At 38.6% G+C, this 144,179-nt stretch overlaps 2 protein-coding genes and 1 long non-coding RNA gene across 4 annotated transcripts; 1 reads left to right on the top strand and 2 right to left on the bottom strand.

Moving 5' to 3' along the window:
• Positions 1-42,968: 42,968 nt before the first annotated feature.
• On the bottom strand, positions 42,969-43,828 carry LOC309857304. The gene is made up of 2 exons (XR_014307620.1): positions 43,760-43,828; positions 42,969-43,526 (listed from the first exon to the last, which is right to left on the bottom strand). It is a non-coding gene; the product is annotated as an uncharacterized lncRNA (long non-coding RNA).
• Positions 43,057-133,529, top strand: XRN2 (5'-3' exoribonuclease 2; the record flags this gene model as incomplete). 2 transcript variants are annotated; one of them, XM_082750048.1, is made up of 30 exons in its annotated part: positions 43,057-43,542; positions 73,217-73,344; positions 73,427-73,538; positions 75,465-75,576; positions 77,296-77,354; positions 77,431-77,520; positions 78,719-78,791; positions 78,933-78,983; positions 79,426-79,583; positions 80,603-80,677; positions 80,765-80,898; positions 80,998-81,055; positions 81,139-81,246; positions 85,336-85,380; positions 86,772-86,903; positions 90,377-90,495; positions 92,789-92,924; positions 94,201-94,308; positions 94,402-94,491; positions 95,154-95,226; positions 100,895-100,978; positions 102,517-102,614; positions 103,863-103,942; positions 105,137-105,193; positions 114,021-114,089; positions 114,187-114,318; positions 115,634-115,761; positions 125,043-125,106; positions 130,592-130,730; positions 132,973-133,529. In XM_082750048.1, the coding sequence occupies 30 exons, from the start codon at positions 43,057-43,059 to the stop codon at positions 133,036-133,038; spliced, it is 3,264 nt and encodes a 1,087-aa protein (XP_082606174.1). In that variant the 3' UTR covers positions 133,039-133,529. The 2 variants fall into 2 exon arrangements, with proteins under 2 accessions (XP_082606174.1, XP_082606175.1); XM_082750049.1 differs by lacking the exon at positions 81,139-81,246.
• A 5,071-nt stretch (positions 133,530-138,600) lies between these two features.
• Positions 138,601-141,340, bottom strand: NKX2-4 (NK2 homeobox 4). The gene is made up of 2 exons (XM_082750050.1): positions 140,859-141,340; positions 138,601-140,438 (listed from the first exon to the last, which is right to left on the bottom strand). The coding sequence occupies exons 1-2, from the start codon at positions 141,307-141,309 to the stop codon at positions 139,822-139,824; spliced, it is 1,068 nt and encodes a 355-aa protein (XP_082606176.1). The 5' UTR covers positions 141,310-141,340; the 3' UTR covers positions 138,601-139,821.
• Positions 141,341-144,179: the final 2,839 nt, after the last annotated feature.

Raw genomic sequence — 144,179 nt, 5'->3', positions numbered from 1 at the left:
CCCTCCCTACAACCCCTGGAAACCACCATTTTACTTTCTGTCTCTATGATTTTAACCACTCGAACTACCTCATATAAGTGGAATCATGCAGTTATCTGCCTTTCCATGACTGGCTTATTCTACTCTGTGTAATGTCCCAAGATTCATCCACACTGTAGCATATGTCAGAATTTCTTTCTTCTTAAGCTGAATAATACTTCATCATATGTATATGCCACATTTGGTAACCCATTCATCTGTCAGTGGACACTTGTGTTGCTTCCATGTTTAAGCTATTGAGAATAATGTTGCTATGAACATGGACGTACAAATACCTCTTCAAGATCCTGATTTCAGGGATGCTTGGGTGGCTCAGTTAATTAAGCAACTGTCTTCAGCTCAGGTCATGATCTCAGGGTCCTGGGATCGAGTCCCACATCAGGCTCCCTGCTTATTGGGGAGCCTGTTTCTCCCTCTCCCTCTGCTGCTACCCCTGCTTGTGCTCTCTCTGTGTGTGTCAAATAAATAAATAATATCTTCTTTTAAAAAAAAAAATCCTGATTTCAGTTCTTCTGGATACATCCCCAGAAGTGGAATTGCTGGATCATATGGATTATCAATTCTATTTTCATTTTTTTGAGGAACTGCCATACTGCTTTTTTGTTTTTGTTCGTTCAATGATCATTGTAACACCATGCATGTTTTCCACAGTGACTGCACCATTTTACATTCCCAAGGACAGTTCACACATTGAAAGGAAAATATTCTGTATAACCAAAACACTAACAATATGAAAAGACAGATCATGAGCTAGAAGATGATGTATGTAGGATACATGCCCATCAAAGATCTATATATAGAATACACAGAGAACCACATATCAATAAAAAAGAATACAACTCGGTAGAAAATAAAGGATCAGAATGAGGAGTTCATAGAAACAGAAATTCAAATGATCAGTAAATTTAAAATTTACTTAGACTTACTAGTATAGTAAACGGTGAAAGAAAAATAGTACAGTGAGGTGCCATTTCATGCCCAGCAGAGCTGCATTTAACATCTTAACCATTTTTCAGGGTACAGTTCTGTGGCATTGAGGACATTCACATTGTTGTGTAGCCATTACTGCCATCCATCTCCAGAACCCTTTTCATCCTGGACAACTGAAACTCTGTGCCTATTAGACACCATCTCCCCAATCCTAGTTACTAGAAAGAAACCGATGTCCAAATCCCATACATGTGATTGGTAGGACCTGCCTAAATCACAAAGGGAATGTAGAAAATGCAATTGTTAACTTTTCAGGCTTTGCAGTATAGCAAGCATACCACTAGAAGCTAGAATGGTAACTGAGCATCATTCTACCATGTCTACTGTCAATATCTACCAGTATTGGTCCTGGAATACACTTGGGAAGGGTTGTTCTGAATAGGGAAGCCAGGTTCAGGGGCAGATTCTATTGAGTTTGAGTGACCAAAATCAATCTCACTGAAGTCTATGCCCGGGACCAATCCCTGTAACTCCCAACAGAAGCCTATGCAGGGTTTTCCAACAACAGTGGGAAATGACACTTCTCCTAGCATAAATCCTACTAAGGCCAGTCCTGGCTAAAAGACCTGACATTTGTTGCCACTGGGATTTGGCTATCCTTGAACCTTTCATCTCGGTGAATTGCTTTTCTATTTGTACTTTCTTTTTAAGTGGTCGGTTGCCGCCGCGTCCTCCCAGACTTCTCTCATTATCGTGTATGTGGTTTGCTACTCTCCTCATTTAATTGCATTACTGACTGACAAGATTTGTTTAGGGCCCAATTCTCTATGGGTGACAGCTCATGAGTTCCCTTCTCCTTTTCCTCAAGAAAAAATGAGGAAACCGAACAACTGTGAATCCTAACAGCTTTTATCCAGCTCTCAAGCTTTCGTCCACTTTCAGTATTCCTGTCACTATGACTGTGTCATCGGCAGAGCGCTTCGGTGACGATCAGATTTCGATGTATCAAACTGGCAAAAACACATTAAAGAAGATTGCAATAATTCCAGCCCCAAATCCAAACAGATAAGGATTATATTACTCAAGAACTTACCCCGAGTGACAGAAACTGAACTCATCCAGTAGAAATACTCATTAGCATTCAGCAGCCAAGATTTCAAGTCTAACCGCTTCTGGTAGTGGTTCTGTATATTTATTTCAGAATCATCTGGAAATCTCTGGCTCCTTAAGGTAGCCCCCTTTAAATCTTTTTGAACGACATGGTGTCGTCATTTGCCTCACTGCACTGATGTTTTCCATTTCCTCAGGCCAGTCCAGCCATTGACACAAAGACTAATATTTGATGACAGATGGCTCTGTGAGCTTCTGGTAAGGCCATATCTCACTTTTGGAAAGCAAGCGATAACTGAGTTCCTCTAGAGCCTTATTTATTATACTATTATTGTGCACAAACTCATTAGATGTAAAACATTCTGCCAGTCAACCTGATCCTGCTCTTCCCCAGCTGTCACGCTGGCAGCTCAAAGATGGCGACAGATGATACTGATGGACAGTACGGCTGCCATCTCCTGCCTTCCCAAATTTAAAGCTGGATGCTTCTCAACTGAGGGAACGTGCTGGAGAAAAGCACTAGGAAGTCACCCTGCAGTATCCTGTGGTTTAATCACCATGGTAGTTTACTAAATGCTATTCATAGGACCCCACTGGCCAGGTTTTCCTAGCACTTGCAAGCATACTTAGGGCAACCGTATGAAATCAAATTACATCCCTCCCTCTGGTGCAACAAGAATGCTGTCAGTCTTGCATCCTGGTCCCAGTTCTTGCTAATGACCAGTTCTTTTTCCCTTTCCAGTTTCAATACTCATACATTTCTCATAGGCATTTTTGCAATAATATAAGAAGTAACAATTTATTCAATCACTTGTTTAACAAGAGCATTCACTCTGGAGTACTTGCTATGCCCCAGCCACTGTCCCAGCCCAAATATATGGAGAGATAAACCAAGAACTTCCCTGACTCTTTGGAAAGAAACTGGGCATCTACATGCAAATGTTTTAGGGTGACATTTTAGCTGTGGTAACAAATAGGCCCCCAAATACAGTGGCTTTGGGAATATGGAAGTTTATTTCTCTCTCATTAATAGACCCAGGATTGGCAGGTGGCTCCCCTCTTACATCCAGAAATGCAGGTTCCTTCCATTTTTTTCCTCCATGATCCATAGGTCATCCCTAGTCTGCATGGTGAAACTGGGTTGCAGACACAGGAGGAGGTAGAGAATGGGAGTCATAGGAAAGGAATTTTCTTTTAAGGAATGACATGAGTTGGGGCACCTGGGTGGCTCAGTGGTTTGGGCTGCTGCCTTCGGCTCGGGTCATGATCTCAGGGTCCTGGGATCGAGCCCTACATCGGGCTCTCTGCTCAGCAGGGAGCCTGCTTCCTCCTCTCTCTCTGCCTGACTCTGCCTACTTGTGATCTCTGTCAAATAAATAAATAAAATCTTTAAAAAAAAAAAAAAGGAATGACATGAGTATTTCTTACATTCCATCAGTGAATGCTTATTTGGCCATACCTAGCTATAAAATAGATTGGGAAACAATCTCCAGCTGGACAAACATGTTCACGGGAAGAAGAGAAAAATGGATTTTAGTGGAAAACTGGTAGTCTTTCCCACACAATACTATGTGCTAAATATTGTTAGAGGAACATATCAAAGAGGCCAAATCATGAAATCGTTAAATACCCAGGTTCAGGCGTCAGACAAGCTATATTTGAATCCCAGGACACAATACAGTATCATTCACTTAGTAGGTACCCAGGAAGTATTAGATAAGGTTATTATTTACCATTCCATGGATATACAATAAAAAGATTAGATAGACTGCCTATGAGTGGGTCCTATCGGGCTTAGATAAGGAGGTAAACTTTGGCTGAGTCTCAAAGGACCAATAGAAATTGAACAAGTGGGACCTCGGTCATTCTGGGCACACATTTGCCAAAGGAAGTACATGACCAGATAATGTTTTTTTACCTGTGAGCAATTAAAATTTTCTCCTACCAAGGGAGCTCATATTGGGCCCCCTGGGTCTCACATTCTGGCTCCATAGTGACACTGAACCTCAGATCCCCATGAGAAGATGTGGGAGAAGAGAGATCATCAACATATATCATGAGATTCAGGGGACAGGTGTCATATCACTGAAGACAGGCAGCAGAAAACCCAGAGTCATAATCCAATATGAAACTCATCTTCTATGTTTGGAAGACAAGAATCCAAACCAGAGAAGCAAGGATTCTGGGAAAATGGCAGAATAGGAAGCACCAGGAATCTGTCCCTTACCTAGGCAGGGATTGCACTGGCAAAATCTGGCTGATGTAACTATTTTGAAACTCTGGAGTCTGTTTCAAGGCCTACAACTTCCAGAGGAAGATTTTAATGCCTGTTGCAGTTAATTTTGGTCAATTTCAGCTCCCAACATGGTAGCCCTCAACCCCTCAGCCATATGGCATATAGCTTCAGTCCCTTTTGGGTGGGCAATAAGGACCCCAACCTCCAAAAACTGAGGATCTGGTGCCCTCTGCTGATTGTTGCTTCTGATCTTGAAGATGCAGAAACATAGGCAGGCGGTCATTGTTGCACTTCTCCTTACAATGTTGCAAGCTCTTCCGCTTCCAGCTGAAGCAACTTCCAGGGAAATCAAAGGCACGTACACCTTTCCCTCCTCTTTTCATACCCTTCATTTTGCTCCTTCCTCTTTCCCTCTTTTTGAGAGCCAGACATTTAAAGTCCGGGGATTTCAAAATTTCATATTTCGTATGAAGGAAATAAAAAGGTCACCATGTCTGGGCCAGGGAAAGGCACAGTCTTTTAAAAAAGACCTGAGAAGACTTTAATTTTATGCTTTAGGCTGATTCCCAACAACCCTGAGGAAGAGGGAGAATGTGATTTCCAGAGTTACTACATTATTAGACTCAAATGTCCATTTTTTAACAAAAAATAAGAAGGCATACAGGAAACTATGGCCCATTTAAAGGGGAAAAAAAGAAAGCAAAAGAAACCATCACCAAGAAAAACCAGATGACAGAATTGCTAGGCAAAAACTTAAAAACAACTGTATTAAAGATGCTCAAAGAACAAAAGAAAGACAGGGAGAAAGTCAAGAAAGAAATGTATAAGAAAAATGGAAATACCAATAAAGAGATAGAAAACCTAAAAACAAATTAAAAAGAAATTATGGAAATGAAAATTACAATAACTGAAATGAAAAATTCACTAGAGTGAGTCAAAGGTATATCAGAGCAGCCAGGAGAAAAAGAAAATATGCAAACTTTAAAAGAGGACAATTGAAATGATCAAATCTGAAGAACAGAGATTAAAAATACTGAAGAAAAGTGAATAGAGCCTAAAGGACATGTGGGACACCATAAAATGGATCAACATATGCATTATGGGAGTCCCAGAAAGAGAAAAGAGAGAAAGAGGCAAAGAGATTAGTCAAAGATATAATGCCCCAAAACTTCCCAAGTCTGATTAAAGACATGAATATGAACATCCAAGAATCTCAACAAACTCCAAGTCAAATGAATTAAAAAAGACCTTAGTATAGAAACATTATAATCAAGCTGTTCCAAGACACAGACAAAGAGAGAATCTTAAGAGCAGCAAGAGAGGATTAATGCATCACCTACAAGTGATGCTCAATAATATGATTAGCAGATTTCCCATCAGATACTTTGGAGGCCAGAAAACTGTGGGCTTTTATATTAAAAGTTCTGAAAGAAAAAAACTGTCAACCAAGAATCCTATATCTGGCAAAACTGTCCCTCAACAGTGAGGGAGAAATTAATACACTCCCAAAAAACAAAAGCTAAGAAAGTTCATTACCACTAGACCTGCCCTGCAAGAATGCTAAAAGGAATGCTGCAGGTTGAAATGGAAGGACAGGGCGCCTGGGTGGCTCAGTGGGTTAAGCCGCTACCTTCGACTCGGGTCATGATCTCAGGGTCCTGGGATCGAGTCCCGCATTGGGCTCTCTGCTCGGCAGGGAGCCTGCTTCCTCCTCTCTCTCTCTGCCTGCCTCTCTGCCTACTTGTGATCTCTCTCTGTCAAATAAATAAATAATATCTTTAAAAAAAATTCTGAAATGGAAGGACACTAGACAGTGACTTGAAGCTGTATGAAGAAATAAAGATCTCACTAAAGATAAATACATGAACAGTTGTAAAGCTAGTATTATTTTAACTTTGGTTCATAGCTCCAATTTTTATATTCTACATAGCTTAAGAGACTAATATATTTTCTAAAATTATTAGTTTAGAAGCTACTACTATAACTTTGGTTTATAATTTCACATTTTGTTTCCTACATAATTTAAGAGATTGATGCATTTAAAAACAATTACTAGTTTATGGTTTTGGACATACAATGCATAAAAATGTAATTTGTAACACAAATAACTGAAAGTGGATGAGGGATCTTGTATGCTACTGGGGTTATTCTGGTACAAATTCCAATTGGAATGTTATCATGTTAGGATGTTAAAATGTAATCTCCATGGTAACCACAAAGAAAATAGCTATAGAATATACACTAAAGGAAGTAAAAAGAGTTATATTTCATTGCAAAAAATCAACTAAACAAAAAAGAAGACAATAATGCAGGAAATAAGATACAAAAAAGACACAAAGCATATAAAATGCATCAAAATGACATAAGTAAATCCCTCATTACCAGTAATTACTTTAAATGTAAGTAGACTAAATTCTCTAATCAAAAGATAGAGATTGGCAGAATGGATTCTAATCCACCTCTATGCCATCTACAAAAGACTCACTTTAAATCTAGAGACACAAACAGGTTGCAAGTGAAAATATGGAAAAATATATTCAATATGAATAGTAATCAAAAGAGACCAGCTATCAGTAAGCTACACCCCCCCACACACACATAATGGATGATTCCACTTACATAAGGTACTTAGGTCACAAACAGAAAGTGGAGTGGTGTTTATTGAGGGGTTAAGAGAATAGGGAAATGGAATTGTTGTTTGATGAATATAGCCTTTTAGTTTTGTAAGACAAAAAGAGTTCTGGAGATGGATGGTGGTGATGATTGTACAACAATGTGAATGCACTTAATACCACTGAAGTATTCCTTTTAAAAAGGTTAAGGGACACCTTGGTGGGTTGTTAAGTGTCTACCTTCAGTTCAGGTCATGATCCCAGTGCCCTGGATTGAGTCCCACATCAGGCTCCTTGCTCATCGGGGAGCCTGCTTCTTCCTCTGCCTGTAGCTTTCCCTGCTTGTGCTCTCTGTGTGTCTCTTACAACTAAATAAAATCCCTTTTAAAAATGGCTAAGATGGTAAATTTTATGTTATGTGTATTTTACCACAGTTTTATTAAGTGCTATTAAATTTTAAGAAATCTAATTTCATCCAAATTGGATCTTTACAATCCTTATGTCCCAAATGATACTCGATAAAAAGTGTACACCATGGTCCGACAGGTCCGGGAAACACTTTATATTATATCTCAATCCATATGATCTTCTCCAGTTCTCAGAGAGGAGCTACAAAAAGGAAACCTTTGTTTTTCCCATTTTCATGGAAGAGTTTGGTCACTCAACAGTGACCAAGAGTTTGGTCATTCAACAGTGATCAAGACCCAAGAATTTTTTTGAAACATTGTCACTTCTCATATGCCCTGTCCCTGCAGTTGCTGGTCTACAGGAAATTTCGCTGGCCACAGTTCCTGATCCTTATCTGTGGCAAACTGTTAATTTAGTGACCCCTACGATGAGTTTCTCTCTCATCTTTGAATCTCACCTGGCCTTATGACTTAAAGCAGAATTGACACAGTGCCAGTTCTAGGTCTAGTACTTATGAAGGTCTGGAAGCTTCCATGTTCACACTTCAAGGGGAATCAGCTGCAGTGTAAGAAATCTAACTTCTCTGAAAGCATCAGGCTGTGAGGCAGCCCAAAACAACCACATGAGAGGATCTGAGGAGCAGAATCAATGAAGCTGGCAACAGTAAGTCATTCCATTCGGCTTTCAATCCTTTGAGCACAGGAGGTGATGCTACATGAAGCAGAGATTAGGAGCCTGCCCAGAGTGCAGATTGGAAGCAAACAAGCAATTGTTACTTTAAGCCTCCATGTTTCAGGCTGGTTTATTTATGCAGCAAGAGCTGTGCAAAACGGTATGTTTTCCATCTGACTGAGTGGGGTCTTGAGCAGACCAGTGGGGGCTTCTGATATCTTCATTCACTCTTTCACCTTTAGTACCCCCTTTCCCTGATGTTCTATATCCTCTAGCCTGCATCTCTGAATTATCTTATCTGAAGAATAAGGACATCTTCTACCTAATTACAGTACTACTGTCATATTTAAGACAACTTTTAACTCAACAATGTCATTTAACATACACTCAGGGGCACCTGGGTGGCTCAGTGGGTTAAGCCTCTGCCTTCAGCTCAGATCAAGATCTCAAGGTCCCGGGATCCAGCCCTGCATCCAACTCTCTGCTCAGCAGAGAGCCTGCTTCCCCGCCTCTCTCTGCCTGCTTGTGATCTCTGTCTCTGTCAAATAAATAAATAAAATCTTAAAAAAAAAAAAAAACCATACAGTCCACAATTGAATTTTGCTATTTGTGCCCAAATAAATTCTTATAGCAAGTTTTTTTTTTTAAAGCTGCAGAAGCTACTTGACACTTACTCACTGCATTTGGTTTTTATATACATGATGAATTCTTGAAATTACTGAAGAAAAAGATCATAACTAGAAATCCCAGTGTGGTTATTATTTGGGCAGTTCTTTGCTCCTCTCAGAATGAGGAGCAACATTTGTTCTACCCTTGTCACAGTCCTATGTTTTAACAGGAGTTAGCATTTGTGGTGAATGCTATTGTAAACTAGTCCTTTCTAGGCTATCAAGTACTTTTGTATACGTTATTTTCATTTATAGTCATACATAAACACCTAGTGTCCTTAGTACTTGGTATATTGGCTTCTTCATGGGTCTTATCTATGTTCTTATTTTATTTCTTGGTGGATCATTTCTTTCCCTCCATAGTGATTCTAAGCTGTATATTTCCCTTTTGGGAACCCCTATGCCCTTCATGTTTATTTACTCTTTTGAGTAGAGACAAATCACTCTGGATGATACTTAGAAAGAGTGAGAACTGGTGGTTGGGAAGAAAAAAAGGAAGGAAGAACAGATTTTGCAAAGTGGTATCAAGAGAGTGAAAGTAAATAAACCCAGGACCTTCCTGCCTCTGTTGGTGGAAGATATGGTAACACATCTCCAGACACAGGGGGGAGTCCAGAATACAAGAGTCTATTAACCCTAGTCACGACACTAAACAGAGTATCTTTCTTGCATGAAGAACCAGACATACATTCTTATAATTCTTCTTGATTTACGCATTATCTAGCCCAAAATCAAATACATTCACAAGCTTCTTATTGATACTGCATGGAAGGACCCTGAAGGCTCCTGGTGAGCTTCTACTGCCTTTACATCATGTGGGGGAGCTATCATTTTATTCTAATAGATGCCAGAATGTGTACAAGGACTTTGGAAGGTTTATTCATGATCTCAGTTCTCTAAGGTGGAGTCCCTTTCTTGTGAGTCCTCTACCTGCAGGAAAAGGGACTGTAACCTTTGGCTTGGACAGTTCTCTTCCACCCTCCATACTAGGAAACCGTCAGAAAACAGAAGGCTGCAGGAACTCCACAGACTATCCCTAGGACCCTGGAAGTCAGATGTAAATGTTTGCCTATTTCTTTCTAAGGGAACAGCTCTGCAAGTCCTGAGGAAGGGCTTTAGAGAGAGAAAAAAAGGCAAAAGGACAGATTGCAGGCTCTATCTTCTATGTGGTCTCAGGGGAAGAACTACTGATTAAAATGGAAGGTCAACATCCTCCCTGATGGGCAAATTTGAGATCCTTGAAGAGCCTCTCAGCCCAGTAGGACTCTCAAGCCTGGCTTTGAGTGGGCAGAAAGAGACTCAGCGATTCTCCCTCTGAGGCCAGTCTTGGCCTGAACTCATCTTTAAATACAGAGCATTTGGATCCTTATGCTGCCTGTGATGCCCTGGTCAGGAAAGCATTTGTCACAGCTCCTACATTTGTAATTTCCTAAAGATGCCTAAGGTTTAAGTCACACTGAGCCTCTCTTTGCAGAAAGTGAGAGATGACATTGGCCCACATAAGTCCAGAATAACTCACTGGGTCCTGTTTACACAACTTATCCACATGGTTTTTCAAGACCATTCCTGACCCCTCCGTGGTAACTCTGCATCCACTTGCCAAGCACAGCAGGCCCTTTTTCTAGGATAGCAGAAAGCTTAATCCTGAAATTGTAAATAGATGTCAGATATTATTATAGCTTCAGTTTGGGATCATAATCCTGTTCCCTCATCTTCATGGTTAGGAACAGAGATTCTAAGGCAGCCACATTATCATTGAGGGGTTGGATGCTCCCTGGCCTGTGAAGGGCAGACCACAAGGTCAGGGAAAAGCTCCCTTCACCTTTGTCTTCAACCACCAGCCCTCAGTCCCTGGCTCGCAAACTTTTCCACATAAAACTATTCTGCTAGGGTTTCCCATAGCTATTCCCTTGGAACCCTCACATCCTTATTTGTCAGGTAAGACTCAACAAGGAAAAAACCAGCATCCCAAGAAGACTTCTCTGAAATGGAATCAGGCATAGGCTGGGGAGCCAATAGAGACAACAAACAGAAGTTATTTTTGGTCTCACTGGTGTTAAATTAATTAAACAAGGAGGCCACTCAATGAGGTGGCTTTAATGCCTTAGTAGCCTATGTAAGCAAATCAAAACCTAAGCCTATAAATCTCTCAAAGTTTAGAAATCAAAACCTAAGGACAACCAATTATAGCCAACTAGACTTTTCCAAATAAGGCAACCACTCAAGCTTCAGCTAATGAATAATTTCCCTGCTTTGCTTCTGTCTCTTCTCTATGCAAGTCCTTCCCTACCTCCTGTACATGGAGTGCTCCTAACCACTTACTGTTTGGTGCTCCCTGATTCAAATCAATTTTTGCTCAAATTAACATAATTTGGGGAAAGATTTTAAGAAATCTCTACACCCAGTGTGGGGCTTGAACTTGCAACCAGGAGATCAAGAGTTGCATGCTCCACTGACTGAGCCAGCAAGGCACCCCACAAATTAACATAATTTTGATATGAACTGCAAATTTTCTGTGAACATAGAAAATTCCCTACTTGGAGTTTTTCCTGCTGGTTTTGGTTCACCGGAACACCTGGATCTGGACAAATCTGGAGCTGCTCCAGCCTGCCCCCTTAAGCTAAAATGCTTCCCTTTCCTGCTGCATGCCTATGTCCACTGGAAAATTGTCTGGCTTGTTATGCAGAGCAGCTCTGACCTCCCATCCTACTCCTTAGAACATTGATTCCCAAACTTGAGTGGCATCAGAATCATCAGAATCCCCGGGAGGTAGGATTAACTCAGGAGGTAGGTTTAACTGTGGGGTTAGGTTAAAGGGATTAACTGTGGAGGTAGGTTAACTACATCCACAAAGATTCAGATCCAGGGGTCTTGGTGTGGACTGAGGACATGCGTTACTTTCTCCCTTCCTTCCTTCCTTTCTTTGTTTCTTTCAGATTTTATTTACTTATTTGACAGAGAGAGAGAGAGAGAGAGAGAGCACACGCACACAAGCAGGGGGAAGGGCAGAAGAAGAAGGAGAAGCAGACTCCCTGCTGAGTGGGAAACCCTGAGATCAGGACCTGAGTCAAAGGCAGAAGCTTAAAGGGCTGAGCTACCTAGGAACCCAAGAATATGCATTTCTTACAAGTTTCCTAGAGATGCTGTTACTGCTGGTCTGGAGGCCACAGTTTGAGAACAATTTCCTAAAATCTCTGTGGTACCAATTACCTGCTGTCCCCTTGTTTTCTTTGCACATCTTCCCATTTTGGACAAACCACGTCTCCAAATTATGTGGCATGGTAGAAAAACTCCCCTTTTTCCTGAGTTCATTAGACAAGTTTTTTTCTGAACTGATCCCTGGTGGAACATGGAAAAGAATATAAGAGCTAAGTCACATACTAAAAGTTACCTTTCACCTACAGCTACCACTCAGAGTCAAGCTTTGTGTTGGTTCCCAATTAAAGGTAATTATAGGTGAATAGAAGAAAAGAATTTCAGGAGTAATAGAGAATTTAAACTTCACTGGCTAATTCAACTGCCTTTTGAACTCGTCTTAGGAATCATTTATCTTTCCAAGTCCATTTACAAACTGGTAGTTTTTACTGTCAGAAAGCATTTTCCCATACAAACTCTACATAATGGCTAGGAAGGTGTTCAGATGAGCCTATAAAAGCTTACTCTTTTGATTTTGTGGCAAAAAATATTCATTTCATCCAAAAACAAAAGGTAGGAAACCATATTACATTTTGTTCTAAATATCATAAGACATTTAAACATATAGAGTACATCAAAAGTCTCCTCTTAATAAGTATTTTTCAATGCGTTATACTACAAATAATTAAGACACAAAATGAAATTAAATGAGATAAAATTTCATTTTACATGAAATATTAGTGCTGAAGGAAAGGACACTTCCACTTTTATTTTAACTAGATGGGGTGCTTCATGGATATCCCAATGGATCATTTGGGGGAAATTTCAAGAGCTTTAGAAATAGACAATTCTGGTTCTTTATTAGACCCAGTTTCATTTCTAAATGTATAAGCTTCCAGGGCATTTTGGAGAAATAGCTGGTTCTAGACCTGGGGCATAGAAAGTTCAAGAAGAGCTGGGAACAACTTCTTGTGACAGAAAGGACTGACTCTGAAAATCATGGAAATACATCAAAAGGATGCAGGAATTATCTTGAAGAAGTTCCCACTGACCAAATTTGAGATAATTTGACCATAAAGATAATTACTGACAGTAATAGGTTATAACCCATAAATAAAATAAGAATCTATCATCTCATGGTTATTATATACACACTGCATATATATGTGTGTGTATGGACATAAGCATACATATGCATAATTAAAAATTAGATATTAGAATGTTAATTAATAGTACAAACTTAATATAAAAGTATATATACACATACATTATTAGTATATTATGTATAAGTATCTATGTGTATGCCTATACATAGTACACATTAGCTGACATTCTACTATAAAAAAGATCTTTCCCTTCTCTCCCATTTGTTTCTACATAGAATGACAACTAATAAGTGTGGCAGAAATGAGGCAATTAGAAATATCACCATTTTGCAGTCATCATATTAATAGTGGTGTAAGAATTATCAATGGATGCTAAAACTAGTGTATGAACATTTGATTAAGAATGGTATATCTATGTGGAGAAAGGGGAACCCTCCTACACTGTTGGTGGGAATGCAAGCTGGTGCAACCACTCTGGAAAACAGCATGGAGGTTTCTCAAAAAGTTGAAAATAGAGCTACCCTATGACCCAGCAATTGCACAACTGGGTATTTACCCTAAAGATACAAATGTAGTGATCGAAAGGGGCATGTGCACCCAAATGTTTATAGCAGCAATGTCCACACTAGCCAAACTATGGAAAGAACCTAGATGTCCATCAACAGATGAATGGATAAAGAAGATGTGGTATATAATGGAATACTATGCAGGCATCAAAATAAATGAAATCTTGCCATTTGCGACGACATGGATGGAACTAGAGGGTATTATGCTTAGCGAAATAAGTTAATCAGATAAAGACAACTATCATATGATCTTCCTGATATGAGGAAGGAGAGATACAATGTGGGGCATTTGGGGGTAGGAAAATAATAAATGAAACAAGATGGGATCAGGAGGGAGAAAAACCATAAGAGACTCTTAATCTCACAAAACAAACTGAGGGTTGCCGGGAAGAGGGGGGTAGAAAGAGGGTGGTGGGGTTAGGGACATTGGGGAGGGTATTGCTATGGTGAGTGCTGTGAAGTGTGTAAACCTGGCAATTCACAGACCTGTACCCCTGGGGCTAATAATACATTATATGTTAATTTAAAAATTTAAAAGTTAATTTTAAAAATTTACACAAAAAAGAAAAAAAATGAATGGTATATCTATTCTCAAAATGTTCATTCTCCAATAACTAATTAGTTACAAAGGGAAAATAGTAACTCTATAATGGAGAAACTTGAGATCAGTATTAACATCACCAACAATGGGACACATCGACCTCAGATGCACCAGGAAGAAAGCAGTGTCAATTCTGGATATTTCCTCCCAACATGTGTAATCCAAAACTAATCATGAGGAAAAATCAGACAAGCCCACACTAAGGTATATCTTATGGAATGACTAGCCTGTTTTTCAAAAAAATGTTAAGGTTAAGGAAGACAAAGAAGGAATTAGGAACAGTCCCAGACTGAAGGAGGTTAAAGAGTTGTACCAACCAAATGCAAATGTGTGATCCAGAATTATGTCCCAATCCAGAAAAAAATCTGCCATGGAGGACACTATTAGGACAGAGGGTAAAAGTTGAATAATGAATGTTTATAGTTAATAATAATAATATTAAATTTAAACAAAGCACCTATCTATAGATGAGTGGATAAAATGATGTGATATATACACATACAATGGAACAATTATTGGTCATTAGAGCATGAAATCTTGCCATATGTGACAACATAAATGGACCTAGAGGGCATGACACTAAGTGAAATAAGTCAGACAGTAAAAGACAAATATCATGCAATTTCATTCATATGTATAATCAAAAAAAAAAAAACCAAAAGTATAAAGAACCAAAAAACAGATTTTTAAATACAAAGAACAAACTGGTATTGCCAAAGGGGAGACAGGTAGGCAAGTGAGTGAAATAGGTAAAGGGGATTAGGAGATACAAACTTCCAGTTATAAAATAAGTCAAGGATATGAAAACCACAGCATTAGGGATAAAGTCACTAACATTATAATAACATTGTACGGTGACAGATGATGATTATACTTATCATGGTGAACACAGTAACATATACAATTGTCAGATCACTATGTTGTACACCTAAACTAATATAATATATGTCGACCATACTTCCATAATAAAAAAAAATGAAAGTACTGTCAGTAGTTTTCCTGATTTTGATCATTGTCTAAGAGAATTTCTTTGTTTTTATTTATTTTTCTAAAGGTTTTATTTATTTATTTTTCAGAGAGAGAGAGAGCATGAGCAGGGGGAGCGGCAGGCAGAAGGAGAAAAGGCTCCCCACTGAGCAAGGAGCCCAAGGCAGGACTCAATCCCAGGACCCTGGCATCATGACCTGAGCCAAAGGCAGATGCTTAACTGACTGAGCCACCCAGATGTCCCACAAATTTCTTTGTTTTGAGAAAAAGCACTTGGATATCAAGGGGTAAAGAAACATGATATCTGCAAGTTGTATTCAAAGAGATCAGAAAGAAAGTGCATGCAAGAGAGAGAAAGAATACTAAAACATATGTGGCAAAATATAGACCAGTCATGAATCTGAATAAAGAGTAAATGACCTCAATTGAGGCAGGAATCTCTCAAAATCCTGGAGGAGAATTTAGGCAATAACCTCTTTGACATCAACCACAGCACCTTTTTTCAAGACATGTCTCCAAAGGCAGAGGAGACAAAAGCGAAAATGAACTTTTGGGACTTCATCAAGATAAAAAGCTTCTGCACAGCAAAGGAAACAATGAACAAAACAAAGAGGCAACTCATTGAATGGGAGAAGATATTTGCAAATGACACTATAGACAAAGGGCTGATATCCAAGATCTATAAAGAATGCCTCAAACTCAACACCCAAAACCCAGATAATCACATCAAAAAATGGGCAGAAGACACGAACAGACACTTCTCCAAAGAAAGCTTACAAATGGCTAAGAGACTAATGAAAAAATGTTAATCATAATCCATGGGGGAAATGCAAATCAAAACCACATTGAGATACCATCTTACAACAGTGAGAATGGCCAGAATTAACAAGACAAGAAACAACAAGTGTTGGAGGGCTTGTGGAGAAAAGGGAACCCTCTTATACTGTTGGTGGGAATGAAAGTTGGTGGATCCACTTTGGAAAACAGTGTGGAGATTCCTTAAGAAATTAAAAATAGAGCTACCCTATGACCCTGCAATTGCACAACTGGGTATTCACCCCAAAGATACAGATGTAGTGATAAGAAGGGCCATGGGCCACATGTGCCCTAATGTTCATAGCAGCAATGGCCACAATCGCCAAACTGTGGAAAGAGCCAAGATGCCCTTCAACAGAGGAATGGATATATACAATGGAATATTACACCTCCGTCAGAAAGGATGAATACTCAACTTTTATATCAACATGGACAGGACTGGAGGAGATTATGCTGAGTGAAGTAAGTCAAGCGAGAAATTCAATTATTATATGGTTTCACTTACTTGTGGAACACAAAGAATAACATGGAGAACATTAGAAGAAGGAAAGGAAAAGTGAATTGGGTGAAATCGGAGAGGGAAACGAACCATGAGAGACTGTGGACTCTGAAAAACAAACTGAGGGTTTTGGAAGGGAGTGGGGTGGGGGGATGAGTGAGCCTGGTTGTGGGTATTAAGGAGGGCACGTATTGCATGGAGGACTGGGTGTGGTGCATAAACAATGAATCTTGGAACACTGAAAAAATGAAATTAAGTTTAAAATATAAGGGTTGAAGGAAAGGGGACATGATAAAGATGATGTGCATATTATTTAGAGATTGAGACATGTATAAATATGAGAATAGTACCCCTAAGGAAGAGGAGAGAGGTGAGGCATGGAGCCACTGTTTTTGTTATAAAAGTTTAGGACTATTTGATTTCATAAACTATATGCATGTATTACTTAAATAAATTTAAAAAATAATTTAAATGTCAAAAAATGAGCAAATGTGATTCTTTGTATTATTCTTGAAACTTTCCTGAGAGTTTGAGATTATTTCAAAATGAAACAAGTTTTTAAGAATGTAAGTTTTCTTGCTTCCTCATACTGGGCACTACTAACTCTTATTTGTTCTCAGAGGACAATGTCAGGATCATCCTCTCACTTCCAAATGGGATAAACACTATAAGGTGTTTTATTTAGATGGCAAAGCAATTTTTTTTGCCTCCCCCTGGGGCATTGTTTGTACTCCTTCTGTCTTGAATCTTTCTAGCTTTGAGTGCACACTCTTGCCTAGTCTCTCAGGAGACTCTCTTTCTCTTGGTCCAAATGAGGGTCTTGGGCCTGGAGTAGGAAGGAATTTTTAACAATGGAAGGTTAGTGCTCAGACCTCACACTCTGTTTATGCTGCCCAGAGACATCCCCTGGTCTGACCTCTGGGCACTGCCAAGGTCCATTCCATTGGTCAATTAATATTGATTAAGACTCCTGGAATTCAGAGGTTGAGGAAGCCAAAGGGGAAAATGGGGAGGTCTAGATTCTAAACCAGTATTAGTAGAAAGTGAGCAACCTTCATCTGAAGGAAGGCTCTGATTTTACTTCTGTTCTCAGAAGATCAGTGTTACAAAGAGGGGACATAGATGGGGTGTGTCATACTTGGTCAGCTGCAGCCGTGCAGTTGGCCTGCATACCAGCTTTGCCAGCTTGCCACGAGCCAAGCAGCTGAGCAGGAGGAGTAGAACCAGATGGAGAAGAAAGGGAGAATAGTCGTGGCAATTAGGCCCCACTGCAGCAAGCAGCTTGTATCCAAGTTAGAATGGTCCTGACCACACAGTTATTATCCACAGAAACTGTTTTCTCTTTGGATCAAGCCAAATGGACCCCATGGAGATGCTCCTAACTCTTAGAGGACCTCTTGGCCATCCATCTTAGGCTACTATGCCAATTCTTGGCCTCCAAGACCCAAGACCCAAGAACCAAGATCAGGGGGAGGAGTCAAGATGGTGGAGAAGTAGCAGGCTGAGACTGCTTCAGCTAGTGGAGATCAGCTAGATAGCTTATCTAAAGATTGCAAACACCTGAAAATCCATCCGCAGATCAAAGACAAGAAGAACAGCAATTCTGGAAACAGAAAAACAACCACTTTCTGAAAGGTAGGACCAGCGGAGAAGTGAATCCAAAGCGAATGGAAGATAGACCCCGGGGGGAGGGGCCGGCTCCTGGCAAGCAGCGGAGCAACCGCGCAAAAATCAGGACTTTTAAAAGTCTGTTCCACTGAGGGACATCGCTCCAGAGGCTAAACCGGAGCGAAGCCCACGCGAGGTCAGCGTGGCCTCAGGTCCCTCAGGGTCACAGAAGGATTGGGAGTGTCTGAGTGTCGCAGAGCTTGCGGGTACTGGAACGGGAAAGCCGGCTACAGAGACAGAGCCGACAGTAAGCTCACAGCTCAGTGTTACCTTGAACCGGTCGCAGGCTCGGTGAGCTCGGAGCGCGGCCGGAGGTCAGGCAGACGGGAGTGACTGGGCGCTGTTCTCTGAGGGCGCACTGAGGAGTGTGGCCCTGGGCTCTTGGCTCCTCTGGGATGGAGACCAGGAGGCCGCCATTTGTATTCCCGCCCTCCGGAACTCTACGGAAAGCGCTCAGGGAACAAAAGCTCCTGAAAGCAAACCCAAGCGGATTACTCACCCCGGCCCTGGGTAAGGGCAGTGTAATTCCGCCTGGGGCAAAGACACTTGAGAATCACTACAACAGGCCCCTCCCCCAGAAGATCAACAAGAAATGAGCCGAGACCAAGTTCACCTACCAAGGAGTGCGGTTTCAATACCAAGGAGAGCAGCAGAATTCCAGAGGAGGAGAAAGCCAAGCACGGAACTCATGGCTTTTTACCTGTGATTTTTTTTTTAGTCTTGCAGTTAATTTAATTTTTTTCTTTTTCAGTTTTTGTTGTTTTTTTTTTTTCGCCTTCGGGTAAAATTTTTTTTTTAACTGTTACCTTTTTCTTTTTTAACTATTTTTTACTAGTTTATCTAATATATATATTTTTTCTTCTTTACATTTTTCTTAGGTGTTTTCTTTTTCTTAATTCTTTTCTTTTCTATTTTTTTCTTTTTTCTTTTTTTTTTTTCTTCCTTCCTTTTTGAACCTCTTTTTATCCCTTTCTCCCCCCTCACGATTTTGGATCTCTTCTAATTTGGTTAAAGCATATTTTCCTGGGGTTGTGGCCAACCTTTTAGTATTTTACTTGCCCCTTCATATACCCTTATCTGGACAAAATGACAAGACAGAAAAATTCAACACAAAAAAAAGAACAAGAGGCAGTACCGAAGGCTAGGGACCTAATCAATACAGACATTGGTAATATGTCAGATCTAGAGTTCAGAATGACAATTCTCAAGGGTCTAGCCGGGCTCGAAAAAGGCATGGAAGATATTAGAGAAACCCTCTCGAGAGATATAAAAGCCCTTTCTGGAGAAATAAAAGAACTAAAATCTAACCACGTTGAAATAAAAAAAGCAATTAATGAGGTGCAATCAAAAATGGAGGCTCTCACTGCTAGGATAAATGAGGCAGAAGAAAGAATTAGTGATATAGAAGACCAAATGACAGAGAATAAAGAAGCTGAGCAAAAGAGGGACAAACAGCTACTGGACCACGAGGGGAGAATTCGAGAGATAAGTGACACCATAAGACGAAACAACATTAGAATAATTGGGATTCCAGAAGAAGAAGAAAGAGAGAGGGGAGCAGAAGGTATACTGGAGAAAATTATTGGGAAGAATTCCCCAATATGCCAAAGGAATGAGCATCAAAATTCAGGAGATTCAGAGAATGCCCCTCAAAATCAATAAGAATAGGCCCACACCCCGTCACCTAATAGTAAAATTTACAAGTCTCAGTGACAAAGAGAAAATCCTGAAAGCAGCCCGGGAAAAGAAGTCTGTAACATACAATGGTAAAAATATTAGATTGGCAGCTGACTTATCCACAGAGACCTGGCAGGCCAGAAAGAGCTGGCATGATATTTTCAGAGCACTAAACGAGAAAAACATGCAGCCAAGAATACTATATCCAGCTAGGCTATCATTGAAAATAGAAGGAGAAATTAAAAGCTTCCAGGACAAACAAAAACTGAAAGAATTTGCAAACACCAAACCAGCTCTACAGGAAATATTGAAACGGGTCCTCTAAGCAAAGAGAGAGCCTACAAGTAGTAGATCAGAAAGGAACAGAGACCATATACAGTAACAATCACCTTACAGGCAATACAATGGCACTAAATTCATATCACTCAATAGTTACCCTGAATGTTAATGGGCTAAATGCCCCTGTCAAAAGACACAGGGTATCAGAATGGATAAAAAAACAAAATCCATCTATATGTTGCCTCCAAGAAACTCATTTTAACCCCGAAGACACCTCCAGATTTAAAGTGAGGGGGTGGAAAAGAATTTACCATGCTAATGGACATCAGAAGAAAGCAGGAGTGGCAATCCTTATATCAGATCAATTAAATTTTAAGCCAAAGACTATAATAAGAGATGAGGAAGGACACTATATCCTACTCAAAGGGTCTGTCCAACAAGAAGATTTAACAATTTTAAATATCTATGCCCCCAACGTGGGAGCAGCCAACTATATAAACCAATTGATAACAAAATCAAAGAAACACATCAACAATAATACAATAATAGTAGGGGACTTTAACACTCCCCTCACTGAAATGGACAGATCATCCAAGCAAAAGATCAGCAAGGAAATAAAGGCCTTAAACGACACACTGGACCAGATGGACATCACAGATATATTCAGAATATTTCATCCCCAAGCAACAGAATACACATTCTTCTCTAGTGCACATGGAACATTCTCCAGAATAGATCACATCCTCGGTCCTAAATCAGGACTCAACCGGTATCAAAAGATTGGCATCATTCCCTGCATATTTTCAGACCACAATGCTCTAAAGCTAGAACTCAACCACAAAAGGAAGTTTGGAAAGAACCCAAATACATGGAGACTAAACAGCATCCTTCTAAAGAATGAATGGGTCAACCGGGAAATTAAAGAAGAATTGAAAAAAATCATGGAAACAAATGATAATGAAAATACAACGGTTCAAAATCTGTGGGACACAACAAAGGCAGTCCTGAGAGGAAAATATATAGCGGTACAAGCCTTTCTCAAGAAACAAGAAAGGTCTCAAATACACAACCTAACACTACACCTAAAGGAGCTGGAGAAAGAACAAGAAAGAAGCCCTAAGCCCAGCAGGAGAAGAGAAATCATAAAGATCAGAGCAGAAATCAATGAAATAGAAAACAAAAAAACAATAGAACAAATCAACGAAAGTAGGAGCTGGTTCTTTGAAAGAATTAATAAAATTGATAAACCCCTGGCCCGACTTATCAAAAAGAAAAGAGAAAGGACCCAAATAAATAAAATCATGAATGAAAGAGGAGAGATCACAACTAACACCAAAGAAATACAAACTATTATAAGAACATACTATGAGCAACTCTACGCCAATAAATTTGACAATCTGGAAGAAATGGATGCATTCCTAGAAACATATAAACTACCACAACTGAACCAGGAAGAAATAGAAAGCCTGAACAAACCCATAACCAGTAAGGAGATTGAAACAGTCATTAAAAATCTCCAAACAAACAAAAGCCCAGGGCCAGACGGCTTCCCGGGGGAATTCTACCAAACATTTAAAGAAGAACTAATTCCTATTCTCCTGAAACTGTTCCAAAAAATAGAAATGGAAGGAAAACTTCCAAACTCATTTTATGAGGCCAGCATCACCTTGATCCAAAACCAGACAAGGATCCCACCAAAAAAGAGAGCTATAGACCGATATCCTTGATGAACACAGATGCGAAAATACTCAACAAAATACTAGCCAATAGGATTCAACAGTACATTAAAAAGATTATTGACCACGACCAAGTGGGATTTATTCCAGGGCTGCAAGGTTGGTTCAACATCCGCAAATCAGTCAATGTGATACAACACATCAATAAAAGAAAGAACAAGAACCATATGATACTCTCAATAGATGCTGAAAAAGCATTTGACAAAGTACAGCATCCCTTCCTGATCAAAACTCTTCAAAGTGTAGGGATAGAGGGCACATACCTCAATATCATCAAAGCCATCTATGAAAAACCCACCGCAAATATCATTCTCAATGGAGAAAAACTGAAAGCTTTTCCTCTAAGGTCAGGAACACGGCAGGGATGTCCATTATCACCACTGCTATTCAACATAGTACTAGAGGCCCTAGCCTCAGCAATCAGACAACAAAACGAAATTAAAGGCATCCAAATCGGCAAAGAAGAAGTCAAATTATCACTCTTCGCAGATGATATGATACTATATGTGGAAAACCCAAAAGACTCCACTCCAAAACTGCTGGAACTTATACAGGAATTCAGTAAAGTGTCAGGATATAAAATCAATGCACAGAAATCAGTTGCATTTCTCTACACCAACAGCAAGACAGAAGAAAGAGAAATTAAGGAGTCAATCCCATTTACAATTGCATCCAAAACCATAAGATACCAGGAATAAACCTAATGAAAGAGACACAGAATCTATACTCAGAAAACTATAAAGTACTCATGAAAGAAATTGAGGAAGACACAAAGAAATGGAAAAATGTTCCATGCTCCTGGATTGGAAGAATAAATATTGTGAAAATGTCTATGCTACCTAAAGCAATCTACACATTTAATGCAATTCCTATCAAAGTACCATCCATCATTTCAAAGAAATGGAACAAATAATTCTAAAATTTATATGGAACCAGAAAAGACCTCAAATAGCCAAAGGGATATTGAAAAAGAAAGCCAACGTTGGTGGCATCACAATTCCGGACTTCAAGCTCTATTACAAAACTGTCATCATCAAGACAGCATGGTTCTGGCACAAAAACAGACACATAGATCAATGGAACAGAATAGAGAGTCCAGAAATAGACCCTCAACTCTACAGTCAACTAATCTTCGACAAAGCAGGAAAGAATGTCCAATGGAAAAAAGCCTCTTCAATAAATGGTGCTGGGAAAATTGGACAGCCACATGCAGAAAAATGAAATTGGACCATTTCCTTACACCACACACAAAAATAGACTCAAAATGGATGAAGGACCTCAATATGCGAAAGGAATCCATCAAAATCCTTGAGGAGAACACAGGCAGCACCTCTTCGACATCTGCCGCAGCAACATCTTCCTTGGAACAACGCAAAAGGCAAGGGAATCAAGGGAAAAAATGAACTATTGGGACTTCATCAAGATCAAAAGCTTTTGCATAGCAAAGGAAACAGTTAACAAAATCAAAAGACAACTGACAGAATGGGAGAAGATATTTGCAAACGACATATCAGATAAAGGACTAGTGTCCAGAATCTATAAAGAACTTAGCAAACTCAACACCCAGAGAACAAATAATCCAATCAAGAAATGGGCAGAGGACATGAGCAGACATTTCTGGAAAGAGGACATCCAGATGGCCAACAGACACATGAAAAAGTGCTCCATATCACTCGGCATCAGGGAAATACAAATCAAAACCACAATGAGATATCACCTCACACCAGTCAGAATGGCTAAAATAAACAAGTCAGGAAATGACAGATGCTGGCGAGGATGCGGAGAAAGGGGAACCCTCCTACACTGTTGGTGGGAATGCAAGCTGGTGCAGCCACTCTGGAAAACAGCATGGAGGTTCCTCAAAATGTTGAATATAGAACTGCCCTATGACCCAGCAATTGCACTATTGGGTATTTACCCTAAAGATACAAACATAGTGATCCGAAGGGGCACGTGCACCCGAATGTTTATAGCAGCAATGTCCACAATAGCCAAACTATGGAAAGAACCTAGATGACCATCAACAGATGAATGGATCAAGAAGATGTGGTATATATACACAATGGAATACTATGCAGCCATCAAAAGAAATGAAATCTTGCCATTTGCGACAACATGGATGGAACTAGAGCGTATCATGCTTAGCGAAATAAGTCAAGCAGAGAAAGACAACTATCACATGATCTCCCTGATATGAGGAAGTGATGATGCAACATGGGGGCTTAGGTGGGTACGAGAAGAATCAATGAAACAATATGGGTTTGGGAGGGAGACAAACCATAAGTGACTCTTAATCTCACAAAACAAACTGAGGGTTGCTGGGGGGAGGGGGTTTGGGAGAAGGGGGTGGGATTATGGACATTGGGGAGAGTATGTCCTTGGGTGAGTGCTGTGAAGTGTGTAAACCTGGTGATTCACAGACCTGTACCCCTGGGGATAAAAATATATGTTTATAAAAAATAAAAAATTAATTAAAAAAATTAAAAAAAAAAAGAACCAAGATCAATGGTTCCAGAGGTCCTTCATGCCTTCTCTGCCCCCACCACCACGTACACAGTCCCTGGGAAGTGTTTATACCCAGTGAGGGGAAGAGTTTGGAATGTGCTCAGGAGCACTTGTTCTCCAATTTCACATCCCCTTTAATGAACACGTTCTATTTGTTATTTTTCATTTTGGATAATCTCTTTTCTTATTTTGATTGTTATTTCAACACTACCCTAGTTATCATATTTTAAAAATCTACTAAATGTAAACATATAAACACAGAAGAAAATAAACACTATACCCTTTGCTTCCCAAGCAAGCAGTAGAAATTTTAGCTTCATTTGTTTTTAGTTTCCCTATGAAATCTTTAATTGTCCAAGTAACATATGAATAGGTTCTCACTCTATAATATTCAAACCATAAATAGGTAAGTATCCTTAGAGGTGCTTTGCTGTGCATTTACAAATATGCCCTTATATTTAGGAATTTTAAGTTTCTTGTTTCTGGTTACAAAAGTGTTGCAGTTGACAAAATATTGCTACCTAAGAGTCTACCTTGGTCTTTTTAAATTGCTATAGTATTCCTTTATATCAATATACCCCTTTTAGCTAACCATTTCTCCCTTCTCCTTTTTACCACAGAGTGCTGCCTTGAAATGTTCTGTACCTACCTCTTCAGCAACCATGGAGGGTTTAGATAAAAAATGTTCATCTGAGACTCAGCCTCCCCTCCTCCTTGCTGCTCCAACAGTCACTAAAGAACTCTGGTGAGAACCTATAAAAGCCAACTCACTAATCAACAAAAGAACAAGGTGCTGATAAACCTTCTTCTCTAAAATTGTTCTTTTCCCCCCCAAAAGAAATTCTGCCTCTTGAACCCTTATCAGTGAGAACATAGCATCTCTCTTGCTCTGAGGACGAGCACTGTGGGTCACTTTGACAATGGCCTCCACCTCCACCCTATACAACAGTACCATTTACCTCAATTTTGTAGTTTCCAAGTAAATAGGATCCTGGGCCCTCTCCTCAGTCCAGACTAATATAAACTTCATACACAACCTGGCTTTGCTTTAAGCTTATCAAAATACTGCTCTATTCAGATTGCCTAAACTCCTCTTTTCCCCAATCCTAGAATATCCCTGCCTATTCCTTTGTTGGTTAGGGACTCCTCCATTGTAGCATGCTATCAAATCTAATTTTTTTGAACTTTAGATTTGTCCCTGATGGGCTGTAGCTGCTAGACGCCACCCCTGCCTGCCACATGATTCACCACTCTCTCTTGCTTCCACCCTGCTTCTGTGCCTCGAACCTCAAGCACTCCTACTCTGGCCTTTGACTGCCCGGTCCCTGGCTCCCACATCCACCAGGCTCAACTCTGGTTGTGGTTTGTTTGGAGGATAAGCAAGGAGAAAGGCCCCTGGAGATCATGCCAAATTCTTGTGACCCTAGCAATGCCGCAGAGAATGTGTAGTATCTAGCTGTTGTGGGGTTAAGTATGCCCAGAGCCCTGGGCTTTTCATGACACTGGAAGACAAACATGCCTCTATCTTTCTATATTTTTAAACTTTACATACTAAAGTTTAATATTTTATATATAGTCAAATCATTAGTGTTCCTTTTTTAATGTCCACTATTCTATTTATCTGATACTAGAAAGTTCTCTTTTCAGTTACCTATTGATATGTGGCAAACCACTCTAAAACTTAATAGCTTGAAACAATGATTTATTATTTCTCATTGTTCTTTGGGTTGATGGGATCAACTTGGTTGTGCTTTCGTGGGATCTTGCATGTGGTAACCCCATGGTCAAAACTGGTGTCATCTGAATGCTTACCAGGACTGGATGTCCAGGATGGCTACTTCACTCTGTCTGGCACCTGGACTGAGATGACTGGACTAAAAAAAAAAGACCATTTTTCATTTGAAAGAAACACATAAAAAATAAGAATACAGAATGAGTGAAAGAAATGGGAAAGAATGGGAAATTATATATCTGACAAGTATCAAAAGAAAGCTAGTATAGCTGTATGAATGTTAAACAAACTAGATTTTCATGACACAAAGCATTTCTCGAAATAAAGAATCACTTCGTAAGGATGTACCACTGTAACAATCTACGCAATCTAAAACTGAATGCCCCTAATAACATAGCCTCAAAATATATAAAGAAAGAAAATTGACAAAACTACAAAGAGAAATATATAAAATCACCCATTAGTGGGTAATTTTAACAAGCTATTTTCAGTAATGGATAGATCAAACACACCAAAAGAATAATGGAAGATATAAAGGATTTGAACACAATTAGCAGGCTTTATCTGACTTGTACAGAATACTGCACCCCTCTGCTGCAGGAGACACATTAATAAACATTAATTGCATCCTCAGCCACAGAGCAAGTTTCAACAAATACAGAATGATTGGTACAATAGCAGACTTCATAGCTGCATTTATTTTTTTTTTATTTTTTTTTTAAGATTTTATTTATTTATTTGACAGACAGAGATCACAAGTAGGCAGAGAGGCAGGCAGAGAGAGGAGAAAGCAGGCTCCCTGCAGAGCAGAAAGCCCGATGCGGGGCTTGATCCCAGGACCCTGGGATCATGACCTGAGCTGAGGGCAGAGGCTTAACCCACTGAGCCACCCAAGCGCCCCCATAGCTGCATTTAAAGAGTACATTAGCTGCATTGGTCATAGTTGTTCTTCCTTCTTGAAACATGTTCTTCTCTTGGCCTCTAGGACACAGTCTCTTGAGTTCTTTCTCATTTCACTGGCAGCTTTTTCTCAGTCTACTCTGAGATTTTTCCTCATCTTTTTGATCTCTAAATATTGAAGTTCCCTGGAGGCTCGGTGCTCACAACTCTTCCCTTCCTTTTTAATACTAGCCCAAAGTAATTACATCCATATTTATGACTTTAAATAACACATATATACTGCTGACTTCCAAATTAAAGTCTCCAGCCCAAATTCTTGCCCCGGGTTTCAGATTGATAGATCCACCTGCCTACTGCCTTCTCCACTTGGAGGTCTAATCAGCATATCACATTCAACATGTCCAAATCTGAGTTCTTGATTTCTCCCCAAACCTGCTCTTCTAGCATTCTTCCCACCTCAGTAAATGACCACTCCATTCTTCCAAATATTCAGGCTTAAATCCTTGGCATTTCCTATATCATCTCTCTCTCTCTCTCTCTCTCTCTCTCTCTCATCGCACAATAACAAATCCTGTCATCTTTCTTCTTATGGCCTCTGCTACTACCACCCTCAGCTATGCCATCATTATTCCCCAACCAGACTAATACTGTCCTAACAGGTTATTTCAATTATGTACTGCTGTGTAATAAACAGTCCCCACATTAATGGCTTAAGGCAACACCAGTTTATTTATTATTTCTCATGATTCTGTGGGTTGACCAGGCAGTTCCACATCTTCATGTGGTGTCAGCTGGGGTATAGGATGGCTAGGATTAATATGATCTCACTCTTGCAGCTAGCAGCTTGTGATGACAGCTTAGTTGGGAGCTCAGCGTGCACTATTAGCTCTTGGCCTCCACACTGGCCTCAGCTCCTCTACACGGACCTCAGCTCTCCATGTAACTACTTAGGCTGCCGCACAACATGGGTTCTATGAAGGAGCTACCCTGACAGGCAAATGGAGATTTCTTAAATCACAGCCTTGGAAGTTAGGCAGAATTACCGCTATGCATTCCTTTAGTCAAGGAAGTCACAGGACCAGCCAGATTCAAGTAATGAGAAATAAACTCCACTTCTAGATGGGAAGAGCAGCAAAGAATCTGTGGTCATTTTTTAACCCCCACAGTTCTGCCTGCTTCCATTTTTCTCATCCCATAATTCTCCACATAGCTTCACGACTTTGTTCTTTGAAAACATAAGTCAGACCATGTCACTCCTATTCTAAAAACTCCTTAGTAGCTTCTTCTCTTGTCCAGACTAAAACTGAAGTTTTTCATCATGATTGTCAACTCTGTTTCATCTGATCCTTGCTTCCCCTCCCAGTTCTCATCTGCTACTCACCTCATTCAAGTCACATTAGTCCCTTGATGTTTCTCAAAATCCCCAATTACGTTTCTGTCTGGGGGCATTTGCGTTGGCTGTTCCCTCTGCCTACATCCCACGGATTTTTGCCTGGTTCATTCACTCACTCCCTTACTTCCTGCATGTGTTTAATCAAAACTTTTCATCCTGAGGACCTCCCTCTCTAGAATAAGAAAAACTAATCTATGACAATAAAAGTTAGGGGGAGGTACCTCTGGGTGGAGGTGGAATTGCCTGGAGGACCACAAGGGAACATTCAGGGGGCATGAAAATGTTCTGTACTTTATTTGAGATGATGATTCCCATGTGGATATTGTTTCTGTTATCTATTGCTGTGTAACAAAATTGACCCCACACTCAGTTATGCAAAGCAACTATTTATTAACTCTGAGAGTTTCTGTGGGACAGGAATTTGGACAGGGCACATTAGGAGCAATGTATTCTGTTATGTCTGGGATCTCAGCTAGAGAACTTGAAGCCTGGGAGCTAGAATGATACAAAGACTCATTTACTTTTTATTTGATGTTGATGTTGACCAGGACCTTAGCTGGGGCTTTGGTCAGAACACCTACACTGGCCTCTCCATGTGGCTGTGTGGCTTCCTCACAGCGTGATGGATGGGTTCAGAGAGAAAGAGAGGGAGAGAGACTGTCAGGTAGAAGATGTTTTGTCTTGTCTAACCTAGCCTCAGAAGTCATACTGTGTCCTTTTTACCACATTCTATGCACTGGAATTAAGTCACAAAGGCCACAGAATTTTCAGACACATTTTAACGCAACCACGGGTCTGAACAATTGCCAAAACCCATTGACTGAACATTTAAGAATTGTTCATCTTATGGTATGTCAGTTATACCCCAATTTTAAAAATGGAAAAATAACCTTCTTTGACCCTAGAATAGAGGCTCCACCCCACCGTTACCGTCCATCCCCTTGCCCTGTTTTAAAGTAAAATAAAAGCACTTATCACAGTCCAACACAGTATTGCATGTTGTTTTTTTACTTATTTACTATCTCTCTCCCACCTTAAACAAGACTTCAAAGTTTAAGAAAGCAGGCATTTTGTGCCCAACACTCAGCACCTACAACAGAGTCCAGCATGCATCAGCTGCTCAGTAAAGATTTGTCAAATGTTACTGAGTATGTTGAATGGCTCCAGGAAAGGAAGACCATCAGCAGAAAACAAATGGCAATAGGCGATATATATCAACATATTAAATGCAGATCACAACTGTCACAGCCATTCAGACAATGGAAGGAGCATCTAATTCTGAACAGTTAGAACCAGAAGGATCCTTAGAGGTGACTTGGTGTAGCTCCTCATTTTACAGGTGAGGAGGGTAGGATCCAAAGGAGGGGAAAAGCTTATTTAAGGTCACACAGCAGTAGGTTTAGGAGCCAGGCAGCATGACTTGGGTCACTAGGTAAAGTTAAAGCTCCAGATGTTTTATTCTTCTGGAGAAGGATAGCTGCTCCCTCTAGGGCAACACCTTTTCAGAAAGGATCATTTCTACCCTGACAATGCTGGCTGGACAAAAATGAATGACATTTTAGAAATGGGACTATGAATTGGACGATAAAATTCATGCTCACATATTGGCAGAATTTCTGTTTATGATACAGAAGGGCAATGCATGCTTTTTGGAGTTTTTAGGTCATTTGATTTTCCTTGGGTAGTGGAATCAGCTGCATAAAAAAATTCCTGGTCTTTAGAGTCATAAAATCCTCTTTTTTCCCCACCATCAGCTAAAGAACTCTCTGTAAAAGCTCGAGATTTCTGAGCCAATTCTCAAGAAAGTGATTCCATGATAGAAACATAGAAACATGTTTATGGCTATTCACTCATGAAAAAGCTTTGGGATCCCTATCTTTGTTGCATTTCTGAGAGTGCTAATTAATTTAAGACATTCTCCTATTATGCTGTACTACATCTGGAGTATGAGCAGCACACATTGTGCAGCCTTAAGCCAAATAATGACTCATTTTTGCATAACACAAGAGTCCAATTCTATGTTTTAGCTCTTATTCAAGGTTTTTGAATGATTCTATTTAAGTAACATCTGTTAGGACAAAGAAACACACTAATTCAGGTGGAAGATTCATTTCAGAAAAGAATATGAGGATCCACAGAACGGTGTGAACCAGGTTTTAAAAAAAAAAAGAGACAAGAAACGAGAAATGGTGCTTGCACACTTTATACACTAAATTACTAATGTATTTTCTACTTCAAATTGATATCATTGTGTCACAAGCAAAATCAGCCATTGGTGATTTTTAAAATACACAATTCTTCTCCTTTCTATCTTGGTCCCCATCTTCACGATTAGCATTACTTTGGAGAAACCACAGGCTGAGTTCAGGAGACATTATGGGGCCAAATCTTGCCCATGATGATGTTTCTTTCTTCCTTCCTTTCTATTTTTTTCTGGAAACTATCTGTGCTTTATTTTTTTTCTCTTTTTTTCCCTCTTTTCCCCCATTTTATTTCTTTTCAGTGTTCCAGAATTCATTGTTTATGCACCACACCCAGTGCTCCATGCAATACATGCCCTCCATAATACCCACCACCAGGCTCACCCAACCTCCTACCCCTCCAAACCCTCAGTTTGTTTCTCAGAGTCCACAGTCTCTCATGGTTTTTCTCCCCCTCCAGTATCCCTCAATGAAAATGTTTCTAATAGCAATAGACTTAATTCAAATTCAGCATCACCAAATGGATGATCTTAAGTTTATCTGCTTAAGCAATGAATGAATAATGAGGCAGGATCGGCTGCATTGCTCTCTTTTTCTTTTTTCTTCCTTTTCGTAATTGTCATGGACTGTACATTCCAATTTTCCAGTTTGTGCTTCAGTTAAAATCGCATCAGCCTACTTAGATACTTCAGGCTCTCTGAGAGCCATCTGCTATTTCCCCCCTTTCATACTGCTGCAGTGACTCCCACCCATCCTGCAGAGACACTACAGATCTGTATCTCTCATAAAGCTTTGTACACTGTAGATGCCCAGTAAATGTTTGTCAACTGCATCTATGAAGACAGAATGGCCTTTGTACTCCTCTCCTCTTCAAAAAGAGTATTTCTCAAATCCTAGCTGCATGTTTGGCATGTTTAGAGACAAATATAATTTCAAAATTAATAATATTTGTGAAATCTGTCTGAGGAATATACTGAGTCACACATGTAAGTTGGTGCTTAATCCTGCCTCTGTCGAGCCCTAACCCTGGCCATGTGGCTCATAAGTATGAGACACTAATCACGTGGACAACGAGGCAAACAGAGGAGCTGAACTTGTATGTATCCATTTGCACTGCGACTTAAATATGGCTCACTTGTGAGTGAGCAAGTAGTTCGATGGGGCATGAGTGAGTGAAGTTAGCACATACCAGAGCAGTGGAAGACAAAATCCAAAAAATGAAATGAGGACACTGTAGAGGGCCAAGGACGCTAGCCTGAGGAGTGTGAAATCCATACTACAGAAATCAGAGAGCTTTTTTTTCAACAGTGACAACAATGCTCATGGAGGTCATTCCTATAATCATCAAGCATATATTTAAGTAAAATGGTACAACTACTTTGAAAACATTTTGGTAGTTTCTTACAAAGTTAAACATATACCTACCATCCAATCATTATTCCTAGGTATTTGCTCTAAGGAAATAAAAATATACCTCCTCAAAAAAACCTTGTACAAGAAGGTCCATTGGAGTTTTATTCCACAAACTGGAAACAACCCAAATATCCATTAATTAATGAATGGGTAACCAAATTGTGGTACCTCCTCACAATGAGATCCCACACAGCAATTAAAAACATGATGGAGTCAGACGGCATGGATCAATTTCAAAAACATCATACTGAGTATAGGAATCCAGGCAAAAGACTATAAATGGTATGAGTTCATTTACAGGAAATTTAGAAAAAAACCAACCTATTGTATGGGGACAAAAAGCAGATCAAAGGTTGCCTGAAGCCAGGGTTGAGGAGGGAGTTGCCATAGCACAAAGCCACAGGAGGACTTGGGGGGCAATGTAATTGTTCTATATCTTGGTTGTAGTGGTGGTTATCCAAGTATATACATCTGTGAAAACTCATTGAACTGTACATGTACATGTACATGTGAAATGGATGCATTATAATTTATGTAAATTATACCCCAATAAAGGTGAGTGGTGGGGAAAAACTACATTTGGGTACAGCTCTACACAAGGCAAAGAGGAGACAGAAGAGACTTCCCTAAGGTATGTGTCATCTAGAATGAAGATGAGGTAAAGTCTCATAACACAGATCCTATACTGAAGAACAACGGATGTCAGGGTAGATATGAAGAAGAAATAAAAGAGCAGAGTGTGTGTGTGTGTGTGTGTGTGTGTGTGTGTGTGTGTGTATGTGTGTGTGTGTGTGTGTGTGGGTGTGTATGAAGGGATCCCTATGGACCAGAATTAATTAATAACATGTCAGTTTTGCTGAAGATCTTGTTTATCTTGCTCTTCCCTCAAGACCTGCTTCCATTCCCACCTCCTCCATAAATACATGTTGGACTAGCTACCCACAGCAACCATTTCTTCTTTCCCTCCTCTGCGTTCTGCTAGTAAGTTCTGTGTATTTAATTTGTTTGGAGATAAACATGGTCTTCTTTTTCTTGAACTGCTATTCAAATTGCTTGTCACTACTTAATTTTAAATGTGGTCATGCCTCATCTCATCATCTGTAACAAGCTCCTTAAGAGAGCACTGTATCCAGGATCTCTAACAGTTCTTTAACCATAGCAGGTGGGCAGTTTTTGTAGGTGTTCTTGATTCAATAAGATTTTCAGTTCCTAAAACTGGACCGTGTTAACAACTGGGGGTAAGGAAGAGGCAGCTATGTCTTATTACGCTTGTACTTTGGGAGACAAGCAAAGAAGGAAGATACCGAGGTTTGTGAACCCCTTGTTAATTCATCTCCACTCCTATTTCATGAACAGGCCGTAATTTCTATCACAACGTCAAGACCCTTTTCAGACAGTGTCTTCTCTGAATCAAATTGAAATTGAGTTGATATATTTACCCAATCATTTCATATCCCACTGATGTGTTTTTCAATCGAGAATCAGCCAGGGTAGTCACATTTGTATGCGAAGTCTGCCAACTGTGGCCAGAAACCGGGTCTCTGTTCAAGACACACCTTGACAAGTGGATTAGATGTTCTAGTGAAAAGCAGATAAATGTCACTCATGTCACTATAAATAAAAGTCTGGGCCTGCTTATCAGCTTGTAGGGTTGAGGTCTTACCTTCAACACTTCTGAGTGCTTTACACTTTATTATCCTTTAAACAAGGTCTTTTCCATCTGGCTTCCCCATTTATACCCCCAGAGGGAATTATTACAGTTCAACTCCTTGAAATATGTGCCTTCTGTCAACTCCCTGTCTTTTGCTTTAGGAGACGGTACAACCTGTGGCCTTAAACAGAAATCCCCCAGAATTTTCTCAGATGTCATATTAGGAAATGAAATGTAGTAGGACCCTTTCATAGTGCTGGATCTAGGACATCTTTTACTGGCATTACAAGTGAATAGTGTTCTAGCAGGCTTTGACTATTTGGGGTTACATTTTAGAGCATGGGATTTGTCATCTAAATCCATGTAATAACAAGTAAGGATTTAGACTCATGGTTTTGGTCAAACCCTGTTCTTGGCAACCTAATGTAGCCAAAGCTTGCTAAAACCTCAGTAGCAGCCTGTACATACTTACACATTTGTAGCACCATTTCCCTGCATTTCTGAGGGATACAAAGCCTACAAGATGCCTTGCAAGATGTGGGGGAGGTTCCCATGATTGGAGAAATTTAGAGATGGGGACATACAAAAAGCCTCTAAAGGGGCCATAGAAATGTGGTCCCTTTAGCTCAATTTAACCCAATGCTCCCAAAGTTATTTGGCCACAGATCCTCTTTCTCACACACTTCGGGGTGCACTACTCATTGTTATACCTCCTTAGTTAACTTAAGGTATGAGTATATAGTGAGAAGGTTTGCAGTTAAATAGTCTTTATGAATAAATTTTGCAATGTGTACATATTCAGGCCTTAAAAATACATCTTTTGATTATCTACATTCCTGTATTGCCTCTTTCTACCTTTATTTCTGAGCTAAATTCTAAAGTTTAATGAAGACAGGACTGCATATAAACAAACATGCTCGTGTGTTTGTTCACCAAGGTCATGTTCATTTGTAACTGTGAATTATACTTGGTGATGATGAGTGCAGAATGTTTTAGGTAGCAAGGAGAATTTGAGACAACATCTGAATATATAAAAATCTTAGAAATATGAAAAAACAAAGTTTTGCCTTGATCTAAGAGCACTAACATATAGACTCCATTTCCATTTTATGTTATAAGACACAGATTCTCAAAGTGTTTGGTCTCAGGACTCCTTTATACTCTTAAAAATTATTGAGCACCCCAAGGAGCTTTTGTTTGTGTGCTTTGTATCTATCAATGTTTACCATGTTCCAAATTGACCTTGAGAAAATTCTAAAATGCTAATTTATCAGTTCACTTAAAAATAGCAAAAAACTTGTGCCTGTTAACATAGTTTATGAAAATAACTCTATTTCCCCAACAAAAGACATTTAGTGAGAAGAATGACATTATTTTACCTTTTTTGAAATCCTTCAACATCTGGCTTCAGAGAGGACAACTGACTTGCCACCACATCTGCTCCTGATATTCAATCTATTAAGATATCACATCCCATTGCCCCTGAAAAATTCCACTCTACACTTGGAGAATGAGAGTGAAGAGGAAAAATCACATCTGAATATTATTATGAAAATAGTTTGGACCTCATGGCCCCTCCCCCAAAGGGTCTCTGGGACTCTAGGGATCTCTGGACCACATTTTGAGAACTACTGGTCTCAGAATTCAATTCAATAAACATATTTATTTTGAATCTACTGGATGCCCACCTCAAGGTAAATGGAAAGACACAAACTGGCCTCCAGGGAACTTAGAGTGTCTCTTTCCACACCTCCTTATTTTCAATCAAATCTTACTGTTATTTCAAGACTCAGTGTGTTCCACTTCCTCCCTATCACCTGATGACCCTGTAAATAACTAGATCTCTGTCTTTTCTAAATGTCTGCAGCAATTGTTGTCTGTGCAGTTCATTTGGAATTTCAATCATACACTGTGGTATGAGACTTTGGTTTTGGTAAAACTGTGACTTATTTTATTATTTCATATTTTTAAAATATTTACATATTTATTTGAAAAAGAGCATGAGTGGGGGTAGTAGCAGAGGGAGAGGGACAAGCAGACTCAACCCACGTGGGGCTCGATCCCATGACCCTGAAATCATAACCTGAGCCAAAATCAAGAGTCGGATGCTTCATGGACTGAGCTACCCAGGTACCTCTTATTATTTCATATTTTGTGGCTGTATCTTGTCCTTGCTACTGACGGTAGGCTCTTTGAGAAATAATATATTTTGCTTATCGTGCCCAACATATATAGCAAAGACTGTGGACCCTAAATATCTATTTAACAATTTGATTTGCAACTTTATTAAGGATTGTGACAGAGATAATGCTACATTTTCACCAATCCTGTATCCTTCTCTTATCCTCAAGCATTCAGGAAGACTATTCTTCCTTATCTCCTCTGCAGCTGGGTTGGGACTAAATGACTGGATTTTGATCAAAGGGACCAAAATGGAAATAAAAAAGTCACAACCAAGCCTGGCCTTTAAAAATACCCAAGATTGCCCTCCTGCTAGGTCTTTCCTTTGTAGCAATGGTGCTGGTCACATGTTGAACTGGCGGACTTACAGGAAGAAAGCAGCTGGAGCCTTGATTCACCATACGGAGGACACCTCTGGGGTGCCGCGCAACCCCACATATGGTAAGCTAATAAGATTTCAGGTATTATTTATTACTGCAGCAGAGCCTAGCGTATCCTGATAGATCAAGGAGAATGCTCACTAATGAAATAGGAAAGAGGAATAATGAAATAGTAGATGGGAGTACCATGTTGGAAGTCAGGGGAGTGCTACGGAAGATGAGAGTGGACAGGAACAAATTTGAGCTCACATTGTGGGAGATATTCATGCAGAAGAGGAAAAAGAATAAGTAGAATTTGAATTGGCAGAAAGGTGGTGGGAAGACTAGCAGCATATACTCAATAAGATGGGAATGAGTAGGAAATACGAGGGAGAGAGAATGAAGACAGCCTTGACATTAAAGAGTTAACAGTAGATGGGGGCTGGAATAATGAAGCTCTACTAGATTATTAAATTGTCCAAAATCTTTTAGGTGGAACTCATGAATAAAATAGATAGGTTTCTTCAAAGCAAAAACCCAATGGATAACCATTCAATGACTAAGAGTTGCTCGGTGCTTAGCATGTTTGGGGCTGTGCTCTGAGTATTTTATCAATGAATCTTCACAGAAATCCTGCGAAGTATATAATCCTCATTTTACTGTTGGGAAAACAAAGGTGTAGAAAACAGGCCAATATATTAGTCATGGTTCTCCAGAGAAAAAGAATCAACAGGTATGTGTGTGTGTGAGAGAGACAGAGAGAGAGAAAGAGAGAGTGTCAGAGACACAGAGACACAGAGAGAGACAGAGGGAGAAACAGTGAGAGAAAGAGAAAGATAAGCTTTCGGGACTTTTTTTCTGGCATTGGCTCACATAGTTGTGGAGCTTCGCAAGTCCAAAATCTAATGGGGGAGGCTGGTAGACTGAAGACTCAGGAAAGAGTTGCAGTTCAAGTCTGAAGGCAATCTGCCTGCAGAATTCTCTTACTCAAATTGAGTCTGTCTTTGTTTTCTTAAGAACTTAAACTGACTAGATGAGGTCCAATCATTGTAGAGAGGAAACTGCTTTACCTGAAGTCTACCCATTTAAATGTTAATCTTGTTTCAAAAAAAAAAAATTTCAACTCTTGCATTCCTCCAGGAGTAAACTGCTGGACAGTAGAGTATGTGTGTCTTCAACTTTAGTGGATCACATGGAATTCTTTTTCCAAGAGATTCTACAAATTTACATTCTTACTATACTTGGTATAGTCAGACTTTCGAATTTTTCTTTAAAGATTTTGTTTATTTATTTGAGAGAGAGAGACAGAGAAAGAAAGAATGCGAAAGAGTATGAGATAGGAGAAGGTCAGAGGGAGAAGCAGACTCCCCGTGGAGCCAGGATCCTGATGTAGGACTCGATCCTGGGACTCCAGGATCATGGCCTGAGCTGAAGGCAGTTGCCCAACCAACTGAGCCACCCAGGTGCCCCAGACTTTCTAATTTTTGTCAATCTATTAGATGTATAATGATATCTCACGGGGTTTTAATTTGCAGTTCTCTGATTGAGACTGAGCACTTTTTCACGTATCTTGGCCGTTTAGAGTTGCTCTTTGGGAAAGGCTGGTTCAAATCTTTATCTGATTTTTGTGTTGAGTTTTATGCCTCCTTCTAATAGATTTGTAAGTGTTCCTTACATATTCTACATGTTAGTGCTTTGTCAGTTGTAAGTGTTGCAATGATCTTTCCTAATTTTGTGGTGGGCTTGTCTTCTTACTGTCTTTATCATGTTTTGGGAGAACAGAGTTCTTAACTATAATGTAGTCAGTTTTATGTCTTTCCCTTAATAGTTACTGTTTTTAGTATCTCCACCACCCAGAACCTATTGGGGGTGCCTGGGTGGCTCTGTGGGTTGGGCCTCTGCCTTCGGCTCAGGTCATGATCTCAGGGTGCTGGGATCGAGCCCGACACCAGGCTCTCTGCTCAGCAGGAAGCCTGCTCTCTCCTCTCTCTCTGCCTGCCTCTCTGCCTACTTGTGATCTCTGTCAAACAAAATCTTTTTTTAAAAAAGGTTTTCTATAGAACTGCCCTATGACCCAGCAATTGCACTATTGGGTATTTACCCTAAAGATACAAACGTAGTGATCCAAAGGGGCACGTGCACCCGAATGTTTATAGCAGCAATGTCTACAATAGCCAAACTATGGAAAGAACCTAGATGTCCATCAACAGATGAATGGATCAAGAAGATGTGGTATATATACACAATGGAATACTATGCAGCCATCAAAAGAAATGAAATCTTGCCATTTGCGACAACATGGATGGAACTAGAGCGTATCATGCTTAGCGAAATAAGTCAAGCAGAGAAAGACAACTATCATATGATCTCCCTGATATGAGGAAGTGGTGATGCAACATGGGGGCTTAAGTGGGTACAAGAAGAATCAATGAAACAAGATGGGATTGGGAGGGAGACAAACCATAAGTGACTCTTAATCTCACAAAACAAACTGAGGGTTGCTGGGGGGGAGGGGGGTTGGGAGAAGGGGAGTGGGTTTATGGACACTGAGGAGGGTATGTGCTTTGGTGAGTGCTGTGAAGTGTGTAAACCTGGCAATTCACAGACCTGTACCCCTGGGGATAAAAATATATGTTTATAAAATAAAAAGGTTTTCTAGTTTTTCCTTTCATATTTAGGATTATAATCCGACTAGAGTTTTGTTTTGTTTTAGTTTTGGGTAGATTATCCAATTGCATGTTTTCCATATAAAGAATTACTCTAAAATAATTATTTTTAAAGATTTACTTATTTATTTTAGAGAGTAAGAAGGGGGGGCAGAGGGAGAGAGAGAATCTCCACCCGACTTCCTGTTGAACACAAAGCCTGATGCAGGGTTTGGTCTCACAACCCTGAAATCATGACCTGAGCCAAAAATAAGAGTTGGAGGCTTAACTGACTGAGACACCCAGATGCCCTTCTATCATCATTATTTTTAAAAGTATCCTTTCCCCACTTCTCTCCAATGCAAACTCCATCATTTTTCAAGTGTTTATACATGTGCGGGTCCATGCATATGCATTTTCAAAAAAACACAATAGTAAGTTCATAGTTCTCTTAACATGATCCAACTATCAAACATTACTAACCCTTTAAGCAGAAGAGGATGCAAGTTCCTTGGATCATGTTTACTCTTCTAGATACTCCCTAACTTAAATACTACTATATAGAATTAACAATACTTAAATACTGTGTTGTATAGTCAGTGCATATTATGTTACATAAAAAGAAGTGAGAATATAAAGATATTATACACACACAAACACTCATAACAAAATGAGGAAATACAACAATTACAGTTCTCATTTCTGGGTAGTTGGTAGTCAGAACTACCTTCTTCCACTATCTGCTCTGTATTTCCTTTGCCTTCGTCAAATACCTCAGTTGGTCTTCGTTCTTTACTTTGTTCTTTACTTGGTTCTTTACTTGGTGGAGTAACTAAAACCTTCACGTCTGAAGAGTCTCAGCCTTTAGCAGTCCTGCCTGAATTGGGTTGTGGTTTTCCATTGACTTTAATTCACAAGGCATGGTGATACTAAGAAATGCTCAAGAGGTCTCCTATATTCTGGGCACACTGTTTTTTACCCTCACCATGGAGTAGCAGCCCCATTTACCCTGGTAGTCATGGTCCATCACAGTAAGTCCCTTCTTTGCCTCAGTTTAAAATGACCTGGTAGCAGTCTTAACTTATGGTTCAATGGAATCATTACCGTGTATCCTGATGGAAGCATTCCTTGCTTTGAAACTAAGACCTATAGGTCAGCAGGGTAAAAGGTCACAAAAACAGCAGGCAAAATTTTTGCTAGTGGGTCACTGTGGGTAATAGTGAGGATTCCACTCCTATTTCCACCCCTCCATTCCTGGACTACCAAGTCTTGGCTATGGGAGAACTAGCATCATATACTGAATGCTGTTTTAAGGCATATACAGGCTCCTGGAGAACCTTGTCTCAGTCCTGTAAGGTACTGATTGCCACCTGATACTCTAAAAGAGTTTCAGAAAGTCATTCCACTGTTCTATCAAGCCAGCTGCCTCAGGATGGTAGAGAACACAGAAAGCCCAGTGAATTTTATGAGCATAGGCCACTGCTGCACTTCATTGATATGAAGTGAGCTTGCATATGAGGCAGAACCATCTATGAACCAGGCCTTAGTTTTCTCTTCTTTTACATTACACCAAGGCAGGTCTAGCATTTCTAACTCTCTCACAGTGGGCCATCTTTTTATCCATGTTTTAGCCAACCAACCAAACTGTCAGAGTCCTTTTTAACCCCCCGAGATGCAACATTCAATACAGAATCCCTGCTCAGTGTGCCCATCTCACTAAATGTGGCCTGATCCAACTTTCTTCTACCTTATTTCATACAGTTAATATCCCTTCCCACACATACTCTCTGGATTTCTGTCTGGATAAATTAGAAAACTCAAGCAGTTCTTCTGGAAGGTAGTGTACCTCATGAGTCACACTTTGCACCTCACTTTTAGTGGCCTGCTGGGACTTGTGTTTAATTATTGGTTGCTATAGCTAGAATGAATGCTTGTGCTCCCCACAAATTCATATGTTGAAATCCTAACCCCTAAGATGATGGAATTAGGAGATGGGGCGTTTGGGAGGTAGCTACTCATGAATGGGATTAGTGCCCTTATAAAAGAGACCTTAAGGAGATCCTTGCCTCTTCTTCTGTAACGTGACATTACAGTGAGGAGAGGACTGTCCATGAGGAAGCAGGTTCTCACCAGACACTCGACCCCGCTAGTTCCTTGATCTTGGACTTCCCAACCTCCAGAGCTGTGAGAAACCAATTTCTGGTGTTTATAAACCACCCGGTCTATGGCATTTTGTTATGGTGACCCAAACAGACTAAGACATTGCCTAGAAGCAAAGAGGAGTGGTGAGAGTGGGTCCTGAAGAGAATCAGTATTGTCTTTCAGGGCATCTGCTTGAGGGAAAGCCATTACAGTTTCTGCAGGTAATGCAGAGTAAATCCTCTCAGGTGGGAATAGAGAGACTATTTCTACAGGCGAAGACAAATCAGAGTTAACGGTCTTAAAGCTCCCAACTCCAAGACACCTGGGTGGCTCAGTTGGTTAGGCTGCTGCTTTCAGCTCAGGTTCATGATCCCAGAGTCCAGGTGATCGAGTCTCACCTCAGGCTCCTTCCTCACAGGGAGCCTGCTTCTTTCTCTTCCTCTGCCTACTTGTGTGTGCTCTCTCTCTCTCTGATAAATAAATAAAATCTTTAAAAAAAAAAAAAAAAGCTCCCAACTCCATCGGTTTTCTCACATGTCCCCATCCCACTTTCTAGGATCTCATTCTTTCCCAGTCAGTGCCTTTACCTTAATAGGAGACACCCTGTGAGGCTTGGAATTCAATGTGTGTTGTAGATCAGTCACTCAAACAATGAGGTTCTGAGTTTGGCTCTCAGCAATTTCAGCCCTCCTGTAGGTGATAAAAGTCTCTTTCAGGGCATATATAGACACTATTAGGTCATTTATGTGATGCTTGAGTTGAGAAATTGAATCCCTGAACTCATCTTTTTCTTCCCCAACTTTGTTCAGTGATGTTAGGAGAAACCAACTCAAGCACACATTTCAGAACACAGCTCATATGCTCCTCCCACCTTTCAGGTTCCCTCTCCTCTCTACCTTTTTTACCCTCATCTTTTCTGCCCCAAATTTCAATTTTTGTACATCTTTCAGGCAAAGCAAATTTAGCACCACCCAGTGAATTAGTTGTGTACTCCTCAAATGTTGTTACTGGTTTGTTTGTATTGTTTCCTTTGCAAGGGATAGGAACTTAGTCCAAACCAGCTTAGCAAAAGGAGAATTTATTGGTTCATGGAACTAAGGGACAGGTTTAGCAACCAAACTGTAGGAAGAGGAATTTAGCTGTACTCAAAAACCACTGGAACCAGGAACTAAAATCTGCTTCTCTCCTCGCAGATGGGCAACAAATCCCATTCTTATCTTTCAGCTTTCAACCATCTGGGAGGGGTGCCTTCGCTTCATAAGGGTTCAAAGCTCAAAAATTCTGGGCAAGGACTCTCACTGTTCTGACTTACCCAGCTGTCCTTCCCCCCATATGATGTGTGTGTGTTCATATAAGAACACAGCACCTCCCAAGGAAACCAAATAGGTGAGGAGGAAGGGCTGTTTCCAGGAGAAATGAGGGATTTCACCACACATATTAATAATTTCAGCAATCCTTAAGTAAAATATTGGATAACATTTTCGCTAATTTCTGCAACACTTTAAGCAAAACGGCATCAGATCATGGGGAGGGGGGGCAATAAATATTACATGCCAGGTAGCAATGAGAAATACTTTCCGAGAGGCCTCTTGAGGTGAGCCTTTAGGATTGAGTGTGATTTGTCAAGCCAGGAGGGGATTCCAGGGAGAGAGAGAGTTCCAAGCTTGAACAAATGGACATAAATACCTCCTCTTCCAGAACTCTCTTTTTATATTCTGCAAAAATGTATTTGATGCCACCATAAAACAAAGGATAAAAGTATCCTTTCAGTGCAAAGTTAGAGGATTAAATGATCTTTAGTTGGACTGAAACACAAGCTGTGTGAATAAACAAGTGACTAAATCCCCAACTTGACTTTCTCATCCGCCCCATAAAGATGATAATGGTACCTTAAGGCTCAAGTAATGATTAAATGAGATAATCCCGCAGCCAATGCTTTCACACATCGTAAAGGCTCAAAAAACCTGCTAGATCTCAGCAGTTATACTCATAAATGTAGCTGAAAAAAAAATGAATTAAATGCTAAATCCCAGCTAGATACCATTTTTTAAGTATTCAGAGTGAACTCGTTATGCAAACCAAACACCGTGAGGTCAAAATATTTAAAATTACTCCTTTTAATAGTTCAGGTACGCACAGTGTTACAAAACCAGGAGAAACCAGGAAGGAGAGTTGACGAGTGGGTTTAGATGCTCGGATTTTGTCAACTGAGAGGTGAGAAACAGGCGATCAAACCCATAAAGAGCACCCGAGGACCTGCTGAGCGCCCGGATTGCGCGACCCAGGGGAAGCTGCAGCGAAGGCACAGCCCGGGGGCCCACACAACTCAGACGCGCAGGAGCGCGGAAACTACGCCTGGCCCCAGCAACAAAGAGCAACCCAGGATGGGGGCTCCCCCAGCCCTCACCACTCCGCCTGCAAAAGAACCCTGCCCCGCCCCCCGGCCGGTCAACGTCCCTAGCGGCGCGGTCGTGACGCCATTTCCTGTCGCCGGCGCGCACGTGGGAGGAAGTGCCAGTGCCCGCGGCCGCCGCTCTTGCTTGTCTCTCTGGTTACGTTCGTCCGCCGGCCGGGCCGCTTATTCCAGCTGGGCAGCCGCAATGGGAGTCCCGGCTTTCTTTCGCTGGCTCAGCCGCAAGTACCCGTCCATCATTGTCAACTGCGTGGAAGAGAAGGTGAGGAGGCGCCTGACGGCCGCCAGGGGCTCAGACGCGTTTAGGCCGCGGCCCTCGGCGCCCGCCACCTGCCCCCGGGGCACGGTGCTGGGTCCCGCGCCACCCTGTCGGCCCCGCGGACAGGGCGGCCCGACACGCTGTTGGGCACCGGCACCCGGAATCAGGGCCGGGGAAAGCGGGCAGGGCGGGGCAAGAGCCGAAAGGGGTACGAACTCGCTTGAGGGCTGTTCCTCCCTTGCCCGCTTTTTCCGGGACCGGGAGGCCCCGCCCACGGCTTTGTTTCTTTCCGGCCCCGTGTGTTTGGTTTTCCGAAGAGTCTTAAAGTCTATTGAGCCGCTCCCGGCGGTTCCACAGAATTAGCTGGTTAGGGCTGCGTAGATGCTGATCCTGGCCTTTAACAACCTTGTAAAGTAATAACTGGCGGCGAGCTTTTCTCTTGTTTACTGTCCGTGCCTGAAAGGCTTCGTAGTGCCAGAGGCCATTTGTTGCTAGATTTGTTAGATTCCACGGCGAAAGCAGCCATGGACAAGGTAGGACAAGATAGAAGTCTGATAAGTGCCCCTTGTCTAGGTGCTCTCCTGTCGGACAGCTTACTTCTTAAAATTTTCGGAATTTCTCGATGCACTCGAACAGTACACTTTTTGTTGTTAGTTTGTTAGTACATTGACTTTTGTCCATTCTTCAGTTTTGTAGTTATTGTTTCCGTGTTACCAGTCCGAGTTCGATTTTATACTCTTAATTATAATTTTTGGGTTGGGAAGGTTCAGGGGGGCACATCATGCCTTCCACCCTTTCGTTTTTGAAGGAAGTACCCAGCTGTCACTGTGAAAACTTACTTTTGTTTACTCCTGGAACCGTGAGATCTTAATTTTTGCTTATTAGCTATCCAAAGGGGGAATCGAAAACCTTGTTTTGATGGTATTCCCAGTATTCTTTTTTTTTTTCCTGAAAGGGAAACTGTAACTTAATGCTTGTTTCCTTTGTTTTTTTAAGACTTTTCTCAAACATAATGTACATCTCATTCCATTTTTACTTTCTAGTGATAACCAGTTCTAACTCTTTTGGTTCTATTTCTGAGTATCATGCTTATACCTAATTTACTGGTTTTGGATCTAGCTGTGGAATTGCAGCTATGATAGAAGACGGTTTAGTCCCTCTTGCAATCTCCTTCCCCCCTCCAAATAATAGTACATCACTGTCTTCATTTCTTCTAATAGTAAGCTTGATAATTTTACTATGCCTTTTTGAAAAATTGTATTTCCTATATAAAGTATCCCTTGACTTTTCACTGTCAAAGGTTAGGTATTAGCTTTTCTACTCTGGCTGCCCTTCTGCAGCGTGTCAGTTATACTTTTCCCTTGTTGGCATCCAAAATTAAATTGTCAGGGCGTTGGCAATACTGATTTATTTCAAAAGCTAAAAAAGTTAGGGGTGCCTGAGTTGCTAAGTCAGTTAGGTATTTGATTTCTACTCAGGTCATGATCTTGCTCCTCAGCCTGGAGTCTGCTTGTCCCTGTGCCCCTCCTTCTGTATCTGTCATTCATTCATTCATTCATTCATTCATTCATAAATACATACATACATACATACTTTGAAAAACAATAAAAGCTGAAAAAAATAGTATTGTCACTGTGCCGACTCAGGTTATGTGCTATTTTGTCTTTTCCTTGGTGTTGCTTTTCTCTTTTCCTCTTTACATCATTCCCTATTCAATCTCCCTCTGGTCTCAGATATATTCTATCAAGTCCTCTTTCTTCTTGGAGACAGCTTTTTGTGTGGGTCCCCAGGCTGTGCCTTCACCGCAGCTTCCCCTGGGTCGCGCAATCTGGGCTCTCAGCTGGTCCTTGGGTGCTCTTTATGGGTTTGATCACCTGTTTCTCACCTCTCAGTTGACAAAATCCGAGCATCTAAACCCACTCGTCAACTCTCCTTCCTGGTTTCTCCTGGTTTTGTAACACTGTGCGTACCTGAACTATTAAAAGGAGTAATTTTAAATATTTTGACCTCACGGTGTTTGGTTTGCATAACGAGTTCACTCTGAATACTTAAAAAATGGTATCTAGCTGGGATTTAGCATTTAATTCATTTTTTTTTTTCAGCTACATTTATGAGTATAACTGCTGAGATCTTGCTTAAGTATTTTAACATGTATTGAGTGTTGTTCTGGCACTTTACAGATTAATTTATTAAATCTTCATACTCATATGATTATTACTCATTATTATTACTATTACAGATGAGAAAACTAAAGGACGGAGGGGTTAAGTAATATACTTAAGGTCACTCAGTTAATGTCAGAGCCAGTGTCAACCAGGAAGAACATGCTCTTAATTTATGTGTTCTTCTGCTTTCACTCTTTTGTAATTGATTTATTTTTATTTCTGAATTTTTTAAAGATCTTTGTATCCTTGGTAGTATAAGCTTTCATGATTATGTACTTAGGTATAGGGTTTTTTAAAATTTAAATTCATTTGGATCAGAACTTGGCTGACTCTCTGAGTCTGGAAACTTGTGTTCTTCAGTTCTAGAGAATGTTCTTTGATTTTTTTTTTTTCCCCTGACTTTTTTCCTCTGCCCTCTGAATTCTGGATACTGGGTCTCTGATTTCTTTTTTTTTTCTTAACCTATAATGTATTATTTGCTTCAGGGGTACAGGTCTGTGATTCATCCGTCTTATAAAATTCATAGCACTCACCATAATCACATGTGTACAGATATCTACACACACACACCACATCTTCTTTATCTATTCATCTGTTGATGGACATCTAGGCTCTTTCCATAGTTTGGCTATTGTGGACATTGCTGCTATAAACCTTGGGGTACACGTGCCCCTTTGAATCACTACATTTGTATCTTTAGGGTAAATACCTAGTAGTACGATTGCTGGGTCATAGGGTAGCTCTATCTTTGACTTTTTGAGGAACCCCCATACTGTTTTCCAGAGTGGCTGCACCAGCTTGCATTCCCTCCAACAGTGGAGGAGGGTTCCCCTTTCTCTGAATCCTCGCCAACACTTGTCATTTCCTGACTGGTTAATTTTTGCCATTCTGACTGATGTGAGGTATCTCACTGTGGTTTTGATTTGTATTTCCCTGATGTCGAGTGATGTGGAGCACTTTTTCATGTGTCTGTTGGCTATCTGGATGTCTTCTCTGCAGAAATGTCTGTTTATGTCTTCTGCCCATTTCTTGATTGGATTCTTTGTTCTTTGGGTGTTGGGTTTGATAAGTTCTTTACAGATTTTGGATACTGGATACTGGACCTCTGACTGATTTATTTTTCTTTCTTTCTGTTCTCCCCTTCCCCCCTCCTCTTTTGTAGCTTTATTGAGATATAATTGACCTACAGCAAACTGTACATATTTCATATGTACAATTTAATAGATATTGACATATGTGTGCATCCATGCAACCCTCACCACAATCGAGATAATAAACATCACTCTAAAATATTCCATCTGCCTCTTTATTATATCTCCTTAAAGTCCCTCTCTGTTGACCATCTTTAATCAACCACTGGTGTATTTCTGAATCTGTAGATAAGTTTTCATTTTTTACAGTTGAATATAAATGAAATTATATTGTAGGCACTCTTTTTTTTTTTTTTTTTTTTGACCTGGCTCAGTGACTTTCATTCAGAATACTTATTTTGAAGTTCATTCATGTTATGTGTATCAGAAGTTTGTTTCTTTTTATTTTTGTATAATATTCTGTGTTGTGCATATATCACATTTTGTTTATTCATTCATCTGATTGAGGAGCATTTGGATTGCTTTGGGCCATCATAAAAAAAAAAAAAAAAACGATGAACAGCTAATGAACAGTGGTGTTCAAACCTTTGTGTGAATGTATGCTTTCATTTCTTTAGAGAAATTACCTAGGAGTGAAATGATTGAATTGTATGGTAGATGTGTGATTATTTCAAAAGGAAAAATTGCCAGGCTGTTTTCCCAAGTGATTGTACAATTTTGTATTGCCACTAGTAGTTTATGAGAGTTCTAGTTGTTCTGTTTCTTTGCCAACACCTGGTATGGTTAGTTTGTTCAGTTTTAGTCCTTTTTTTTTTTTTTAAGTCTTAGTCCTTCTTATGTAGTTTTATCTCTTGGTTTTAGTTTACATTTCCCTAATGATAAATGATGTGGAGCATCTTTTTGGGTGCTTATTTGCCTTCCATATATCTTCTTGAGTGAGATGTCTATTCAGATCTTTTGTTCCTCCCCCTTTTTTTTAAGAGAGGGAGAAGGGGGGCAGGGGCAGAAGGAGAGGGAGAGAAAGAATCCTAAGCAGGCTTCAGGCCCAATGCAGCTTGATCTCACAACTAACTGTGAGATATGAAACATGAACCAAAATCAAGAGTCAGCTGCTTAACTGATTGAGCCAATCAGGTGCCCCACGTTGATTTTTTTTTAATTGTCAAACCCACTTTGCATTCCTTGGATAAATCCTGATCATGGTGTATTATTTTTATGAATCGTTAGATTCAATTTACCAAAGTTTTCTTGAGAATTTTTACCTTTATGTTCAAAAAGAATATTTGTGTTCTGGTATTCTTAGGTCTTTGTCCATTTTTAGTATCAGAGTAATCTTGATGTCAGATTGAGTTACCATGTATGCTCTCTAGTTTTCTGAGAAAAGTTTTTGCAGAGTTGGTATTATTTCTTCCTTATGTATTTGGTAGAATTCACCAGTAAAGCCATTTAAACCTGAAGTTTTTTGGGAAGGATTCTTTTAGCTACAAATACAGTTTCTTTAAGTGAACATAAAGCTGTTCAGATTATCTTTTTTTTTAAATGAGTTTGTATGTTTCATCAATTCTGTCCATTTCATCTAGGTTGTCAAATTTGTTGACATAAAGTTGTTCATAGGATTCCTTATCTTTTTGCTCTCAGTGGAAAAGGTAGTGATGTTATCTTTCTCATTCCTATACTAATTTTTTTTTTGTTTCATTATCTGTATTGCTAGAGTGATCTCAAAGAACTAGCTTTTGATTTCATTAATCTTTTTTTCCTGTTGTTTCTTCTGCTTTTTATTGAGTTTTATCCTTATTTTCATTATTTATTTCTTATGCTTACTTTGGGTTTAACTGCTTTTTTTGTCCTCCTTTCTAAAGGAGGCAGTTGAGGTTGTTGCTTTGATACATTGTTTCTTCTCATAGGTTTGGAGTGTCTGCTACTACTGTGTTAGTTACATCCCACAAATATTGACATGTTATGTTTTTATCTTTATTCAGTAACAAATACTTTCTAATAGACTTTTTTGCTTCTTTGGCCCATTGTTTATTTACAGCTGTTACTTAATTTTCAAGTATTGGTGGTTTTAGGCATTTTTTGGTTTTTGATTTCTAGTTTTGTTCACTGTCATTGAACATACTTTGCATTATTTGAATCTTTTTAAAGTTTACCTGATTTGATTTATGGCCTAGAATATGTGTGTTGGTAAATGTCATTTTGCCTTAAAAGAGATACAAGTTCTTCTGTTGGGTGGAGTGTTTTTATAAATGTTATCATGCTGGTTTATAGGATATGGAAGACTCGAACAATACTTAGTGATTTTGTTTCTACTATCAATTACTGTTGGGGTGTGGAAATCTGTTACATATAATTATTTGGATACATCTGTTTCTTGTGCATAAATGGGTAGGATTATTTTGTCGTCATAAAAAATATGCTCTTTATTGTTGCAAAATTAACTTTTTTGGCTCTCCTGGGTGACTCAGCGTGGAGTCCGCTTGCTATTCCCTACCTCTCCTTTTGCCCCTCCCCCATTCATGGTTTCTTTCAATTAAATAAATAAACTTTTTAAAAATTACCTTTTTTTATCCCTGGCATCCCTGCCCCTTTGGTGTGAAATTTGTTTTGCTCAGTATTGAGATAGCCAGGTCTTCTGATAGGTCTATTTCTTTTTCTGTCTTTATATTTAAAGTGTTTGTTTTTATAGGCAACATACAGTTTTTTTTTTTCAAAGATTTTATTTATTTGACAGAGATCACAAGTAGGCAGAGAGAGAGGAAGGGAAGCAGGCTCCCTGCTGAGCAGAGAACCCCAATACGGGGCTCAATCCCAGGACCCTGGGATCATGACCTGAGCTGAAGGCAGAGGCTTTAACCCACTGAGCCACCCAGGTGTCGCTGGTTTTTTTTTTTTTTTTTTTTTTTTTTTTTTTATGCTGTTTGATGATCTCTTCCCTTTTTTATTGTGGCAAATACACATAACATAAATTTTGCCATTTTAAGCTTTTTAAAGTGTAGAATGCAGTAGCATTGAGTACATCCACAATATTGTGAAACTATTACCATTATTTATTTCATCATCATCCCAAACGAACTCTACCCATTAAACAATAATTCTCTGTGCTTCCTCAGCCCCTACTTTCTGCCTTGTGAATTTGTCTGTTTTAGGTACCTAATGAAAGTAGAATCATATTTGTCATTTTGGGTCTGGATTTTCACTTAGCATAATGTTTTCAAGACTTACGCATGTTTGCATGTACCAGAAATTCATTCCTTTTTAAGGCTAATAATATCCCATTGTATGTTTAGATCACATTTTGTTTGGACATTTGGGTTATTTTTACCTTTTTTTTTTTTTTAAAGATTTTATTTATTTGACAGAGAGAGATCACAAGTAGGCAGAGAGAGAGGAAGGGAAGCAGGCCCCCTGCTGAGCAGAGAGCCAGATGCGGGACTCGATCCCAGGACCCTGAGATCATGACCTGAGCCGAAGGCAGCGGCTTAATCCACTGAGCCACCCAGGCGCCCGTATTTTTACCTTTTGACTACTGTGGATAATGGTGCTATCAACATTGGTGTATAATTATCTGTATTCATGTCAATGCTTAGGGTATATAACTATGAGTGGAATTGCTGGATCTTGTGGTAATTCTGTTTACCTTTCTGAGGAACTGTCAAACTGTTTTCCTAGTCTCTGCATTGTAAGCAGGGTATTAAGGATTTTTACATTTCACGTGAGTATTGGTATGGTTAGATTTAAATTTGTCAGCTGTTTTCTGTCATACCCATTTTTTGTTTTCATTTTCCAATTCTTTTGGATTGAGTATATTTTTTCATTTCATTTTATCTCTTCCTTTGGTTTAACTATTTATTCATTCAACCATCAGTTTTTCACTTTGTGTCCTTGGCTTATATAGGGCTCTATTAGCTTTACATTCTTAAGAAAAATGCCTTTGGGCACCTGGGTGGTTCAGTCAGTTAAGCATCTTTCTGCCTTTAACTCTGGTCATGATCCCAGGGTCCTAGGATTGAGCCCCATATCTGATTCTCTCTGTTCAGTGGGGAGCCTGCTTCTCCCTTTCCTTCTGCCTGCTGCTCCACCTGCTTGTCCTCCCCGTCCCCCCAACCCCGGCTCATTAAGTAAATAAAAACCTTAAAAAAAAAAAAAAAAGAAAAGAAAGAAAGAAAAATTCCTTAAACTCTCCTAAACTCTAAAGAACTAGTGATTTCTGCATTATACTCTGCGGCTCCCTCCGGTCTCTATTTTCTGGTTATTTCTGTGAGAGCTGAAACAAGGTAGTGTTGGTGTTGCCTTGTTTGACTTCAGCTAGTAGTGTGCATGTTGGTGAACTCAAATTTTTCACTGCTCTGCTCATGTTTGTGAATGACTAAGAGTGCTGCAAATACTGATTTAGGGGTTACCAAAAGATTTTTAGTAAGTAGGTGAATTAGCAAATATGGAATTCATGAATAATGAAGATCAGTGGTATATATGCCACACAGGTAGTTGTGTGAATTAAATCAATTAATACAAGTTAAGTTGTTTCAAACATTGCTTTGTATAGACACTTGGTATTTCAGAATCTCACTGCTAAATTAAGTTTCAAGAGTTCTATGTCCAAGTAAAATTGGGGATATATTTGTGTCTAACTTTTGGTAATATTGTGTAGTGTAAGATAGTACTCTACCCTTCCTTTTTTTTTTTTTTTTTTTTTCTCTTCCATTTGATTGAATACTTTTTTATGACTGGTTCTAGTTTAAGGGCAGGAGGGACAATAATGAACAGGATGGCTGTTGGTCCCTGATTCTGCATGCAGTTTTTTTTTTTTTTTAAATTTTATTTATTTATTTGACAGAGAGAGATCACAAGCAGGCAGAGAGGCAGGCAGAGAGAGAGGAAGGGAAGCAGGCTCCCTGCTGAGCAGAGAGCCCGATGCGGGACTCGATCCCAGGACCCTGAGATCATGACCTGAGCCGAAGGCAGCGGCTTAACCCACTGAGCCACCCAGGCGCCCTCTGCATGCAGTTTTGATCAGTATAATACTTTTGGGGGAGATGGCTACTACATTTTTAGGTAGCTTAATTCACCCACTTGAAGTTTATAATTAAAGGGTTTCTTGTATATTCATGGATGTGGGTAACCATCGCCACAGTCAGTTTCGGGACATTTTCATCGCCTCAGAAAGAAACCTATACCCTGTGGCTATCAACCCACTATCCCCTGCCCCTGCTACTCCTATCCATAGGTAACCACTAGTTTACTTTCTGTCTCTCTGTAGAGTCTCTATTGTGACTTCCATGTAAATGGAATCATGTAGTCTATGTTTTTTTACCTGGCTGGCTTCCTTCACTTAACATTATGTTTTTAAAGTACATCCATGTTATAGCATGTATCAGTACTTCATTCTTTTTTATGGCTAAATAATGCTTCACTGTGTGGTGTGGATATACCACATTTTGTTTTTCCATTTGTGTGTTAATGGTCTTTTGGGTTGTTTCCACCTTCTGACTGGTATAAGTAATGGTATTACATTCACATACAGGTTTCTGTGTGGACATGTTTTCATTTACTGGGTATATACCTAGAAGTGGAAACTCTGATATAGGATAACTCTGTGTTTGATTATTTGAAGAACTACCAGACTGCTGGTAGTTTTCCAAAATGGCTGCAACATTTTAATTCCCACCAGCAGTGTTTCAGGGTTTTAATTTGTCCACATTTCACTAATACCTGTTATCTGACTTTATTTTTGCCATCCTAATGGGTATGAAGTTGATATCTCACTGTAGTTTTAATTTATATTTACCTTAGGACTAAATTATACTGAGCATCTTTTTTCATGAGCTTATTGGCCCTTTGTGGATCTTTCTTGGAGAAATGTCTATTCATATTTTTTGCCTGTTTTTCAAATTGTGTCATCCTTTGATTGAGTTGGAAGAGTTTTAAAAATGTACATATTCTGAATACAAGCCCCTTAAAAGATATATGACTTGCAAATTTTTTTTTCCTGTTTTGTGTTGTCTTTCCACTTTCTTGACAGTGTCCTTTGAAGCATAAAGTTCTTACTTTTGATGATGAAATCTAAATTACTTTTTGTTTGCTTGGACTTTTGGTGTCACATCAAAGAATCCATTGCCAAATACAAAGTCATGAAGATTTATGCCTGTATTTTCCCCTGAGAGCTTTATACTTCCAACTCTTAAATGTGCATGTATGATCCATTCTGAGTAAACTTTTGCATATGGTATGAGGTTAAGGTCCAACTTCATTCTTTGGTGTGTGGCTATCCAGTTGTTACAACACCATTTGTTGAAAAGTGTTCTTTGCTAATTGAATGGTCTTGACACCTTGTTAAAAATCAGTTGACTATAGAGGTATGGGTTTATTTCTTGTGTTTAATTTCTGTTCTTTTGATTTATATGTTTATCCTTGTACCACTACCATAGTGTCTTGATTACCATTGCTTTGTAGTGAATTTTGAAATCTGGAAGTCTAAGTCCTTTATTTTATTCTTTTTTGAGGATTACTTTGTATATTCGACTTCCTTGCAATTGCATATGAATTTTATAATCCACTTCATAGTATAGATTTTACATTTCTTTGATTAACTTTAGTTTTAGGATACTACTATGATTGGAATTGTTTTATTTTTTCAATTGTTCATGGCAAGTGTATAGAAATTAAATTTTTTTTATATTGATCTTGTATCCTGCAATCTTGCTGAACTCATATATCCTAATAGTTTTTGGTAGTTAATTTAGGATTTTCTATATACAGGATCACATCATGCAAAGTTCTACTTCCTCCTTTACAATATAGATGCTTTTTATTTCTTTTTCTTACTTAATTGCCCTGGGTAGAACCTCCATGACAATTCTAACCTTAAAGGGAGACCACCTACTTCGTCACCATTGAGTATGATATTAACTTTTTTTTTTTGTAGATGCCCTTTATGTAAGGAACATATCTTCCATTCCTAATTTATTGAGTGGTTGTTTGGTTTCTGTTTTTACCATGAAAAGGTGTTAGATATCCTCAGATGCTTTTTCTACATCTATTGAGATGGTCGTGTAATTCTTGTCTTTCATTCTATTCATGTGATACATTTTATTAATTGATTTTTTGATGTTAAGCCTTGCATTGCTAGGATAAATCCTACTTGGTAGTGCTATATAATTCTTTTCATGTATTGTCAGATTCAGTTTGCTAGTATTTTGTTGAGGGCTTTTATATCCCTGTTCATTAGAGAGTCTGTGGTTTTGTTTTCCTGTGACATCTTTGTGTAGTTTTGGTTATCAGGATAATACTGGCCTTGTAAAATGTGTTGGAAAATGTTTCTTCCTTTTCTTGTTTTTGGAAGTATATGTGAAGAATTGGTATTTTTTTTTTTTTAAAGATTTATGTATTTATTTGAGAGAGAGAGAGCATGAGTGGAGAAAGGTCAGCAGGAGAAGCAGACTCCCTGCCAAGAGCTCAGAGCCTTATGTGAGACTAGATCCGGGGACTCCAGGATCGTGACCTGAGCTGAAGGCAGTCGCTTAACCAACTGAGCCACACAGGAGCCCAAGAATTTTTATTCTTCTTTGGGTGTTTGGTAGAATTGAGTGGAGAAACCATTTAGGCTCAGGCTTTACTTTTTTTTTTTTTTTTTTTAAGATTTTATTTGTGAGAGTGAGCGAATGGGTACACACAAGCAAGGCTCCGGAGTGGCAGGCAGAAGAAGAGGAAGTAGACTCCCTGTTGAGCAGGGAGCCCAATGCAGGACTCGATCCCAGGACCCTGGGATCATGACCTGACCTGAAGGTAGATGATTAACTGACTGGATCACCCAGGAATCCCTAAGCTTGGGCTTTTCTTTGTGGGTAGTTTTGTTTTCTAATTTTTTTTTTAATTGGTTCTGCCTCATATAGGTTTATTCAGATTATTTCTTTTGTCATTTTTATAGTTTGTCTTTTTATTAATTGTATGCTTCATCTAAGCTATCTAATTTTTTGGTGTACTATTCATGACCTTTTTAGTTTGTTTGTTTCTATAAAGGTGGTGTAACATCCTGTCTTCTCTTCTATTACTGATTCTGATAATTTGAATCTTCTCTTTTTCTAGGTCAGACTGACTAAACGTTTGTTGATCTTTTGAAAGAACAAGTTCTGGTTCAAAGGTTTTTTTCCTTTTAATCTTTTCATTTTCAGTTTTGTTATTTTTCCTTTAATATCATTTCTTTTGTTGGCTTTGGGTTTAATTTGCTATCATTTTTCTAGTGTCTTAAAGTACATATATTTTCTAGTATTTTTTAAAAGATTTTATTTATTTTATAGAGACACAGGGAACACAAGCAGGGGGAGTGGGAGAGGGAGATTAGGCTTCCTGCTGAGAAGAGCCTGATGAGGGGCTCAATCCTAGAACCCTGGGATCATGACCTGAGCCAAAGGCAGATGCTTAATGACTAAGCCACCCAGATACCCCTATTTTGTAGTGTCTTAAGGTACATAACCTATAAGGTTAGGTTGTGGATTTGAAGTCTTTCTTAATATAGACATTTACAGTTGTAGATTTTCCTCTGAACACTGCTTCGATTCTATACCATAAGTTTTGGTATGTTTTATCTTCATTTTCATCTATCTCAAGGTATTTTCTGATTTCTCTATTGATTTTTTCATTTCATTGGTTATTTATTCATGAGTGTGTTGTTTAATTTCCACATATTTATGAATTTCCCAGATTTCCTCCTGTTATTTCTAATTTCATTTCATTGTGGCTGGAGAACATATTTTAAATTATTTTTATGCTTCTAAGTTTTTTGAGATTTGTTCTATGGCCCAGCGTTTGGTCCACTGGAAAATGTTCCATATGCAGTTGAGAATGTATGTTCTGTTGTTGGATGGGGTATTCTATAGAAGTCTGTCAGATCTGGTTTGTTAATAGTGTTGTTCATGAGAGGAGGAGTAAGATGGCATAGGAATAGACCTAAATATCATCGGGTCCCAGAAGTTCAGCTAGATAGTTATGAAACCATTTTGAACACCTACAAACTCAACAGAAGACTGAAGAGAAGAAGAGCAGCGATTCTAGGAATAGAAAAGTGACCACTTTCTGGAAGGTAGGACATGTGGAGAAGTGAATCCCAGGCGATATATGGGAAGACACATTGCAGGGGGAGGGGTTGGCTTCCAGCAAGCGGTAGAGCAGCGGAGCACAAAATTGGAACTTTTAAAGAAGTCTACTCCCCTGAGAGACGTCACTCTAGAGGCTAAGTGGGAGATGGAGCCCTCGCTGAGACAGTGTGATCTCAGGACCTGTGGGGTCACAAAAAGACCAGGGGTGCCTGAATGTGGAAGAGCTCCCAGGTATTGGAGTGGGGAAGCTGGCTGCAGAGACAGAGACAAGGAGTGGGCTCTCAGCTCAGGATTACTTTAAATCATGACCCAAGGCACAGTCTGGCCGTTTCTCTTCGAGCAAGGACCACACGTGTGGTAGATTGGGGGAGACCTCCTCCTTCCTTCTCTGGGAGAAGTGGCACAGGAGTGCGCTGCAGGAATCTGCTGGGTTTGGAGACTCTAAACACGGCCCTGTGCCAGAAATAAAAACAATAGGTCACAGGCCAGGTGAGCACGGAGTGCGGCTGGAGACTGGGGACATGGGAGTGATTGACTGCTTTTTCTCTGAGGAGTGGGGCCCCGAGCTCTCACCTCCTACAGGGCTGGAGATTGGGATGCTGCCATCTTCATTCCCGTCCTCCAAAGCTGTACAGAAAGCATTCAGGGAATAACAACCACAAAGGACAAAACTGAGCAGATTACTTAGCCTGGCCCTTAACAAGGGTGGTGCAGTTCCTCCTCTGGCAAAGACATTTGAGAATCAATGCAGCAGGCCCCTCCACCAGAATGTCAACAAGAGCATCCAGCCAAGACCAAGTTCACCAATCAATGAGAACTGCAAAATTTCAGAGGTACAGGAATACAGCACATAGAATTAATTCATGGCTTTTCCCCATGATTCTTTAGTCTTTCAAAGTTAAATTTTTTTAATTTTATTCTTTTCTTATTCTATTTTTTAAAATTTTACCTCTTTCGGGGCGCCTGGGTGGCTCAGTGGTTTAAGCCGCTGCCTTAGGCTCAGGTCATGATCTCAGGGTCCTGGGATCGAATCCCGTATTGGGCTCTCTGCTCAGTGGGGAGCCTGCTTCCCTTCCTTTCTCTCTCTGCCTGCCTCTCTGCCTACTTGTGATCTCTCTCTCTCTCTCTCTCTCTGTCAAATAAATAAATAAATAAATCTTTTAAAAAAATTTACCTCTTTCCTGTTTTAACATTTTTAACTATTCTATATTATCAATACCTTTTTAAAAATCTTTTTGAATGGTCATTGTTATAATTCTATTCTATCCTTTCATTGTATTTAGCCTTATTTTTTGTATACATAGAGGTTTTTCTTTCTTTAAAATTTTGGAATACAGTTTCTTCTAACAGATCAAAATATACCCTAAATCTAGCACATGGCTTTGTTCTAGTCTCCAGCCTGATCACATTCTTTCCTCTTTTACTCTTCTTTTTTCAACTTTTTTTTCTTACTATTTTCTTGTTTAGAATCTTTTTATGTTTTCATCTTTACAATCATATTTCATCCCTTAATTGTGCTTACTGTTACTTTTGTGTATATGTAAGTTTTTCTTTCTTTAAAATTTTGGGAGTATTTTCTTCTAACAGACCAAAACACACCCAAAAATTCTTCCCCCACCCCCTGGTTTTGGGTCTTTTCCAATTTGGCTAGTGTATATTTTTTGGTGTCATTGCTACCCTTTTAGTATTTTGTTCTCTCAGCCATCTGTTCTTACCTGGATAAAATGACAAGGCAGAAAAATTTACCTCAAAAAAAAAAAGAACAAGAGGCATTACCGACAGCTGGGAACCTAATCAATACAGACATTAGTAAGATGTCAGATCTAGAGTTCAGAATGTTGATTATGAAGGTGCTAGCTGGGCTCAAAAAAAGCATAGAAGAGAATCCCTTTCTGGAGAAATAAAAGAACTAAAATCTAATCAAGATGAAATTTAAAAAGCTATTAATGAGGTGCAATCAAAATGGAGGCTTTATTTTTTGCTAGGATAAATGTGGCAGAAGAGAGAATTAGTAATATAGAAGACCAAGTGATGGAGAATAAAGAAGCTGAGAAAGATAAACTGCTGGACCACGAGGGGAGAATTCGAGAGATAAGTGATACCATAAGACAAACAATATTAGGATAATTGGGATCCCAGAAGAAGAAGAAAGAGAGGGGGCAGAAGGTATATTGGAGCAAATTATATCAGAGAATTTCCCTAGTTAGACGAAGAGAGCAAGTATCAAAATCCAGGAGGCACAGTGAACCCCTCTCAAAATTAATAAAAATAGGTTCACACCCATCATCTGATAGTAAGTCTCAGCGATAAAGAGAAAATCCTGAAAGCAGCTTGGGATAAGAAATTTTGTAACATGCAATGGTAGAAATAGGAGATTAGCCGCAGACCTGTCCAGAGAGACCTGGCAGTCCAGAAAGGACTAACATGATATATTCAGAGCACTAAAAGATAAAAATATGTAGCCAAGAATACTATATCCAGCTAGGCTGTCATTGAAAATAGAAGGAGAGATTAAAAAAAACTTCCAGGACAAACAAAAATTAAAAGAATTTGCAAACACTGGACCAGCCCTAAGGAGATATTGAAAGGGATCCTCTAAGCAAAGGGAGAGCCTAAAAGTAATAGACCAGAAAGGAACAGAGACAGTATACAGTAACAGTCACCTTACAGGCAATAGAGTGGCACTAAAGTCATATCTTTCAGTAGTTACCCTGAATGTAAATGGGCTAAATGCCCCCAATCAAAAAACACAGGGTGTCAGAATGGATTAAAAAACAAGACCCATTGATATACTGTCTACAAGAAACTCATTTTAGACCCAAAGACACCTCCAGATTTAAGGCGAAGGGTTGGAAAACAATTTACCATGCTAATAGACATCAAAAGAAAGCTGGGGTGGCAATCCTTATATCAGATAAATTAGACTTTAAGCCAAAGACTATAATAAGAGATAAGGAAGGACACTATAGCATACTTAAAGGGTCTGTCTAACAAGATCAAATAATTTTAAATATCTATGCCCCTAGCATGGGATCACCCAGTTATATAAACCAATGAATACACATTGACAGTAATACAATAATAGTAGGGGACCTTAACAACCTCCTCACTGAATAGGACAGATCATCCAAGCAAAAATCAACAAGGAAATAAAGGCCTTAAATGACACACTGGACCAAATGGACATCAAGGATGTATTCAGAACATTCCATCCCAAAGCAAAAGAATACTCATTCTTCTCTAGTGCACATGGAACATTTTCCAGAATAGATCACATCCTGGGTCACCAATCAGGTCTCAGCTGGTACCAAAAGATTGGGATCATTCCCTGCATATTTTGGACCAAAATGCTTTCAAACTAGAACTCAATCACAAGAGGAAAATTGGAAAGAACTGAAATACATGGAGGCTAAGGAGCATCCTACTAAAGAATGAATGGGTCAACCAGGAAATTAAAGATTTTAAAAAACTCATGGAAACAAATGAAAATGAAAACACAGCTGTTCAAAATCTTTAGGACACAGCAAAGGCAGTCCTGAGAGGAAAGTATATAGCGATACAACCCTTTCTCAAGAAACAAGTAAAGTCTCAAGTACATAACCTAACCCTACGCCTAAAGGAGCTGGAGAAAGAACAGCAAAGAAAGCCTAACCTCAGCTGGAGAAGAGAAATAATGAAGATCAGAGTAGAAATCAATGAAATAGAAACTAACCAACCAACCAACCAAACAGTAGAACAAATTAATGAAACTAGGAGCTAGTTCTTTGAAAGAATTAATAAGATTGATAAAGCCCTGGCCAGACTTACCAAAAGGAAAAGAGAAAGGACCCAAGTGAATAAAATCCTGAAAGAGGAGAGATCACAACCAACACCAAAGAAATACAATGATAAGAACATATTATATGCAACTATACACCAGCAGATTTGACAATCTGGAAGAAATAGATGCATTCCTAGAGACATATAAACTACCGAAACTGAACCAGGAAGAAATAGAAAACGTGAACAGACCCATAACCAGTAAGGAGACTGAAGCAGTCATCAGAAATCTCCCAACAAACAAGAGCCCAGGACCAGACCTCTTCCCAAGGGAATTCTATCATACATTTAAAGAAAAATTAATATCTATTCTTCTGAAATCATTCCAAAAAATAGAAATGAAAGGAAAACTTCCAAATTCATTTTATGAGGCCAGCATTACCTTGATCCCCAAACCAGACAAAGACCCCCCCCCAAAAAAAGGAGGATTACAGACCAGTAGCCATGATGAACACAGTTTTTAAAATTCTCTGCAAAATACTAGCCAGTATGGTCCAACAATACATTAAAAGGATGATTCACCATGACCAAGTGGTATTTGTTCCTGGGCTGCAAGGTTGGTTCAACATCTACAGATTAATCAGTGTGATACAGTATATTAATAAAAGAAAGAACAAGAACCATATGATATGCTTTAAAAAAATGCTGAAATAGAACTTGACAAGATACAGCACCGTTTCTTGATCAAAACTCTTCACAGTGTAGGGTTAGAGCATGCATACCTCAGTATCTTAGGAGCCATCTGTGAAAACCCACAGCAAATATCATTCTCATTGGGAAAAAACTGAGAGCTTTTCCCCTAAGGTCAGGAACATGGCAGGGATGTCCACTGTCACCACTGCTATTCAACATAGTACTAGGAGTCCTAGTCTCAGCAGTCAGATTACAAAAAGAAATAAAAGGCACCGAATCGGCAAAGAAGAAGTCAAACGCTCACTCTTTGCAGATGATAGGATACTTTATGTGGAAAACCCAAAAGACTCCACTCCAAAACTGCGAGATCTCATACAGGAACTCAGTGAAGTGTCAGGATATAAAAAATCAATGCACAGAAATCAGTTGCATTTCTATACACAACAACAAAACAGAAGAAAGAGAAATTAAGGAGTTGATCCCATTTATAATTGTACTCAAAACCATAAGATAGGGACGCCTGGGTGGCTCAGTTGGTTAAGCAGCTGCCTTCGGCTCAGGTCATGATCCCAGCGTCCTGGGATCAAGTCCCACATCGGGCTCCTTGCTCCGCAGGAAGCCTGCTTCTCCCTCTGTCTCTGCCTGCCACTCTCTCTGCCTGTGCTTGTGCGCTCTCTCTCTCTCTCTCTGACAAATAAATAAAATCATTAAAAAAAAGTTTTATTAAAAAAAAAACCCATAAGATAACCTGGGAATAAACCTACCTAACCAAAGAGGCAAAGAATCTGTACTCAGAAAACTATGAAGTACTCATGAAAGAAATTGAGGAAGACACACACACAAAAAAAATGGAGAAATGGTCCAATGTCTATGTTATCTCGAGCAATCTACACATTTAATGGAATCCCTATCAAAATACCATCAGTGTTTTCAAAGAAATGGAACAAATAATCCTAAAATTTATATGGAATCAGAAAAGATCCTGAACAGGCAGAGGAATGTTGGAAAAGAAAACCAAAATTGGCAGCATCACAATTCCAGACTTCAAGCTCTGTTACAAAGCTGTTATCATCAAGACAGTATGGTACTATCACAAAAACGGACACATAGATCAATGGACAGAATAGAGAGCCCAGAAATGGACCCTCAACTCTACGGTCAGCTAATTTTTGACAAAGCAGGAAAGAATGTCCAATGGAAAAAAAGACAAGTCTCTTCAACAAATGGTGTTGGGAAAATTGGACAGCCAGGTGCAGAAGAATGAAATTGGACCATTTCCTTAGACCACACACAAAAATAGACTCAAAATGGATGAAGAACCTCAATGTGAGACAGGAATCCATAAAAATCCTTGAGGAGAACACAGGCAGCAACCTCTTTGACAGCCACAGCAACTTCTTCCTAGGAACATCACCAAAGACAATGGAAGCAAGGGCAAAAATGACCTGTTGGGACTTCATCTAGATAAAAAGCTTTTGCAAATTAAAGGAAACAGTCAACAAAACCAAAGACAACATAGAGAATGGGAGAAGATATTTACAAATGACATATCAGATAAAGGGCTAGTATCCAAAATCTGTAAAGAACTTACCAAGCTCAACACCCAAAGAACAAATAATCTAATTAAGAAATGGGCAGAAGATATGAACAGACATTTCTGCAAAGAAGACATCCAGATGGCCAACAGACACATGAAAAAGTGCTCCACATCACTCGGCATCATGGAAATACAAATCAAAATCACAGTGAGATACAACCTCACATCAGTTGGAATGGCAAAAATTAACCAGTCAGCAAATGACAGGTGTTGTCGAGGATACAGAGAAAGGGGAACCCTCCTCCACCATTGGTGGGAATGCAAGCTGGTGTAGCCACTCAGGAAAACAGTATGGGGGTTCCTCAAAAAGTCAAAGATAGAGCTACCCTATGACCCAGCAATCGCACTACTAGGTATTTACCCTAAAGATACAAATGTAGTGATTTGAAGGGGCATGTGTACCCCAGTGTTTACAGGAACAATGTACACAATAGCCAAACTATGGAAAGAACCTAGATGTCCATCAACAGATGAACAGATAAAGAAGTGTGGGGTGTATGTATGTTTGTATGTGTACACACACACAGACACACACAGGAATACTATGCAGCCATCAAAAAATGTAATCTTTCCATTTGCAACGACGTGGTTGGAACTAGAGGGTATTATGCTAAGCAAAATAAGTCAGTCAAAGACAATTATTATATGGTCTCGCTGATATGAAGAATTTGAGAGGCAGAGCGGGGGGTCGTGGTGGAAGGGAGGGAAAAAATGAAAGAAGATGGGACCAGGGAGGGTGACAAACTTTAAAGAGACTCTTAATCTCAGGAAACAAACTGAGGGTTGCTGGGGGGTGGGGAGGGAGGGATATGGTGGTTGGGTTATAGACACAGGGGAGAGTACGTTGTGTAAGTAGAGTTGTGTAAGAATGATGATTTACAGTCCTGTACCCTTGAAGCAAATAAAATGTTACATGTCAGTTAAAGAAATGAAAAGGAAGAGTGTTGTTCACGTCATCTGTATCCTTATTTTTTTTTTTTAAGATTTTAATTATTTATTTGACAGAGATCACAAGTAGGCAGAGGCAGGAGGGGCAGGGGAAGCACACTATTACTGTTGAATTGTCTATTTTTTCACTTTTGTCATTTATTAAAAGATTTGTGTTTTAAAAAGTTTTTTTTTTATAATAGCTCTTGTTTAATTTAAGTGTAATTAGAACACAGTGGTATTCAGATGTACGCATTGTTAGTTTTGCATGTACAGTATGATTCAAGAATTCTGTACATTACTCAGTGCTCGTCAGGAAAAATGCATTATAAATCCCATTTATGTTTCACCCATCCCTTCACCCATCTCCCCTCTGGCCACCATGAGTTTGTATTCTTAGATGAGTCTGTTTTTTGATGGTCTTTTTGTCTTTGTTTTTTGTTTTGTTCCTAGTACTCCGCGTACAAGTGAAATATGGTACTTGTCTTTCACTATTTAACTGATTTCACTTTGCATTATATCCTGCTGGTCTATCATGTTGTTGCAAATGGCAAGATCTCATTTTTAATGACTGAGTGATATCCCATTGTGTGTGTGTGTGTGTGTGTGTGTGTGTGTGTGTGTGTGTATCACAGTTTCTTTATCCATTCATTTGTGGATGGACGCTTGGGTCATTTCCATGTGTTAGCTGTGGTAAATAATGCAGTAAACATAGGGGTGCATGTGTCTTTTAAAATTAGCATTTCTGTTTTCTTCTGGTAAATACCCAGTAGTGGAATTAACTGGATAATATGGTAATTCTGTTTTTAATTTTTCGAAGAACTTCCAGCTTGCTTTCCAGAGTGGCTGCACCAATTTGCATTATTACCAGCAGTACAGAAGAGTTTCTTTTATTCCAAATCCTCGCCAGCACTTGTTATTTCTTGTGTTGATTTTAGCCATTCTGACAGATATGGAATATCTTGTTGTGATTTTGATTTGCAGTTTTCTGAAAATTAGTGGTGTTGAGCATCTTTTCCTGTGTTGGCCATTTGTATGTCTTTGCAGGGCCTTTGCCTATATATATATTTTTAAAGACTTTATTTATTCATTTGACAGGCAGACATCACAAGTAGGCAGAGAAGCAGGCAGAGAAAGAAGGGAAAGCAGACCCCCCCCTCCCCCCGCTGAGCAGAGAGCCTGATGCGGGGCTTGATCCCAGGACTCCGAGACCACAACCTGAGTCGAAGGCAGAGGCTCAACCCACTGAGCCACCCTGGTGCCCCCGGCCTTTGCCTATTTTTAAATTGGATTATTTTGGGGGGTGGTTGTTGGTGTTGTATAAGTTCTTTATATGTTTTGGATAATAACCCCTTATAGGACATCTCATTTACAGATGTCTTCTGTTTTGCTAGGTTGTCTTTTTGTTTTGTTGATGGTTTCCTTCACTGTGCATTCATTTTTGTATAGTCCCAGCAGTTTAATTTTGTTTTTGTTTTCCTGGCCTGAGGGGATGTATCTAGAAAACTATTTCTATGGCCAGTGTCAGAGAATTATTGGAAGTGTTTTCCCCTAGCAGTTTCATGGTTTCAGATCTCACCTTTAGGTCCTTTGTTAATCCATTTTGAGTTTATTTTTGTGCGTCGTGTAAGAAAGTGGTCTAGTTTCAGTTTTTGCATGCAGATGTTCAGTTTTTCCAACACCATTTGTTGAAGAGACTGTCTTTTCCCCATTATATATTCTTGCCTTCTTTGTCATAGATTGATTGACCATGTATGCATTGGTTTATTTCAGGGCTCTCTATTCTGTTCCATTGATCTGTGCCTCTTTTTCTTTGTGCTAGTACCATACTGTTTTGATTACTACAGCTTGGTGTAGTACATCTTGTAATCTGGGATCATGATACCCGAAGTTTTGCACCTTTATTTCAAAATTGCTTTGACTATTTGGGGTCTTTTGTGATCCACTGCATACTTTAGTATTATTTGTTCTAGTTCTGTGACCAGTGTTATTGGTATTTGGATAGGGATTGCATTAAATCTGTAGATTGCTTTGGATAGTGTGGGCATTTTAACAGTATTGGTTTTCTCAGTCCCTGAGTATGGAATATCTGTGTCATTTTCAGTTTCTTTCATCAGTACTTTGTAGTTTTTAGAGCACAGGCCTTAAACATTCTTGGTTATGTTTATTCTTAGGGATTTTATTATTTGGGGTGCAACTATAAATGAGTTTTTAAATTTCTCTTTCTGCTACTTCATTATTCATGCATAAAATACAGTGGATTTTTGTATATTAGTTTTGTGTCCTGTATCCTGTGACTTTACTGATTTTATTTATCAGTTCTAATAGTTTTTTGGTGGAGACCTTAGGGTTTTCTGTGTATAATATATGATCTGCAAACAGTAATAGATTTACTTCTTTACCAGTGTGGGTGCCTTTCATTTCTTTTTCTTGTGTGATTGTTGTGGCTAGGACTTCCAGTATCATGTTGAATAAAAGTGGTGAGAGTAGACATCCTCCTCTTTCCTGATCTTAGAAGAAAAGCTTTCAGGTTTTCATCCATGAGTATGATGTTGACTGTGGGTTTTTCATATATGGTCTTTATTTATTTATTTTTTTTTAATTTATTTATTTGAGCAGGGGAGGGCCAGTGGCGGGGAGAGAGAGAATCCCAAGCAGGCTCCATACTGAGTACGGAGCCCAATGCAAGACTTGATCTCAAGACCTGAGATAACCTGTACTGAAATCAAGAGTCAGATGCTCAGCCCACTGAGTGACCCAGACACCCCCATATGGTCTTTATTACGTGGAGTTGTGCTCTAAATCTGCTTTATTGAGTTTTTTGGTTTTTTTTTAAGTCACCAGTAGATGTTATACTTTATCAAGTGCTTTTTCTGCATCTATTGAAATGATTGTATGGTTTATATCTTCTTTTTTCTTATTAATGTGATGTATAATATTGATTCATTTATGAATATCGAATCACATTTGAATCCTTGAATCTCTGGAATAAATCCCGTTTGATTATGGTGAATGATTTTTTTTTTATATTGTTCGTTTGGTGTGCTAATATTTTGTTGGGGCGTGTTTGCTTCTATGTTCCCCAGAGATATTGGCCTGTAGTTTTATTTTTTGGTAGAGTTTTTATTTGCTTTTGGTATCAGGGTAATGCTGGCATCCTGGAATAAATTTGGGAGCTTTCCTTCCTCTTCTGTTATTTTTGGAATAGTTTGAGAGGAATGGGTATTAACTCTTCTTTAAGTATGGGGATGGCAGGGGACTGCAGAGGGGGAGAGAGAGAATCTTAAGCAGACTCCAGACCCATCCTAGAGCCTCTCTGGCCTCAATCTCACAACCCTGAGATCATGACCCGAGCCAGCAAGTAGGGATCAAACACTAATCCTGCTGAGCCACTCAGGCATCGCTAGTGATACAGTTTCATTGCCAGTAACCAGTCTGTTCAAATTTTCTATTTCTTTCTGATTCAGCTTGGGTAGTTTATATTTTTCTAGGAATTTACCAATTTCTAGGCTCTGCAGTTTGTCAGGATATAATTTTTCACTATTCTCTTATAATCCTTTGTGTGATGTTGGTTATTTTTCTTTTTTCATTTCAGATTTTGAGTTCTCTCTTTTTTTCTTGGTGAGTCTGGCTAACAGTTTATCTCTTTTGTTCATCTTTTCAAAGAACCAGCTCCTAGATTTATTCTGTTCTATTGTTTCCTTTCTTGCACTGGCTTTGGAAGGCTTCATGTATTTTGATGCTCTGTTACTATGAGCATGTATGTTTTTAATTGTTTTAATTATTGATGGATTGATCCTCTTATCATTATGAAATACCATTGCTGGTAACTTTTTTTTTTTTTTTAAGTGTATTTTGTCTGATACTGATATGACAATTCTAGCTTTCTTGTGGTTGCTATTGCATGGTGTTCCTATCCATTTACTTTCATTTTCTATCTGTGAATCACAAGTGTGTCTCCTGTAAGCACTTGTACCTATATATAACATAATTGGATTTTATTTTAAAATCCGGTCTGACAGTTTCTCACTTTTGATTGGATTCTTTAATCCATTTACATTTAATGTTATTGATGTAGTTGGATTTATATCTATTGTTTTACTTTCTGTTTTCCATATTTATTTTATAATGTAAAACTTAACTTTCATTACTGACTTTTTTTTCACTATATTTTTTTGAGTGTTTTTTTAAGTGGTTGCTCTAGGGTTTGCCAACTCAAGAGTTGAGGGTTGCTCAACTCTTGAGCAACTTGAGGGTTAGGGTTATTGGCCCCCCACATAGTTGAAAATCTGCCTATAAACTTCTGATTCCCCAAAACTTAACTACTAATAGCCTACTCTTGACCGGAAGCTTTACTGATAACAAATAGTCAATAAACGCATAGTTTGTGTCTGTATTATATACTGTATTCTTCCAGTAAAGTAAGCCAGAGGAAAGAAATGTTAATAGAGGGGTACCTGTGTGGCTTAGTGGGTTAAAGCCTCTGCCTTCAGCTCAGTTCATGATCCTAAGGTCCTGGGATTGAGCCCCACATAGGGAGGGCTCTCTGCTCTGCAGGGAGCCTGCTTCCCCCCACCCCTCTGCCTGCCTCTCTGCCTACTTGTGATCGATCTCTCTCTCTCTCTCTCTGTCAAATAAATAAATAAATAAAATCTTTTAAAAAATGTTAATAGAAAAATCATAAAGAAGGAAAAAATACATTTATAATAGCATACCTATATTTACTGAAAAAAACCTGCATATAAGTGGGCCTGGCCTACAGATGCTGATGTTCTGCAGCCTGGTGGCCTGGGCTCAGGAGCAGCAACCACCAAGCAGGCCTACGAGCAGCAACAATGATCTGGAAGCCCAGAAAAGCTGCCTCATCTGCTTGGGGGTGTACCACCAGCCTGTGGCCATAGCTGTGGCCATATGTAAGTGTACTAACTTCTGGGAGGCCACAGGAGTGGGGCAACAGCTGTGGGGAGGAGTTTATGCCTGATGCAAGAGGGGCTTGAGGTACAAGACTGCTCCCTGTGCAATATCGTGCCTGCCCTTTGGGTGGATTCCTCAGCTTGGGTCTGACCTCATGCCTGCCAGCCCAGGGCACTCAGTCCAACCACCCCATCAGCACATGTGGTGACCTGCAGCCCTACCTGGTCCTGGGGTTCTCTGAGGGCTCTCCTGGGACTCTTCTGACAGGCTTAGCTGGCCTCTTCCGCTACTCAGAGGGCAGCAGGTCACCTTCAGTTTGGTCCCATGAAGACTGCGGTGGGCATTTGTAAATAAATGTTATACAGCTTTTGCTCTCCACTCTTAAAGGTCCGTGTATAAGTGGACCTGTGCAGTCAAACCCATGTTGTTCAAGGGTCAGTTGTACATCTTATCACCTTTAGACTTATAGTAGTTTAATTTATAGCACCTTTACCGCTACATAGCTTGATTCCCACTTTCCCTTTTCTGTGGTATTGCCGTGATACATATTAGACTTATTAATGTTACAAACCCAGCAGTGCATTATTATAATTATGACTATACTATTTACAGGAACTTTCTTAGCCCGTGGCATCTTTGCTCCCACTCCATCTCCATTTGTGCTGTTACTGGGAAATACATTGCACTTAAATTACATTGTGTTAGAAGCCTCAGTACATTATATAATAATGTACATTAATGTACATTTAATCCAATTGCTTTTTAAATCAGTTAAGAAAAGAAAGGATTAAAGATATGCGTATTTACCTTTATTGTGTTTACTTCAGCCTATTTTCTTAAGTTGGTTTTGTTATCAACAGATTCTCCCAGTTTTTGTTTATCTGGCAGTCTCCGCTTTTGTTGTTGTTGTTTTGTTTTGTTTTAATTCTAAGTAGGCTCTGCACCCAGCATGGGGATTGAACTCTTAACCTGAGATTGAGAGTCGAATGCTCTAAGGACTGAGCCAGCCAGTCTCTTCATTTTCATTTCTGAGCAGTAACTTTCCTTGGTTTAAGACTTTTGGCTAACAGGTTTTGCATTCTGGACTTATGTTATCCCATTGCCCTCTCTTGATTCTGTTATTTCTGCTAGGAGCCAGCTGCTGATCTCATTGCAGTTCCCTTGTAAGTGACTCATTTTGTGGATTCTTTTAAAGGTTTCTCATTATCTTTCATCTTTAGCATTTTTACTCTTATGTGTCCATCTGTGGTTCTCTTTATTTTACGTGGTGCTCTTGGAGCTTCTTGCATGTTCAGGCTATTGTTTTTCAATACATTTGGGAATTTTTTGGGTTATCATTTTCTTGAATATTTTTTCTGTTCCTCTCTCCTCTCTCTTAGTAGGTACTCCGTTTACATGTGTGTTCATGATTTCATTGTGTCCCATATTCTCTCAGGTTTTCTTTCCTTTTTCTTTTTCTTTTTTTTCCTCTTCTGCTCTTTGGTTTGTGTAATGTCTATTCATCTATCTGAGTTTTCTAATTCTTTTGCTTGTTCAAATCTGTTGGGTGTCTCAGGTGAGGTTTTAAAGTTATTGTTCTTTGCAACTCCAGAATTACAGTGTTTTTATTTTTAATTTTAATTTAAATTTAATTTTCTTAAAGATATTTTTTATTTTTATGTATTTGTTTGACAGACAGAGATCACAAGTATGCAAGGAGGCAGGCAGAGAGAGAGGAGGAAGCAGGCTCTCTACCGAGCAGAGAGCCCGATGCGGGGCTCAATCCCAGGACCCTGAGATCATGACCTGAGCCGAAGGCAGAGGCTTCAACCCACTGAGCCACCCAGGCGCCCCCTAATTTTTATTTTTGTTTACATTCTCTATTTGAAACAGATTGTAATCCTACCTTTTTTCCCTTAGGCGTACTTTTATAATAACTACTTTAAAATCTTTTCTGTTCATTATGAAATCTGGATATGTATATATGGTTTTTGTTGCTTGTCTTTTTCTGGTCTGTGGTTTATTCTTTTCTGTTTTTCTACATATCTAGTAGATTTTTGATGCAAACAGGACATTTTAGATAATATACTGTAGCACTTCTGGGTACTGGTGCCCCCTCCCTGCCCCATTCCAGGGCTTGTTATGTGTTCCTAGTTTACTTACTGGTTAGATTAGTGTAGTGAACTGTTTTCTTTCTCACTGTGTTACATGGCTCTAAAAGATCAGATGCCTCCTTAGGGAGGTATATAGTTTGGGGCCTGCCCATAGCCATCCTGGGATGACCTGTGGTACAGGTAGGGGGCTCTCTCCCACTTTCTCTGATCACACCCAGCCATTCAACTCCGCTAATTTTGGCTAATTTTGGCGCTTTGCTCTTTTGTTTTCATTATTGCCCTGGGACATAAGTTTCTCTATAGACAATCCAGTCAAACTGGTTCTTTCCAGGGATTACTTTCTGAGGTAAATATGGGGTATTTGTTCCAACCAAACGAAGGTTCCTCCCAGCTATCTTATACCCTGGTTCTCTTCTCAAACTAGCTGGCTGGGGAAATCTAACTAAGGGAATCTAAAACTGAGTTCTGTAGTTTGGTATCTGACTTCAATAGCGGGAACTTTATTTACAGTGGAACCTCAGCTAGGATTCATGATTTTTCTAATGCTGCTGTTAAATATTAGGCAGGCTTAAGCAGAACTGCATCTACTTAGCTATTACTAAAAGTAGTGGTTTCTGCCTCACGTTTGAGGAGCCAGAAAGCCTTGTAAGGTTAAGTAGAACAGTAAGTTGGTGTGAAATTAATTTTGAGTGGTTTATGTTAAAACCTGTGGAGTATCTTTTTATTTTTTTTGAGGTTTTATTATTTTTTGGCAGAGACACAGTGAGAGAGGGAACACAAGCAGGAGAAGTGGGAGAGAGAGAAGTGGGCCTTCCGCATAGCAGGGAGCCTGATGCAGGGCTGGATTCCAGGGCCATGGGATCATGACCTGAGCGGAATGAAGGCAGACATTTAAGGACTGAGCCATCCAGGTGCCCCTGTGGAATATTTTTTTATACATACTCACTATTCGTGTCTTTGTACTATCTTTACTTTTTAAAATATTTTCTTTACCTTGATTGCTTGGGATCTTTATCAAACAAATAGGATGATTTCTCAAACTGCCTATTTGGGATATATATACCCTTTTTTCCATGAAAAGGAGAAGGCTTCTTGCTAGGCAAGAACTGCCTTGACTGCCAGCCTTCTGGGTAGGTGTACTTGTTTCTCTGGGACAAGTGAGTCAGCCTGGGTACTGCACTGCCTTTCCTCCTCAAGCACCCATCTTCCTTGGTCCTTGTGGGGCCCGAGTGGTAAGGAAGGGGGAGAATGCAGGGGACTGACTCTCCTGGCTGTTAGTGCTGCTGGTGCTGATGGGTTATCCAGAAGCTGTCCCTTGAGTCCCTCTCTGGGTCTGGAGACCTTTTGTGTTTACCCACTTCTTGGCAGGAAAGCTCCTGTCTGCATGTTTTAGTTGTCAGATGTTCTAGTTTTCCACATTTCAGATATCCCCCACAAGTTTTCAGCCACAGAGAACTCTGGTTTTCTGTCACAGATTCTGAGTTGTGGATGTTTGTTTTTTGTTAGTCTCATGGTTTTGGGTTAGAAAGGGAAGCCTGCAGTGTATGCTCTATCATTTGGAAAACCCAAAAGATAATTTTCATTAATTGATTTTGGGGTTCAGAGTGGCTCCTTTTATCTGCCCTTTGATTAAGATCTCTCTTTAACCAGCAAGAGACACGTTGGCATTGTATTGGCAAGGCTTTTAAGGAGTGAATTCCTTTGTTGAGCATCAAAGTCTTCTCTTGAAGAAACTCTAAATTTGTGTAATTAGCATGTTGAATATATCTGCAGTAATTCTGAGAGGAAAATATATTCACAGTCTTCTTACTGGAAATTCCTGGAATGCCCTCTTTTTTTCCCCAAAATTAATGCCACCCTCCCACCTACCCCTCCTCCCCCGCTTCCCCGAAACATGCTTCATTTTCTAGGTAGTATAAATAGAAATTCTCATGCAGCTATATACTCAGCATTCATTGAGGAGCTGCAATATGCCTAGTGGTGTACTACGGACAAAGGGCAGAGGCTATTGCAAGCCAGTGGCCTCCTGTTTTTGTACACACAGTTAAATTGGAACACATTGGCTATGAAGCCATATTGTTTATGGCTGCTTTCACTCTGTAAAAGCAGATATGAGTTATTGCAACTGATATCATATGGCCAAGTCTAAAATATTTTTAACCTGATTTCCTGGGGAATGTAAAAATGGTGAGTCTTGATTCACCTGAGAGTGGTGTCTGGCTTCATGCAGAGAAAGAAATGTGTGGACTTTGGAGTGTAGAGGCTAGATGGAGAGGTTATAGCTGACTGCCTTTGTAGAGTTTGTTTTTGTTTTTTGAGGGGAGAGTTTATCAGGTTGTCCTCTATTGAAATAGACGCCACCAAAATTGACCTCTTACTTTCCTTACCATTTTTATCGTATTCATTCTGATCAGGCCCTTTTTCCTGATACACAAGTATATGTGTACAGAGCAGTATCTGAAAGCTGCTGCTCTCTCTGTTCCTTCCTTAAATCCCTTTTGTGATTGTCTTGTCTCGCAATTATAAATGTACATTAAAATGCAGTCTCATTTCTTTCCCTCTCTCAGAGATAACAACCAGGGTCTCAAAATTGTTCCCTTGCTTTTCTTCTTATGCATTCACTGTGTATGTTGTACTCAGCCCTGAACAATACCTGTTATTTTTTGTTGTTGTTGTTTTAGAACTTTCTATAAATGGTACTGTTTGTATTCTTCTGAAGCTTGGTGGATTTTGGTTTTGTTTTTTGTTTATCTGTTTTTGGCTCAGTATAAATATATTTGTGACTGTCCTTTATTTCTTTGACTCTCCCTTGTGTCTGACATTCTGGTATATGACATCCACAGTTTAACATTAATCCATTCTGTGGGCTCTTTTTCCCACTAATTAAGTTGACCTTTCAATTTTTTTTTTAATAGTCTTACTGAAATGTAATTTATATGCCGTAAAATTCGCCTGTTTAAAATGTACAATTCAGTGGCTTGTATACAGAGTTGTTACCACTGCCTAATTTTAGAACATTTTATCACTCCCAAAGAAATGTTGCACCCATTTGCATTCATTTCCTATTACTTTTCTCCTCCCCCACCCCCAGATTGAAACTCATCTGTTTCTATCTCTATAGATTTATCTATCCTGGATTTTTCATATAAATGGAATCTTCTGTGGTTTTTGGTGACTGGCTTTCATTTAAAATGTTTTGCTTTAAGGAGGAAAATCTTTTCTTACCTTATAGTTTAAAGATGGCTTAAACTGTTTTACTTCCAGTTCAGAAGTGAAATGGGTTTATACTGAGCCTAGGATATTTTAGACATGAACAATCAAACTATTATTGTCACTTTTCTTGTAGCCAAAAGAATGCAATGGTGTAAAGATCCCTGTTGATGCCAGTAAACCAAATCCAAATGATGTGGAGTTTGATAATCTGTATTTGGATATGAATGGAATCATCCATCCCTGTACTCATCCTGAAGACAAGTACGTAATCCATTTTTGTCACTGATAGCAGAAGTTACAGGGGAGTATTGTATTCTGTTATGTTGTTTGTTTGTCCTTATAGACCAGCACCAAAAAATGAAGACGAAATGATGGTTGCAATTTTTGAGTACATTGACAGACTTTTCAATATTGTAAGACCAAGACGACTTCTATACATGGCAATAGATGGAGTGGTAAGTGCTAAGAAAAAGTTAGCTTATAATCCTCTGTTTTTGTTTTTGCTGTGTTCCCGAGTGTCTAGAGTTAAAGTCAGCTAAATAAAGAAAAATGTTGACTGTGGTGAAATTGAGAAAGGCAGCCTGATTCTTCAGTCATGCATTCAGACATTTCTTGTACCTGTTTTGTGCCAAATATTGTGAGATACTGGGGATAATGGTGACTGCCCTTTCTTTTGAAGGGCTTAAAATGAGCAAGGTAGTTACTCGTGGGCTTTATAGGTATTAGATAACACGTGCACAGTACTGAGGGAAGAGGAAATCAGTGCTACTAAGGGAGCTAAGAGATAGGAGGTGACTTTTGTCCCATTTCTTGAAGCATAAAGAATAATGGGAGATTGGTGGGCAGTGGAGGGGGATCAGATAGATAGGAAGAGTGCAGAGCTTCTGGATTTCTCAAATGGGCCCAGTAAATATACTTCCCATGCCTTTGACCACACTAACACATTTGAGCAATTACAGTTGTTTTAGATTGGAAGGGGAAGTAGAGCAATGTCTTGAGAAGGCTTTATTGCCATGCTTGAGTTTGGATTTTCTCCTATGGGCAGTGACTAGTCCTCAGAATACTTTAAGAGGGCAATAATTTACTGACCTAGGGTGATATGTCCCATATCAACTAGCTTAGCTTATAAATAACCAGCAAACTATATATCACCATTCAAGGAAAATTAAGGTAAATCATAACCCTTAAATTTATTTAGCTATACACAAACAGATTATCTTTCTTTTAGATTTAGTAATCCTAGTGGCTAATAGAATGATTTTAAAAATCTAGAAGATTAATTTTTCTGTGAGGTTCTCTTTATACAATGAAAAATCATAGTTACTTGATAACTTGGTAAGTTGCAGTTGAAGTGCAGTGAAGAATAGAGGGAACAGGAATATTTTATTTGGTGCTTATTTCCATTCATATTAGTGAAAGGTCTTGGAGAAAATCTGTCACTTTACATCCAGTGTTCCCTTACTGCTAGATCAAGTATAAACTGTATGCATACCTGTATGAGCGTCTGTATGTCTGTCTGTCTGTATGCTCAGGTGCGTAGCATGTTTTTGTTGAAATAGATGTGTGGATCAAAGAACATGGTACTTGAAAGAGTTAGGTTAGGTGGTCTTATTTTATAGGAAAAGGAACTATTTAAAAGAGAATTTAAAATAACTTATATTATGTAGACAGGATGCTTGAATCCCTTCCAGTTCCAAAACTCAGTTCAGGAATTTCAAAATCTTAGAGTCCAGTTCATTTCATTCAAGCTTATCTAGTGATTTTAAATTATATTTGGTCAGAGTAATTCAAAAGTATTTTCAGTTAAAACATTGTTCCCTTTCTAGTTGCTTTGCTTTCTTGTAGAGACAGAGTGGTTATTGTGGGACAAACAATATAGAAGTACCTTGAAGTCCTACAGATTAAGAAGTTGTTTTCTTTAGTTTTTATGGGACATGGTGAATCTCGTTTGGAGACCATTCTTCCTTTTAGGCATGGACATAAGGTCTTCTTGATCCTGGTTCTGTGCTAGTATCTATTCATTTTATGCTGGCTGGGTGTTTGAGTAAAGTGAGCTGTCCTTGGGTGCCTTGAAGCACCATAGCCCAGTAGAAATGGCTTTGGATTGTGGGCTCTATAGTATTAAGTGGCTTGTTAGGATGTTTGTCCATTTTACCTGTCACTCACGTACATGACTGAGGCCAGCTTTTAAGGTCTTCATCCAAATTTAAGTTCTCAGGATTTATTGTCATGAAAGGATTATTAGATATATTAGATATTAGGCATATTACTTTTCCATTTTAGTGTATTATTTTTAAAAGAACAACTAATTGAAAATAATGGATAGATTTTATTACATGTATTTTGAATGGTATGGTATGACTATCTAATAATGTTTTCAGGCACCACGTGCTAAAATGAACCAGCAGCGTTCCAGAAGGTTTAGAGCATCAAAAGAAGGAATGGAAGCAGCAGTGGAGAAGCAGCGAGTCAGGGAAGAAATATTGGCAAAAGGTAAATAATGTGCATCTTGAACTTGGACTTCTTAAGAAATGTATATAGAAAGAGGGAGAGGTGTCCGCTTTCTGTCATAGTAGGTATGGTTTTAATTTAATTGGGATCTAGAATATCCAAGGAAAATTTATGTTCACTGTCCAAAAGTAGTTAATGGAATCCTTTGTTCCCACTAACAAGCTTTTCTTTTCCCAGCTCTGTAGTAGAAGGGAAACCTAGGAATAAAAGGAGGGAATTCTGGTAGGGAGAGCTGTTTGGCAGCCCCTTTCAAGGCAAGTGCAGCTCTTCAGCTCACTTTGATGTATCTGTAAAGGAGGAATATATTAAGAGTGCCTCTTACTTTTCTTTTCAATGGGGGCTGTTAGAAAGCTACAATTCCGTAAACATTTTCCTTAAATCAGTCTGAGTAGCTTGCTTATTACTTTCCCTTAGAACTCAAAGGTCTGTAAAAGGAGGCCCAGGATGACGTGATCCATATCTTCAGGCTTTCACTAAAGTCAGACACACTTCAATAGAAGAGTATGCAGCAGGCACTAAGGCAGTGAAGTACCCAGGGTTCCATTGACTTGGGGGAATTGTGGGGTGTGATCATCTTTGCAGTTCCCCAGAGCTTGAAATTCCTGTTGGATAAATAGGTGGACCTTGATCAAGTCTCAGAGGGACGGAAGGTCAGGGAGTCCAGATACTCCATGGGACCAGTTCTCTCCTATGACGCTTCTGTCTGTGAGATGGGGTGTTTTAGTGGCAGGGTGATTTGTTTGGTGTTTTGTTACAAGGTCAGTATGATAGACCAGAAAAGCAACAATTTATTGGCTCAAGATACTGTACTTTGCAGGTAAAAGGATACCATAGTGTAGTCAACTCAGGCCTACAATTAGGATACATTTTCTGTTTTAATTTGCTAGAAGCGTGCGACTATATATTTACTTTAGCTGCAGCTCATAATACGCTTAAGGCCTGTTTGTACTTACAAAAGATAATCTTTGATTTTAAAGAGGTCTTCTTTCTTGAAGATATTTTGAAATATATTTGTCTTTAAAAAAGCTAATCAGTGATATAGAGAACAAATAGGACTTTTATATCACAGCTGGTGATTTTGTTTCTTATCATATAAGGCTGTAATAAACTTGGCAGTTTACAGGCACCTGGGTGGCTCAGTGGGTGTATCTTTCTTTGGCTCCGGTCATGATCTTAGAGTTCTGGGATTGAGCCCCGCGTCGGCCTCCCTGGTCGAGGGGAAGTCTGCTTGGTCTTCTTCCTTTCCTTCCACTCGTTCGTGAGCACACACATGCGTGCCCTCTGTCTCAAATAAATAAAAATCTTTAAAAAACAAAAAACTCAGCACTTATTTTTTTTTTCTAAGATACCTTTACCTCAGGAATTACTATCCAAAAGAAAACTCCTAAATTGTGTATGTGTGTGTATGTGTATGTGTGTTCTGCTGCAGAGGGCATTATGAAGAATATCATAATTTCCATATTTCTGTGTAACTATAGTATCTTTTGTATACCATATATTGTTTGATGGTCATGTTAAAGCTTATATTAAATTTGAGAGGATGACTCTTATTTTCTTTCCCAGAGGGGGAACATTTGTTCCTCAGGTGACAGTATTTCCCTTTCTTTTGTATTTGGACTTGTTTTGTTGTTCTGGCTTAATACTGAGTAATTTACCTGACTTTTTATGGAGAGAACAAAACATTACCTCTTTTTCCTCTAGGTGGCTTTCTTCCTCCAGAAGAAATAAAAGAAAGATTTGACAGCAACTGTATTACACCAGTAAGTAGTCTCATACTTTGCCAGCTATCGCTAACTCCTAAATGGTAGGTTAATTTATTTCTTTCTATCATTTTAGGGAACTGAGTTCATGGACAATCTTGCTAAATGCCTTCGCTATTACATAGCTGATCGTTTAAATAATGACCCTGGGTGGAAAAACTTGACAGTAAGTTTCACATTTTGGTACTTCAGAAAGATAAGGGTGATCATTTTAGGCTGTACTTTGATATGACTGATACCCCATAAAATGCTAGTTGACTGTCAGAAGAAAGAGAAGCTTCCAGGTTATTAGAGATGGGATGCCCTGCATGGTCCAGTTTTAGGCTGCTGAATTTTCTCTCAGTGCCAATTTTGTCCTCTTACCATCACTTTGAAGCTATAAAACAGGACCCATTATTTAAAAAAATATATATAATATTTTATATTACATATAAATATGTATATATAGGAAAGTAAATTTTAAATGAAAATTTCTACTGTTAGAAATTGAAATAGAGCCAGATTAAAGTCATGGGGCTGTCTTTTTAAAGAATAGCTGTGTTCTCTTACGTGTTTAAGTAAAATTTTATTGTACTTTCATGTAATTTTAAATTCAAAGCTTGTTGGGGCACCTGGGTGGCTCAGTCAGTTAAGCATCTGCCTTCTGCTCAGGTCATGGTCTTGGGGTCCTGAGATCACGCCCCTCATTGGGTTCCCTGCTAGGTGGGGAATTTGCTTCTTTTTTTTTTTTTTTTAAGTTTTTATTTATTTATTTGACAGAGAGAAATCACAAGTAGACAGAGAGGCAGGCAGAGAGAGAGAGAGGGAAGCAGGCTCCCTGCTGAGCAGAGAGCCCGATGCGGGACTTGATCCCAGGACCCTGAGATCATGACCTGAGCCGAAGGCAGCGGCTTAACCCACTGAGCCACCCAGGCGCCCCGGGGATTTTGCTTCTCCCTCTCCCCCTTCCCTTGCTCATGTGTGCTCACTCTCTCACTCAAATAAATAATAAAAATAAAAAATAAATAAATTCAAGGCCTATTTTGCTATAAACTAGATATGTAAATTATATTTAATGGGTATTTTTTATTGATTACTCCCAGGGTTTATGTAGTTTGGGGCTATATCTTTGGGTAGCAGTGAGTATACTAGAAAGTGATTAGTTCTTCTGGCTAAATTTGACTGAAACGTTTCATTTTTTTTCTATTCCTGTAGTAAATTAACCAGTGAAACTAATTTTGGTGTTTAACACGTACCTTATGAAACATTTCTAATAACACTGTCTTAATGGAATTATCCTAATTTATTTTAAGTTGTTCAGTTTTATTGATTTTTGTGCTAGAAAATTGGGGATGCACTGACAGTGTTAAAAACTGTTTTGATAGGTTATTTTATCTGATGCTAGTGCTCCTGGTGAAGGAGAACATAAAATCATGGATTATATTAGAAGACAAAGAGGTAAAATTCCCTTACAAATATTTATTATATGTTCTATTAAAAAAGTCAAGCCATTATATAGGAAATATTTGGTAGAATGTGATATTCCTGGGCTGTAAAATACATTTATATAAATACAATGTATCTTTCTCCCATCTTTAGCCCAACCTAACCACGACCCAAATACTCATCATTGCTTATGTGGAGCAGATGGTAAGTTTCTTCTTACCATTTGATTTGATGCTCTTGGATTAAACCATAGCTAATTGATGGTTTCGTGTGTAGTAGTGGATTATTCCTGGTTTCTTGGAAATTCTAATATATCTTGCTCATTTTATGTTTGAGAAGGAATTGGTATTAAGGTTAATCTGTGATTCATGTTCATTTATCTTAAATTTTAAAAATATTTTTCAACCTTTTGATATTGCATACCTTTAAGTTGGAAGATTTTCGTTGCCCATGTGTCTGGAGGACAGCTTGTTGCTTGAAAACTAAAAAATTTTAGGTTTTTTGGCTTTATCACCTTTGTTTATGTGCTTGTTTCGGCTTTACTTTGTGTTGTATCTTGTGTCACAGTGGTGTCCTTTATCATTGGTTGTGGTAGGGTCTTCTCAGAGTGTTCACTGTTCATTGTTTTATCCTTGTTGGTTGGTAGCTGATCTCATTATGCTTGGCCTTGCTACACATGAACCCAACTTTACCATCATTAGAGAAGAATTCAAACCAAATAAACCCAAACCATGTGGACTTTGTAATCAGTTTGGGCATGAGGTCAAAGACTGTGAAGGTTTGCCAAGAGAAAAGAAAGGAAAGGTAGGAACTTTGAAATGGTAATTGCCTCACATTCAAATTTTTTCTGTTTTATTTTTTGTTGTGATAAAATACACTTAACATACAATATACTGTTTTAACCATTTATAAGTTTACAGTTTAGTGGCTTTAAGTATATTCATTCAGATTGTTTCATTTTTAGAATGGATAAAGAGAAGACTGTATTGTATTACCCACTTGCTCTGTTAGCCCTCATAGGAATGTATCTTTCATAGCCCTTTAAAGTGAACACACATTCAAAAGCATGCATGCACTTGTCTTTCTCCTCTGACTTCTGATACAGCTTATGTCTACATGAAGCTTAGGTCTCCTAGTTAGTAATGCCTCTTGCACATGATTTGTTTGTAGAAGTATTTGTTTCAAATGATTATTTTTCTTTAAAACAATATAAATAAAATACATTAATTTGCTTGATACTTTTAAGTTACTCCTAGTTCCTATATATTTTGGGTTCACTTGATTATATCCAGCTCCCTTTGAGTGTGTTTTCATCTGGTTAAGAATATGGTCCCTCTTTAAAAGACATGCTGAGTGGGGAAAAAAGGTAATAAATACACTGTATATTCATAGAGAAGGGTCTAGAATTATATACCTTGAAATTTAATATTGGCTGGATGTAGGTCAGGGGTTGGCAGACTACAGCCCCCCAGATTTGACCAGTGAGCTAAAAATGGTATTTATGTTTTGAAAGAGTTGTAATAGCAAAACAAAACATGAAAGAATATGCAACAGAGACCATATGTGTCTCCAAAAAGGCTAAAATGTTTACTATCTAGCCTTTTACAAAAAATATTTGCTGATCCCTGGTCAGGTATGATTGGGATTATGGATAATTTTCTATTTTTAAAATGGTTTGGGGAGTTCTCTTTTTTTTTTTTTTTGGTAGTTCTTGTAATATTAAAACGGATTTTGCTTTAGAGAAATCCACAATATTTACTTCACTGGAAAAAGTTACAGGGTTTAAAGTAGACTTGTTTAATCTTGACTTCCCTTTCCTGCAGCATGATGAACTGGCAGATAGTCTTCCTTGTGCAGAAGGAGAATTTATCTTCCTTCGTCTTAATGTTCTTCGTGAGGTATGTAGTAATAAACATGGGGATCAGTTCTCTAAAGCAGGGTGGCTTTTGATAACTTACAATGGCAACGTTCCTTCTTGGTTGTAGTATTTGGAAAGAGAGCTCACCATGGCCAGCCTGCCGTTTACATTTGATGTTGAGAGGAGTATTGATGACTGGGTCTTCATGTGCTTCTTTGTGGGAAATGACTTCCTTCCTCACTTGCCATCATTAGAAATTAGGTACGTGTGTTTGTATGGGTTTTCAAACTAGTGTTTTAGCCTTCTTGCCTTTATAGTACACACTGGTCCTAATGCGTAATATTTGTTTCCTGGTGGCAGGGAAGGTGCAATTGACCGTTTGGTTAACATATACAAAAATGTGGTACACAAAACTGGGGTAAGTTAACTCTTGAATAATTTCAAAACAGAAGTATTTGCTTTTATTAGAAGATCATTTTACATGTATTTTATCACTTACAGGGTTACCTTACAGAAAGTGGTTATGTCAATCTGCAAAGAGTACAGATGATCATGTTAGCAGTTGGTGAAGTTGAGGATAGCATTTTTAAAAAGAGAAAGGATGATGAGGTAAAGTGTTTCTATTGCAGTAGCTAAATTGCTCCTGTCTCTAATAGGCTGTGATGATCTTGTGATTGTACTTTTAACCTCTTTGAGTGCGTTGTTATATCATTATAGTGTATCTAACACCAATGTAATCATGAGTGGTCAGTACTTTGATTATTTTATAAAGGTGGTGATGCTTGCTGTGTGGAACTATGTATTGCACACTGTGTGGTTGGTTGTAATTTTTTTCTCTCTTCATAATCTTAATAAAGATAAAAATCCAAACACCTGTCTAATCAGTAGGCTGTGAGATGCGGGTGCCAAGGCCAGATGAATCCTGGGATTGAACTTGTGGCTGCCATGTTTTATAGGAAATATTTATGCCCTGGAAGATAGTTTCAGACTTAGCAGTTCTCTACTCTGGTAGTAGAGTATAGGGGGTCAGGGTTGGATTGCATCAGCCAAGGCAGCGGGTTGCAGCTCTGAGTAGGAAATTTAATACATGAAAGAAATAAAATAACAAAGCACTTGGAAATGATTACATATAATAGGATGAGTACTTGGTGAGAAGTTCAGGTTTCTGACTTGGGTAGTTGGGAGATTGCTGGTTCCATTCTCTGAGATAGTAAGCGCTTAGGGTAGAGCGGGTTGAGGTGGGGGTCAAGGTAGAAATAGAGTTTAATTTTGGAGATACTAAGTTTGAGGTGCCATATGGCAACATTGGAGAGAAGAAAGTCCATGAAGCAGTTAGATGGGTTTGTGTAATGCTCAAGCAGAAGTCTTTTGAAAGGAGATTTGAGAACCCTTAGTAGAGGGTAGGTACTTCAAGCTGTCAGTGTGAACTTGGAAGTCCCTGGGACCCTGTGTGTAGTGAAAGTGCCTCCAATAGAAACGTTGAGAAACATGGACATTTACGGAAAAAGAGGAGCTGGTTGTAGAGAGATGGGAGGAAATCCCTGAAGAGAGAAGCCATTGGTGCTCTCTTGTCTTGTCAGGGCAAGATGGACAGGCCCCTAGTACATGGCCAGAGGTTCGGAGGCTCTGGGGAGTCAGTGGGTGGAGGGGCAGTAGCCTGGAGCCAAAACAGGGTGGAGGTTGATTGTGGGAGAGGGTCAAAGGAGGCAAGAAGTGGGTAGAATTAACAGATAGTGCTTCTTAGAGAGTGAAGGAAATCCTTAAACTGATCTTAACAAAAAATTCATATGCCTATTTTGAGCAAATATTGCTACTTTACTTCATAATTTTCTTAAGATTGAAACATATCATTTTTTTATATTTTCTTCAACTTTGTGTACTATTGCTAGTGGTCTCTTTCTTAGAACTTTCAGTACCATTTTATGTAACAGAGTGAGTGGACTGTAATTCTTTCCAAAACCTTTGGTTCTTGGTAATCCACTATGGCAGCAAGAATTTTTTACATGTAAGGTTCCAATAACATAACTGGCTTTGTCTGGGATATCAAATGTCTATCAGTGTAGCCATTTTGAACTGAGACTTCAACAAGTGGAGTTGGCTCTTGCATTTATGCTTAAGAAAAAAACTATACGCATGTACTGTGTATTACTTGATATAAAAACCTTAGAACAGCCCTTTTATGTGGCTTTAGCAGACTCTGTACTAATAAATATTGGTGATATTTGGCATTAGAGAAGGATGTATGAGATTTGATAGGTACCAAAGTGCTTCAGGCTTAAGTAATATGGTTTCCAACTGGACTAGCAGAGAGGGCATTTTAAAGCTTTTTGGATCTTTTTTGGTGTTCTGACATCATAATGATGTCTATCAGCAAGGTTGGGCATTGATAGAAATATATGAACCTTCAGAAATTCAACGTAAAATTATCTAGGTTTATGTGTTTTCCTGGAAACTGTCTGTGGCATTTGACCAATTTCCAAAGGAGTTCGTAGCACAAAATAGTAGAAAAGGAATTTGTTATTAAAACTGAGTTATGCTTTTTATATTATAAGCTTTGATGTTTGCCCTTTATCTTGCAAATGTCCTTCATTTATCCAGTAAACACTTATTTTGTCTCGTGTGCCAGATAGTATTCTGAGTGTCATTGATATAAAAGAAAAACAAAAATGCAGACAAAAATTCCTGACCTCATGGAGCTTACATTCTTCCTGAAATGGACAATAAGCACAAAAACTGAGTGAATTGTGTACTGTGTTAGAGTGATGAGTGCTGTGAAGAAAATTAAAGCAGGTGAAGAAATATCTGGGAAGGTGAAGATGGGGTTGTTGTGATTCTAGAAGAGGTGATTAGCGAAGGCCTCACCAACAGATGACTTTGAATAAAGACCTGGAGAATATGAAGAAGTAAACCATGTAGGTGTTTGCAAGAAGAGCATTTCAGGCAGAGTGAATAGCCAGTGCAGAGGCTCTAGGGCATGTACCCAGGATATTGACTATATGGAGGCAAAGATGGAAGCCAAGAGCCCAGTTAGGAAGCTCTTTAGCAGCCATTCAAGGGAGCCAGCATGGTGGCAGTGAAAATGATAAGAGGTAGTTGGATTTTAAGTATGTTTTGATGGTTAAACTACTGGATTAGCTAATAGATTCAATGCTGGTTTGATGACTCCACGGCATTTTGTCTGAGCAGTTGAAAAATTATCTGAGCAACTGATGAAGAAGACTGGGAGGTGCTGAGTTGGGGATGGGGATTCCATTTTGGGCACATTAAGTTTGAGACAGCCAATTGGAGATGTTGAATGGGGAGAGGTCCCGGTTAGAGACTCATCACTATATAGATATAGATGGTGTTTAAAGCTATGAGACTAGATGATTACTCTTATAAGAGTAGAAGTCCAAGTATTAGGCACAGAGGAACACTAACATTGAGAGGCTGGGGAGTCATGGAGCAAAGGCATACAGCAAGAGTGAAAAAAGAGAACCAGGTGAGTGTAGTGGTTTTGAAGCCAAGAAAAGAGCGTGGTTCAAGACCAAAGAGTCATGGTCAGATAAGGACTGAAAACTGACTAATGGCTTTCACTGTTTGCAGCTTGTTGGTACCCTAGATAAGGAATATTTCAATTAAAGATAGAGGGAAAAGCTTGATTAAAGAAATCGGTGGATTTCATATCTTAGTAGATTTTAAGGTAGCCATTCACCATATATCCAACATTCAGCCTTTCTTCTGGAAGAAAGTATACCTTTCAGACCTTAAGTAAGGGTGTTATTTTGCATTTGGCATTACTGACCTGAAAGGGATAGAAGTCCAGCTAGTCAGGTGGCAGCCAGTATAGTACCTACTGGCCCTTGTTTTGGGCTATTGTAGGACCTTAGTTGCTCCAGTGCCTTGATACTCAAGGAATCTTGGGCATGGAAGGAGTGCTTTCTGGGACCAGGGAGGCCTTTGAATGGCCGAACAGTTAGTGGGAAACAAGATCAGTCCCAAATCTGTTTAATTGAAACCATGACTACATTTTGAATATGAGTGGAGGGGAAGAATCAATACAAACTGGACCCTTTCCTGTGAATTAAGGTAGCTCAGAATGAGCAGTATAAACATCTGAATTTCTTTCCTTTCTTTCATGAGATTGACTTTTTGGACCCCGCAGTTGGGTGGGGGCGGGAGTCATGTTTGCACAGAGCCCCGCTTCTCTCTTTACCCACTTGGTGCTGTGGGTGCTACAGAATTAGGAACTATTGAGCCCTCTTTAGGTAACAAATTCATTATTAAATTGTCTTGTTAATTTTTTTTTTTTTAATGGCTATCTTGGTTATTAACTGTATTCAGCTAAAACTTAAGAATTGTTTTCTTTTATTTGTATCTTCTCCATGTTGGCAGCCTGTTCGCTCCAGGGTAAAACCAAGAGTCTTTGTCATGACTCTTGTATTCTTTCATGAAATGATTTCAAAAACTATCTGAAAATATTAAGAGAAACAGTTAAATTACATCTAAACTTCGTTTAGAATGCTCTCTATCCATCTGAAGTTCTGATAAAACACACTTTGAACATATAGTCCATTGCCTAGTTTAACTATGTACCTACCTTTCTGGGGTCTTCCTTTAAAACCTGAATTGTTTCCCAAATCATTCCTGGTAATGTTTAACTCTGGCACTTTTTGTGTATGTAATATTTGACAGAATATGTGGATTTTATACTTTTAGGACAGTTTTAGAAGACGACAGAAAGAAAAAAGAAAGAGAATGAAGGTGAGTTTTAATTAATTTCATAAGATTGGCAATAGCATGAGTTTACGGTGTGGGAGAAAGATGTTTATTGCAGCAGCTTTATTCCTTATCCTGTAGGAGTTGGATAGGGGTGTAATGTCTACCCAGCTGCCTTCTTGCCCAGAGGAAGAATACTGGTGTCAAGTCTTTTCTAAACTCTGGAGTCTGAAAAGATGCACTTGATGCGTGTGGGGTGCTTAGCTATTTGACTTTTTTTGTGATAATCAGGTATTTTTGCAATAAAAATTGTCAACCCTTTATACAGTCTTTTAAGTTACTGCATTCTGTCTACATCTTTGTCAGATTAATCTTCCTGAAACTCTTGTTTCTTTGTCTGGATATGACAAGCGACTTTGTAGTCCCCTTAGAGCCACTTCTCTCTCAAGCTGGCTTGTGGAGTGTAGTCTGATATGGTACGATATTAGCCACTGAGCTTTTCTGTGCTGTCCTCTAAATGTACCACATCCCTCCTGACTCAGAGTGTTACCTACATTTGCCAGCTCCGCATGGAATTCACGACTCCCTCACATCTTAGCTTTTCCACTGGGGCCTCCCTTGAGGCCTTGGCCCTAGTCGAGGATGAGCAGTCCTTTTCTTTGAACTTCACTGCTTCTTGCTTGTGGTATTTGTTTTCTTACCTCATTGCATAATGTTCTATAGTTCCTTCTTTAGTTCTTATTTTTCTTGTCCTAACTGGATTTAAAACTTACAGTATTTCCTTTTATTAGAAGTAAACAAGTTGGGGAACTTAAAAGGGAAAAAAGTAGAGTTATTTATTGTTACACGTAGTTTCAAAACCAGTTAGGTTGAGAGGGGAATATATGCTTTCTACCTTATGTATTACTATTTTCTTTAAGTCAATATCTGTGTAAAAAGTATGTTTTACCAGTCAGCCACAATGGTCATTGATTCCAGCTATGATTATAGCTCTAATTAATTGGAAATAGTTTATTCTAGCAAGGTGAAGGGTAAATAAAAGTGGGTTTTCTTAACTATAAATCAAACTCTTGACTAGTTTTTTAACCTTCGTTGTTATATTATTTTTATGTGCCTGAAATCCTTTGTCGAATGTATTCTGAAATTGTCAGTAAACATAATGGAATAGCTTACTGAGGCTTGAATAGATTCTGTGTATCAGAACATTGTATTATATGTACTTTTAGAACTGTTATTTTAAATACTACAGAGTATTGTTTGCAGGGTGAGTTACCATCAAATCAAATTTTGGACAGTCCTGTAAATGCTAACAGAAATCTGGTTCCTCCTTTATGTGCTTACAGTGAGGACTCTATTCCCGTACCATCTTTTCTTCCTGTCATCTGACTGTATTGTGATTTAATTTTAATTTCTACATTTGTTTCCACTTACGTTAGAGAGATCAACCAGCTTTCTCTCCTGGTGGAATATTAACCCCTCATGCCTTGGGTTCAAGAAATTCACCAGGTTCTCAAGTAGCCAGTAATCCGAGACAAGCAGCCTATGAAATGAGGATGCAGAATAACTCTGTAAGTGACTGACTTTTACGTGGCACTGAAAAGGGGAGACCATCAGAGGTCTCTTGTGGTTGTATGTGAATTTTGTTACTAAGTCTGGAGTTGTTTTGTGTTGTAGTTTTTCTCAATTTCTTTTTCCTTGAGATATTTTTAACTTTGTTGCATCCATGATTATCAATATGTAAATATCTAAATGATATGAAAGAAAAGAAAATGTATGTAAATATATATAGCTAAGTGGCAGCAGAGTTTCTGTAATGCGAATGGGCCACAGTGCTTCCCCCTTCCCCTAAAGGTACTGGGTGCTAGAAGCATGATGGGGACATCTGAGTATCTCATAGCTGGGGTAAGAGAGAAAGGTGGGTTTTCCCCTTTCTTTCCAGGGATCAGCTGTGGGCATTTTTATTATATATATTCCTCAGTCTGTCAAATACAGGTATTCCTCACTGCCTAAATTCTTGCTTTCCAACTCAGGCATGGAATAGATTTGAATACATATTTTCAAGTAGCTTTCACTATGCAGATTCTGGTTGCTCTGTACTTAGAAATTCAGGAATTGAATGGATCTGCCACTTGGTATCCCTCCTTGCTTGAACTTAGTGATCCAGACTGAAGAAGCAGATCATCTCAGCCAGCAAGGCTGTAGTCTGTCCAGTAGCTTCCTGTTGTAGTGGTAACACACCATGAGCTCAGAGCACAAGGCAGGGCAGCAACAGGGGTGAGGGAACAGACAATGAATTGATGTACAGCAAATAATCAAAGCTATTGCTTATTTCAGGCTGGTAGGCATAAGAGAGAGTATGTGTTATAAAGAGAGGAAATATATTTTGTAAAGTTTGATATCTAATGTAAATTTTTGTTTTGATATATTCAAGGAAATTGCGTGTTTTGATATTTCATTATTCTAACAGTTACCCTATTGATACCCCAAATCTTTTATTACAAGGCAATCCTGTATATGGAATTTTTGCCGTATCAGGAGACTAATTTATATTCCTGCAAATTCCCATCTTGAAATTTTAGGACCTTCGCTATGGAATTTGAGAATTCATGAGAATTTGCATCTCCTGAGAGAAGCAGCCTGGGTTTCTGTTATGTTTTTTGTTTTGTTTGATTTTTGTGTTCTTGTCTTATTCCTTCCACCATTAACAGTGGGATATGGAGGGTCAGTGAAGGGATTGCAGTGAGACACTTGAATAGAACAGAAAAGGCTGATGCTTTTTCTTAATCTCAGGAAGGCAGGGAGGTTTACACTTTGCCAGCTCTGATTGCTTTGAGAAGGATTCCAGTATTATATTGAGGCTCCACAGGACTAGACCCATTGTTGATTAATAATGTCTGCCATGGAAGTAGGAATAGAGAGATTGATGATTAAGTTGCTTATTTGATCCTGTTTTAATTCCCCTTGACATAATTATTTCTGTTGCAGTCTTTGCATAGAGGGATTTTCATCTAGAATATTATGAATTTAAGGAAATCACAAGCCTAATTACCACTTCATTTCAAGGGTGATTTTAAAGTTATAGATTTATTGTTGTTTTGTTTGTTTGAGCTGTTGGGCATATTAGTATCTAGTACTGAGTAGTGTCTGCCTGATGGTCTATACTGTTAATGCTTTACTAGCTGGCTTCTGTTTCCTGATAAATGTGTTTTTAAATTTTGCATTCTGAAATACAGTTTGACTATATCTGTGACCATTTCATAAAATGTAATTGCAAAAAGAGCTTTTTAAAAAGGAATTTGAGGGGTGCCTGGGTGGCTCAGTGGGTTAAATCCTCTGCCTTCGGCTCAGGTCATGATCTCAGGGTCCTGGGATGGAGCCCCACATCGGGCTCTCTGCTCAGCAGGGAGCCTGCCTCTCCCTTTCTCTCTGCCTGCCTCTCTATTTGTGATCTGTGAAATAAATAAATAAAATCTTTTAATAAATATAAATAAATAAATAAATAAAAAGGAATTTGAATCATTTGGGGTGGTATGTTCAGGAAAGACTTGGTTGGTGGAAAGCAGAAAAGAGCAATAAAGATTTAATATTAAAAAACCACTTTCTGTTTTCCTTTGCCAGTATATTATTTGTGTTACCAGATAAAGATAGTTTGTATCATTTTTGTCAGTTTGGGAAAGTTTGCTTTTTACCCAACTTCTCTGTACTTAGACAATTGATAGGAATATTGCTTTCATCGTTTAATCCAAATGGATTTAGTGATGGTTTAGAAATTAGTGATAACTTACTGAAAGGTGAGCCACCATTGCCACACCTTCATCTTGCTGTTGATCCTGTATACATAGCAATTTCATTTAATCCTTGCTGTAACCAACAAAGAGGACATAATCCCATAAATTGCCCAAGGCCACACACCAGTAAAGATTAGAGTTGGAATGTCAAACTCAGATTTGACTAAAAATATTCATCTCATTTTCAAGTACAATAGCAGCTTCCTGAATTTATGTTTTGTAGTTCGGGTTTTTTTGAACAGTATTGACCATAAAGTGTCAGGAATAAAATGGAAATTACACATTTTTAAAAAATAAGTTATAAACTCACTGAGAAATACAATTTTGCTTTGTTGTAACTTTTTTTGGCATATAGTGTGAACTACATTCATACTGAGTTTTTAGTTTTAGTATCATTAAAGTAGCCTCGTAAGCTCTCAGTTTAAAAATAATTCAGTTTAATCACAATATCTAATATGCTGTGAATAATAGAAGAGAAACTTTATCATGAAAACCTTTTTTGCCACTTGTGGTTTTGGTCTCTTAACATAAAACTAAAGTTGCAGAGAATTTGAATTTTTTACTTAAATGTTAAAATATTTTCAGTTGTTAACTGTGTTCATTGAATTGGCTACAAATGGAAGAAAATAGTGAATTTAAAGTGGTATCTAAGTCTTTGAAATAATGTTTGCATTTTTCTAAGTTACTAATACATTTTTACTTGGACCTTGAATTTTAAACATTATCTATAAAATAATTTAGCAGTTATCTGACAGAGTCTTGTCAAACTTTTGCTTTCCAGATGGTTGTGTGAGGTTGAGCATTTACCATTTAACTTCATTCTCACCAGCACTATTTTGTGTATTATAATTAATACATTTGTATTTTCCTCCTTATAGCTTTGCTGTTTGATTGGTAGAAACTGATCACAAACTCATAACATGAGGGAACCACCGAAGAAAAAAATAATTCCCATCCTTTAATTTTTAAAAATCTATAAAATTAAATTCTTTTTTCTTCTGAAATAATTTTTATTCTAATAATGTTCAGATTCTTTTGAATTTAAGCATAGGAAGCTTAGAACTATATAATTCTTTTTCTGAAGGAGTATGCCAAGAACAGTCTTCATATTTTCTAAATGTACTTACCATATCTATTTAATAGCTTTAAGAGTTGTATTACCATGAAGCATGATTATAATAGCAGTTGGATGTAACTTCTTATGTGAAATGAATAATTAAATCCTTCCTCTGTAATATCATAATTGTTTGCAGAGTCCTTCAGTATCTCCTAATACGAGTTTCACTTCTGATGGCTCCCCATCTCCAATAGGAGGAATTAAGCGAAAAGCAGAAGACAGTGACAGTGAACCTGAGCCTGAGGATAACGTCAGGTGAAACCATTTTTTGGTAACACTTTGTTATGAAATTGCTGAAATAGATGCTGTCTAATTAATGCTATTTAGCTTAGAGCAGCAGTGCCTTCAGATGCTTGCCTGTGATCTTTTTATCCACCAGTAATTAATGTGGAGGGTTAGAATAGTCAGTAAATTCCAGTGAGATGTGTAAGCTATATCTGTTAAATCTAAGTATCTAGATTAGTATGCGTGCAGGTTTTTGTCCTCCAAGCCACTTTTCCCTCTGAGACCAGGCACTAGATCAGCTAGACATGCGGTGTTTAGCTCTGACTATGTGATCTGAATGTTACTGTTTTGAGATTAAATTTTCAAGCTGCTTAACACAGGAAGTTCAGTTACACTTGGATACTTAACATAGTTTACTTTAATCTTCTCAATTGGAAAGGTTCTTCCTCAAATGAAATATGCAAAAGTCATTCAGTTAAGAGATAAATATGTATATTTTTTAAAACCACAAATGTGCGTGTATACAATTACATTTCATGACAAAGAAGTTTCCCTTTAGTTATATACTTAAAATTTCTGATAGGAAACTTTGATTCTTTATCCAGAAATTTGAGATCATTATATAAGATTAATAATCTCTTTTATAATTAAATCCAGATTTGAACCCTGGGTTCCGCATGCAAAAGGCCAATAATCTTAACAATTGTAATTCATTAAGAAGTTAGCAAAATGGTATATTTCAAAATTAAACAATGGTGGTCCACAACTCGTGCTTCTTTTATAGGACATGGATGGTATGTTTGCATTTATGATGAGAAACTTCTCAGGTGTCGTGTATGGTTCTGTATTTTTCTAATGTCCTTTGAAGTTAGATTCTGAGATCTCTGATGGCTTGTGATTGAACATTTTCCTTATCCTCTGTTCCTGCAAGTCTGGATTTTCCTCTTGGAGTATGTTATCTGTTTTATTGGGTAGCCATCTTGATCAATACCAGCTTAACAGTTGAATTGATTTGTTAGTACTTCATTGTGTAATCCCAGTGCTGAGAATAGTCAAGGTAGAAATGCTCTGTCAAAAAGTGCTCGAGACACTTGACGTGTATTTCATTATTTTCTGTAAAACAGTTATAATCCACATCATAGAGGATATTTCTCCTAATTGATGTTCTGTGAATGCATTGGGGCAGGGGAGGGAATTAAAATTGGTGTGGTGTATTCTGGAACATGACTGTAATTAATTAGTAAGATGTGGCACATGGTGGAAAATAGTCCTTAATGAGAATCATCTTGATGTTCTTGATCTGTCCTAATTTGTTTCTTTAGTGTTCTTTAGCTTCTTTGTGTTATATTTAAATCTTTTAGAGAATGAATAATGAGTACTTAAAAAAGCATTTTGAAAAAGTGGTTCTTTACATGTATTTTCAGTGATTAATAATAATTTAGTGTATTGACTGCTTCTGAGTTCTACCAGAACATACAAACATGTGTGTATGTTTCCTTCACTTAAGCCAACAACTCTTAGCTGAAAGAGGGATGAGGCCCAAGGATGGGAGAATTGGTATAAACATAATTTTCTGCCTGGTTCCTGGAATGTTATTTTACAAATCACTTTTTATCTTTTAAAAAATTACCCATGCAAATCTCTTCTTCTTCTTCTTCTTTTTTTTTTTTTTTAAGATTTTATTTCTTTATTTGACAGAGAGAGACACAGTGAGAGAGGGAACCCAAGCAAGGGCAGAGGGAGAAGGAGAAGCAGGCTGCCCCCTGATCAGGGAGCCAGACTCAGGGCTTGATCCCAGGACCCTGGGATCATGACCTTAGCCAAAGGCAGTCATGTAACAACTGAGCCACCCAGGCACCCCGGAAAACTTCTTTATTTTTCTTTTTAAAGTAATTTGGTTGGCTGCTTTGTTTGGTTTAGATGTTTTTTAACAAACTGAGGAACTTACATAAAATATCTTCAATATTTGAATCTTATGGTATAGTTTGAGAATTGGTCTACAATCAAAAACAAGTAAAACAGTATTAAAATTTGAGCAAACAAGTGTTCAGTATCTCCTTTAGTGGTATTTTTCTCTTTTTCCAAAATGTAGTTTTATAATGGTCTCATTAGAATTAGTGTTTGGATTTTTGATGTTTGATTGTCTTAATAAATTCTGTGAAAGTGGGCTTTTTTAGATAATTAAATGAAGCTGTGTTAGCATTACTGTTTAACTCATTCACATTTCACCTGGATATTAAGTATAAAATGATTTGGGTGATAAACCAGTGGACAATTATGGAAAGTATTAATTCAACATGAACCGGCTTTGCCTGGGTTTTAGGCTATGGGAAGCTGGTTGGAAGCAGCGGTACTACAAGAACAAATTTGACGTCGATGCAGCTGATGAGAAATTCCGTCGTAAAGTTGTACAGTCTTATGTTGAGGGGCTCTGCTGGGTTCTTCGATATTATTACCAGGTACAGAGAGAATATTTTCCTCTAAACCTAGCTAATCATTTTAGGAAGATCATAATTTCTGTGTATTATTGAGCTTTAATGAAATTAAATCCAGACTCATTCTTTTAAAGCTTCCTGTTCAGAAATTCATTACCTTAAATATTTGTTTATAAAGGCTTTTACACTTCTCAGGTGTTAATATATAAGTAAAGATAATTTTTGCTGTGCTTAAGGATTTCAGCATCAAGTAGTGTGGGTTGAGTGTACTTTGTCTTAATATAATTAAGTATGGTGGTTTTTTAATTGGAAGTAAAAAATAATAGTCACTAATGACTGAACAAAGGACAAAGACTAGAAAATACTAGTAAGAATTTGAAAGGCATTTGAATGATAAAATTTCCTCTGTGTAGTGTAGTGATGTTACATGAAATGCATTCTAATTGGAGTAATCCGTATCTGACTTAAAGCCTTTGATAATTGAGATGTCAGATTGGTGAGAGATTAGGTAGATATATAGGGGATTTTAACACTAGTTGTTAATATCTGGTTTCATTCTCTGAGAGCAAGGCAAGTTAAGTTTGGTGTGATCTAAGAAAAGATGAAGTTTGTTATTAAGTAGAGAGTATAATTTAATGTATTGTCAACTGTATAATAATAAATTCATGTTTTACTTTTGTTCTCAGGATTTTAATTCATTTAGGCATAGAATCAAAATACATATTAAGAGTTGTTTTTTCTATCAGTAAAAACTTCTTTTTGATAGGTTTACTTAAATATTTTTATAATAAAGAGAAAATTGTCACAATAAAATACAATAAAGAATTATAAAATGAAACTTTCGGTAATTTTATTTAGTCCCTGTTCAGTGTGATGTCCCTTCCCATCTATATGCTAAGTAAGTAAGTGCCAGCTATCACTGCTCTTCATTTTATTTGATAATGGCTGCTGTAAAATTGGAAAGAAATGTAACCAAGCACATTTTAAGGGTAAAAATCATCACCAAATTGTACTATACAAATTGTATTTACAAAGTTTGGTATTAACTTACTGATTATTAAAGACACTTTGCAGTAGTTTTTAAATCAAGGAGCTATTGATACAAAGTAAAAGTTCAGTTAATCAAAACAACTCTTAGGACTCATGGGGAAAAATATATGGAATGTACACTGGAAGTTATGTATTTTATAGGCTAATACTCTAATTTTTATTTGCTTTTCTGTGTCCGTATTGAACGTAGATTTTTGTTTTTGGTTTTTTTTTGTTTGTTTTTGGTTTTTCTTTTTTGTTATGATTCTAGGGCTGTGCTTCCTGGAAGTGGTATTATCCATTCCATTATGCACCATTTGCTTCAGACTTTGAAGGTATTGCAGACATGCCATCTGATTTTGAGAAGGGCACTAAACCAGTAAGCTTAATTATTTAGAGTCATGAAATTCCTAGAATTTTGGCTTAGATAAAAATTGTGTGTCTTATCTTAAACCTTTTTTCTTTCTTGCAGTTTAAACCATTGGAACAACTTATGGGAGTTTTTCCAGCTGCAAGTGGTAACTTTCTACCTCCATCATGGCGGAAGCTCATGAGTGATCCCGTTAGTGTCTTAGTATTTTTAGTATGTTAGTAACTGGATTTTTGTCATGTTTCACGAACATTAGTCACAAGTACTTTTGCATCTGATAGTTAAAACAGTGAAGTCCAAAAACAAAGTGAAAGTATTGAGTTTTTCTGTATGTTTTTCACCTCCCCCCCGCTACTTTCCTTGGCTGTGAGAACACTACCTGGTATAAATAAAATTAATTTGTGTTTAGGAGCAATTCTTAAAACTGTTATTTTGTTCTAAGCCTACCTGTAAGTCTTTTTTTTTTTTTCTTTTGTTCCAGCCATGTGTGGTGGCTACCATTGTTCAGACATCTCTGAGCTTATTTTGTGTGCCAGATAGAAAGGAGAGCCAGGCAAGAAGTAGGAATCGTTAGAGTCCGTAAACTCTTCATTGACTGTGTTGGGTTCACAGTTGTCAGTTATAAAATTCCTCTCTAAAAATGCCCTTTTTTTTTTTCATTTTTTAAAAATAAAATTGTTAATTTTGTTTTACTATTGGGTTTAATTACCTGAAATCTTATTAACATTTTTTAAAGAAATGAAACCGTATTTTCTCATCAGGCCTGATAACATGAATGAAAGAAATGTCAGATTTTTTAAAACTCAGACATGTGTGACTTTTGTTTTGAATCTTTATTTTTCTCCTTGACATAGGATTCTAGTATAATTGACTTCTACCCAGAAGATTTTGCTATTGATTTGAATGGGAAGAAATATGCATGGCAAGGTAAAATTTAGACATTATTCCTTTTTGTTAAAACAGTTTCCACTTTTTGGTAAACTGTAAATGAACATGATTTACGTAATGAAAGAATTTCTGTAAAAGATAAATATTTTAAGACTTGGATGTCAAAATTTGATTTTTTTTTTCTATCTACCCTGGCATTGGCAATGATTAATAGTAACATTCTGATAAACAGTAAATAGAGTTAAAGTAGACCGATCGTTCTTTTGTCTTCTCTGTGATTAATTAATGGGACTTGGGAATTGCTTTCATTTAGTAGCTCATTGACACCTTGTAAGGTTGCTGAGAAATACAGGTTTACAGTTTTTATAAGAATGTCATTTTGAAATTACTACTAAATTTAATGTGTTATTTACCACTCAGCAAATGTGTGATGATGACAATGTAAAACACAATAAAGAAGTCTCGCACATAGTAAGTCCACTATTATTTCATGCCAGAAGCCCTTTCAGCAAATCACTTTAAACTTTGCTTCCACTGTATATTTTTCTAAGATAATTTCATTTGGGAAAACCATGTTTTTACTTCCTGCTTGGTTATTTCCTGTGGTACAGATGACTGGTAACATGACTCAGAGAATTGTGAGATGGGAGGAGGGATAAGTAATAATTTACAAATTGAAAATCATTTTATGAGATTTTAGGGTTGATTTTGGGTTTATGTAGTAAAGGAAATTTCATGCTACTTTAGTGGATTGATAATGGGAAATGCAGCCCACTGATTGGGGTTAGCAGGTATTGTGCTCTATGGTCATATTTTATTATATGTAAATTGGTTGGAGTCTTAGGTTGTTTTTAAGGTGCTTTGTGGAGGGTATTTTGATTAATAGAAGGAAAGGGCTAAGAGGCAGTAAAGTAAAAATGTAAGTACATAAGTAAGTGTTGAATAAATAAGTAAATAAATAAACATGCCGATGTCTTGCTTTCTATATATAATCATCCAGAGGAAAAGTGAGATAGTGCACAATGGTTATAATTTCTTCACATCCTTGCCAACATTTGTTACTTTCTTTTTTTATTCAGTAAATGGCTTTTATGTATTTAAGTGTTTTTGGTTGAAGTATAATTGACATATAATATCCTGTTTCAGATGTACATCATGGTGATTTGGTATTTTTATAGGTTATGAAGTGATAAGTCTAATAACCATTTATCACCATACAAAGTTACTACAGTATTACTGACTATATTCCCTATACTGTATATTATATCTCCATGACTGACTTACTTTATAACTAGAAGTTTGTACCTCTCAATCCACTTCACCTAGTTTGCCTATCTCCTCACATTCTTTCCCCTCTGGTAACCAACAGTTTGTTTCCTTATCTGTGAGTTTGTTCATTTGTTTTGTTTTGTTTTTTAGATTACATATATAAGTGAAATTGTATGGTATTTTTCTTTCTCTATCAGAGAGAAACTATGCTTGTTTCACTTAGCATAGTACCCTGTAGGTTCACTGATGTTGGAAATGGTAAGCTTTCTCTTTTTTATGGCTGAGTAATATTTCATTTTCAATACGCACATATATGTGTGTATACAAACACACACCGCATCTTTATCCATTTGTCTGTTGATGGACACTTGGGTTAGTTCCATATTTTGGCTATTGTAAATAATGCTGCAGGGAACATAGGGGTGCATTTATCTCTTCAGATTGCTATTTTTCTTTTCTTTGGATAAATATCCAAGGGTGGAAATGCTGGATTGTATGATGTTTCTATTTTTAACTTTCTGAGAAACATCTAAACTGCTTCCCATCGTGGCTGCGTGTAAGAGTTCCCTTTTCTCCACATCCTTACAAACACTTTTTTGTTGTTGTTTTTCTTTTTGGTGATAGCCAGTCTTAAAGATGTGAGGTGATGTTTCATTGTGGTTTTGATTTGCATTTACCTGGTAATTAGTGATGTTGAGCACCTTTTCATGTGTCTGTTGCCCATCTGGATGTCTTCTTTGGAAAAAAATGTTCAAATCCTCTGCCCATTTTTTAATTGGGTTTATTTATTTATTTTGGGGTATTAAGTTGTGTAAGTTTCCTGTATGTTTTGGGTATCAACCCCTTATTGGATGTATGATTTGGAAATATCTTCTCCCATTCAGTAGGTCGCCTTTTCATTTTGTTGATTGTTTGCTTTGCTGAAACAAAAGCTTTTTAGTCTGATGTAGTCCCATTTGTTTATTTTAGCTTTTGTGGCCCTTTCCTGAAGAAACTGGTCCAAAAAAAATATTGCTGAGGCTGATGTCAAAGAGCTTACTGCCTGTGGTTTATAGTTTCAGGTCTGACATCCAAGTCTTTAATTCATTTTGAATTTATTTGTGCACATGGTGCAAGAAAGTGGTCTAGTTTTACTCTTCTGAATGTAGCTTTCTGGTTTTCCCCACACCATTTCTTGAAAGACTGTCTTTTCCCATTGTATATTCTTGCCTCCTTTATCATAGATTAATTGACTGTATATATTTGGGGGTTTTTCTGGGCTCTTTGTTTTATTCCATTGATCTGTGTGTTTGTTTTCATGTCATACCATACTGTTCTGATTGCTATAGCTTTGTCGTATGATTTGAAGTCAGCGAGTGTGAGACCTCCAGCTTTGTTCTTTCTCGAGGTTGCTTTGGTTCTTTGGTGTCTTTGTAGTTCCATACAAATTTTAGGATTCCTTGTTCTAGTTCTATGGTAAATGCCAGTGGTATTCTGATAGGGATTGCATTTAATATATAGTTTGCTTAGGATAGTATGGACATTTTAACAGTATTCTTCCAATCCCATCAGCATGTAATATCTTTTCCATTTATTTGTGTCTGTTTTTTTCTTTAATAATGGCCATCCTACGGGGTATGAAGCAGTATCTTTTTTTTTTTTTTTTTATGAAGCAGTATCTCACTGTGCTTTTGTTTTGTATTTTCCTAATTATTGGTGATGTTGAGCATTTTTTTCATGTTCTTCTTAGCTATTTCCGTATCTTTGGAGAAATGTCTTTTCAAGTCTTTTGCTCATTTTTAAATTAGGTCTATTTATTTATTTATTTATTTATTTATTTGACACGCAGAGAGAGAGAGATCACAAGTAGGCAGAGCAGCAGGTAGAGACAGAGGGGAAGCAGGCTCCCTGCTGAGCAGAGAGATCATGACCTGAGCTGAAGGCAGAGGATTTAACCTACTGAGCCACCCAGGCGCCCCGGTTTTTGTTTTTATATTGTAGGAGTACTTTATATATTTTGAACACCAGTCTCTTATATATGATTTTGTATTTATTTTCTTCCCTTTTGTGATTGTCTTTTTACTCTGTTTGACAGTGTCCTTTGATGCACAAAGTTTTTAATTATGAGGGAGATTCAGTTTCTGTTGGACTGTTTTGTCGTTCCTGTGTTTTTGGTGTTGTATGCAAGAAGTCATTGCCAAATCCAGTGTCATAAAACTCCTCCCCACCCCGCGCGTTTTAGGAATTATATAGTTTTAGCTGTTAACATTTAGGTCTTTGATCCATTTTGAGTTTACTTTTGTATAGGATGTAAGGTTAGAGTCCATCTTCATTCTTTTGCTATGGATATCCATTTTCCCCAGCACCATTTGTTGAAACAACTGCTCTTTCCCCATTGAACAATCTTGCCACCCTTATTGGAAATCATTTGACTGTGTATCTGAGGGCTTACTTGTGGGCTCTCTATTCCACTGCCTAATACGCCTATCCTTACGCCAGTACCAAACTGTTTTAATTACTGTAGCTTTAGTAAGTTTTGCCATCGAGTGGTGGGAGTCCTCCAACTTTATTTTTCTTCTTCAAAGTTGTTTTGGCTCTTTGGGGGCCCTTGAGATTCCAAATGAATTTTAGGATGAGTTGAAACTCAGACCTTTAATACTTTTATATTTTATGTAAGTATTTTCAGTTATTAGACTGCAGCAAGAACATAACTTTTTTGAGGTCAAATTTAGTACTGTGAGGAGTTATAGTTATTCCCCATGTCTTTAAAACTTGTTAAAAGTAATGGTAATACTTAAGTTCTTACCTAAGTTGCATGTATCTTAAAATGATAGAAGATAAAATATATCTGGGTAGTTTTTTGACATTTACTGAACTCTTGCAATGTTGTGTTTTTGTAGTATTTCCTTAATATATGTAAGAGTAATATAGCATACCCATTTCTAATGCTACATATTTTATGAACAGAGTATTTTAAGTCCTTTGATCAAAGTCACACAGTGGCTGAACTAAGATTAGACCCAGGGGTGTGACTACTGTGTATTTACCTAAGTACTGTCACTACTTGGGTTACTTATGTTGTTGAGGTAGTGCATGTTAACGTAATAAATAAGTACTCAGGAGAAATTAGCTGTAAATGTCATTTTTACTATCAGCTCACTCAAGAACTAAATTTATCACATCTGGGTATAAGGCATTTCTTTCTGTCTTGCACAGTAGGGCTGATTTTTTGCTTAGTAACCTTATTGCTTTCATTAGCACTGCAAGTTGCTTACCAGTTGGAGCTGGCTTTTAGAGTTGATATTGAAGGACAGTCTTTCTGATAATTTGTTTAGGTCTTAAGTGTATGACTAAACAAAACTTGAACAACTCCCTGCATTTTTTCCATGTATATGTGCACCAGTAGATGAAACAGCCTAACTTTGGTGATAGATGATAATATTCTTGAAATCACTTTTTAGGCCCTTCAGAATTCACTTAGTTTCTTTTTAACTTTAAAAAATGCATATTTCCCTTCTAGATAATGAAATTGAACCTGTTTCTAAACTTTGAAAATATGGTAGCTAAATAATTAATGACAACTTTGGGAACCTTTCATTTCTCTCATTTTAAAGGGAACAGTCACAATTGTGGCAGTTTGGACTGGCAATAGTTTCAAAATTAGCTCTAATTAGCATTTCTCTTTGCTGTTTATTTTACACTTTTTATTTTGTCAAAAGACTACTGTATACAGTATAACATATACATGTGGTTCAATAACTTTGTATATCTTTCTAGAAATAGATACTGTATTACTGGTGTGCTGCTTTGAAAATTATGAATGTAGGTTGAAACAAAACAATTACTTTAATTCCAGCACATTCCATAGGACAGTTTTCAGCCTGAATATGAACAGCTTGGATCCTACCCAGCCCCCAAGATTACTTAAGGAAGTTCTTAAACACTTTTTATATCTAAATTAGTTATTACGTTTTAATATGTAAAAAACAGAATGCTGTGCAGTTTTAGAGCTGGAAGACATTCCATGTATTTATTCACATTGAACAGACCTGAATATTTTAGTTGAAAACAAAGTCCTAGAAAGATGAAAGGACAAGTTCAGACTCTTTGCAGATTAACTGGCTTGCTCAAGGACATCCTCATAAGTAAGGCAAGAGAACATAGACTGGTGTCCAGGTGGCCACTTGTTCATTTAATTTAAAAGTTTTATCATCATGGAGTTAAGATTCTGCAAACATGGTTTTTCATATGAGCTGTCTTAAGGATGGAAAATATATGAAACTTCTTTCTTCTCTGAACACATGGAAAGTATTTGCATCTGAGTTTTGAATAGAGTTCAATTCCAAAATGTTTTTACGCCAACAGGGATATTCTACTAGAAACGTTTATTTGAACGAGTAATAAGTTGAATTTGGGTGATCCTAATAGCTCAGTGGTTGGTGTGCGTTTCTTTCTCCAGGTGTTGCTCTGTTGCCTTTTGTGGACGAGCGAAGGCTGCGAGCTGCTCTAGAAGAGGTTTACCCAGACCTCACTCCAGAAGAGAGTAAGAACTCTGCTTCCACTTGGTCTCAACATTGAGTCTGTATCTTACAGACATTACATTTCTGTATAGTATTAGACTCTTTTTTCCATTTGTCAAATTTCACATACAAGGGGCATAAACTGTTGATTTTTACTTCTTCATAAGAAAAGTCAACTTTGATTCTTAAAATGCATTATCCAAATTGAATAGTAAATACAGTTGTTGTTTTTTTTTTAACTTACAAGTGTTAGATTTATTAAAAAGCAATACTTTGAGGGGTACTGGGGTGGCTCAGTCAGTTAAGCATCTGACTGTTGATCTCAGCTCACTTTTTGGTCTCAGTATTGTGATTTCAAAGTTCACAGTGGGCTCCATGCTAGTTGTCGAGCCTGCTTTTAAAAAAAAAAAAACCACACACACACAAAAACAGCGTTTCAGGAATATCCTTTGACTTTCTGATTCCTTTTTTTTTTCCCTTTTTACATTTATTTATTTATTTTAGAGAGGGCAAGCATGCAGGGATAGGGAAGAAGGGAGAGGAAGAGAGAGAATCCTCAAGCAGGCTCTGCCTCGAGTGTGGAGCCCAACGTGGGGCTCAATCCCAGGACCTTGAGACCATGACCTGAGCCGAAATGCAGAGTCAGCCACTTCACCAGCTGTGCCACCTAAGTGCCTGCCCCTTGACTTTTTGATTCTTACATGACATGCACACACAAAACTAATTTTCCATGCTGTGAGTGTATTAATTTCCTCTGTGTCCCTTCTTTCCTTCATCCCCTCCAATAAGTTAACTTTGTTTGAAAAGCTATGTTGAAATAAAGGCATTTACTTAGTATGCTAACCTGAAATGTTATTGGTATGGAGTGGCATTTAAAATACTGACAGTTAAAAGTGTTGGAAAATTGCAAAGCTGGACTCTATTGGAAAATTTATTTAATACCAGTATAATAAACCTATAGAAATAATTTCTCTGTCAGCCATCCTTAGAGTAGTCTTTGTTATCAGATGGTGTAATTTGTTTGGGTTTGCTCAGGAAATGGTTATGTATTTCTTACAGTAAGAAATTGAGTTCTATATAAGTTTATCCCTTATCTTACAGTACTATATTGAAATATGTTTTAGTGATAATATTTTCTGACAGTCTTTGATCTTTGAAACCTTAATGTCAAACTTGTTTTTCTTCTACAGAGACCTCACACATTTAGGTCTGTCACTTTTAAATTAAATTATTTTTTGTAGGGACACTCAGCTCTTAAGTGTCTGTCTGCCTTTGGCTCGGGTCATGATCTCAGGGTCCTGGGGTCAAGCCCTGCATCAGGTTCCCTGCTCAGTGGGAAGCCTGCTTCTCCCTCTCCCACTCCCCCTGCTTGTGTTCCCTCTCTTGGTGTGTCTCTCTCTGTCATATAAAAAAAATCTTTAAGAAATAAAAAGTATATTTTATTGTAGACCTTATACTAAAGTTTTTAAAATTTAGATGTTTCTTTTTATTTTATTCTCATAAAAGTTGCTCTTGCAGATATAATTGTTTGATCTTATTTCTTTCCTTATTTTCCCCCCAGCTAAAAGAAACAGTCTTGGAGGTGACATCTTATTTGTGGGCAAACATCACCCACTCCATGACTTCATTTTAGAACTCTACCAGACAGGTTCCACAGAGGTATGGTCTCTTTTTCCATCATGAAGTGCTTTTAGACAGTATAATTATTCGGTTAATTCATCAGAAATATATCTGTTAAATCTATTTATTTATTTATTTATTTATTTTTTAAAGATTTTATTTATTGATTGGGCAGAGAGATCACAAGTAGGCAGAGAGGCAGGCAGAGAGAGAGGAGGAAGCAGCCTCCCCGCTGAGCAGAGAGCCCGATGCGGGGCTCAATCCCAGTACCCTGGGATCATGACCTGAGCCGAAGGCAGAGGTTTAACCCTCTGAGCCACCCAGGCGCCCCACATTTGTTAAATTTAGATAAAATAGAAACAAGTGGGGTGCCTGGATGGCTCAGTCAGTTAAGCTTCTGCCTTCAGCTCAGTCATGATCCTGCGGTCCTGGGATCAAGTTCTACATTGGGCTCCCTGCTCAGCAGAGAGTCTGCTTCTCCCTCTACCGCTTCCCAAAGCTCATGGACACATGCTTGCTCTCTCTCAAAAATAAATAAATAATATCTTTTAAAAAAAGAAAAAGAGGGCATCTGGGTGGCTCAGTGGTTTAAGGCCTCTGCCTTCGGCTTAGGTCATGATCCCAGGGTCCTGGGATCAAGCCCCACAATGGGCTTTCTGCTCAGCAGGGAGCGGGCTTCCTCCTTCTCCTTCTCTGCCTGCCTCTTTGGCTACTTGTGATCTCTGTCTGTCAAATAAATAAAATCTTTTAAAAAAAAGAAAAAGGAAAATAAGAAAATGTACCATTTTAATCTTTAAAAACCATTTTAAAAGTATATAATTTTGTGGCATTAAATCTATGTACAGGGTTGAGCAGCCATTCACCACTATCCACTTTCAGAACTTATCATCCCAAGTAGAAACTGTTATCCCTTAACAATACCTCTCCATTCTCTCCCCTTATTTCTGATAACCTGTCTTCTACTTTCTGTCTCTGAATTTACCTGTTTTTGGAAGTGGAATAAATGGAATCCTATAATATTTGTCCTGTTGTGTCTGACTTATTTTACTTCGTGTAATGTTTCCAAGGTTCATCCATGCTGTAGCACGTATTAGGGCTTCCTTTTATGACCATAGTATGTATACACCGCATTTTCTTTGTCCATTCATCTGTTGATGGAAACTTGGGTTGTTTCCTCCTCCTGGCTTTTAAGAATAATGCTACTCTGAACTTTGGTGTACACATATATATGTGAATCCCTGCTTTCCATTCTTTTGGGTTTATGATCAGGAATGTATTTTTCTACAGCCAGTGGATGTACCACCTGAACTATGTCATGGGATTCAAGGAAAGTTTTCTTTGGATGAAGAAGCTGTTCTTCCAGATCAGTAAGCATTCATTTGTGCACATTGGGGTCACTGGGAGGAAGTTTAGCTAGCATTTTTTCCTTATTGCCCAAATGTTTTATTTTCTAGTAATAGTAAGAAAACAAAACAACAGAGAACCTGCTGGACTATAAAAATACTTGGGGTCAGAGCCCACCTCTTCAGCCTAGTAGCTGTATCACTGTGTGCAGGGAGCCCCTGGGGGTCCCTAAAGCCCTTACAGGAGATCCATGAGTTCACGGCTATTTTTATAATAATACTAAGATGCTATGATATTATTTGCTTTTCTCATTCTCTTTCTCTCTTGAGTGTACAGTGGAGTTGTCCAGAAGCTGAAATGTAGTGTGATAGCTATCTCAAGAGATTGAATCAGAAGCAGATAAGAGAATCCAGCTATTAAGATAGATATTAAGCCAGATATTAAAGAAATTTTCAAAAATGTAAGACAATGACCTTCTTTTTTTTGCTTTGTAAAATAGTTTTTCATTAAAAATGTTATTTATGTTAACATGTAATAGGTTTATTACTGTTATCTTTAAATTAGTATTTTAGAAATTTCTTAGTTTTAATTTTTAATAGGTAAATATTGATACACATAACCAACATAACCAGAAGCTCTTTGAGGTCCTTGATTTTTAGAAATGTTTTAAAGGGATTCTGAGATCAGTGTTTGGGAATTGCTGGTCGGTCGTATCTTCCTCTTTTGTAGATAATGGGTGGTTTTTCAAAGTGATTATACTATTTTGTAATCTCAGTGGCAGTTTGTGAGAGATCTTGTTGCTCTACATTCTTGCAAACCCTTGGAATTGATTGTCATGACCTTAATTTCTGTCAGTTTAGTGGATGCTTATTGGCACCTTGTGTCTTATAGATGCATTTCTCTAATTACTAATGAAATTGAATGCCATATGGTATATTTATTAGCCATTAGGTTTCCCTCATTTACCAAGTAACTGTTCTGTTCTTCTGTGCCCCTTTCCGGTTTGTTTGTATCCTTTACAAATTCTGATATGAACTGTTTGCCCAAAATAGTTTTCTGTTGAGATTACAAGCAAGGAAGACAGGGTCCTTTTTTTAAAGATGTAATTGGTTGTGTCATTTTTTTGTTGGTACATTTTAATGATTTCTCTTTCCTAAAGCAACGTTTTAATTCCACTTGTCCAAAAGGTTACAACTTACTCCCTTCTTTCTCTTTAGGATAGTATGTTCTCCTGTCCCCATGTTACGGGATCTGACACAGAACACTGCAATCAGGTAAGTCTTCAAAAATTAATGTCGTTTGATCAAAACACAGCTCTGAACTTCCAGATAAGTTTAAGAAGATCCCTGAATCACAAGGAAATGGCAGCTATTATTCCACCAATGTTTTGAGATTGGAGAGTCCCTGTGTTGCAGACCTCAGAACAGAGCCTCTTGACTTTAAATTATGTATATTGTTAAGGTTACTGATTTAACAAGCTTGCTTCTCTGCTTACTGGTTTCCCCTGACAACCTCTTAATTCTTCCTGGATTAGGAAAGTAGGAGGTAAAAAGTAGGAGTTTCTAAGAGTAGTTTACTATGTAGGAGCAAACAGACCTCTTTACCCCAGAGACCCACACAGCTTCTCTTGTGTTATAACAGATTATTTTAATTATATTTACTGGTGTGGCCCTGTAGCGTTTAAAAACAAAACATTACATACTTTATTTTGGTTGAGATAGAATAAATTTGCAGAAATGTTTACCAATAATTATTATAAACTAAAATTAGATCATTTCTGCTACCTGGAAAAATGTATTTCATTTCATTTCTTTCTTTCTTTCTTTTTTATTTTCAATTTTTTTAAAATTAACATAATGTATTTGTTTCAGGGTACAGGTCTATGATTCATCAGTCTTCACACAACACACAGCACTCAACACAGCACACACCCTCCCCAGTGTCCAACACCCAGCCACCCCATCCTTTCCACCCCCCATATTTAATTTCTTGCATTTCTTCATACAGCATTCTGTATGTGTAAAATATAATGTGACTGTTTAGAATAAAAACCAACACACTTATTACTCATTTGCTTAATTCTTAGATGTAATTACAAATCTCGATTGCAGGATTTATGTTACCATTTTCTTCAGTCTTTAGGCAAGACTAAGGAAAACACATCCTAGTAATTCAAGGATTTTGTAAAAGCCTGCTTGCGAAGACTGTTACTGAATCCTTCTCTCCAAGTCATTGTTACTATTTCTCTTACTCTTCAGAAGTATTTTGGATTTTATTTAAATTTATCATTGTAAAGTGTGAGCATATTCATTTTCCTATTAATAGATTTAGATAGATAGCAACTGCCACTTTAGAGGAGCTTTTATTTAATGAAAACTGTCATGAATTTGGAAAATCTTTCTAAATTAGTTGCTTTTATCTTTACACACATTTTTAATTTATCTTTACATGTAATTTGTTCTGGCTCTCTGTCTTTGGGCTCTTCTGTTAAGGGTGGAGTTTAGAATTGTGGGCCATGCTCTTGCACCCATCACAAATAGTCTGGTTCAGGTAGATCCAGTGTGGACACTTTATTAACCCATGGGATCTCTCTGCCTTGAAACAGTGCTTCAGGCCAGTTAATCCTACCAGTTCCGTCTTTGGATTGTCACATGCTTGCTTATGCTCCCCAGTTCTGCATATTTTCAGGGGCCTTTCTGCCCAGCCCTTTAGAAGTACTTAACTTTTTTTTTTCTACTTAACTTTATAATTAGGACAGAAAGACTTGTCCAAGGGAAGAATTATAAAATTGGCAAATCCTCTAACTTCTGTGTGTATTTTGGTGTTATTGTTGGCTGGTTGGTTCTGAGCCTGAAGAAGGCCTTTGGTATTATTTGGTATCCCTTGTGTTCTCCTAAGATTATTAAACTTAACAAGACAAATACCAGATCTAGGTAGAAATTCAGACATATGTTGAAAACTTTATAATAAAATCAATTTGAGTTAATGTCCTAGAGATTTATGAAAGACCACATTAACTTTTACCTTATAAGCTAATTTTCAGTGTTTCCTATGAGGGGTAATGAGGTTGATCCAGTTTATTGCAGTTTTTGTGTGTGTGTTTGGGGGCTTGTTTTTCATCCCAGTCTTGTGTTTGTTTTATAAATGAAAATCTGAGAATGCAAGCTTTGGTTCCAATTGCTGGTTATTTCCATTTTGACTCCTGTCAAAATTTTTTTCCCTTCTCTGTTTGTATGCATCCAGTATTCCATCCCATATTTGAGAAGTTCTTCAAGTTGAGTTTAGGTGGGTTTTCCTACCATATAGCTCTTACCTGTAGTGTTAAAAAGGCATATGATAGAGGTTATTGAAGTGTTTAAGTTCCTAGAAGGACTCTTAGAAAAATACAGTCAGCTGTGACCTAGGAGATCTCCCTCTGCCCCAATTCTGATTCCATAAATCAGCCAACATATTAGTAGCTTAACTTTGAATAGAACAGAGCGATCTCCCTTATTTTTCCTGATCCCATTTTTCACCATTTTAATTTGCTTAGATGTAATATTTTTAGACTGATTCTTTGTTAACTTCAAATATAGGGGCGCTTTGGTCGCTCAGTCAGTTAAGCGTCAGCTTTCAGCTCAGGTCGGGCTCCCTGCTTAGCAGGGAATGTGCTTCTCTTGCTCCCTCTGCCTCTTCCCCTGCTTGTGCTCTTCCCTGTCCTCAAATAAATAAAATCTTGGAGGGGGGGGCCTTTATATATATAAAACCTCATATGATCTTAAAATTAAATTTTCTTCCCACTGCAGTGGCACAGTTTTCTATTCATCTGGAGTAGAGAGACAGACAGACACACACACACACACACACACTCACCCTTTGTTTTACCTCAGACTCAGCGTTCTGGCCTTCTTTGTCCAGTGCCCCCCATCAGTTCTCCTAGCTGATCTCCCCTTTCTATCCCTGACCGTCCTGCTGCTCTGCTCTCTTACATTATGTGCTTTGGCTTCTCATTCTACCTTAATTCCTATATCTATACTACTGTTCTGGATTTTCTTTTTCCCAGTTGTTTGTTTCTGGCTCTTCCCAGTGAGCCTGTGTTTTAGGGGTTTTTGTGTTTTTGTTTTGTTTTGTTTTCCTTTATTTTGAGTTTCTTCTGAATTACTGTAATGATCTCCCAGCTAATTTATTTGATTCCACCTTCCCACTGAATCTACTGGCATATGCTCTGAGGCTTATCTTTGTTAAACACTGCCGCTCCTCAGAAATCTTCGCTCTGTATTGTCACTGGAATTATACTTCTTTGCTTTTTGAAGGCCTGTCCTGGTTTGGCAGCTATAGCTCTGTGCCTGAATCCCCACAGTTCCTCAAGGACACCTGCCTACTCCTTCAATGCAGGCTCTTCCCATGAGTATCCCATTGACTTTTGTGCCTTCCTTACATTGTTTGGAATGTTCGTTCCTTTATATCCTATCTTTCATAGCTTTTCTTCTCTTCTGAAATGTAATCTGAAATTTACTTAGTCTTATATGTTATTTTTATCCGTAGCACTGTTAAGATTTTGGTGATTTTGGTTTTGGTTTCTTTCCTCCTAGCACCTGGCATAGTTCTAAACTTGTGTAAAAGCCCAGGTGTTCATAGTGTTCATAGTGTCAAAGCCCAGTGTTTGCCATCATCTTCCAGCAACGCTTATTCCTTCAGAGGAGGGTTTCTCAGACTTTCTATGAATCAGGCAAGGGGTAGAATGTTTTATCTCTTCAAGGAGGTTTTCTAAAAATGTGAATTTTTAATGTAACCATTACTGCAGTATTTGTAAGACTCATGGTTGGCAAGCAGATAACTTGAAATCAGAAGCCTAGAGGAAGGGGAATATATACAGTCAGTCACAGATTTGATGGTGAAAGCTCTTGGGAGGGCTTAATTTCCACTGCCTGGTTAGCCTCCTCTGATAGAATGTCAGAAAAGATATCTTAAGTCCTATAAACTTAAGTGCTTTAAAATGTCAAGTATATGAATCAGGAAGTTTTTTTTTACAAGAACAGTTTGCCTTTGTATGCTGATTTAGCATTAATTAAGGAATGTAACTTGATATTTGGAGTTTTCTGCTATCTTTGTGAAGTGTGCTAGCACTCAAGCAGTAATAGTACTTAAAATAGCATTTCTAAGGCTAACTCTTAAAGTGAATTGAGTTGGAAAGGGGTGTTGTACATTCCATTCCTTTTCTGTTGAGACTTTGCTATAGTATTTTCTTCTTACTAATGGTGTCTAAAGTACTACTTGTAATACAAATAAAAGCACTGCTCAGTTTTGTTATTTTCAACCATGCTTAGGTTTATAGTTTTTATATTCTGTCCTTAATGTGCTTGTGATGACAATTAGGTGATTAAAATAACAGGGAGGTTCCCTACCAATGGAAGGATCCATTATGCTACTCCTGGACATGATGGTCTGGTAGATAGAAGCCTAGGCTTTGTAAGCCTAGGCTGTGTGCCACCTGGAAGAAGTAGTGAAAAACACTTGTGTTTACAGAGTTAGATGAGCAGTACACATCTAAACACAGTTCTCTTACCTCAGAAGGGCCACCTGTTGAATCTATAAGCTGTTCTGTTAACTCATTTCCTCCCTGAAGGTGCTTTTGTGTTATCTCAGTGTTACTGCTTTCTCTCCCCTGACTAGCTCCACAGTTAAGCTCTTTTGTTTCTGGTGGTAGAAATTGTCAAAGATTAATCTTGTTTTTCTTCTTTATTATTTCTATTTTTATTTATGTATTTTATTATAATAACATCATTTTTGTTATTTTAGTTTTTCTGTTTATAAGAATTTTAATTACATAAACCTGAAAAAAATGAAGGAAATTTGAAAGGTTGGGTCTCAATAAAGTTCCCCTTTGGGACTTTGACTAATGGGCTCCTGCCTGGTTTATGTGTTTCAGGTGTTTTTTTTTTTTTTTTTTTGTCTTTTTTTTTTCTTTCTTTTTAAGATTTTGATTTATTTATTTGACAGAGATCACAAGTTAGGCAGAAAGGCAGGCAGAGAGAGGGGGAAGCAGGCTCCCCACCGAGCAGAGAGCCTGATGCGGGGCTCAATCCCAGGACCTGAGCCAAAGGCAGAGGCCCAACCCACTCAACCACCCAGGCATCCCTGTATTTTCTGTTTTTGGAGAGGTTTGTTTAAGTTGTGGCTGGTGTTTCACGTTGGAAAAGTACAGTTGAGTTGTACTTTTCTTTTGTTTTATTTTCTAAAAATATAATAGTTCTTAGTATATATTTTTGGGAACAAATTACTAAAAAAAACCCACCCTGAACCAATGAAAGCTTAACTCATTTTAGGAGAGAATAAGTCTTCAAATTGTTCTCCAAGATCCAAGGGAAAAGAATGCTTTAATCTTTGAGATCAAAAATAGCATCACTTATCTCTTCAGTAGGGACCTCCAATCTTATTTTTAGATGCTCCTTTTCTGTCTCCTAATAGTTTGTTTCCTATGAAGTATATAGATCACTCTGTTGAGTTTGGTTCTGAGGGTAAGTAGGGGAGATGTTGGAGATTTTTTTCCCATTATCTTGGAAATTTTTTCCCTTTTAGAACATGACCATGAATGATGGAATTTTTATTTTTTTTTTTATTTTTTTTTTTTTTTTTAACTTTTTATTTTAAATGATGGAATTTTTAAAGCAGTTTTATTGAGGGACAGTTGACAGTAAACTGCACATATTTCATAAATAAATGGATTTGTTTTCTCAAACACTGGTTTCGGCTGTCTTATTATGTTTCTTGTAACCATTATCCTTCAGGAGAGATTATCCCTGTAAACCTGGGGTTCTGTACTCTGCCTGGGAACCCATTACCTTGACTGTTTCTTTCATTTAGTTTCCATTTTTCTGTACATCACTTACAGATCTTCATCTCAAGCCCTCACCTGAATGTGATCTTCATTCTAGTTCCAGCCCTGCCATTTATTTTGCCTGCCCAGCATTTGCACCTCCAGCGCCTATTGAAGGCCCTTACCTAGACTGTGTCGATGATCTTTTAGCTCTCTCTTACACACTGTTGCCAGGGATTTCTTTTTGAGTTGCATTCCTGATCATGTTTACTCCCTGACTGACTACCTGAAGTGATTTCACATTGTGGTCAGAACTGGCTCTCAATGATATTAACCCAGTTTGGCCAGCCTATGTTCCTGCTCACCTCTGTTCACAAACTTGCTTGCTCCAATCTAGCTCTTCTCAGCTGAGGTTTCACTTGGGAGTTAAGGCTTGAGACGTTGGGATGCCTGGGTGGCTCAGTTGAGTGACCAGCTCTTGATCTCAGCTTAGATCTGGATCTCAGAGTCATGAGTTCGTCTCCTGATCTCAGGGTCATGAGTTTGTCTCCTGTGTTTTGCTCCACGCCCTGTTCCATGCCCAACTCTACTTAAATTTAAAAAGAAAAAAAGTCCTGGATGCCTGAGCAGCTCAGTCAATTGAGCATCTGCCTTCTGCTCAGCTCACAATCCTGGAAGTCCCAGGATCGGGTCCTGTATCAGGCTGCCGGCTCAGCAGGGAGTCTGCTTCTCCCTCTAACCTTGCCTCCTTTGTGCCCTCTCTCTCTCAAACATATAAAATCTTTACATAAATAAATAGATAAATGATTTCTAAAAGGCCCTCAGGCCATTTCTCAAACTTAAAGCATTCATTTCATGTAACCAGTCAGTTTGTGTCTTATTCCTTTAGAATGGGAGTAGTTATATGTCTTTCTTGGGAGAATTTAGGATGTAATCACTTAGATCATTTGTATAGGGATGGCTTCTCTCCCAGATCCCTATTGAGAAGGCTGCTCCAATTAAACTGAGCTATTTCTTAGTTCCTTTAGAAGCGCTTTCCATGTCTTGGCTACATTTATTTCCTCCCATTCTGTAACCAGTCCTGTCTCACTTTATATCATGGCCTCTTGGATGATGTTTTCCTTGGTCCCAGGTGAAAGAATCCTCTTCCCTCTCCCCCTTGCACACATGCTTTTATCCCATATTAACAAAGACATGAGTGGAAGGTATGTGTACACACATCCTTTGACTCAGCATCTTTTCTGTGTCTGTTGTTGCCTTTTCCACTTTCTTATGAAAATGTTATTAAATATTTCCTATTTCCTTTATCAGAAGGGGAGACAAGCCTGATGCCTGGCCAGGATTTGTATCCCCACGCCCACCCTGAGACTGTGTATGCTGTGGGAACTCTTTAAGTTTGTTTGGTAAACTGCTGAAAAGCTCTGCTGACACAAAGATAACTGCTTTGAGACATTCTAGTTGCAAGTCTTGCTTTTTATTACTGATTTTTCTCTCTTTACTTTGTATCTGGAAGGCCCTAACGAACCTCTATATTTAACTACCATTTTCTCTGTCACCCTCTTAAACCTGTAACACTGCCCTAAGCCACTTTGCCCAGTAGAGAACATTTGAGATAAAGACAGTTGCCAGTGAAGAGTGAATTGTAAGAGGAATTGATTCAGTAAATGAAGTATTGTTTAGCTACTCTTGAGATCAGCATTTTTATTATAAATGAAGTTATTTTTGTGTACTTAAAAGGTAGTTAAATCCCAGTGCTACAAAAGTAGGTCCTAATAATTTAAAGTGGCAATATTTGAAGAGAAAAAATTAGCTATCTAAAATGTCAACCAATTCAATAAAACCTTCTTGAGTAGAAACGTTTTCCTGCCTCACATTGAGGTCTTTTATCCATTTCAAGTTTATCTTTGTGTATGGTGTAAGAGAATGGTCGAGTTTCATTCTTCTATACATAGCTGTCCAGTTTCCCAGCACCATTTATTGAAGAGACTGTCTTTTTTCAACTGGATATCTTTTCCTTCTTTGTTGAAGATTATTTGACCATAGAGTTGCAGGTCCCCATCTGGACTCTCGAATAAAACCATTTTCAAGTGTAATCATGGAGGAATTTTAGAAAATAAAAAGCACAAAGAAGGAAAGGAGATAATTATACAGAGCATATCACTGATTACTTTTTTGAATATATGCCTAGGCTGTTGTATACGTATTGAAATGTCAATTGAGGATTCCATTTTTGTGGAGAACCATAGTTTCTTTAACCAGTCCACTATTAAATCCCACACTTAGGTTTTATTTTTTCAGCATGAATACAAATATCTTGAGCATCCTAGGTATAAACCTTTGAGTACAGATCCAAAATCCTAGAAGAGGCATTGCTATATCAAAAGGAAAACTTAAATATTTACCAGCTTTCGGGACATGCAAACCCCACCAGAAAGGAAGCTTGATCCAGCTTATACTCAACAGTCTGAGTGTACAGATTTATAAAATACAATAAGCCTTTTGTGTAGTTTTCAAATTGTGACTGTTCCTGATACAAGGGAAGCATTAAGAGAGCACGATAGAGGGCTCCAACTGGGAAATTTAACGTTTTTCCCCATAGATTATTTATGTTCACTTTCTGATTTTGTGAGTATTTCTAGTGGCATTTGCATCTTTTCTTTCTTGCCATAAGAACTAATTTTCCCTAAGATGCTGGAGGGTAAGTCTTTGCCCCACACTAAACAAAATGAAAGGTATTTCTTTTAGGGATGCCTGGGTGGGTCAGTGGGTTGAGCCTCTGCCTTCAGCTCAGGTCATGATCTCAGGGTCCTGGGATCGAGCCCCACATCGGGCTCTCTGCTCAGCAGGGAGCCTGCTTCCCCTTCTCTCTCTGCCTGCCTCTCTGCTTACTTGTGATGTTTCTCTCTGTGTCAAGTAAATAAATAAAATCTTTAAAAAAAAAAAAAGTATTTCTTTTATTGTCTTTTTGTTGTTTGTAAACCTCTTACCCCTATCTCCAGTATCCTGTTGGAATTGCTCAAGATTTGAAGCAGTGTCTGTTTCTTCTCTCTGATCACCCACAGTTAGCTAGAGCATGGCTTTTCCCACAGAGAAATTTACATGTAGGCTTTGTACTAGGGATTAGCAGCAGTTTGGTGAAAAAGATACCTAGCTCTTTGGTGAAACTATTGATTAAAATAATCTTTGGAGAGAAGACTTTTGAATTTTAGTTACTCTTTTTAAACGTGAAAAATACCTCAGTTTACATAATAGTTGAGCCAAGAGAATATAATGAAGTCATTAAATTGTATGTTGCTCTCTCCTAGTATTAATTTTAAAGACCCACAGTTTGCTGAAGACTACATTTTTAAAGCTGTAATGCTTCCAGGAGCAAGGTAACAATAATGCGGTTATAAAATATGAACTATCCCATTTTATTTTGTATGAACAGTGTTTATTCCAGTACTAAATATTGTATTTTCAAATGGTCAGAAAACCAGCACCAGTACTGAAACCTAGTGACTGGGAAAAGTCCAGCAATGGACGGCAGTGGAAGCCCCAGCTTGGTTTTAATCGGGACCGGCGGCCTGTCCACCTGGATCAGGCTGCATTTAGGACTTTGGGGTGAGTAATAGGTTGCTATCCTTTGTATGTTTTGCTTTTTTTGAATCATTCACAAGGATTAAGTTAGTATTTATCCTACAAATATTTAAGAGACCATTAATTGAAACTACTTGGCAAATATTTTAATGACTTTGATACTCTCATGCTCTTCATTTTTAAAATTCACTTTTGTTTCTTTGGTTTATGCTTTATGTGTCATTTGAGAATTCTGTTATTTTTTCTTAAAAGGTTCTCCTGTCTTTCTGACAGATCTTTCAAAGGAATAAAACATTCTCTTTACCTTCAAGAAAGTTTTAGCTGAATTAATATATGGCAGAATCTGTTTAAAGTGTTAATCAAGGGGTGCCTGGGTTTCTCAGTCAGTTAAGCGTCTGCCTTCAGCTCTGGTCATGATCCCAGGGGACTGAGCCCCCCATCAGGCTCCCTGCTCAGCAGGAAGCCTGCTTCTCCTCTCCCACTCCCCTTGCTTGTATTCCCTCTCTGTCTTTCTCTGTCAAATAAATAAATAAAATCTTTAAAAAAAATAAAGTGTTAATACATTACAATATATGATGCATAGTACATAACAAGTACATAATAAAGTATATGATCAGTACATGAAGATAACTCAACTTTGATCCATATTCCTACTTTTTGGAATTTATCTTGAGAAAATAATTTTAGAGGGGCATAAAGTTATATGCCCAAATCTATAGTACATTATTAATAATAGTAGTACTAAATGAGAGGAATAATTTAATAAAATGAGACATCACCATATTGAAGTACTCAATAGGTATACATCCTACAATTATGAAGCCAACGAAAAATATAGGGAAATGTTTCATAGAATTGAAAATGGCAAGTTATAGAACAGAAGTATATGTAGTGATAGCAATAGCATGGGTCCCTGAGGGCAAGATTTAAATATGATACAAAAAAGAAAAGAAGACTCCCTCTTTACATGAAGTAATTAATTAATAATTAATTATCAGTTAAGAATCTTGGTGTGACAAACAAACATACGCTATCACCCTTACCATTGGTACTATTTTGAACTTTGTTAATCATAAATCTTTTTTTAATTTTTTTATTTTTTATAAACATATATTTTTATCCCCAGGGGTACAGGTCTGTGAATCGCCAGGTTTACACACTTCACAGCACTCCCCATAGCACATACCCTCCCCAATAATTATAAATCTTTTAAGTTTGTATTATCTTTATCAGATCTAGTAGTAAAGGGACAACTACTAGCATTTATTTAATTTATATCAGCTGTCATGTAATGAATCTGTCTATAAATTTTTTTCTGGTTGGTGGGATCCTTTTACAGCCATGTTATGCCAAGAGGCTCAGCGGCTGGCATTTATGGAAATGCTGCACCACCACCTGCAACTTATCAAGGGAACTTATACAGGCCGCTGTTGAGAGGACAAGCCCAGATTCCAAAACTTATGTCAAGTAAGTTTTTACAAATTGATATTTGACATGCTAAATGAAATATTACAACAAAGGTTGGTTTCTAATCTCATTGCTAGAAAGATGTATTTTATCAGGGCAGAGATCGTGGACTATAAAAACATATAATTTAGAAGAATTATAAGGGAATGTAAAGTTTTCAGATACTTTTATTTTGGCTGTATATAGTTAATTGAATAATATGAATTGGATTTCTTACTTTTATCTATAAATATGCCACAGTGAACCTGTGCAGAAGGAGGTGTGTGGAGTGAATTGCTTTTTATTCCATTAATACAAGTACTGGGGCAGTTAAATCTGGTGCAGTAGATACGGAATTGCAACCTCTTAATCAACTGAAAGGCACTAGTATCTCCCTTTCATGTTGCACATTGTATATTGTGATGCATGTTAAGATAAAGCCAGGTATTGGTTTAGGAATACTCCTTTAATTTCGTGGTTCTCTGAAAATCTTGGCTTTTCCCTGACCCCTTGTAACCTGTTTTGTGGATAGAAGTGGTTCAGAAATGTTACCCATTGAAAATAATTACATGGCATTTGGATTATATTGGAAAAGGAGAAGAAGGAGTTAAATGTTGGACTTTTTATAGATTTTGTATTAATTTTAAATTGTGTCCCCATTTTGTTATTTTTTGAGCTTTGTGGCTGTGTTCAAGTCATGTGCCAGGTTCTAAAAACCATCTTCTTCATAAAGCCTTTGCTTCTCCATTCCTGATTATCTGGTTGCTGGGACAACCAAACTGGGACAGCATGGTGGTGGGGAGACATGACATGTGACTGTGGCAAGATGCTAAACCTTTGTTAAATCTAAGTGTTATTTTATTAAGTTTCTTTCTGATTGTTGGAAATATTTCATGCAAATTAAATTAACAAAAACAGGGGGCTGCATGGGCGCCTGGGTGGCTCAGTGGTTAAGCCGCTGCCTTCGGCTCAGGTCATGATCTCAGGGTCCTGGGATCGAGTCCCGCATCAGGCTCTCTGCTCAGCAGGGAGCCTGCTTCCTCCTCTCTCTCTCTCTCTGCCTGCCTCTCTGCCTACTTGTGATTTCTCTCTGTCAAATAAATAAATAAAATCTTTAAAAAAAAAAAAAAAACAGGGGGCTGCTTTGAGAAATCTTTTTTAAACCAAAGTTGTAGTTGTGAAAGAAATACCAGATTAATGTGAAGATTGTTGGGAAGTATTTATCCTATGTGCCTACCACTGATTTCATGCTAATTAAGTTACAGGCCCACTTTTTTTTTTTTTTTTAATACTACCCAGATTTTCCTGGTACAGTATCCAGGAAGAAATTGGTTCTGAAGGTCTCATTCTGTCTCAGAGCTCTCTCTTTTCAGTGTATTCTCTCTGCCTATCTCTGTCTCTCTCTCTCTCTGTGGCTTTATGACATTGAATGGAACAACATTAAGACTACATGACAGGGGCGCCTGGGTGGCTCAGTGGGTTAAGCCGCTGCCTTCGGCTCAGGTCATGATCTCAGGGTCCTGGGATCGAGTCCCGAATCGGGCTCTCTGCTCAGCAGGGAGCCTGCTTCCTCCTCTCTCTCTGCCTGCCTCTCTGCCTACTTGTGATCTCTGTCTGTCAAATAAATAAATAAAATCTTTAAAAAAAAAAAAAGACTACATGACAACTATGGAGTTCAGAGGTTTTATTCTATTTAGTGAAACACAGAAAGGGCACAGAGTTTAATGGGCCTTGTGGGCATCTGCTTATGCAGTAGTTTACTTAGCTGCTTTCCCCCTAAGATTTAGCAAATGACATTTCTGAATATTTCCATATATATATCAAGCTATGCCACATTCAACAGAGAGGTCTAATTACTCTGGAAGAGTCACCTATGCCCTGACATTTTACTAGTAAATGGTGAAAGCATATCCAGCTTTTGATAAAGCCAGCTGTTTGACATATTCCTTTTTAGTTCCTTTTTTTTATGACTCTTCACCATGTACTTCTATCCATAATGGTATCATAGCTTCCAAATAGGAAGAAAAAAATGAGATGCAGAGTGCTAGAACCAAGTATACTCTCTATGGCTTAGGTTAGCTGGTATTTCTCAAAATGATGGTTATGAGGCATTTCTGAGGTTGTTCCATTTAGTAAACTTTGAGAAATTTGGAGAGAGGTTTGATCAGCAAAGGTGAAAGCATGTATTCTCCATTATGTAGCTTCCTTTCATTTCATGTTTCCTAAGGCCCGGTCTCTGGACCTGCTGTCATCATAATCCAGATTATCACCCAGACAACTACTTAAAGCCTTTTAAAATCTTTTTTTTTCCACTTAAATTGATTGACTTTAAATATAAGATTATATCAAAAGTATATGACATTGTATTTTTTCAGATATACATAAAAATAAGTATATAATTATGAAGATAAAATGTTTGTTCACAGTCCCCAGAAACTGATCTTATATACCACCCGTGGTATGCATACCACACTTTGGGAAATATTCCCTAGATCTTCTAGGGAATCATAGACCCATATGGGAATCTATAAAAACCATGGACTGCCTTCACAGAAAATAAGTCACTCACTCAGTATGGTGTTCATGTAAATCCAAGTGCTTCATTCTCAGGTCCCCTTTCATCCTGCAGGATCCATCTCCAACAGTAAGAGTAAGAAGAAAGTCAGGAAGGTCTTTTATTTATCAAGGTCACATCAGAGGTAAAGAATACATGTCTTTCACGGCCTGTAGTTTTTTATAGTTCTTAAGTTTGTCATCTTCATCAACAGTCAGCTCTTACCAGATTAGCATCTGTGCATTTTATTTCAAATAGTAGGGTCACCTCTCCCTTTTTATTACCTTGAGTCTCTCATTTGCCATTGTTACCGGTCTTATGAGTGACTTTAATTAGAATCTATTTCATTCAGAGTCTCTATTTTAATTATATCATTAAAAATAGGGAATATGTTTTGTAAAGTAGGGATTGATTTAGGGCAAGAAATGAGTGTCCCTCTCTGCCTGGTGACTTGTGTAATGCTGAGACTTTCAAAGGGAATGCGAATGGTAGAAATGAAAAAGTTTATGGGAAAAAATCAGCAAGAATGTGCTATTCAAACTGAGCCTACTGAGGGGAATTTGGGCTACTCTGGCTTGATGGGGGGGAAAAAAGAGTTTAAGATATATGGCAAAAAGTCAGGTGGTATTAAGCTTAGAATAACTGGGGGCGCTTGGGTGGCTCAATTCCGCGTTTGCCTTTGGCTCAGGTCATGATCCCAGGGTCCTGGGATCAAGCCCCTCAGTGGGCTCTCCCTCTCCCACTGCTTGTATTCCCTCTCTTGCTGTCTCTCTTGTCAAATAAAAAAATAAAATCTTAAAAAAAAGAAAAGTTAGAATAACTAGTACAAAATTCTGGTAGCATAAATGGGAACCAATTATGAGGGTGGGAAAGCTGATTTTTTTCCCCTCCATACTTCTAGTGACATTTTAAATGGATTTTAACCGTAATACATGTTAATTAAAGGAAACATGGCAGCTAATAAAATATAAACACCCGTAATCCCACGGTCCTGCAATAAAGCAGTAGTTTCTTTCATTATATTCTTACATGCAGTTTTTGAAAATTGGATTATTATATATGTATCTTCATATGCTTTTTTATTACAATGTAACATATAAAGTTCTGAGTCACAGGTGTGAAGTTTGATTAATTTCTATGAAATGAATACATTCATGTAACCACTACTTTGATCAAAAAGTAGAAAGTGACCAGTCTCCAGAAGGCCCCCATTATGTTCTTTCCCAGGTGCCACTCCAGCACATTAAAGTAATTATTTTCCTGACTTCAGTGTCATAGATTTGTTTCATCTGTTTGTTTAATGGACTCTTAACACGATTGACCTTTTTGAAAATTTGCCCTCTTTTGTTCCATATTTTGTTTCTGAGATTTATCTGCATTGTTTCTGCAGCAGTTCGTTCATTCTCATGCTTCCCCTGCTCCATCAGTGACTATGTCGTCATTTCTCTCTCTTCGGGATAGTGTTTGGGTTGGTTCCCGGTTTGGGGCTTCTGGAGTAGTACTGCTATGAAATTCCTGTGTCTTTGAGCACACATAAGTAAACATCTCTGATGGGTAGGTATGTACAAGTAGTGGAATCGCAAGGCTACGTGCACGTTCAGGTCACATGCATGTTCAGCTCTTGTGAATAAAAATGCCAGACACATTTCCCAAGTTAAATTCAGTTTATACCATTTTACCTTCCTTTAGCGGTGCAAGGAAGGTCCAGTTGCTCCACATTCTTACCAGCCCTTGGTATTGTCAGTCTTTACACCTGTAGCCATTCCGCTGGATGGGTAGTGGTCTTCTGCTGATATTTAATTAACATTTTCAGATGTTTTAGCCAAAATTTTTTTCTGATTTTCTCCCCATAAATCAGTCAAGATGGTAACCAAAGTGCATGTGTTAAGTACATTTATTTTTCCTTCCTGTCTTAATTAGTTGTGTGGAATAATGTTACTTCAAAACTTCTGAAATGTTGAAAGTAGTTTTAAATCCCTGATCCTGCCTTCTTGAAACCCTAAGCTTGTGAGCCTCCTGGTTAAGGTAGTGGCTCTCCTCTGATCTTCCTGAAGTAACCTGGAGAGTCACCTATACCAACAGCACAAGTTCATCTGAACTGTGGAGTAGCATAGTGTAGCATGTAGAGTGGTTAAGAGAACATAGCCCCTGCTTTTACCATGCCACTTAGGAGCCCTGTGACATCCCCGCCACCCCCCTCCTCATTTCTAAAATGGTACTGAGAATACCCCTCTCACAGAATATCCATAATAAAGGAGTTTAAGTTATTAAGCACTGGAAATGGTGCCTAGCACACAGTAAGTGCTATGAGGGCATTAAATATTAAAAGATCAGCTTTCTTTTTTATAAAATCGTGAACTGTGAAATTTGGTCAGAAATAGTTACAGTAAAATTGAGATCTAAGCCATTTAATTTTTTTAATGTTTGTAGTATCATAGCTATTTTCTTTATGTGGTACAAAATAACACTCAAGGCAGGCCATTTGGTCAAACTCTGTGTCTGCTATAGGTGTTTTTCACTGTTGGTTTTTGATTTGTCTTTGATGTGTCAGTTTTTGGCTGATGAGTAATTGTCTGGGTACTGATAACTTGCTGGAGTCAAGTGCAGCCTTGAGTGCTCCATGTGAATAAAGCATTTCATTTCTGTAACCCAGAGAACCCAGTATGTCACTTCTCTTCATTTCAGTTGGTAAACTTGTCAATTAGCTGCATTTGGAAAGTGATTTTTGATTAGTGCAATCAGTAAACATGGAATCTTTCCTGTGATTGCCGTGCTGATTAGGTAAATTGTCACTTGAGGAGCTATTGGCGAAGCCTTGGTTTATATGGCCTTAGAGCTTTAGAAAAGGGATAAGTTTTTAAAGACCAAAGGAAAAAATTAACTGTCATTTTCCCTCTCTCGCTGGTACCTTTCTGAAGTGCAATTCACTACCTCAGAATTTTTTTTTCTTCCTCTCAATGGATCTTCTGTTAGAGCCATACAAATGAATGATAATAAGTTTGTTTTACCTTCTACTTCATTACTTATCAGCCAGGAAATATTTCTGCTTTATGAATACTTAAGGGTTATATATATTTCTCGGAGCCACATGAAGAGATTTGTTTAAAAGTAGCCTTGAAGGTTTTCTTTGATCCTTTTTATTTTTCTTTTCTTGGTTGAAAGCAAGAGATGTTTTAATAAGTGTGTGACAGAATTTTTACATCCTAGGAAATTTGCTTAGGTTTTAACAAAAACTATAGTTTTTGCATGTGCTAAGTTTATGTGAAAGCAGTTATTCTGGAAGTGAGAAATAGTAAAAGCAAAATAGAGTGTGAAGTACCTGGCATACTAAAAATGGAAATAAGGACTTTTGCCATTTGTCTAGGCAGGTGCGTAGGTAGACTATTAAGAAGGATTTCTTCTCTCTACAGACAGTATTTGTACTTAATGAACTTTACATTCCAATTCCACTTAGAAATATTGTTGTGCTTAATCTAACATGAAGCATATATGAATCTAATGAATATGTATTCTGGATGATGGTGACTTTCCCTCCATTTATTTGTTCTGTTTCTAGGAGAAAATATACAAGATTTTTTCTGCCTTTATTTTTCATGAAACATTTTTGAGGTTTTTCTTGATTTAGATGTATCTTATTTTTGCTTGATTTAAAATTTATTAGGGATCCTGTTTGGAAGCTTCTACAAGTACCATGGAGAGTATGTATTCTGTGATGATACCATGTATATAGAGACCCCATGGAACCAAAATCATGGAATTAAGTCTTCATGGTAAAAGGAGGCATGTGTCCAGGATGACTATAAGTGATTCTGGGACATGAGAAATACAGAGCTAGACAGGGGTCCAAATGAAATTCACTGTATTCCTTTTGATTTTGGTTAGTTAAATTAACTAATTTTATATATGTAAGACACTAAAATAAAATATACTTCTGGAAACATTTTAACCAGTTCTCATGAAACTAACTTGTGTACAACATCTGAATAGACCAGTGGACTTCCATGTTTAACAAAGTAATGATCAGAGGGCACCTGGGTGGCTCAGTCGGTTAAGTGTCTGCCTCAGTTCATTAAATGTCTGCCTTTGGCTCAGGTCATGATTCCAGGGTCCTGGGATCAAGCCCCAAATTGGGCTCCTGCTCCTCCTCCCTTCCGTGCATGTTTTCTCTCTCTTTCATTCTCGTTCTTGCACTCTCTCTCAAATAAATCTTTAAAAAAAGAAAAAGTGGCCCAACCATTTATTTTACTTTCAGTAGATTGCTTTCTCATGAATGGTAATGTGTTGAAAATCATATATGTGTTGAAGTAAGTGTATTTCACGTTTTTCCATATTAATAAACCACATATTATCATTGCTGTTTTTGTAGGAATTTCTGGTTTTACCTCTAATGATTATGATTTCCTATTTATATATGGTCTGTAGAAATGATTCAGAAATTATTCTGGGCCTGTAGGGATCCTTCTTTCCCTGTTGGTTGTGGGTTCTGTGGTGATAACCCCCGTGTCCCCATTCAGGTTTGGAATATCTAATGACTGCATGAAAACTCCTCAGCAGTGTTCCTCAGTTTGACCTCTGCTAGTAATGGCTTTTAAGAGATGGAAAGGGTCTTAACTGAAATCGACTAGAGGTGCCACCTTCCTTTTTATGTTTTTTTAGATTTTATTTTTATTTATTGATTTTTTATTGCCATATAACATGTATTATTTGTTTCAGGGGTACAGGTCTGTGATATATGAGTCTTACACAATTCATGGCGCCCACCTTAGCACATACCCTCCCCAGTGTCCATAACCCAGCCACCCTATCCTTCCCACCCGTCTCCTCCAGCAATCCTCAGTTTGTTTACTAAGATTAAGTCTCTTGTGGTTTGTCTCCCCCTCTGGTTTTATCTTGTTTCATTTTTCCCTCCCTTCCCCTATGATCCTATGTCTTATTTCTCAGATACTACCTATCAGTGAGATCATATGATAATTGTATTTATCTGATTGACTTATTTCGCTTAAAGTAATACCCTCTTAAGTAATTACCTTAAAGTAATCCATCCATATTGTTGAAAATGGCAAGATTTCTTTTCTTTTTTTTTTTTTAAATGAGATGCCACCTTTCAATTCAGAATGGGTCTCTGCATGAAAATAATGGTGGTGAAGGCTTCCTGCTGCTTTCCAAGAAAAGCATCTGTTGTGGGTTTGGCTGCTGGACACTTCGTGCTGGCCAAGGCGCAGTGCGCTTTGGCTGCCCCCCTGCTCTGGCCAAGGGTGGTTGTCTCTAGGAAAACTGTCTTCAGGGGGCAATGTCAGCCTTGTTGAGGTGGGGAGAGCCCAAAACAGTAGTAGTAGTAGTTCACACCATAATCATGTGAACAGCTAGATCCTCTGCTTGTCCCATGTTCTCCTTTGTGGGGCTTTTAAGCATAATTCCATTTTTCTCTCCACCTCCCCCCTTTTATAAGTAAACCCAGATTGCATTTTTTTGGTTCCTAACCAGAGATAAGCTTTCATTTCTTTTTTCCTTTAAGGAAGTAATTTTGAAAAGCATGTTTCTAGTTTGTGTTTCCATTAAAATGTGAGTCTGAATACATTATGGTAAGCCTTGTTGTCCTTGGGTCTCAGGAGTCTGGAGGAGGTTACTGTCCTCACACAGTGAACTCATTAGACAACTCCTGGAACCAGCTGTTTTAATTAGGTCACACACAGACCCTGCTGAAGGGTGGCCAAGGTGACTGCAAGACTGGAAACCGGAGCAAAACAGCACTTGGTTAACATGACCTGCTGAGCTGCTGAGTGCCGGCCTGACCGGTGTTTGGGGCTGCTCCTTTCAGCTCGGCTACGTGCAGGAGTAGCAGCCATTTAGTCGTTCCTTTAAGTCAGATGTTGCCAGTTCAGCTTTGTGTTAGAGGAGGAAGTTTGAGTCTCAGAAAACAATGGAAAAGTGGATGGTCCCTTTATTAGCATCTTCTGGCCTGTGTTGGAGAAATGGGTGCCCTCCACTTTGTTGTGATAGCTAGGTAAACCAGAGTTCCTTCCAGTTTCCGTGCTAAGGGGGAAATTCTCAGGATTTCTATTGAAGTTACTATTCTTTCAGTTGTATTTATGGAAAAGAACCTAAATTCCTTTCTTTTGCACAGCATTTAAAATAAAAATATGAAAAACATACCTTTACATACTCATGCACACATACATAGGTAGTAAGAGAGAAATGTGGGCGTTTAATGACTAAGACTCCTGAAACTATGTTTCATTATCAAAGGAAAAATAATAAAAAATTTACTGACCCTGTTGATTTTGTGTCTTTTTACATTTGTAGTTTGTATAATTATGCTAGTTTATTTAGTTTGTATTTTGTCTCTTTTTTTTTTCCAAGAAATTTTATTTATAAGATTATAATATGGGTAGCTGAATAGTGATTACTTCTTAATTGAATTCTGAAGTTTCTTTGATGTTGAGTTGTGTCAGTTCTTTATATATTTTGGATACTAACCCTTTTTCAGATATATCATTTGCAAATATCTTTGGTTCTGTATGTTGTCTTTTAGTTTTGACTGTTCGCTTCAGTCTGCAGAAGCCTTTTATTTTGATGTAGTCCCACTAGTTTTATTTTATGCTTTTGTTTCCCATGCCTCAGGAGACCTATCTAGAAAAACGTTGCTGTGTCCTGTGTCAGAGAAATTACTGCCTGTGCTCTCTTCTAGGATGTTTATGGTTGTGATTACTTAAAATCTTCTGTTGACCCTTCCCTGTTTATTTTCCAGATATGAGGCCGCAAGATTCCTGGCGGGGTCCTCCTCCTCTTTTCCAGCAGCAAAGATTTGACAGGTAATATTAAAGCAAGCATGACTTTTAAATATTTTTCCACATCAACATTTGAGGTTTGGGCTTTCTCCAGTGTTTGAAATGTACTTTCTTCCCTCTGAACAGTTTATGTTGTGCTTCTTTTAGGAAAATAGATGCCAAACACATTGAATTAAAAGACTCCTCTTTATATACTTTCCCACTTCCCTTGGTCCTTGGCCTTTATTTTAGTGAATGTTTTAAGGTGGCCTGAAAAATGCAACACAGCGGGCTTAAAATTGTATTAGGTTTTGGTCAGGCTAAACAAATTTCTTTTTATAAGGCTTGTGCAGCTTAATGAGGCATAACTAATGGTGTCCCACTTTTATCATTTCTGTGCGGGCAACACCGCATTAGTACAGACCAACCATTGATTCTTGCTACAGACCTCTTGAAGTCCTAATCAGCTTCTTTGGTACAACTTTTTCAGGGCTGACAAGCCTATTGTAGGGCAGTGTCACTGTAGGTCAGTAGTTATTAGTTGCCACTGAAAACAGTTTCTTTAACTGCTTAAGACTGAACTGAATTAAACGCAGAAGGGACTCAGAAAAGGATTATGGGATCTGCAGTCTAATAAGTACTGGGGACTAGGAAGAGTGTGACATGGTTTAATAACGAGGGATGTTTGACTTACGTTCTTTCATTGATAAGTTGTGTGCTCCTAAGTCAGGTGGTTTCTACATGACAAGACAGCTAGGCATATTATGAATAATTATATTAACATCTGTAGAATAATTTTTTACAAGGCAGCTTTCAAACCTATCATTTTATGCTGGTTTGCCAGCATCAGTAAATGCTGAAACCAATTAAACCTATAGTAAAGTTTCCCTCTTTGCCTTCCCAATTCTAATCTGTTTTGTTCCCCTCTCTTTTACTGTTTTAGCAGTCTGATCATCTGAAATGAATAAAAGTGTTGTTATGAACGGGATTATAAATGTTGCTCCCCTTTTAAGAAAACTTTCTTTGGAGATTCCCAAACTTCATTTCAATATAAGTGCCCCAAGCATACCCTACTTCCACATCTTTGGGATACGACCATTTTCAGACAAATTAGAAAATGAGTAAGGCGTAAATTTTTCCTAAATTACAAATTACCACATTGGAACTGATCTCATTTTAAATAACTGTCTTTCTGCTTTAAGTTTGTTGAGTTTGATTTTCAGTTTCCCTACTTTGTTGCTTGCTTCTCTCCCGTGTTGTTAATAATCACGAACTTTTACAGTCTGCCTACGAAGTGTCAGCACTGTGAGCGAACATGCCTTTAGAAAAGACTTCATTTATTCCTCCTAGCAAGCCTCTGAAGTAGCTGTTTTTTTTACAGATGAGGAAACCTAGGTACACAGCAGTCGAGCAGTTTCCATACATTTCTCTTTTGTACCATTCTTTACTAAGAAACTTTGACTTGAACAAACAGAACTTTTTAGAATGCCTGTGTGAACATAATGTTATAGTAAAGCTGTAGGGACTTAGAGGAAGTAAAGGATCTCCTTCCACTTTTGAGACATTCTTTCTTCCTTTCCAGTGGCTTTGCTTCCCTCTAGACACTGAAAGATCTCCTAAGATCATCACCATTGTCCTGATTTCCATCAGGTTTTTGTTCTTCTGCCCTAGCCAAGTACTTGTATTGTATCCTGACTGTCTTTGTGAACCCAGCAGGTTAGGGACAAGTTTTGTGGAGCATTCATTTTTGGTCTAGTTTCATTTGGAAACTTGAAATACTACCTTAAAGCAGAAGTTAAATGTGAGCATAAGAAAATTCTTAGACCATGTCATTTAAGAAATGTAACATTCATAAAGAAAACAAAGTTTGAATTCAGCCACGTGAAATTTGTCCATTAACCTGTTAGCAGATAGAGACTGACAAGTGTGTCTAACCATTCTGACTTCACAAGGCATAGAGGTGAAAATAAAAACTTGTAGTCACTTTGACTTTACTGAGATGTGACACAACTGGTAAGTAGTAGAATTCTTACTGGAACCAGTTTTACTGATTTTTTAAAAAATATTTTATTTATTTATTTGACACAGGGAGAGCACAGGCAGGGGGAACAGCAAGGAGAGGGAGAAGCAGGATCCTCACTGTGCAGGGAGCCTGACCCAGAGCTTGGGCCCAGAACCTCAGGATCATGACCTGAACTAAAGGCAGACACTTAACCTGCTGAGCCACCCAGGCAGCCCTGATCCTTCTTATTAGTTCAGTACTTGCCCATTTCACTATTTTGGGTATTTGGTTGAGAACCCTACTAGAAAAGAAAATGTTGAATGTACTTTTTTTTTTTTTTTGCTAAAATACACTGTTTCTTGAATTTTCCTAGTTTGAAGTAGTATCTATACTCCATATGTTCATTGCATTTAAAAATACAACAGGGGGCACCTGAGTGGCTCATTGGGTTAAGCCTCCCGACTCTTGATTTTGCCTCAGGTCATAATCTCAGGGTTGTGGGATGGAGCCCTACCTCAGGCTCTTGCTCAGCAGGGAGTCTCCTTGAGATATCTTTCTCCCTCCGTCTCTCTGCCCCTCCCTTGCTTCACTCATGCTCTCTTTCTCTGTCTCTCTCAAAAATAAATAAATCTTTAAAAAAAAAAATACAATAGGAACTGCCTCACCCTTGCCTTCTCACGCAGAGACAAGCCAGCTCAAACTGAGTGAATGGTAGAGAGTATTTGAGTTCTCTTCCTCGCTAGAGTTCTGCCCTGTTGTGTGTGTAATTCTTGCCAGGGAAGACTTCTCTTTTCTGGCCATATCCAAGGTGGCCATTTACTTTTTAACTTATGGGCATTAGGCTTAGTCAGTCATGGAAAATCTTTAAAAACTGCCATATATATAAATTTAAAATATCCAGATTGGTCATAGTGACTTCATATTGTAAGCTACTTTCCAAAATGGGAATTTAGAAACTTAAGAATTTTTTTTTAAGATTTTATTTATTTATTTGACAGAGAGAGAAATCACAAGTAGGCAGAGGGGCAGGCACAGAGAGAGGGGGAAGCAGGCTCCGCTGAGCAGAGAGCCTGATGAGGGGCTCCATCTCAGGACGCTGGCATCATGACCTGAGCTGAAGGCAGACTCTTAACCGACTGAGCCACCCAGGTATCCCAAAACTTAAGAATATTGTTGTCATAGATAGAAACCAAAAAACAGAGTCTTAACCATAGAGGGCAAACTGCTGGTTACCAGAGGGGAAGTGGGTGGGGGATGGGTGAAATAGGTGATGGGGATTAAGGCACTCACTTGTCATGATAAGCACCAGGTGATGTATGGAATTTTTGAATCACTGTGTATACACCTAAAACTAACACTGTGTTTTAACTATACTGGAATTAATTTTTTAAAAAAAAACATTAAAAAAAAAAAAAGAAAATCGAATGTTGGCAGTAATGTAAATATATATATGTAGTTGCTATCCATGATGCCAAATGCCTCAGGTAAGTTGTCTCAGTAGATAGCTACTAATTTAAAAAAGGTAAAATGTGTCAACCTCAGTACTTTGGTCCCAGATTTAAAGTGTATTTTTGAAGGTAAATTTACTTGTAACTACTTGCAAATTAATACAATTAGTATAGAAATATGGTAGACCTGTGGAAAAGAAAGGACTGCCAGTAAAAAGCAAAAGAGGATGGTACCTGTGTCTCTTACTGTTCTTTTTATTTAATTTCAGTTCAAATATTTTTATAAAAATTATCTTTCAAAAACATTTTAAGTAATTATTTTGAACAAAAAGAGGACTTTGTGCTTTTAAATTGTGGCTTTGTTTTTAACCTATTTTTAGAATATAAAATAATGTAAAATTGCATTTATAATATCGTCCATACCAGCAGATTTTCCAGAAACCCAGTTGAGTGAGTTTGATCATTGCAGAACTGAAAATAAAAATTGATTACAGTTAACACAATGTGTGAGTTGCATCTTTGGTACGTGGGCTTTATGTTAATGGCCCAGTTTTGATAAGCCTCCTTGGTTACAGTACAAAACATTAACCCCTCACTCCTTAGAGATCAGAAGAGAACATTCCTATCTCTCTGCATAATTGTTCTTTCCAAAGAGATGGGACACTCTTACTAAAATATATTTGTATTAGTAATGAGCCTGAAAAATAATAAAAGCCCTGAATATATGGATATTCCCTCTGAAATATATATTTTGAGTACAGCAGATTTTATTGGTTAAAGCTCTGGTTTCACCACTAACTGTGAAGAATAGTATTGGCTTCTCTATAGTTCTTCAAGGAGTTGTTCTTTGAGTCATCACACAAAAAGAATTATCTTTGGTATTTAAAAAAAAAAAAAAAAAAAAAAAACAGCTCCAAGTGAAGGCAAGGAAAATGGGAGGGTAGAGAGGATGGATTCAGGTTTGAATAGCTGTGAGAAGAATGCATTACCCAGCATTACCCAGTGAGCCCAACTTCAAGCTGTTCCCCCCACCCCCAGCACTGGGAAGTGAAATTCATATGCTGGTATGATTGCAGTTAATGCTTTAGCAATTTTAGAATTCTGTGATTTTTCCTAAAATCTGTAATGGCCTCAAAGCATCTGGTGTTAAAATATATTGGAGAATTTTGCTTCTATTCTTTATAGTGACTGTTCTGTAAAATGGAAGTTGAAAATGCCTCGATAAAATTGTTTCTTACATGGTGATTATCTTTAGAAGGTGTACCTTGGCTACATTGTTTATGTGACAGTTTTATATTATTACTTAATACTTCATACCTGTTGCTTTGTATCTGCAAAGTTAAAATAGGCACTTGAAGACAATTAAAACATTTCTTTTGACTAGTAATCCGGGCCGGCAAACTGGGTTCTAATAGCTGTTGAATTTGTGTTCCCATGTAAACTGTACACCAAATGCCAGTCAGCCCATGCCAATTAGTGCTCATGTTGCTAGGTCACCATGGTCAATTGAAAACTGCATCAATAGAACTTGAAAAGGTTTCCTCCCGATCAGACCTTCTGACATATTGAGCAGAATAATGGATGGGAAAAAACAGCCAAGTCCCCTACCCTAGATTCAAAATACTGAGCAGTAAGAATTCATTTGCAACCTGCAATTAATAGAAAGAATGGACTCCAAGAACGAGTCTAGACATTTTTAAAAATAAAGCCCATTTTCCTGTCTTGTACATGTTTACTCTTTGGATAGCATCTTAAATGTAACCAACTTGGTGATCTTGGGTCCAAATATTCAAGTGACTGAAAAGGAAATTTCATGGTTGAAAATGAACAAAATATTTTAAGTCATACGTTCCTGATTCATTCGAGTTTAGATCCCTCTTCTTTAAATGCTGATACTTAAACATGTTAGACTACATTGAATATGAGGGGCATAAAGGTCGCTCTGATGTTGTATGTCCCATTTGACAAATGCAGGCAAATTTGATTGTCCTCTAAGAGTTGGAGATGATGCTAGCCAGTTTGAGACTTTGAGCTATGTAACAGGTTTGACTTATAATGCAGACATAATACTTCTCCACAGAGGCGTTGGGGCTGAACCTCTGCTGCCATGGAACCGGATGCTCCAAACCCAAAATGCAGCCTTCCAGCCAAACCAGTACCAGATGCTAGCTGGACCTGGCGGGTATCCACCCAGACGCGATGATCGTGGAGGGAGACAGGTGATACAGTGTGGGCTGTGGGATGAAAAGCACGCTGTACTCTTGGTACTTAGCCTTGCTTCTCAGGACACTGTATTTTCTTAAGAACATTTCTGGATGAGATACTGGTAGTGTTGGTCAGCTGAACTTGGTTCCCTCAATTTAAAATGTATATAGAGTGAGTCTATACCTTACTATATCTGCTACACCCTGAAGATGCTAAAGGTTTTCCAGCCCCAGAGCTCTTTTAATCATAGCGGTCAGTAATATTTAGCACAAATAGAGTCAGTTGCCAAAACATTTTTTATCCTTTAAGGATGTTCTTTGTAGTAGTAGAAACTAGATTTCATAGTAGATAATTTTATAGAAGCTGAAAGTAACAGTCTACCCTTTTAGCTGTTACCTTTATTCATCTTAGAAGTCTCCTCTGTCTTGATTCATCTGGGATACCCCTTTTCATGGAAAGAAATATCTCCTTCATTATTTCCCACATATGTTTTTAGCTAAATTTAAATAGCTTTACAACGAGTATAACAATTCCTAGACAAATTTATTTAGCATGTGTGAGCTTCATTTCCTTCTCTGTAAAGTGTCCAGTTTAAGCAGAATTTAAGACAGAGGTCTGTTTGCCTCAGTCTATTTGTCCCCCCAGCCTTTTGACGCCTGGCTAGTTATTTACGTGCTCTGCAATCAAATCCTTGCCAGAGAACAGGGTCAGAATGCTACGATTTAGTGTGTGCAATGTTCATGGAGGTTAGCACCTGTGGTGATTTGAAGTGGATTTAAAATTGCTTACCTGGTGTTGCCTACAGGCCTTTTGCATTGCTTCAAATATTAATTTTCTTACACAGGTTCTTGGCATGTGGTCCCTTTGTGTAAGACCTCTCTTTTGACAGCTTAGAAAGATTTTTTTTTTCTTCTACACATTTTTGTTTATCTTTTTACAAGGCTATTCACTTTATAAGAAAATAATCATCTTAATTATCTTTTGAGAGAATTTTGTTAAAATTTATTAAAATCAAAATAGAATTTTATTTTGAATTACTGTCAGCCCCAGAGGTCTAAAAACATATCAGTAGTTTGCCATTTTATGCTGAAGAGTTGATGGGATGATAGTAGGCAGTCTACAAAATGAGTATTACTGAAATGGGGACATACTTATAAATTAGAAGAAACCCTGGAGAATTTTTAGTCCGATTACCTCATTTTCCAAGTGGGAAACAGCGGTGGCAGCAGAGCTGTGGCCTGGCTGCCGGGTTCTTCTGAGCCCAGTTCCTCTGGTTTCTCATCTCCTTCAGAGAAGGTCTTCCCTGGAAGAAACTCTCTGTTTTTACAGCAAGTAAAATCATTATTCACTTAGACGATACAAACCAATTGGTAAATTATAATTCTTTTAGGACCTTTTACAAATACATTTCTTTTTCTCACTCTTTTTTTTTTTTTTTTACAAATATCTTTTCTTAAATCACAGGTTTTGAAGTACTATTAAATTGCAGAAGTTCATTGTTAAAAAAGTGTAATTATGACCACTCTATTTAGTGAGGTTTATATGACTAAAAATAAAGCCTTAATGGTCTACACATACTCATTATAATTTAAACCACTGAATGACAACACTGGGCCAGGGAGTGGGGTGGAGAGTCTGTTTCAGAATCCTAGAGGCCTAGAAAGGGAATTGTGAGGGAGTTTTTTTGTACAGAAATTTTATTTGTAAACTTACTAGGATATGTTGTGAATGTCACTAGTAATTATGTAATAATCTAATGTGTTACTTAATACTCTACTATTTATAGCTAAACATACCCCCAAAAAATCCCTAAAATTAATAGTTCATTAGGCCTCAGCTGCTTTATCAAGCTCTTGTCTTAGTTAAACAAAATGACTTTTCCAGCGTATGTCTAAAGTTGATGTGGACATCTTACCACAATGTGACTTGAATTACTGCTAGGGGTGGCAGGGAAGATTGAGAACCACTAGTCTTTTACACAGGTCCTTTCACTGTAGTTCATTTCTGTGCATTTTAAGGAGTTTCTTAAGTGCATTAGTTATAGCTCCTTTGGGTAGTTTTCAGTGGTACCATTTATAGCAAGCTTTGCATGAACCTGGGGGCCTAAAGCATCTATTTATGAAAGACCTTCCATGTTAAATACTTTTAAGACATATTCAGCTTCTTTATGGTGTGTTTTTCCAGAGAGATATAAAATTAATTTCTTTGAAGGGGTGTTAATCCAGAAGATAAACTCTTGCTTTTGCTTATTTACAGGGATATCCCAGAGAAGGAAGGAAATACCCTTTGCCACCACCCTCAGGAAGATACAGTTGGAATTAGGCTTTTGTAAAGCTTTCCCAAATCCTTTCATCATTCTACAATTCTATGCTATTTGTGGAAAGATTTCTTTCTCAAGTAGTAGTTTTTAATAAAACTACAGTACTTTGTGTATTTCTTTTAACTGTGTATATTTCTACTGACCTGATCTCACTGTTTATGTTGCTTTCCAAAGATGTGTGTTGCATAATACAGTGGATCTGAATTTATTATTGCTTGTAAAACACATTTGATGGAATAGGAATACTGGTTTTTCATTATGGTTAAAATCAAACCAGCTGTGGATTTTAAAACACAGTATATTCTAGATCATCTAAGATCCATGCTGATTTTTAATGCACAAGAATTAGGTATGAACTCCTGAGCTGGAACCCTCAACTAACTAGAGTATATATTGTTCAGTATTTCTTTGGAAACATTTCATTAATGTACTTGTCTTATGGAAATTTCGGGACTTTAGTAAAAAAAAAAAAAAAAAGACAAAAAACTGAAAACTCTGGTGTCTTGTGTCCTTATTATAGAATTTCAACATTGAAAATCTTGGCCATGTGTTGTTTTAAGTCATTTTTTCAGACAATCATTTCTATAATTAGATGTCAAAAGAATACCAATGAAGAAGGAAGACAACCCAACGAACTCTTATGTTAGTATGTGAGCTACTGACTTGGCTAACTATACAATCTCTAAGAATAAGTTACTTATGTTTTATAAATTTCATATAGACTTGTCCTTCAGTTTTAAGGCTTGTTTTACATCTTTAAGAAAAGCTGAAAAGTTTAATTTGTAGCTACTTAGCCTGTGCTCCTTAGCGTATTTTTTGCATTATTTTGTAATAATTTCAGTTTGTATTCTTTTTTTTTTTTTTTTTTTTTTGCTAGTCAGCACACTTACTCCTTAAATTTATTCTTAATGTTCATACATGGCTTTTTCATATGCACTTTCATTTGTTTGCCACAACAAATTTACACACATGTGTAAAGACTTGCTGCTTTGTTACCATTTGCTTATTCTAGCCCAAGATTGTAGAATAAGGTTTTTCTTTGACCTTCTGATTTAGGACATTTTTGCTTAATACTTCAACTAAGGCACACTTGTTAATCTTAGCCTATGCAGAGAAAAGGCCACCTTAATCTTAAATAAGAAGGTATTTTGAAGCTGTTGAGTTCTTTGCTGGTGACGTCCTTCATTGTTAAGACAAAGCCTCTCTGCTGGGAATTAACACAACCATTATAACCTTCACAATATGTTAAAGTGATAACACCTTTTAAATTTCTCTATGGTCCAAAAACTACAAATGGATAGCCACCTAAATCAAGTATTTCATATTCCAGAGGAGCCCATATAAATGTCCTACTCTCTATAGCTTCATAGATACCCCAAACCTACACTTCCACAGAACCTATATTTTCTCAGATTTGGGTTTTTTTTTTTTATTTTTAGCTGTTATAAATGTGTATAAAATAATTGTTTTTGGTTGGCCTATACACAGTTACATATAACTGTTAAAATGTTTTAATTTGAATGTTTAAAGTATTTTGAAGGCGTCTAAGCCAAAAGCCTGTGGAAAAGCTGTGCCAGCTAGATTCCCTCTACCTGGTGGGGTGTCCTGGAGGACACCTGCCCCCTAGATAAACCCTCATTGACAGGCCTGCTCCATTCCTTCATCCTTGCTCCCTCCTTTTGCTCCTTACTCCTCCTTCCTCTCCTTCCAACTTGTCCCCCCAAGTCTGAATCTGCCAGAAAAATGTCCTATTATTTCAACAAATGAAGGCTTCTTAGAACTTCAAATAGAATATTTAAAGCTATACACATTCCCTCCATATTCGGATATAAAAATAGTTAATGGACCCCATTTAAATAACTACTCATACTATCTAAGTAGGAGACAGGTTTTCAGGGTCTCCTATTAAAGATGCTTAAAAATCTTAGAACATGGAACAGTGATACTATTGTAGCTCTAAGGACCCTTAATGAGCAGTTGTCTTCCCTTTAAGGATCAAATGAGGTAATGCACGTTAAAATAACAAAGCCATCCACAAACTATTAGATTGCCATTTGGCGTTACAAAGGCAAATTGAGTGTAATGAGCTATGGTTAATTTTCGTCCTAGGGCGCGGGACGTCTGGGCGGGCCGGGGTGGAGCTGAGGGTTGTGAGCTCCCATTTTCCGCGGGGCGCATTTGGAGGTCGGGCGCACCTCCGACCGAGTCGAGGGCCTCCGGGCGCGGTGACATCGCAGCCGGGCGGGACGGTGGCGGCGTCCGGGAGCCACTGGCCTGGCGCGGCGGGGACAGACGGGCTCTGAGGCAAGGTCCCAGGCCCGCGGGCAGGCGCGCCGGCGGGGCGAGTTAGCGCACCCCATCTACACGCTCCTTTACGGCGCCCGCTGCCTCTCGCGCCCGCGTCCCGACCCGCGTCCAGCCGCTCGCCGGCTCGGGAGCCCCGCGAGCCGCCGGTGTCTAGTAGGGTGGGCACAGGAAAGTTCAAACCCCCGGCCCGCAGTCTGGGAAGTGTGGTTTCCGCCGCCGCCAAGCTCAAAGTGAATTATTGCAGCCGCAGCCCTCGGTTCCTGGAAGTGGCGCTGCAGCTTTTTCACCTGCTCGTTTTAGCGTCTCAACTCCCGGCACGAAATGCAAACACCGAGCCTGTAAGGGGATAGCGGAGCTCTTCCTTCCAAGGCTGCAGTTTTAAGTTCTAAGTCTGAGCGTAAACCAAACTTAGCTAAGCTTAGAAATCTGAAGTTCAGACATTCTCTTAAGAGTCAGCTAAGATTCCCCATTCCCGGACTGCTGAGAGCTGCCAGGCTCCGTCCCGCTAGTCCGACGCCTCTTCCTGATCGCTCCAGAGGGTCAGGGAGCGGAGTTCTCGCCAGACTCTTCTAATTTCTAATTAGGAAAAAAGTCAACAAACAATAAAATAAGAAATGGCCCGTTCTCGACAGATTTTTCCTCCACTCAGGGTAAAGTTAATCTCTTGTGTTGCTTGTTTCTGGATTTCGTATTTACGGAATGAGGAGGGCTAAAAGGAAACATGCTTTGATTTTTTTATGTGAAATGGGAATAGAGCTATATTCACTACTGCAAAATAGCACAACTTAGAGTTACGCAATGTTCGTGGTTAAACCTTTATTAGAAGTTACCTAAACAATAACTGAAATAGAGGTTACACGGGATTTAAAAAATAAAATAAAAAGCATTTCATTCAATTTTGGGTACACATTTCATTGAGTTGCGTGTATACATCTAAAGCAAAAACAATGAAACCAAAAAACTCTCCCAGAAGCTTCCACTACCCCAAAATGAAAAATGATAAAATAAAAGTGATCCTGAAATCACAAAGTTTTCTAAGTACTTACTAGGGAGAGCAAATTCCTGATGGAATGTGAATGCAGCGCCTGTCTGCCATTTTCTTTGAACCTTCTCCAGATGCTCACCAATTCTCACTAGCATTCTCACTAGCAGTTAAAAAAAAAAAAAAAAAAAAAAAAAAACTATCTAATTTTTTTTTTTTTTTTTTTTTTTTAGTAAATTGTATCCTAATTCCCTGTCTCATTGGGTTTGGGCATGACAAGTAGCAGCATTTTAAAAAAACTGGACTGAAATTGTCAACATAAAGGGTTGTTTTCACACAAGTTACTGTTGTGTTAAATCATTGGGCAATATCATTCATGCTTTGAACATCTGAAACTTGTACTGCCACTACATAATGCATTATTTATGCACAAATTCATATCTAAAAACCCAGTCCATGGGTCTTTGTGATTGTGGTTCGCAAATTTACTCCGAAAGTCTTTTAAATCAGCAGTATTCAATGCAGCTAACAAAGACATTCTTTGGAAGGTGCTTGCATTTAGTGACCAGGATAGAGGTTCTGATTTGCTTTAAATTGAAAGTAAACAATTGCTAGCACAATGGAGTTTGGACACAACATCTGTGTTGATAAAAGTCTGGCTACTTGTTTTGACCATCGGGTTTTAATTCTAAGCAAAACCTTAAATAGAAAACTGGGTTACACCCTCTATGCTTTCTATACAAAACACCATTCCTGCGCCTTCAACATTGCACACTGCCACACATTCAAAGCTTCAATTCATATCCCAATGAAGATTACAGAAAAGTACCTGCAATCCCTGCTGTTCCTCTCTGCAACTTTGCTTCTGGGTTTTTGTTTCTGTGCCTCAACTGGAAAAGATAAGCTTGTTGTGAAACCCCAAAACATTTAGGAAAATATCACATCTGCAGTTAGCATTTCTGGAACCCAGTTTTGCTCTGGCCTCTGCTAAACTTTGAGAGGGCTTTGTTCCACTCAGACCCTGCCTCGGCCCTCCCTCTTGGTTGTGAAGACACTTATCCTCCTCTTCAGTTAATGAGTTTCACCTAGTCTGGCCGTTTGTGTTTTTATAAAAGATCTGCAAAGCACTAATTGCAACAGAAGAAAAAAAGCTCTTGCTTTGCATTAATCAGAATGCAGAATTCTATAGTAAAAACATTTTCTATTCCAATGTTTCAAGAACCAAACCTTATCCTAATTTCAGAATGTGCACACATAAACTCTGTGAATTTCTGGGTGTAGGATGTTAAGCCATCTGCAGCGATTACTTCTGGCAGTGGTTCCTTTACTACTTAAAGGAATGCTGAAGGGAAAAAATATGCCTACAGCAAATACACTTTAGAAAATACTGTATAAAGAAGGCTGTTTTTTCTTAATGATCTTTTGGATACAGAGTTCACTTAATCTAAGGAACTCTTTGTTCCAGAAATAAATTATCAATGGAAAAATTGTCCATGAAGATTGTTTTCTTTAAAAATGTTACTTGGAGCCTTTAGTCCATAAGCTAGTATTGGTAAGTATTGGGTTGTAATAGGTATATATCGCAAACCATGTGGACTTTTGGAACACATTTCCTAGAAGTTAAATTTCAGAATTCTGGTACTGATGTGAGGGAATCAAATCAATATAGAAAAGCATTTTGAAATTTGGCATATCAGTAATAATTACGCTAGCTTGGCAAAAATTTTGAAAGTCAGTTCTATCAATATGCAAAAACCCAAATTGGGAGAATTTTCTGTAGGTGTATTGCATCATTTTTATATTATTTTCTTATTCAAATTATTTCCTTTTATGTAAATAGTTTTTTTAAAAAATAAGTTCTCATTTTCCCAAAAATGCATTCACATACCGTTGATAAAGCTGATCCCCTTACTTGTTCAGTGGTTGTTTTTTCCCTCTGTGAAAGGGACTGGAGTTTTATTATTATTATGTAAAATACAGTTTAGAGAAAGTGCAGGTTTAATTTCTAAAACACCTTCTGAAGGATTCACTTTGTACATTCAGAAAAACACCCAAACAATGAAGTGAAATGAAATGTTTCAGTCTCAAACTAATTCTAAAACTTCAAATGTGTAAGAGTCTTAGGGTCTCTGTTAAGTAGTTGTGATCATCTATAAATCACAATTCATCCATGTTAGGTCTTTAATTTTCATTCGTTTTATAAGCTAACAATCTTCAGCTTGCTTTTGGTATTTTAACTCCAATACCAGTTATTTAAATCATGAGTAAACTGAGCTGCGGTGTCATGTCATGCCAGGAGGTGGGGGTGGAGAAAAAAGCCAAACCAAAATAAAACCTATACAACTTAGTGAAAAAGAAATGACCACTTGACTTTAACCAAAAAAGTACTTAAGATTCTTTTAAGTTATATTTAAATATTCATTTGAAACATAAGAAATATAAATTGGCATATTAAAGAGTAAATACATTATTTGTACAATAAAACACCAACAAAATCGGTGTGCAACCCCTATTAAGTTGTAAATATGATGGGAAAATTATAAATAATTCTTACTCTTTACATTCTGATTACAATTCAACAAATCACCTTCTCTTCCTTCTTGACATGCTTTGAAATATAGAGATTGATGTCAATTTTAGCAAATTTGCTTGCTTGTTCTAGTGTTTTATCAAGGTATTCAAATTCAGATAAGCAAATAACTTAGAGCAAATAACAGATCTACGGAAAGACAGCGTGCATTTATTTTATCAGCTGATTTTGGGAGACCAGATTCCACATAAGAAGTAGTTTACAATCCTTCCTTCTTATGAGCCGCTTCTTACGGTAGGAAATATCCTCTTTTAGAGTAATGTAGAAACACTCATTTGCCAAATAACGATCAAAACATTTTAAAATCGCCATTAAACTTTAAAAGCTTTATCAATCCATATAAGCAGTTATTTTGATTATTTTTATTCCATTTCTCTATTACCTAAATGGCAATAATTCCCCTGCAATAATGTTGCTATGTGCATGATCCATCTTGAGCTACAATGTACTTTCAATCAAACATTAATGAAATTGCACTTAATGGGGAGGCCTTTGAAAATTAATCTCTCAAGTTCCACTCCAAAAAAGAATTCATTATTAAAGCTGGGTTGGTTTTTTGAGCTACAAACACCAACAAAGTTTCCAACTTTTAAAACTCTTGAGAGCTTTGGTTAGGACGTGGTGGATGTGGACTCAGCCAGCTTTTCGAATAATTTAGGAACTTCTGAAGGAGTAAATCACCACCTCACAGCCTCCTGGTGTCTTATTATTCAGTCCCGGGACTGTCGCTGTTCCCCACCCCCAGCAAAGAGGTGCCGAGGCTGCCCCTCTCCACGACCCGTTCATTAGTTTCTGATCGCCGTGTACGTAAGAGTCCGCTTCGGTGTGTTTCCCCCATCCGTTCTCGAAGTTTCTTACACAGCCTGCGCGCCGCAGGCCGGACCCCGCCCCGGGGCACCCGCGCGGTCACCACGTTCTGCCATAGAGCAGGTTGGCGCCGAGCACGCCGCCGCCGTAGTCCCCCGCGGTCGCGTCCAGGGCCGCCAGACCGCCCCCCGGCCCGTGCAGCGCTGGCGGGCTGGGTGACAGCTCCTCGAGCTCAGGCGCCGGCGTCGGGGCGGGCGGCTGCGGGCCGGCCTGGCCGGGTGTCGGGGTGCTGGCACCGTTCTGGCACGGCTTGCCGTCCTTGACTAGCACGGGCACCGCCACGCGACGCGGGGACGGCGGCGGGGGTGGTGGCGGTCCCAGGCCACCCTCCTGCTGCAGCTGCTGCGCCGCCTTGTCCTTGGCCTGCCGCTTCATCTTGTAGCGGTGATTCTGGAACCAGATCTTGACCTGCGTGGGCGTCAGGTGGATCATGCTGGCCAGGTGCTCGCGCTCGGGAGCCGATAGGTACTTCTGCTGCTTGAAGCGACGCTCCAGCTCGTAGACCTGCGCCTGCGAGAAGAGCACGCGGCGCTTCCTTCGCGGCGCCGCCGCAGCCGCATGCAGCGGCGCCAGCGTCTTGGCGGCGTCCGCGATGCCAGTCAGCGACCCCATGCCGGCTACGTTCACGCCCGCTGATGGCCCCATGAACCTGGAGACTGGGGAGGGCCCCAAGGGGAGAAGCCGGGTGAGCGCCAGGCCTGCTGGGATCCTGCTCCCGCCGCCGCCCCAAGCTCTTCACACCGCGCGGCCCGCGACGCCGGTGGGACCCCCGCTGGTCCCAGCACCTTACGCGCGTCCCGGGGCCCGGCGCCCCTCAGGCACCCCGGGCCGGGTCCCAGGACACCCTCCGCGCGCCCCCAGCCGGGTCCCGGCACCCTCCGCGCGCCCAGGAGCCCGGCACCCACCGCGCGCCCCCGGCTGGGTCCCAGGACGCCCCGCGCGCCCGAGCCGCGTCCCAGGACCTCTCGCGCGCCCGTCCCGCCCGGGACCCTCGGCTCCGCGCGCGCACCGGGCTGCGATGGGCAAAGCCCGCGCCGTCCGCCTGCCCTCAGTCCCGCGCTGCCCGCCCCGCTCACTTGACGAGTAGCGCGGATCCGGGTTGGCGCCGTACCAGCCGGTGGCCGCGGCGGCCGCACCGCCCCGCATGCCGTCCGTGTAGGCGGGCAGCTCGCCCACGTTGCCCAGGCCGCCGTTGCAGTAGCCGCCCATGGCGCCGTGCGAGAACTGCGAGACGCCCGGCGGCATGTGGTAGGTGGCGGCTGCGGCCGCCGCCGCGGCTGCCGCCGCCGCCGCCGCCGCCGCGTTGTGGCCCGCCATGGCGTGGGGCGGCTGCATGCCCGCCACCGCCGCCGCCTGCGAGGAGGGGCCGAGCGGCGGCGCACGGTAGGCGGCCGCGGCCCCCAGGGGCGCCCCCAGGCCGGGCGGCGCGCCGTCCATGGCGCCGCCGAACTTCTTGTAGGTCTCCTCGATGGGGCTCAGGATGTCGGACACGGAGAAGGGCGTCGTGTGCTTGGGGCTCAACGACATGGCTCGGCGAACGGCCAGATAGGGGGGCCCGGGGCGGGCGCAGGCGGGACGCGGCGGCCGCTCGTCGCCGCCACCCCGGCTGCGGCGGCAGCGCCTGTGACGAGGAGTCGGCGGCGCGGCGAGCCCTCGAGCCGCTGGATCTGGGGTTTATTTTAGTCCGCCGCCAGGTTTACGACAGACTCGAGGGGCGGAGCAACATCCCAAACGAGCAAACAATGGTCATTGACATCTTTTTCTCTACCCCCACCCCCACCCCCGTAATGGAGGCAAAAAAGGTAAAGGGGGCAGTTGGGTGTTTCTTGAGAAGATCACACCCCTCTGCTTTCTCCATCCTTCCCGCCTCCATCCCCAGCAGTTACCCCAGCCCTCAAGCACCAGAAATTAGAAACTCCGAGGTCGGCGTCGGGGCTTGACGTCAAGAACTCAACGCTTCTTTCCTACCAGACCGGAGTTTCCCTAAAGAGACTTTGTAGCAAAGTCCACTATATTTGGGCATCGGGAATGGGTGCTGAGCTGCAGGGGTTATGCAGGGCTCACCTGGTCCTCTACAGCGACCAGCGCCTCATTCGCTCCATCATCTGAAGTGTTGAAAAAAAAGAAAGAAAGAAAGAGAAGGAAAGACAGAAAAAAGAAAAGGCTCTTGGGTCCCACCGTAAAAGCGCATAAAGAGATGAGGTACAATGACCATCATCTGCCATTGCAGGACTTCTAATTTATGCATCTTATAGACCCTTAAGCATCATTTTGTGCGCAGCCAAACGGGCACTTCCAAATTAGTTCAAAGTGTCCAAATCCAAAGAAGAGAGAAAACATGCACACAGAGATACCCACAAATACACTGATGCTAACTTGTAAGTATTCTGTTTTTAATCTGTGGGGATGGAGGTTGGATAAGGGAAAGAGGGTACATTTTTATTTGTTAGAAGGTTTCATGTTCACTTTACACTAGTAAAGTTCTCCACAATTTTCTTTCCGTTGCTGCTGCTCTTTTCCTCTCTTCTTCGCTCCCTCCTTCCCCCTTTTTTTTCTCTCTTTCCGCCTCATTTCTCTGTCTCAAGTAAATATTCAATTTAGGATTTATTCTCCTATCACTGCCATGATCAAAAAGAGAGAGAGAGAGAGAGAGAGAGAGAGAGAGAGAGAGAGAGAAAAGAAAAAAGCCCAAAACCTAAGTATTTCTAGCTGTTTAAAATGGATCTTTTTGTTGTTGTCAGAAAATATGTAATTTGTTTAAGGAATATGAAATGGATGCAGAAACCATGTAAAAAAGATAGTTTGTCTTGAAAAATAGAAAACCATAGATAACTGATTTTTTTTAAAAAAACTGTCATTTCTTAATTTTCAAATTTACCTGCAGAGCAAAGAACTTAGACATTGTGAACTCTCTACCAAATGCTGAACATGACAAAACAAAAGAAGTGTGCAAAGCACAGTGAATAAATGTTGAAAACAATCTTGCAGTTAAAAAAATGAAAATGGGGAAATGAGAATACAGTTTTTAAGTTTTCCTGCATACTGGTGGGTTAGGAAAAAGAACAAGGGGTATGCTTTCTTAAGCGAAATTTTATTGTTCAAAAAGAAGAAGAAAAGAATGTGTGAAAAACGTTCTAGGTTAACTTAGCAGTACCTGTCTTGAAGACAAGAACAGTGTTACCTATTCCTTTTCCTGTTTGGTTTTAACCCTTTGGTGGGAATGTCTTCCAGAGTTTTGCTCTTACTGTTTTAATCATTGTTTTGTTCATTTCAACCAGTTTTGCAAAGAATGTGTTCTCTCTGGGGGTGAGGGGGTGGGAAGGGACCAGTATGGTCATCTGTGAGAACAAAGTATCAACCAGGCAAGTGTGTAGAGGAGTATTTTGAAATGCTAAAGGAACAAAAGGCAAAGTTACATGAATTGTTTGTAGTTGTCAGTTAATTGATTTAGCAAGGTTAGTATTGCTACAATTTTAACATGATACTACTTTTACAGGTCTGTGCTGAACTTGAAACACTTGGGCTAGGTCTTCATCTTCACCTGCAACTGGAAGAGCCTATTAATTTTTTAAAAATTGGTGGCACACAAAGAAGCATTTATATATGTACTTAGGTGATTGTTGGAACCCTGAAACTGCAGTTTGGCTTTAAATTTTGTTTTAATTAAAATTGAATTGTTTCCTTGTAGTAGTTTGAAACAAAAGAAAGTAGAAATACATTTCAAACTTTTATCAGAGACAACAAGGTAAGCAAAAATCATTGTGTGATGGCATCTATGGATAAAAAAAGTCCATGTGAACCATTATATTTCATTTTTCAAGTTCAAACATGTCTCAGAAATGAAACCTGTGGTCATAATGTTCATGTTAATTAGTTACCCAAATTGAAAAATGTTTATAATTACATTTTTCCAGTTATTATTTAGTCTGTTTTCAGGTTATACATTTCATCTAGTGTAATTTGTTTTATAGAACTACAGGATAGCATTTCCCATGAAGTGGCTATACTGCAAGTTGTTGCTTATTTTGTTTTTCAGCTGTATTGAGTCCTGCTACAGGTTCATTTACATATGGAAGGATCCCGTTTTTAAATAAAAAGTACTTTATCATATCTGGAGGCTCTCTGCAGAGAGTCACTTACTGGCTGCTGGAGAGCTTGATACCCTGAATGTTACTCTTTCACTGGAGGTCAGTAGTTAAGAAAAAAAAAAAAAATCACAATCTTTATCAATTATTTGTGCCTCATTCTAGAAATGACATACTTTCATGCTGGAAACACTGTTTGGATATGTGCAGATGATGTCTAGAGGATGTATATGTACATTTATATACAGACACAAATTAAAACAGTCCACTTGATATTCCATTAAAGCTTTTCATCAAATTCACTTCATCAGA

This window comes from Mustela nivalis, assembly GCF_964662115.1.
Source record: "Mustela nivalis genome assembly, contig: HAP1_SCAFFOLD_609, whole genome shotgun sequence".
NCBI classification, from domain to species: Eukaryota; Metazoa; Chordata; class Mammalia; order Carnivora; family Mustelidae; genus Mustela; species Mustela nivalis.
Note: the sequence above shows the minus strand (reverse complement) of the source record. Positions and strands in the feature narration are given on the sequence as shown.

Excerpts from the sequence above, each read along its gene's own strand:
- NKX2-4 (XM_082750050.1), bottom strand. The coding sequence starts at position 141,309 with ATGTCGTTGAGCCCCAAGCACACGACGCCCTTCTCCGTGTCCGACATC. Across the intron at positions 140,439-140,858 it reads GGATCCGCGCTACTCGTCAA|TCTCCAGGTTCATGGGGCCA; the intron begins GTGAGCGGGGCG and ends GGCCCTCCCCAG.